Source organism: Pinus tabuliformis, chromosome J, assembly GCF_031772625.1.
Source record: "Pinus tabuliformis cultivar Carrire ecotype Pingquan chromosome J, CPIR1, whole genome shotgun sequence".
NCBI lineage: Eukaryota > Viridiplantae > Streptophyta > Pinopsida > Pinales > Pinaceae > Pinus > Pinus tabuliformis.
Genome location: NC_142295.1, coordinates 1,011,812,779 through 1,011,956,957, shown reverse-complemented (window position 1 = coordinate 1,011,956,957; position 144,179 = coordinate 1,011,812,779).

Here is a 144,179-nt window from a genome sequence, read left to right as displayed (position 1 = left end):
TGAGGAGTGAATTGAAAGGATGCACCTGAGTTAATCGACCATGCCTCATGATCTACATGTGTACTTGAAGAAGCCAAGTACACATCTCCACCTTCATCTGAGGTGGTTTTCGCCTCTGCAGAAGAAGCATCGTCAGATCCCTTTCCTTTCTCAGGAGCTTTAGATTTACAGTCCCTTTTGTAGTGCCCTTCCTTTCCGCATTTCCAGCACACCACCTTTACAGGTTTTCCTGGAGATTTAGATCTCCCTCTAGATTTATATCTCCCACTCGGCTTATTTTTGTTTCTGTTTTGGGACTGTCCTTGTACAGACAAGGCATCACCATTTTGGCTCTCCATATTTTTTCATCTCATCTCCTCCATTATCAACGATGAGACTATTTCATCAAAATACAAGGCAATTTCATTGCTAACTATTGCAATAACCAGACTATCCCACAAATCTGGTAGAAAACACAAAAAAATGATGCACTTATCTTTATCTGAAATTTTAATATCAACAAATAATAACTGACTTACCACTGTATTAAATGCGTTTAGATGCTCTGTCATTGAGTCTCCATCTTTCATCCTCGGGTTATACAGCTTTTTCCGTAGGAACAATTTATTCACCAGAGACTTAGATTGGTACAAAGTCCCTAACTTGTCCCACAACGCCTTTTCCGTAGCTTCCCCTGATACATTCAAAAATACTAAATCTGAGACATACAATCATATTGTGCTCTTAGCCTTCTGATCTAACTTCTTCCATTCTTCATCGGACACTCTCCTTGGTTTAGTACCTGGATCTACAGCGATCCACTGATCTTTATCCACCAACAGATCCTCCATCTTTAGTTTCCACAACTCACAACTCTAACCATTAAATTTCTCGATCTCTATCTTTCCACTGCTCGCCATCTTCTTTCACCACCAGAATTGATTCCGCAGATCTCCCACTGAAAAGGTCTACCACAGGCCCGAGCAAAACCCCTCAACAACAAAGGCGTCCCCTTGAAGCCAAAATAGCTCCGATACCAAATGTAGGTTTTAACCCCATACAAAAATTACCTGCATACGAATTCTAAAACACAGAAAATAAACAATGCAATAGCATAACACATAAAACACATATACACAGAGATTTTCCCCTAGATCCCAATTCTGGGACTACCAGCTTGATTTTTCATTATATTCTTTTCAATGTTACAATACATATTTATACATGCCAAAGCATCCAATACCATGGACCGAAAACCATCGCGTCCAAAACCATGGACCGAAAACCATAGGTAGGTCCACCCAACCTAATATAGGGTCCAATTTTTTTTTCCTAGGCGCTACCCCAAACCTCGTAGAGGGGGGCCACTCGCCCCCCTCAAACCCCCCGGACAGGGGGGCTGCCGCTCCCCTTGTGAGCCCCCCGCTGTACAATCGGCGCAACGAATGGGGGGCTCCACCCCCCCTCTAACCCCTCGGTTCATTATGTAGGTTAGTCGTGGGAAGAATATAAAACAACCCAACAGTTCCTATACAACTTTCATAAATCCCGTGGAAATAACCTAGATTTAAAAATCATCAGAACAATGTTCTTAAGAGGGCTAAGAGATGACTGTATAGAGACATTAAACTTGCTTAGTGGTGGGGACATTTACAAGAAATCCTTTGCTAAAGTCATTGACCTTTGTCGCACCTACTCTAGGAGCCAAGCTAAAGTAGGTAAAAAGCTTCGTGAGCTTAGGGACAATTCTCGAGACTATGTGCAGAAGAAAGCTGTGGCTAATACTGTCACTAGGGTTGAACTGGGAAACCTATTAGAAAATTTCAAAACTGACATCTTAAATACAATCAACAACCAGCTTGACACCATGAAAGTCAACCAAAAGCATGAGGCCGAAAAGGCAGCTATGGCAGTCTTTTGTCCCAAGTGTAGACGGAAACATGCAGAGAGGGAATGTCCTCTGAATTCTATAGAAGTCTGTGGAATCTGCACTCTAGAGCACCAAACTGAGAAGTGCCCATCACTTCCTGGTCTTCAGGCCATTTACAAAGGCAATACCGAAACCCTTGACCAAGCTCAGCCAGCCAAGAGACCCACTTGGAGAGGTCAGAGTCAGAGTGCACTCCCAGACCCAAATTTTCAAGGGTATAGCCAAACCCAGCCTTGGACCTTTCCTGCATCCTACTCCCCTTGGGGTGCTCAAAGTACTGCCTGGAACCAGAATTGGAGAACGAGCCCTTATAGCACTAGCTATCAACCTCAATCCCAATTCTACACGCCTTATCCAAATATGCCAAGTACTTCATACAATCCAACCATGCAAACCTATCAACAGGTGTATAATCCTAATATATACCAACAACCTACGCAATTTCCACCACCTCTACATCAATTGCTACCAACACCTTGTTGGGTGCTAAAAGGTGTCTTTTAAAACTCCTATTTGCCTCACATTAATTATCAACCTGGGTAAGTTTTTTGTTTCAAGAGTGTACACAATATGCTCAAGCTATAAATCTAGAAAGTAATGATTTAAGATAATCTATTAAACTCAATACAAGAGTAAATAGATCAAACCATAAATCTCAAGCTTGTAGCTTTTAAGGGAAATAATACATCTAAGCATCAGGACTTAATCTCAAGAAAAACCATAATCCAATCTTAAGCAAGCAATTCAAATGGGAATAACATCAACCGAGAGCACTGTAGCAGTAACTGAGCTCTTTCAGCTAGATCTACATTAATCACACTCTATTCTACTTTAAGCAATGCGAATGGAAATAACATCAACCGAGAGTTTAGTAGCATTAACCAATCTCTTTCAGCTGATTCTATACTAATCATACTCTTATCGTAATCAATGGGAATCAATGTCTTAACTGATAATTAATTCAATCTGTAGTGAGCATAAATGAAATCAAATGACAAAGTTGCGAAGTACATGAGATCAGAATAAAGGAAAGTAAACTAACTGCAATGTAAACTCACAAGAAATCAGAAGATATCAAACAGAATAAACTCGCAAGAAATGCAAAGATATAAAACAGAATAACCTTACAAGAAATGGAAAAGTATCAAATAGGGAATAGTAGTGAGATCCACCAAAGACCGAGCCCTAGCCACCAGTGAATACTGTCGAGCTACTTTAGAATATCTGAATGACCAACAACGCAAATTATATATTAATCATTAAATTCACTCCTCATTACAATACGATCTATCCTTCAGAATAACATTCTGTATATTGAAATTACAATTGAGGTCCCAAGCGAAAAGCTAAATCTCTCCATTATCCCCTCTCCTCCTATCATATCCTATCCTATCTATCTCTAATTATCCCCCTCTTTGATCTCTGTTTTCATTTAAATACACAGAGAGCAGAGAGAAGTTACAATAGAGATGATTACAAAATGATTCCCATAACAAAATTGGATTGTTCACAACAAATTGATCAACAAGATCATGTCTAAAATATCTTTCCATCAACATTCAATAGGAACAGGTCAAATTTGGTATTGCAACTAAGATAATTTGGAAAATGGTCGCAACAACGAATCTGAGAAAATCGTCTTCAGAGAACCTTCCATTTCTCTTAACACAGACTGAATTTGGGAAAACTACTTTTTATAAAACTAATTCCGTCCATTCTAGAAAAAACCCATGTTTTGGATTTTCCAAATTCTTCTCCATTTGCCCGAAACGTCCAATGCAAAACTGTCACTTCTTATTCCAACGAATTTCTGAGTTGGAATATTTAATGATGAGTTGAAGATCAAATCTGCAATCTGGAAAATATCTTGGAGGCTAATTTGGTGAGTAATGTTACAACAAATTTATTAATAAACCATCATTGGTAAAATCATGCATAATAATCATCAATTTTAGATTTTAGACTTCTGTGGGAGTTTTTTGATTCATGATCCGGATTAACCACAGTTCTTAGTTCATTCTGCCAACGTTTCAAACCCCAAAGGGGGTCCATCATCAGGACAAATTAGAAAGAATAAGAATGAGAGAATTGCAGGTCCGCAGTTCTCCTCTCAATTTTTGTCCTCAGGATTTCGAGAAGACAGATCTCCTTCCATGTTTCCCCTCCGTACAGGGAAGTAATGTTAGATTTTAGACTTCTGTGGGAGTTTTTTGATTCATGATCCAGATTAACCACAGTTCTTAGTTCATTCTGCCAACGTTTCAAACCCCAAAGGGGTCCATCATCAGGACAAATAGAAAGAATAGGAATGAGAGATTATTCCTATTCTTTCTATTTGTCCTGATGATGGACCCCCTTTGGGGTTTGAAACGTTGGCAGAATGAACTAAGAACTGTGGTTAATCCGGATCATGAATCAAAAAATCATCAATTTATTAAAAATAAAGGAGAAGAAATAATATTTATCCATAAGAGCATAAATAATTATAAAATGGAACTATTTGATAAAGTATGATAAATGATGTGATAAAGAATGGTAGAAATGGATGAAATAAGTGTTAAAGAGTGATAATAATAATGACAAACTAGCGGCCCAACATACCCCCAAACTGAATATATTGCATGTCCTCATGCAACCCAAAGCCTCTGTATTAACCAAGAAATAATACAAAAATTGTTCATCCCAACTCATGAAATGGATGGAACAAATGACTTCTTTCTCAAATAATGAATATTCAATTTTAGCAATGTTGATGAAGGCGTAACAATTTTTACATTGACGTTCAACTATATGTATATGAAGTTGCAGCAAAATATGATATAAGTAACAACAAACTTCATTAACCATTTTCTCAAAAGCTACAAATCAAATCGTTTTGATGCACGGATCATAAGATATAAGCAAAACGGTTGTAGGTGACATTGCATGATTTCTAAAATTTTACAAACTAATTTAAGTTGAAATTTTCTGGGTTTGTGTATTTTAATGATACCTCTTTGTTGTCCAAAAATTACAAGAATTCAGTTCATAGTTTTAAAGATTAACGCAAATCAATTTTTGCACTATATAAAAATGAAATTATATGCCTTAAATGAGAAAAAAAGTAGAAAACATTCATCATGTGTAGCAATTCCTCCCCCAAAATGTAGAATTAGCATGCCCTCATGCAATGCTAGAAAGCAAATTGAGGTGGTTGCTACGATCTATTGAAATCTATGCTTGGTGTAAAACAACATGGAATAAAGGAGGTGTTCAGAATGAATAAGAACATCAATGGATGATAAATAACATTAATGGCATGGTCATAACAAATAAATAAATGAAAGGAACACTCCCCCAAATTGAAAGATTTTGTCTTTGAAAAATGGGAAGTGATAAAGATGTGGAATGAATGATGATAAATAATGCTCAATGGATTTTGCATGAAATTCTCCTAAATTCGTAATAAATCAAAAAAGTATGCTATTTTACCTCAAGTTTTACCTCCGAAAAAAAATGTGAAATGACATGTATGGATCGGCATTTGTTGAAGCTGATGTAGGCTGAGTTGATGTTGAAAGTGATGCAAAAGGTGGAATCCAGGCAAGCACATCATGTTTGAACAATTGTTCGCGTTCGCGAGTTTCTCGAGCCTCTTCTATTAGTTGCAATAGTGTGGCCTTGCTGTGAATAGAGTTTCCCCCCATACTTGTTGTTTTCCTGTAAACAAATCACTATTTTTCATGCAAATTTCTTGAATCCACAGTTTTAGTTTTGAACAACAACAGATAAGTCGTATGCAAAAATATCAATCAGAAAAAACCTTTGTATAAATGCAATACTAATATTTTGCCAAATCAACAAGTTATGGCAGAGTGCAATAATTATATCACATTCTATCCCATAATGCATACCTTCCCCCTACAATTGGAAAAGGGCATTCATGACCATAAAGCATAGGAAAAGTGTTGTTCTGATGGCAAGGCAAGGGAATGAACAATATGTCAGTAAATGAAGCAGAGTACGCATATCAATGATAGGACAGCAAGAGGTATGGTTATGATGAGAGCGAAGTGTGTAAAGATAGTTATGAATAAGAGATAAGATGCTTTGGTTGATGATAGGTTATGTGGTAAGCAAAAATGACAATAATATGCAAGAAAAGATACCTTGCTGACAATATTCCATCTGAAAATGATATGATTGATTAAAAACATTAACTCATGCATAAATGTTCAAAGTAGGGAGAAATTAGGGAGATAATCTCTCTGATAAAAAGAAAAGTAAAAAGAGGGTATTATAATAATTATTGATGTTGAAAATATAACTTCAATACCATAAGCAGAGCCTCTGCTGCCAGCAGGCGTCCATAGCATCGACAGGGTTCCTTTTTAACCCATATGAGCCAGGATCTTCAATTTATAAATGGAGAGTTCCAATGTTGTTTTACAGAAGAGATCAATGTGCTGGCGTGGTAACCAGATGACCACACTACCATTCACTGGGATGTAGCAAATGTGATCAAGCCAGCTCGTGATGAGACCTCCCGTTCCAAGGATATTTTGGCTATCCAATGGATCATAACCCTGGTGTGGTGGCCATAATGGGAATGTCACTTTGTTATAGCCTTATGAACATGGTAGGCTAACTCGTAGTGAGACCCCCTATCCTCCATCTAAAATTTTGTTGTTATTACACATTTTTATGATGAATAGAGGGAGGCTTAGTACTCCTTAAGAGTAGGGATGGCAGAAGAGGTTGAACATGTCAATAGAAAATATATATATATAAGTATTGGACATATTTTATATTTCTAAACCTTTATCCTAAGTTCAAAGAAAGAATCAAAAGGTGCAAGCAGACAAAGCTCTTTTGTCACTTATGGTTAAAGTACAACAACATTGAAGGCATCGAGATGTCATCCCGCTCTTGATCAATGGACCTCATCTGTTTTCAGCCCCTCCCCTCTCCATCCTAGCTTTACTGCTGGGGGGGGGGGGTTCCGAAAAGGTGGTATTCCCCACTGGGTCCCATGGCTACGTGTCTTCTCCCCTACATTTCGCACACACCCCCCCCCCCCCCCCAGCTGATACCACTAACCGCCCACTACCCCCTCTGGAAACCACTTCCCCTCATCCGCTTACCATGTCCCCACTTCATCACCTCCACCACTCCTATCCCACCACATATCCTCCGCCCATTACTCCTGTGCCAACATACACTGCCATGTCATCTCGCACATCCACGTCATTCATCTGTCTCATGATCAGTTGAAACTATGGTTTTTCCTATATGCCACACTGACTTCAAACATGGTTTCCAAACCAATGAGGACTAATTTTCAGAAACTGAAAGATGTTTGTTCTAAAAATATCCTCATGTATAAAAAAATCTCTTAGTTTTCTAACATCTATTTTGGTTTGGGATATACAGATGAAGCTTTGGGGACATATTTTCCCAAATTTTCCTGTTTAGTCATACGTTTGCAGAACATATTGTAGCCAATCAGAGATGACTCTTGAGAAAGGGGAGGAGGTTTGTGTTCATAAGATGCCAAAGTACAATAAACTACTTCATATTTTACATAGAGATTACAACATGAGAGATACATGTACATCTTTACATCCTATTTTCTGAATTGTGCAAAATCCTATTTCAGCCACCATTTTACAGAGAATATTGGGAACAACTGGAGTTGAATTTTGGGAATTTGAGAGAGATTTATCTTAATAACATATTTATCTACAACAACCTCTCTCACGTTGTATAAATCTATCTTATACTGAGATATAAAAAGGGATGACTGGACCCTGTTTTGCAGAATTGCGGGAGGAAAATGCTCAAAGACAGTTAGCCACCTCATCAACTAAGAGTTGCAATAAAATTCGAATGTCTCTTATTTGTAAAAATAAATCCATAATGATAGCTCCAACTAGATACATTAGTTTTGAATGTCCTACATTTCATTTCTATTATTGCAAAACAGTTTAGGATATTTGTAAAAAGATCTTGAGATTTTTATCAAGATATTTTAGTTCAAAATTTGTACAAATACTTCATCACTTGAGGTAATAGAGGTTGGGGTTTGTATGAAGAAATATATTGTCCAATGTAAATCTATTCGTTGATCTCAAATGGACTGATCATTAATACAAAGACTTTTCACAGGATTCTTGTGCTACACTTTACTAGCAATATTTTTCTTATTGTAACTGTTGTTTCCACTGTTATTCTATGTATGTTTCTCATCTGAAATCTAATTGTAAAACAAGAGATGTGAAAAATAATATATGTTATTAAACACCTTATTTGCACTGTTTTTACAATCTGTATGTTTTCTTCTGAAGTCTGATTGAAAAATTCTTAAATGCTTTTCAATCACTACTGAAACACACCTTTTCTCTAATTCATAATTCACTTTAAAAAATCCAGTGAATGTAACTACCTTGCCCTGTGATTACTCTTTTTGAAGTCTGATACAGATCCACTTAGTTTTATTGACTCCATTTTCCAATGGATTCCTCTTGTTTTTCCAACCAAACCATTTTCAAAATCAAACTCTGAGCCTAATAACTAGCCTGAAATTCCGAGTAAGCAAAGCTAAATCTCACAGAGAGATCCCTCTCTGAGTTTAGGAGGGCTAGATCCTAAACTCAAAAGTGGTTTTGATGTTTCCTCCATGGCTTTTTCTTTAGCCTTGAAATTACGGAACAATAACACTCTAGAATAATCATGTGCATGATTCTTCTCTTTTGATGCAAGGTGCACATCTTCTTTAGAATACTAAGGAGTTTTCTTCTTCCCAAAATTCTTCTCTCTTTCAACAAACCTCTTCTCAAGGGAGTTGAAGGAAATCTCCTTAAGTTTACCACTTGCTTGCAATGAGTCAAGGTAATGTGAATAAGTTAGATATAGTTCCTTAAGATAAGATCCGAGAGGAACATCCATTTTAACTCCAATAACTTCAATATCATGCATTATGGATCTTATTTTTTATATTAAGGAAATAGGGTCATCACAAGATTAAATAACTTGATCATCAATTGAACAACTTCAAGCTCATATACGAGTCATATAATTCCTTCAACTTATTTAGTGACGCTACAACCAAGGCATTAGCCTTGCTATTTTTGTTTTCCCAAATGGGAAGCTCCTTGTTTGAAGTTGGATGCTTAGGTGCATTGTCTCCTTCTCCTTCACAAACTCCTTTCCACAACTCATTGAAAATCAAGGTGTATTTCATCTTCCTGGATCACTTATGGTAGTTCTGTTTTCCAGTGACAACTACTCTAACCATGGAGATGAGTGAATGCATTATCAAAAAGTTGTCTTCTTTCAATTTCCAAAACAATCACAGGTTTACTTTGTTATATTCTATTTAGATAAAAGATTGATTTAATATGTTAATAACAGGACTTTGACCCCATATCTCAATAATTTTAAAATATTATGTCTCTACAATATATAATACCATTATCCCCAACTATTATGCATTCACCGTGTATAACCTTTAAAACATATTCACCACACCATACATGTCCAATGTCACCACTCCATAAATAATGCCATGTAATATTCAGACGCGGTCTTCAAAAAAGGATAAATGTACATACAAAAATGATATATGATCATAGTTTTAACTTCAATGAAGAATTAAAAGGTATATAATAATTCTGACACACCATTCAACACACCATTCACGATATGGTATTCAAGGAAGGAACACCAACACTGCCACAAAAAAAATGCATATAAACAATGCACCAAACAACTCTTACATTTCATATACCAATTCACTAGGTTTCGACAAACTCAACATACCAGGATACCAAGAGTTTAATGCACAATGATGAAGGAACCAATGCATACCACAACCCTCGAAAATGTAGTAGTCTCCACACCAGTCTTCAATCACACAAATGGACGACCAACGGTCCTATGCACCGGGAGGGGAAGAATATGAAACTTTAATATACAACGTTCATCTCTTATATGCATGATAGAATTCAACGTAGAGATTGAAACTCTTCAACGCAAAAATTTCAATACCTTAACCTAATAGAAATATGACCCCTTAAACAACAGGATTGGATTCATAACCAAGACATTTCAATAGTAAACCAACAATGACGCACACAATATGTTGTTATGCCACACAGTATTCAAATATTTTTCAAGGCAACGTTGATTCCTAAGTGGGTGAATGAGATAATTTGTAGAGACAATTCAATGCAATGTCAAAACACAGAAAAACTTGGGACAAAGAACATTGGTGCACAGTTTAATGGTAGGAAACTAGCAAGAGTTATAATGCAAAAAATTAAATTTGGGACTTGTGCTCTGATACCATGTTAGACTAGGAGAGTAACTCCATGAATGAACTACATTTTCATTAACAGAAAACATGGATATATACAAGGAGAGGGAGACTATTGAGATTCATCTCCCAATGTCTCTTCATCTTCCAAGGTCCTTTATTTTCTATTTACAATATTTACATAATTTTTCGTAATCCCAAAGATTAGGTGTCAACAAGATGGTTAAATGGTGGTATTTAAGGAATACATGGCATTGTTGATTCATATTTAATAAATTTGTTTGGTATTTAAATTTTATTTAATTTTTATATATTGGTATTTTTAGGTATAAATAATATTATCAGTATTTATTTAATTCTTAAAATTATAAAATTGATGAACATGTTATATGTGTGTGTGGAGTGATCTAGTGAGTCTATAATATGTTATAGTTAGAGTGTTATCCAGTAGATTTTTTTTTTCTGAATATAAATATGCAATGTGTACCTTTTGTGTGTTTGACACATTATTTAGATAAAAGAATTTATCCATCTGTAGTATCCATGTTACCGGGTCCTTGCCAATAAACTTCCTCATATCAATATTCATAATGTGGCTAGTATTCAACCCACTATTGGAGTATCTAAAATAAAAATTCGTGTTCCTTTTATCCTCATCATGATTTTCATTGACTATCTTGTCCCTGCTAGGAAGCATTTCTTATAGAAACTTTGTCAAACCTTCAAATCTTCTAGGTCCCTTTTCATTTCTGTTTTTCAACCATCCTCTAAACCTTCCATCTTAACATTTATGACATCCTTCAAATATTCCATGTATGATTTTAAACCATTATTCAATCCATCCATCTTATCTTCCATTTCATTTTCAGTTACTCTTTGCGAGAGAAAAATTTGTTGCAGTTGGTCTCATAATTTTGATATATCATGTTTCATTTCTTCCTCTTCTTCATGCATCATAGAAGAGCATTATGGTTTCCTACTAGGTGTATCTATTTTTATGTTTCGAGGCATTTTGGAATAAAACAATGATATTTATTCTTATATATGCCCTTTGAATCACTTCAAATTGATTTTTGGAACAAATGTTATGTAAAATAAAATAAAAAAAATCAACACCTTTTTCTTGCTTTTTAGTAGATCAATATTGAAACGGTTTTATATCTATAATTTCGAATCTCGAAGGTCTGAAATTGCGTACTTTGGTAGCCCTATGAGTCTTGTTTCCAACCTCGCAATTCATACTCATATTGGACTCTTGAAGAAAGAGTTATGTCCAATCTCCCACGATTACCTGATTAACGATTGGTTCAATAGAGAGAACTTGTAAGTAATTCGAAATGTCCATGTTTCAACCTTTAGCCCTAAAAATGATTCATTTAAAGATATATTCCATACATTTGTATCCAATTTTTATGAAATTCAAATCTGATGCTCAAAGAGAATGTTATGATGTGTTTCCCTAGGTGACATGTTTGCAATTGAATTATGGAGACTGTAAAAACCATAACTTCCTTGGGTCATATATCTGAAAATATAACGAACCAGGATCTAAAATTCATACAAAAAGCTCACTGATATTTCAGATCCATGTGTTGTACTTTCAGCTTCTAAATCCTTGTAGAAAAAAATTATAGCGAAAATTCGAATATGGTTTGTTTGAAGAAGTGAAACCCTGGAATCCAAAGATCTAATACAAAACGTTATGCAACCATCTCATAGAAAATATAGATAAATGACTTAAAAATTATCCTCTTCAATGGGGAAAACTCCTTTAAATTATATAAATTAATAATTATTATATGATACAAATGACTAGACCTCCTTGCTATATATAGAAGTCTAAGGAGTCAAAATATAATTGGAGCCTACATAATAATAATAATGTAAGGACACAACAATAACAACAATGGACTTATATGGGGCATAACAATAACAATATGGGGGCTACATGGCACAAAAATAATAATAAGTGGCTACACTAACAATAAAAATAAAGGGTCTACATTAGTATTAAAGGGATCTAACACCTTCCATTCCAACCACCTATCCCATGTGTCCTCCATGTTTGTCTTGCCTACACCTGGAAATCCATCAGCAAGACATATTCTAGATGATTTGTCATGATCCATGAAAAGACGATGAGGCTAGCCCCACATCCAATTGATGTTAACTGTACTTTCCCACCAAGAGGATCCCCACACATGTTAGGTGATTATTGGTATAAAAGTGTTGCAACAATCTATTTTTGGCACTTTCTCACTATGGTTGCTTGTCCTAGCTCTTGCACGCCATTAAATTCTGAATGACCAAATTTGGTAAATAAGCATGTAAAGCATGTAAATGAAATGGGTGAGTTGTCCCCCTTCATGAATACTTTTTGTGAACATCCATGTTCCATAAGGATCCATAGGAATTCCAGTCATTCAAATCCCATCCTCGTTGTGCAAGATAAGTATATCTCATTTGCAGAAATCCACCCTTATGAAAATGATAGGAGCTAGTGAAATCAATGTCATAAGTGTGTTATTAGGACATGATAATATGTTTGGTTTCTAAATCCCTTCTTTTTAAGCTCAAAAACCCTAAAAAGTATTTTGACTCATGAACACATCATCATTCATAGCCTCAAAATTTGAGGGAGCCTTACTACCAACCTGTCGATTGCACTCCATGACATGTGTCACTTTTCGCTTCCATAACCTTCCTTATTTCTCATCAACATCTCACGTCAATAATTTCCTCATCTTATCATCCTATCTAATTGTTTTTCATCCACTATGATTTATGCAAAAATAAACAGAAAGGTCAAAGAAGTGTACCAAATTGATGAGGAAATCAAGAATAGAGACTTACTTATGGCATATTTTGAGTTCTGAAAATCTATACACCTCTTGAAGAAGTAGGTAGACATCTTAATAGTGGAAAAGCCACATTGTTGGCTCTCAAATCAAAGATGAGATTTTCACATGGCTAATACCAAACTCCTCCGAGATTGGAGCATGTAAGAAGATTGGAGATATATCTAGAACTTTTGAGAGGAGATCAACCTAGAATGTATTCATTTTGGGAATATGGTATGGGGGCATAGATGAGGGTAGTAGAAAAATAATGGAAACAACTGGAGTTTATTGAAGAGACTATTGAGGCCAAAGAGAGGGATAGTAAATAACTAGAAGCTATTGAAGAGACTCTAGGGGAATCTCCTATGAAAGCATAGGTAATCGTGGACTTCCTAAATAAATTACCAAAAGAGGAGAGAGTGAAGGTGAACCTCAACCGATCCGAGTGGGTGACAAGATCCAACAAGTGATATCAAAAATGAACTAGTGATAGTGCCTAAAGAAGAAGTAAAGGCCTCAGTTGACGAGGTAGAAGGATTCAAATGAAAGTGTGAGATATTGTATCAGAAAAGTTTCCCAACATTATTTTATGAGGAGGGGAACCTTTTTCCTAGAAACCCCTTCATGACTATCCTTGCTACAATCAAATGTCACACATTCCTTGGATGGGAGAAGGATTTTCTTATTCTTACTCAATCATGTATAGAAGGAATGAGGAAAAAATCATTATCAGGACATCATTTTAGAAGGAACCATAATTGAAGCTTTGTCTTGTGACATTCCCTGTGGTAGAGAGTGGAGCACCCTAATGGACTTATATGAATGTGCTTCCCAACAATGATTTACCCCAGAATCTCTAATTACCTCAGCATATACTAGCGCAAGTGAAAGGAGTTCCACACACTAGATGAGGTTTCACCAATCATCCCTAGCATCAATGCTTGCCTCCATATTAACATCATCATCGATGACTTCAACAACTCTTGCAGGGGCAATGGAATTTTCAGCACCTTCGTCAGGACCACTAGGAGTGCGCCCACTCTATCGCCCAACATGTTGTACGGCCTGACACATGCCATAGGTATCACACAGAGAGGGGGAAAGAAGGAAGCACTCAACCAAGAGAGGGATAAGAGATACCAAAGCTAAATCTATCGGGGCTCACCCCAAAAACAACAGATACTTCAAGAAGATTCTATAATATGTTATTTAGAATACAATTGATAATTTTGTAACAAATTTTGAGTAGTTTTCCAAATACCACTAGTGGCTTATAGTAGGGTCCAAGTCCTTGAGTGCCTATATATAGCCTTTATTTTGAAATGCAAAAATGGGGGAGAAATATTAGTTGTAGGTGAAACTTTGCCAAAATTTTGGTGAATTGTTGGGAAGTCTTGAAGCAATCTTGGGGAAAAATTCTGAAGTAACTCTTCGGATGTCAGCTTTTGTTATATTTTATGTTTCATACCCACCTATTTTTTGAATTTTACTACTAATTAAATACAATTTTATGCAAATTTCCTGACACCTTGAGTCGTAAACCTGATTTGTTGTGCAAATTGTGTAGAATTGTATCAAGATTATTAGTTGAAATGAATTTTTGCATCAATATGATGCTTTGTTTCAATTTTTCAAGATCTATCATGCTAGTTTGAAGAGTATCTTGAATTTCTTGATATTTCTTAGAAGTGCTTTTCAAGAAAATGGTAAATTTTAGAAGTATGTGTTTTCTATTTGTTGAATTCTTAATTGCTCAACCATCCACTAGGTCTTGGTTGGTTTGAAGGAATTCTTAATTGCTCCTTCAAATTGGGTAAGGCTTGATTTTCCATCTTCCATCCATATTTTAGATTTTAAACTTTTTATGTCAAATAAAATGGTTATGAAAGATCCTACTCAAGATCAGGGGAAATGCAACCCAATAAAAACATTTAATGTATGGTGGTTTTCCTTAACCTTGATACCCAAACAATTTGCTGATTAACAACAATTTGAACATAATTTGAAGTATCTTCACATATGTTTCATATTTTTCTTAAAAAACATCTGAGGATTTTGGATGTGAATGATGAAATAATTTCTTGGAATACTTGCGATTTTAATTCTATTGCATTGACTTATTCAAATTTGACTATTAAGGTAGTTATACTTACACAAAGATTTTAATTCAATGGTTGTGATGAAATTCTTCATGTAATATCCTTTTCTTGTGACACTTAGAGGGGAAAATGAACTGCATGCATCATGAAAATAAAATGAAATTATGTTATATTAACTTGGTTCAAGTTTGAATTACGCGGTCATTTACTCAACATATTTGTCGAAACAATATAAATACATGATTTTATTTGCTTGCATTAGAATCATCCTTCCTTTTGGCCATATCTTAAGAAACATGAATTGGAATATTATAATCAAGAGGCACTCAAATATGATGAAGATGTTCCGAATAATATATGTCCATACCTGTTGAAAATGGAAACAAGAAATGCTAAAAATAGAAGTGCTAAAAATAGCACCGCTATAAATAGCAGTTTGGGTACCAGTGCTGGATTGAGCAACAGGGAATGAAAAATGGAAGTGCTAAAAATAGCATTCTATTTTTAGCAGTTCAGTATGGATTCCTATTTTAGTCAGTCCCTGGACTAAAAATAGGAAGTAAAATTCGAATTTGATATTAACAACAGTGTGAAAATTAATTAATTAATTCATCTTGAGTTAATTAGTTAAGGAAAATCAAACTTGAAGTCTATGTGAGGACATGCAACAATTTATATATTAATTGAGGAATTTATCCATCAGTTAAAGAGATAAGGATGAGTTCTATATTCAGTACTAATTAGTTGGCTCAGTTAACTAAGTCAAGTGCAGTTATAATTGATTTAAACAGTTTGTTTAAATTAATGTGAGTTTAGTTAGTTAATGCTTGCATGCATGTAACTGCTGCACTTCAGATAACTAAATATTCTCTCATAAATAACTCATGCATGTCAGTTCAGAGAAAGACCCAGTTGAGATCACAGGAGGGACAGTGTACTATCAGTTGGATGGATTTTTCCTATAGAGGAAAATCATCCAAGTAGAAGGATCAAGGTTTCTTGAGGATTGTGGAGTTTTACAGGGTGTGAGATCAGTGTCACACTTGGTAATAGGAGGATCACCTAGGAAAAATTACGCAAGGAAATAGGAGGCTTGGAGGGAAGAGGAGAAGGCTTAGGGGAAGTCTTGATTTCTTGTGAGCATCTAGGAGGATTGCACTGAGAGCTGGCTAGCTGTGAGAGCTAAGGCTTTGGGTAGTCCTGATGTATTTCCACCTTCATTTGTGAGTATTGTACTGAGCACTGGCTAGCTGTGTGAGAGCTAAAGCTTTGTATAAATCCTATGTATGATAATACAGAGTTGGGGTTTTAGGCTGAAGCTTTCCTCGGGGTTATTTCTTCTATGTTATGTGTGATTCCTTCTTATCAGTTATATGTGTTCTTATTGATGTTTCTCATGTTCGATTAAGCTTCCGCTAAATTGTTTGTAGAAGTAGATCAAGTGTTTTGCTTTAGTACATTGCATTACCAGGTGATCTACAGTGGGAATTTCAACATGGTATCAAAGTTAGCTGATTTGTCGAAAAATTCTACAATACCCACAGATTGAAATAGAATATCTCAAGAAAATCAACAAATAGAATCATGCTTAGATATTCCTAGGCTCTACACTATAGCACAACATAGTGTGACTCTGAGGAACTAACAAATCTAAGTGTTGCAACATTCAATGTGACTTTGAGGAAATAACAAATCTAAGTGTTGCAACATTCAATAATACCCTGCTACGTGGGACAACAATCATTTAGAATAAAAATATTTATATGATGACAACATCGCTTCTCATGTTGAAATGCTTGGAACAACATCCCTTCTCATGTCAAAATGTTTGGAACAACCTGTTGTAATATTAACTTCTTTAGCTGCAAGTGTTTATTGTGTCTCTCTATTCATGCATCTCAATCAAAAACCTTTAGATATTTTCACCAAAAAAAAAAATGGCCTGTCCTCCAATCATAATTTCCTTCATATTTAACTCCTCGGTGTTTGGATCAATTGGTTTCAATTTTATATAATAAATTCTATTTAATTTTAATTACCTCATGTTCACTCCTATGATTTAAATTTTTTACCCTCATTCACCATCAAATTTGTATATTCCTAAATTTTAATGGTTTAATAATATTTTTTTATAGAGCCATAGTTTATAAAATTGTTTCATTCCATAATCATATTTATTTAATGAATAATTTTTTAGGATAACCTTTAGTGATCACTATGCGAAACAACTTTTGCGAATATTAAAATTCCTCAAATGCATCCCTGGCTTAGTATATTGAAAACCCTCCTTCCACTCATATATTTCTGAAGCTTTAAGGCTTAAAAAATATTTCCCCCAAAACCCTCATCATGCTACTAGCAACTGTCTTGTGTATATGTTTATCAGAAGATGAATGAAAAATAAACGAGAATTTGGTCATCTATGAAAATAGATTGACAAACCGACCCAATCTAAAAAGAAAGAGGCATGGCCAGCTAAAACAGCCCGACCATGACCCTCTAACAAGAAAGAAAAAACGATTTTCATTATTAATGTTTAGATCTACCTGCAAGATCACTCATAAAGGAAATATTTAAAAACCTCTGATAAAGAAACCCCATTTATTCGTCTCTAAAATTCACACATAACATTCTGATGACTTAAACCTTAATCAATAAACCCTTCAAATTATATTTATAAACAAACAAAATCAGACATTTATTGAGAATATGCCCTTGTGATGCGCATTATAAGGCACACAATAAGGGCACAGTTACCTCTAAGCGTCAAATACCCTAAAATGGCCTTTTGAAGGAAAATTAGGGGACCTAACAAGGGCACATACTTGGGAGCATCAGATACAAATAAATCCTAAAACCTTGAAGTTTTGGTCAAGGCCTTGTTGTCCTCTTCCTACTATACATATGTGTGTGTGTGTGAGAGAGAGAAAAAAAGAACCAGTAACATAGATTATCATGGTTTCCTATAACTTTTAGGCACATCATCCTTTAGTGGGATCAAGTTAATTCTAACTTAGCTCTTTACACTTTATTTAGTTGTAGTCTTCCATTACATAGTGTACCCTCAAACCAAGGAAACATTACTCGTCTCCTTTTCTAATACCCAACATTTAAATCAAAATTTTACTTCCTTTATTAATTATAATATTAAATCTTTTCCATCCCATTATCACTAAGTTTCCTCTAATATTTAATTTCAAATTTATTCCATACCAATATTAGATAAATTATTATTTTTTATGTAAAAATAAATTCAAATATTCAAATATCCCTTTTACTTATTGTAAAAGTGTATAATATTAATATTAAATAATTATCAATTCATTAAATCCAAAATAATCCATTTTCCATTTAATAATAAAAATATAGTATCCTCTCTTTTAATTAAATTACTTTAAAAATATCATTTCCTAATATTTTTAACGTAGTACTTTAAAGGTTACCATTTACATTCTTAACATTTTAATAAATGGAACAAATTTGATGTATTTATGTTAAAAGTAAAGGGACGTTTAGTAACCTTTTAACATCATAATAATAAAAACAATACTTTTTTTTTTTCTAATTTTCACTTTAAAAAATATAATAATATATAAATTACATCAGTTTTAAAAAACTAATAATAAAATTAATGACCAAACTAATAACAAAATTGTTTAAAAGAAAATTAAATTTATAAAAAAAATGGTTACAAGTATTATTATAGATTAGAATATAACGGTTAAATTCTTGTATACTTTAAAAGATGTTTATGTTAGGTTAAGAGTGATCCAGGGACCTTTGGATTATAGATGTATGAAAAGAATCACATCTAAAAATTGTAGCTTAACACAGGAATTTAATGTGCACATAAGAAAGAAGAAGAAGAAACACATAAGGCATGAAAAGAAGACAACAAGACTTGATAACGGAGTTTGTCCAGCTTGGATTACGTCTTCTGGCCCTGCTCAATCAATGGGGAGACCTTCATTCATTAAATGGCATGAAAAGAAGAGAATACCATCATTAGTTACATAAAAGGAGTCTTATACCTCCCTTCTGGAAAATGATTAAGAAATGGAGAACGATGGAGAAATGGATAGAACCTCTGCATCCGTGGCATCGAGAGGAGCTGGAAACATATAAAATTTGTCCAATTTATACCAAATGCACTTTCGCCCCTCCTACACTGCTTCTACCTCGAACTACGTGCCAAAAAATCCTCCTCCCCGTACTTTCTTCATTCATCGCGATTTATAATCATTGTTTTGTTACAATGCCACTGAAATCGAAGTCTTTCGGATTATAATAGAATGTTGTTCTAACGGAGGATCAGTTGGGCGTGATGAATCCACCCTTCCTTCATAACAAACCGTGAAATAGCCCTTTTTTTGTTTAAACAAACAATACACACAAAACACTGAAAAATTCAAAAAACCGGACTTCAAAATATATGAAATCGGGTCTATATCCCATCAGGTCTGGCCCCTTTATCGCTGTCGGCATATCTCACTATTCAATGGCCCTTGTTGCGGGGATCTGCCAATCGCCAATCATCAATCGCCGATATGCCGATCTGCCGATCGCCGATATCACTGATCCGTTGATCGTCAATATCGCCGATTAAATCTAGACCGTTGATCTACCTTTCGATCTGATGGTGGAGATCGCATGTTGCTATCAGCATATCACATCGCTACGGCCCAAGGGTTATTCCATCTACCTTGGCATATGCCGACGCCGATTGTCGATGCTGATGTCGATCGCCGATATCACAATCGCTAGTCGGCTCTGCCCAGGTCCTGATATCGCGTGCCTACCTTCCTCCGACCCGATATATTAGAGATTGTTGATCAGGGGTTCTAAAGGCCTTACCTTAAGTCCACCCTTTTGACTCCTATGATTGCGATTTTCCCTCTTAAGGCTTTAAGCCTATTTTTTGAAGAAATGCCTCCTTTTTCAAAGGAACAAAGGCAGACTCTTTTCGCAATAACTTCATCATCCGAACTCGGATTGGAGTGCTATGTGCACCATTGGAATCAGGGCAACAAGCACTTTGATCTGATGTGAAGATACTTGCCTTTCTGCCACTTTAAATTTTGAGCTTTTCCATGCCATTGTGTCTGAAGATCCACCTGGATCAATCCTCCACACTAAAAATATTTTAGACCCAAAAAGAATTTACACTTAGCATGCTATCTCAATCCACACTTTCAATCACCTGCATGTGAAACTGGTACATTCTTGCAATCATGCACATCACACATGACTCAACAACCCCTCCTTGCCAAGATTTCATAGCACACACTCATTGGGGAAGGATTACATAAAAGTAATTGCTACCTCAAATACTAATAAGGAAAGGCCAAAATATCATCGTTGCATCTTTGAAGTGATGAGACACACACCATCTTTTTTACATTTACTTGCAATGTATGATTTACAAAGGTGGCCATAACAAGCTACTACCCATAAAAAACTAGCTTAACAAAGCAAACCACCATTAATGGGGTGGATTAATCTGTTGAACATGTTCACCTTTTGACTCCTCTAGCGACGTTTCGAGAACATGGAGCATCGGGCACGAGGTTTTTTTGTGCCACTCTTGGTTGCAATGGCTATAATGATTCTTTCTCCTCCAGACTTTCGGGGCTGCCTTGGGGCGCTTTCCCCTGGTGTTCCTTCGATAAGTGTTCCTGGAGCCTTCGCTATCACTAGACTGTGAGGAAGGAATTTTGCCATCTATCGTTGGTTGGTCACTGGCTATATTGGAGCTTCCCCCCAGCTCCTTTCTAGTGTATCCGAGTCCTACATGGCGCAGAAATTCCTGGACTTTGATGGGGTTTATGATGCCTTGGCCTTTGATGCCGAGGCCCTTTCCTTGATATCCCATTTCCTTCATTAGTTTGGATCCAATCCTTATAGTATGTTTTTCAAAGGCAGCAAACTCATCATCATGAAAATCATATGAAAGCGGAGCATCGCTTTTTACCTCCAGATGGCTACGTAGCAAATTTTCCAAGGCTGCGTCCTTGGCTTGCAACTGGCGTAATAATCTTTGGTTTTCTTCCCTTACCTCCTGTAGAAGCCTCCTTAGCTCTACATTCTCTGCTTGGGTGTGGTGGTTGATCTCTTTAGGTTCTTGGTGTCCTGCTACGGGGAGTGTTATGTTGGTGGAAATCCTCGATTCATTGTCGGAATCAGACCCCAACTCTATGGGTCCTCCCACCACGATCCCAAAGGATGCAAACTTCGTCTCATCGTCGGAGTCAGACCCCAAGTCAATGGGCCTACCCTGTGCAAATCCTGTAGCTGTGACCTTCTTGTCTTCCTCTGACTCAGAATTTGGGCTTTACTGCACAGTGGCAACGACCTTCTGCTTCCCCTTTCTGTCATTCCTCTCAAGTCTCAGCTCAGGGTGTAGCTTCTGACAATTCTCTTCGTCATGACCCTCTTTCTCACAATGTGTGCATCCCTTTCTCTTGGCTACCACAACACTCTTTGAGTGGTCATCTTGTCCATGCGTTCCCCTATTTTCTAGATGAATGGCCTTTACACTGACCGAGTCAATGGTAGTAGGTTCAAACAATAATAATGAATGCCTGATGTAGCTATGTAGCGATCCAATGTACTTGGTTACTACTTCAGGTGTATCAAGTGCAATACCCAAATTAAGTGCTTGCCTTCTAAATTCCTCTGTAAAGCTCTGAACGTTCTGACCTTTGCCTTGCTTTAAATACTGGCAATTCATTAAAACTTTCTGCTTGTATCCCAAGGGATAAAATTGTTCCTTTAACACAGAAATAAAATCAAGCCATGAGGAAAAGAGCTACCCATATTCTTACTGCTCTGCAATTTTCTCTCCCACCAAACGAGAGCGGTGCTGCTCAGCCGTAGAGAGGCCAGCTGAATCTTTGCCTCATCCTCCATGATCTGTTGAGTCTTGCAGTAGACCTCAATCTGCCTAATCCAATTATTAAGCTTCTTCACGTTACTTTCACCATTAAACATGGGAAGATAAAATTTAACATTTAATTTAAAGAAGGGTTTCTTAGATGCATCCCTGGGATTTCTGTGATTATGGTGGTGAGAGGAAGAACTTTCACTCATGGAAGGAGAAGGAGGTGGGTCTCCTCCATCATCTTTGTGTATTGAACCTTGTCCTTCTGGAGTTATTTTCTCTTCACTTTCAAGTTTTTCAAGTCTTGATAACAGCTTCTCAACACGATCTGCAATTGTATAGAAGGTCCTGCAGAAGTTTACTTCCTCTTCAAGACGAGCCTCATCTTCTGCCATGTCTCTCCTTCGATGTGCATGCCCCGCTTTGGGATCAAAAGGCTCTAATTCCCCTTTGCCTCTTTAGAGATTGTTTCTTGTTGGCATACAAACATGCAATTCACATCTAAAAATACCTGCTCTGATGCCACTTGATTCAGGGACCTTTTCCTTATAGATGTATCAAAAGAATCACATGTGAAAATTGTAGCTTAACATAGGAATTTAATGTGCACACAAGAAAGAAGAATAAGAAACACATAAGGCATGAAAAGAAGACAACAATACTTGATAACGGAGTTCGTCCAAGTTGGACTACGTCTTTGGGCCCTGCTCGATCAATGGGGAGGCCTTCATTCATTAAATGGCATGAAAAGAAGAGAATACCATCATCAGTTACATAAAAGGAGTCTTATACCTCTCTTCTAGAAAATGGATGAGAAATGGAGAACTCAGATGGAGAAATGGATAGCACCTCTGCATCCGTGGTGTCAAGAGGAGCTGAAAACATATAAAATTTGTCCAATTCAGACCAAATGTACTTTCACCCCTCCTGCACTGCTTCTACCTCGAACTGCATGCTAAAAAATCCTCCTCCCCATAATTTCTTCATTCATCAGGCTTTATAATCATTGTTTTGTTACGATTCCGCTGAAATCGGAGTCTATCAGATTACATTAGAATGCTTTTCTAACGGAGGATCAGTTGAGCGCGATGAATCTGCCCTTCCTTCACAACAAACCTCGAAATAGCCTTTTTTTGTTTAAACAAACAATACATGCAAAACACTGAAAAATCTGAAAATCTGGAGTTCAAAATATATGAAATCGGGTCTCTAACCCATCAGTTTTGGCCCCTTTATCACTATTGGCATATTGAACTATTTAATGGCCCTTATCGTGGGGATCCGCCGATTGCCGATCACCGATCTCCGATATGTCGATCCGCCGATATCACCGATCCGCCAATCGCCGATATTGGTGATTAAATCTGGACGGTTGATCTTCCTTCCAATCCGACGGCGAAGATCGCATGTCGTTATCAGCATATCACATCGCTATGGCCTAGGGGTTCTTCCATATACCTTGGCATACGCCGACGCCGATTGCTAATGCCGATGCCGATCGCCGATATTGCAATCGCAAGTTGGCTCTGCCCGAGTCCCAATATCGCGTGCCTGCCTTCCTCCGACCTGATATATCAGAGATCGTTGATCGAGGGTTCTAAAGGCCTTGCCTTAAGTGTACCCTTTTGACTCCTCCGATTGTGATTTTCCCTTTTAAGCCTATTTTTTGAAGAAATGGCTCATTTTTCAAAGGAACAAAGGCAACTCTTTTCGCGATAACTTCATCATCCAGACTCGGATTGGAGTGCCATTCACACCGTTGGAATCAAGGCAACGAGCACTTTGACCTGATGTCAAGATACTTTCTTTTTTGCCATTTTAAATTTTGAGCTTTTCCATGCCATTGTGTCTGAAGATCCACTTGGATCAAAGAGCTTATCTTCCTACGACTTAAGGAAGCAGGCTAATGACCCAAGAACTAAAGGCATCTAGCAGGAGTGAAATATTGCTCCACTTACAGATCACCAGTTGGATATCCTAGGTGGGTTGATTTTCCTTAAATAATGGTGATGAGTCAACCTACATTCATGGATAGTAGCTAGAAATGGTTATCTTTATTGTTGATTTGAAAACTTAGTTATGATAGGTTTCTAACTATATAAAATATTAGGAGATAATTGTTAATGTTTGGGTCACCAAAAAATATAATTATACAATCATGTTAAAAATAGTCATTTCAAAACTATACACACCCTCTCATTTCTATATCAAACACATTATATTTTAGTAGATAGTCACCAATTTAATGTTTCACTTTATTAAACAAAGCATAACATTTCATGGAGCTCGCATTGGATATCATGTTTTCGGAATTGTGAACGACATGGACATAGTAATGTGTTTATTCTCAGGAACAAATAAAATGTTGTCCTTTTTCTCCATATATTAAGACAATTCATCATGTGCTTGATATAATCTACCAACTCCAAGCCCTAAGGAGATTAAATGATATAGAAAACATTAATTAAAATTTGGTGTTCCCGCGAGGATGCTCCTAGGTGGGAAATTCATTAGTATAGGGTGTAATCTACATATGATTAAGCTTAAACAATTTTTCATCTAAAATTTCCTGAAAATTCTTAGATGGGGCCATATTAACGAGAAATAATTTATATTCCTTAGGTTTATGCCCTTATAAATTTTTTCCATCACAAATATTGTGAATTCTTTAAAGTTGATGTTCCATTATTTCTACTTGACTAAAAGTTTGGATATTTATGGGTAAGAAGGGATATGGAGGAGGAATAAAGTTATAGAGTAGTCATTAATGGCATTTGAGTATTTGGACTAGGTAGTTACTATAACTTGTGCATACCAATTGTGACACCTCAAACTAGGTAGTGAGGTATATATCTTTCCTTATATTATTCTCAAGATAATTATTAAAGCAATCCTTTCAAAATGCCTCCTCTAAACGTTATATTCTAATCACCATTCCTTAATATAAGAAATAAGTTCTCATGTTAGTTTCATGCAAGTTATTATGTATCCCCACAAAATTAATATCAAGTTAAAATCAAGAGTGGAGGTCCTTCAAAAATTAGTTTAAGGAAATACACCCATAATATGTATTCTTATGACATTTCCACCATTTTTAGTTTGTCTAGTATAGACATAACACACCCACCTAGAGTTTCAATGGTTAAATATCATTACTTTACAAGGGAAAGTATAATTAATCCAATCAACCATCAAATTGGATTAGATATGTAATAGCTCATTTTCATGCCCCAAAATATGTTAATTATATTATCTATAAATTGTAAATACATGGTTATGATGATGGGAGTCAAACCATTTAACATTAAATGGCTGATGCTCATTGTAAATATTTTAAATATTGTAAATATGTTAGTGTGGATTCCTGTTGTGTAGCTCAAGGTCAAGGCCAAATAAGTGAATGACTAAGAAAGAGGATGGTATAAAATATATTTGTATGAATAGGGTGGTATGGTTTCCATTATGAAATAAAGTTATGAAAATAATAAATTTTATAGTATAGTAAATAATTATGGTCTAGGTTGGCAATGGAAATCATGAGAGGGGTTGTTATTTGTAAGGCGTAATATTGTAGTTTGTTCCAAGAAGCAAAATTTTATGCAAAATATATCATCATATTACAATTATAGTAGAATAGGTCTTTCAACCACATTTAATAGTCAAACCTACCAATTTGTTTTCCCTTATGATGTCGATCCCTAGATGACGTTGCTCTGTGGAAAATCTGAGTCCTATGATTCCATTATCAAACAACCAATTCATATCTGCATATCTAGGTCAACCCCTGTATCTCTTAGACCAAAATACTTTGAGATCAAAATAATCTAGCCCCTATTCCTAAAACTACAATAATAGTTTGCATGTTTCCTAGGTTTTTAGTGGAGTATAGAGCCTCGTGGTTGTCATTCAAATTCGTTCCATCATAACCTCTCTTCACTATAACTTTATTTTCCTTTTGCATCCCCTCCACCAAAAACACCTTATCTTCATCCTATTCACATTTCATATAATGGAGGGGTTTCTTCCTTTCCAATAAATCTCCTCAATTCCTCTCCATAAAATAATCATTTAAAATACATTGGTTGCTTGTCACTTGACATCAAGAATCATGAATTTTACAAAATTTTAGGTGGTTGTCTACCCTTTAGGTCTTAATATATCTATAACCATTAAATTGACCACCATTTGGATTTTAAATATATTCATAAACATTTGAATCGGTCACCCTGTGGGTTTTAATAGATCTATAAATATTAAATCAAATGCACCTTGGGTTTTAAAATATATTCATAACCATTTAAATACATTTCATTGATTACTTGATTCAGTTCTCAAGTCCCTCTCAACTTTGTTTTTTAACTGAAATTAATAGTAGTTTAGTATATTTATTAAATATTATTATTGAATTACATTCATTACCTCTTGATAGTTAGGTATTTATTTTAGTATTTTTAATAATGAATTCATTAATCCTATATTTAGATATTCTTCATAATCAATTAGTATGTATACTAGTGCAATGCACATGATGCATGCATATGTAGCTATCATAAGCATGTCTCGTATGCATGCTAATAATAATGTTTTATCCATAATTTGAGATACGTCATTACATACACCCTTCTTTCTAAAAAATTTGTCTCGAAGTTAGGGTTTATATAGTATATTAGTAATTACTGTAGTTATTAATCTAGTCAAGTATTGTGTTCCTTGATTGAAATATCATTTATAATGTGAGGATACCTAAAATTTGTATTTTGTATATTTATTGGCTACACCTTAGCAGTCACAGCCTACCCCAACAAAGTTCCCAAGCTATTCTAGAATCATCCTATCCATCCTAATCTATTCTACCCCATTTCTATTTGTCCTCTACTCGAATATACTATGGCATCGACTACACTGACCTAACCACCCATAAAACCCCCAAGGGTAGGAGTGTCAACTACATCAACCTAAATTCCCTAATAGGCATATCGTAGTCATCATCACATGTCTAGGGGAGTGTGATTCACACAATCCTCCCATAACTCCATGTTTTGGATGGTAAATGGTGGGAAACACCTCCACCACTCCTAGTAGGACCATGGCCAACACCCTAACATGTAATCTCATTGGGCCTCAATCGTTCTTGGATTTTTGTCATCAAGTGCTTAGTTTGGATAATGATATCATATGAAATTTGAATACTTGTTTATAGATTATAATATATACATCAATATATTCAAAATCAAAACAACAATATCATCTACAATATAAACACTTGTCTACATATTATAACATATGCATCAATATATTAAAATCTCAAATAACAATATCATCTACAAAATAAAAATTTGTCTACACATTATAACATATGCTTCAATATATCCAAAACCAAAATATGTTTAAGTAATGGTTTCCAACATTCATATTTGTTGACATCTATGATATTGATCTTTGAGTTAATATAATATATTTGGCTATGTCTAGCCAATATACCTGTAGTTATATTTCACATTAAGCAGTCATGTGTGGTCACTATAATTATATAAATCTCATCAACAATAAGAAATATATAGCCTTTAACATAATCACACATGGTAATAAATAAAACATAATATCTCGACATCACATTCATAACATAATTCATATTGATATCCATGCACTAGCAACATGTACATATTTAGTTAAGCATACGTGGCAAAACATAATCATTTCAAATAAAATTCTCACATGTAACTCTTCATAGTTATAGATAAGTTCAAAAATTATAGTCTCATGTATCTAGCTAAATAAAGTAAGGATATATAAAATAAATTTTTAAGTGCTTCAAAATTCAAAACAAGTTGGGATAATTCTAGCATATGGTCTCTATTTCTTCCCAGGTAAAAGACCTAGGACTTAATTGTCCCATTAGACCTTAACTTTGTCCACCAGGTGGTTCGTGAGCTATCGAACCCTATGTTGTAATATACATAATGGTTCAACTAAAACAACTCCCTCATCCGATACTTGTAGATAGGTGTTATAGATACTAAGGCGAAGGAGGATGGTATCACTACCTCCTTGTCCTAAATTGAATGGTAATCTATTTTGATATGTAACAATGTTTAACAAATCCTTATTTTACTACATAGGTCTTCATAGTTCATCATATCACTTTGTAACACTTCCTACCATACCACTTGTTTTTTTATGGGTTATGGAAGATATTAATGATATATTGGCAACACCAAGAATCATACCTTAAAGGAATGATGTTTTAAAATTTAATTTTTCATAATGACTACCAATATACTAAGTTGTAAAAGGAATATAAATATCTTAAAATTGTGCAGAAAATAGATATTTGAATACCAATTAGATCCAACTTGATTAGGGTTCTTCCATTGACTCCAATAACTCAAATTTTATTGAGTACTTTATATATATATATATATATATATATATATATATATATATATATATATATATATATATATATATATATATATATATATATATATATATATATATAATGTAATGACCCATATCGAATTATGGATAAAATATGATTATTGGCATGCATATGATAACTACTTATGCATGCATCACATCTATTACACTAATATACCTATTAATTGGGTATGAAGAATGTCTAAATATGGATAAATTAATTAAGACTAAATTAAATACCTGACTATCATAAATGTCATTAATGTATTAAGTCTACAATTCTATGATAAAATTTAATAAGTAAACTAAACTAAGATTATAATTAATAATCTGATTTAATAAAATCATTAACTAATAAACCTCCTTAAATAATGCCATTAATTAAAACCCTTTTTTAAAAGGGACTAATTATTAAACCTATTTCAAATGAAACTTGGGAACTCACTTAACTCAACCCAATATGGTTTCCTTATTGTAAGTACATTTACCAAAGAGTGATCAATTAACTTTGACAAACATATTAAAATTATGAAGTTGTCAATTTAATGGTGGCCAAGATATTAAAATCCAAAGGGTGGATGAATGTATTGGATCCATAAAGACGCATTCATCATTCTCTCAATAGGGACTCACTGAAAAAAAAAATGACTTTTTATTATGAGATAGTGAGGAGATATCTTAGAGAGGAAGAAACCTCTTTGATAAAATGAGGTGAGTGGGTGAAAACTATGGGGTTCTTTTGGTTCATGGATGGGAGGTAGAGGGTAGTTACCAAAGCTTGTGAGGAAAAAAGTATGAGAAACAAGCCTAGGGCTCTAGAGTCAACATAAATATGGAAACTTGAGTATTTTTCTTGGAGTTTTGGGCACCTTGGCTACAAGACTTCGATATGGAAGTTTTCTCTAGTTGAGAACTAGAAATGCTAATCTCATATAGGCACTAAGGAATTGGTCAGTTTTATAAAGTAAGTAGAAGAATCACCATGGAGAAATCTTAGCTATGGATCAACATTAGGCCAGAAAAGAGAGTATGCACATGTATTTAATTTGATAAATATTACCTAGAATTTTTCTTCTCTCATTGAACCATAGAGTTAGGCTCTACTCAATGGTATCAGGGCCACTTTGAAACTCTTGGGACTTGCAATAGCTTCTAGCATTTACATGTTTCGGAAATAAATTGAAGGATTTAGTTCAGCTATCCATAACGACATTCAAGATACCTAACAATCAGATTTATAGGGCTATATTAGCCAAATCCCACTCAAGGTTCTTCTAATTAATAAACTGATTCAATCCTCACAATGAATTTTGTTATTGAGAAGAAATTTGTAACCATTTGAGGTCACTAGGCTATTGGTTTTTTTGGCTTCCATACTTTTTCGCAAGCCATAGCATAACCCATATCAATCTTTCATAGTAATGAAATTAATAGTAAAATTTGGCAAGACTAATTTTCAAGTGAACTCACCTTTATGAAATTTGGTCCCCTATCACAACCTCCAATTGCAATCTAATTCTGAGTTTTAATGCCAAACTAAACATTGAGTTCCACTTTCATCCATACCGAATCACACAACACGAGGCTCAAGTCTGTACTTCGATGATGGATTTTTGACTATGATCTTCACTTTCCCTCATAGTGGTATAATTCCTCCAAATAAATATACTCAACCATCATTATACATAACAACTCCACGGAATAGTTTCGCACAACAATATTAATTCTGCTACACTCACCACACCAACCACTTAGAACACCAACACGCCTCACATGTATCTAGACACAACCAATTTGCAGTGGGAAACTCTCACTCAATTTAGCGATGGATCCATAGTCTCGAATTAAGAGACAAACCCTGCAAATGCTAACTATGAATACCCAAGATAATGGTTAAATCCTTCATGCTTGAGAATATTCTAATATAGCACGTTGTTGAATGCATAATTTTTGTGGTTAAATAAATTTTATTCAATGTTTATTTTTCTCCCACAATGTTCTGCCCTACGTTGCTCACAGGGTTAGACAATGACAGTGGAAGTGGTTTCATTGACTGTAGCATTAACATTGATAAGTTTCCAGAATATTTCATCGAGTATTGATTTGATTTTTGTAATAAGGTTGTTTCCCTATGTTTCCATCAATTGTGCATGAATGTCATCTCTTAAGTTTTAGTATGGAGAGGACATTTCAGCTAAAAACCTAATTCTTATCCATTTCAAAGTCCAAGAAAACAACTATACTCGTTTTATAAGGGACAAAAATTATTTAAATTGCTGCAACCAAATAAAAATAAATTTCCTATTTTGTTTCAATTTTCTTTTTACCATAAACCAATCGTTTAAAATGATCATCCTAAATACAAACTTTTATAGTTAAAATATTTATTAGCTCATTAGAACTCTAACTTTTCGCAATAGTTTTTATTAAATTTGAGAGAAAATTTCAACCGGATACAAACAATGATTCGTTGAGATAAATGAAAAGATACGTAATAGGAAATCCAAATTGTATGTGTAATGGTTGAGTTTTATATATTATAAAAGTGTAGGAATCTGCCGAGTATGTTAAGTGGCTGAGTTTTACTTTGTTTTATGAAAGGTACATAAAATAAAACATGTAGGCACTTGCGTAATATTAATAAACTTGTTACATCACACATATATTATGAATGTGTTGTGTGAGCATAGTCTAGTAGGTGTAGAAGCACATGTAATAATAATACTACTACATGATTGGCTAGGTTATTAGATGTTTTCCGGGATGAAAGATGCACAAAAACCCTCTTTGCCTAAGTTGAATTTAAAATGTTGCTAGTTATTGTTGAGAAATTGTTATTTAAAGATGCATTGAAATACATGTATATGTATTTCCTATAATCTTATCATGGTTTCTTTCTTTTATTATAATGAATATATAATAGTATATATTGCACTTCCATTTGATTAATATATGGTGACATATAGAGGTATCACATATAATTTTATATGGTTGTTAGTTATTCATGGCCTCTTCCTTTTAATTCTGAATAATGTATAGTGTACATATAAACACACTTATTCAACGTGGCCCTATAAGGCATAAGGAAAGGTTAAGATGGTTTCAAAACAAATAAGATTAAATGAATGTATGATATTGTTGAATAACATAATTGCAACCACATGGCGACTACGTATAAAATGGTGATATATACAGTTTATTTATTTTTGGATGAGGTATTTATATCTATATAGATGATCTAAGCCTCATACCCACCTTCTGCTGCTGCTGAGCTGTTGATATTCTTTCTCATGGGCTTTTTGACGGCCTTTGGAACATAATGTATTCATTTGTAAATAATCAAAAATAGTATCCAACCTAATTTTTCTTTATAATATTTTTAATTTTATTTATTTTACAATTCTAATATTTAACTATAGTATGTTTATAATAAACATACTAATCCTGCATGTATCTCATAAAAAAATATTATATTAAATAAACAAACCATTATACATAATAGTTTTGGCATAACTTTAACTTACTCTTAATTAAATAATAGTAAAACCTAATAGCGTTGTATCTTGATAAGCATTATAATTTCAACGTGGTACTTAACACGAATAAACAATTCGTGAGGGCGTGTCATCTTGATTAAATAAATTTTAGGAAACAAATTTTAATATATATATTTTTTGAATTATTTAGTGTAAAATCATATTATCATTTATTAAATTAATATATATTATGATTTATTAAGAAGTTAAATATGGATTTACTTATTTTAGAGGAATTTACATTTGATATTTTTTATAAATCTTATTTTTTAAAGTAAGACTATGTTAAAAAATATATATTCCCTTAAAAGATAAATACTATGTTGATCCAAATCTATAAAGGAATGAAATAAAATACATATATAAATGAAAACATAGAGATATAACGAAAATAGAACTTCAATTCATTAATAACAAAATACTAAAAAAACATTTACATGCTGAATGGAAATAAACTAGTTCAGGTGATGGTAGTTTATCTCTAAGAAGAGATGTGACAACTACATGTCTTCTACACTTTGTTACAATTAGGATCCAAGGCCTATTTATTATTTAGAAACAAATGGAAAACCCTAAACATCCAAATACCTAACCCTCGGAGATGAAACACCAAAAGTTTGTGGGCCCCATTGGGGTAAACTAGTACATTAACTTCCCGGGGTCGTAGCTTTGTCATACAACCTTCGTTTGATACGAACACTATCTCATTATAAATATCTATTTAACGACTATAAATTTCAACTACAAACCCCTACCACAAATGTTGGGTATGCCCATTTTCCAAAAAAAATCGTTTAGGGCCTCAAAACGACTCGAGAAGTTCACGACTTGAAAAACTACTAAAAATAGTAAATTTTGCTACAATTATGGAAATGGAAAGAAAAATGGTGAGATTTCAAGTTGAATAGGTGGGTGGACACCAATATTCACCTGAATCAGTCTCCCCCCCCACCCCTAGGAAGCAGTGGTCCCCATTGCGTTGAATGCCTCCATGAGATGAAGAAACTTTTATTGAACTTGATCTGATTGAGCCACTTGCCTTGGTGCAGGAGATGGCCAATTTTGACCACCTGACATAGTTGGATCATCTACTGGTGAGTGTTTTTAATTTGAATTTCCATGGTCCAATGAGTCATGGTCTATTCCATGTAGTCTTGGTTTAGCGTTTTTGGTGTGAGTTATTCTGTAATGTCTGATGTATCCAATAATAGTGGAAAGTGTGGTCGAAGGTAGTCCACATTGAACACTAGGTGTAGGGAAAATAATGGGGGATGCTGAGCTTAAAATCATTGTCTCCCACAACTTTGGTGATAGTGTAAGACACGTATAAGTGTGCTCTGAGCTTTCAATGGGCTCTAGTAAGGTGTTATTTCTGCAAATGAAACCAAAAAATTTCGCCCACCTGAAACTTTTGTGGCACTTGATGTTAATAAAGTCGCTTCTTTTAGTTGCCATTAGACTTCTCCAAGATGTCATGAACATGCAGGCAAATCTGCTAGATGTGTTCAATAAACCTAGTTGTTTTATCAACCTCATACTATATATGTGTTGGTTATTTTTGTGTAGTTCCATGAGGTATGGAAACACAAATCAGACATAATGGTTGAAATCGCAGACCCACTTGAAAGAGATGTGACCAATCGAGCTATGGAGAGCTCTTTTATAGTTGTGTTGCACCTAGGGAAGGTTTTCATCCTAGGTTTTTGGATGCTTGGAGTTGTACATGTGGAGGATGTTCACTATCATCCTATTGACGACCTTGGTCTGCTAATCAGTCTGGGGATGGAATGTAGTCGACTTGGTGAGTTTGGTCTCTAATAGTGTCCAAATGCCCATCCATAATGTGAGCAGGAACCTACTATTATGAAATGATATAGTGGTCTCCTGGATCCCAAAATGTACCCACACATTCTTAAAGAAGAGTTTGGCAGTGTCCTCTGTTGTCATACTCTTTTTGTAGGCCGCTAATATAGCCATATTAGAAAATTTGTTTGTGACCACAAATACATAGTCATTACCACGCTTGGTAGAAGGTAGGGCAGATAGATATTCTATGGATATGGAAACCTAGGGCTGGTTAGGAGTAGGAAAAAGAGTTTACAGGCATTTCTTCTTGATTGTTGGCTTGGCGATGGCATAGGAAGTGCAGGAATCGATATATTTTCCAATATCTTGTCAAAGTTTTCGCCAACCAAATAACTTTTGTAGTACGACCATAATTTTCTATACACCAAAGTGTCTTGTGACCCGACTGTAGTGTGCCTCCCAAATCACATTGACAAGCTCAGTTGAAGGAACACAAAGGTGACCTAGATAGCATAATAATGTGTCTTGGAGGTGGAAATCAGGATATTGCTTTCCATGGACTAGGATCTAATATGCAGTGGTGAACTTTGGATCATTTTTGTACATTTGCAGCCATCCAAATTTCTCATGGACACAAGAGTTGAGAACAATAGTGAGTCCTTCATGTAGGGGCCAACTGAGGAAATCTGCAGCATGATTGGTACTGTCCTTTTCATATTTAATGTTTAAGTGGAATTGTTACAGATATGTAGACCACTTCTGATGGTGACTATTCTACAACTTCCTTTATGTTTGTATAAACTAAAGAGGTTAGTGATCCGTGTGGATGAAAATCTCCTTCCCCATAATGTAATGGTTCCATTGCTGACAAGCCTGAACAATAGAATGCATCTCTTCATCATAGGCGGGTACTTTAGAATTGTATTGGAAAGTGCCTCACTATGATAAACCATTGTATGCCCATTCTAGGTGAGGAATGCACCAATAATGTAGTGAGAGGCATCTGTCTCAATTTCAAATGGCTTATGTAGGTTTGGAAATGTGAGTATGGGTGTAGATTAGAGGCAATGATTTAGCTCAATGAACATATTTTGTTGGGACTCAAACTAAGAAAAATTTGCTTTCGCTCCTCCCTTGGTAATTTGATTCAAATGCCAAGTGATATGGGAGAATCCCAACATGAAAATCCGATAAAAATTTTCAAGGACAAAAAAGTTGTGAATCTCTGATACGGTGGTAAGGGTTGGAAAATATCAAATGACTTGGATCTTAGCCAGATCCACATGCACACCTTGCTCATAAATGCTGTAATCCAAATATTGGACCCAGCTCATGCTAGAGGTGCATTTCTCAAAGTTTTCACACAGTTTGGGTCATTGAAAGGTTTGAAGGACCTACCGAATGTGTTGCAAGTGCTTTTCACAACTCTTTCTAAAGATAAGGATTTTGTATAGATAAAAAACTACAAACAAGTTAGTAAAGGGCTATAATATGTCATTGATCAACCTCATAAAAGCAACATGGGATGTTTTCAACCCAAACGACATGAAAAACCATTCAAAAAGGCCTTCATTGGATTTGAAGGAGATCTTCCATACATCTATGGGATCTATTGGAACATGGTGATAACCATATCTTAAATCAACCTTGCTGAAATATTTGGCCCCATTCAGTTGGTCCAAAAGTTCATCAATCCATGGGATTGGATACCTATTCCTGATAGTTATTTTTTGTAGTTCCCTGTAATCAATGCAGAGTCTCCAGGTCCTATCCTTCTTCTATACAAGTATAATCAAGTTTCCAGAGGGTGAGGAACTTCGTTGAATGTGCACTTTTTGCAGAAACTCTTGGAACTTTTTCTTAACATTTTCATTTTCCATAATGGAGCATTGGTATATAGTCTCGTTAGGTAGAGGCACTATGGGAGTCAGATCGACTAAATGCTTGACCTGAGAGTGCAAGGGTACCCATGTGGGTGATGATAATATATCCTTATATTATTCCATGACCTTATCCACTTACTTCGTCTGTGTGGAGTAACCATCCTCAGGGGCCTCAGATGTAGCCATGATATTTCCCTTACTTTGAATGTGAATAAGAAAGAAAACAAATTTCATGGTATGGGAGATGATCTTACTACATTGCTTAACAAAGATCAAAGAGATGGCAGTATGTGAGGCTACCTCTGGTATCTTGTATAACTTATTACACAAAATAATAATAATAGTGTGAGGCCTAGACACATATACAACATGATGCTTCCACAAGTATGGTTGGCCTAATAATACATCAAAAAATTCAATATGAGAAACATCACACAATACCTCATGCATGAAGGGCTTGATGCTAGAGGGAAGGTGACATTATTTGTTGATGCGAATATCTCATCCTTGATGAGGCCACCCAATGGTGTACAACTATGGGTGTGGTGTGGTTGGTAGGCCCAAACACTTCACTACCTCTATAGAAATGAGGTTCTTTGGGATCTTGTTCTCGACAATGAACTGTAATGGAGAACCCTTCACCCACATTTGCGAGTGGAAGAAACATTCCCCCTCCTATGGATCATCAGGATCAATCTTCTAGACCTTGGTGGGGGAAGAATGTAACTCGGTTCTGTGTCAATAATATGCATCCCCTTATCATTCCTTTAGTCAAGTTCTAGCTCAGAATGAGAACATGCATCATAGTTTGAAGCTTTCAGCTCAACTACTAGTTACTTCTTAGCATGAAACACATTTTTGTTGTGAGTGGGGTGTTGGGGAAAACTAATGGCTTAATAAAAAAAAACTAATCACCTAGACATTAATTATCAAGCCAAGGAGCATCTTTTTATTTCAAGGCAATCATAAAAATATATGCAAGCAACTACCAACAACTAACACTAGTTCTACATGATTGTGTTCTACACTACCAAACTCATTGAACAAGAAATAAAATGTAAGACTTAAATAACAATACTAATTTAAAAAGAAGAAAGAAAATGAAAAGAAAATAATTATGCTAATCACGCAGTTTGAATCAATACTAAATTAAAGCCCACCTTGCTGAATTGGAAATTTAACCTATTGCACCCAACGTAATTCAAATGCTAATCTAGAGCAGCAAATTAAATGAAATCTAGAAATTGCAAGAAATAACAAATCGGGAAAATGCAACAACCAACAAATTACTTGAATAAAAGGAAATTTCCTTTAAGTAACAACAATATAAATTCAAAGAAGCAAACACACAACTAAACTACTTTAGATGTTCAAGACAACGCCTTGTCCAATGTAGTGGGCCCAACTGCCCAAGAGTTAGTTTTGCCTTGAAAAATAATTCAAATCAGATTACAAGTAAGACATGTAGAACTCAATGGATAACTTCTTTCATTAAAATATCTTAGAGAAATAATTACACCATAATGAAGTTCTTAGCTTTGCCTCCAATTCAACAATTGTTCATCCTCCTCTCTTTGATCTTTGTTTTCCTTTAAATACACAGAGAGAAAAGCGAAATTACAACTAAATTTATTACTAACTTATTTTCATTACAATTTTGGACTGTCCAAAAAAAATTGATCATCAAGATCATATCTGAAATATCTCTCCATCATGATTCAACTGGAACAAGTCGAATCTGGTATTGCAATTGGAAGAATTTGGAAAATGGACACAACAACAAATCTAAGAAAATAAACTTTAGAGAACATTGCATTTGTCTCAATCTAGAACAAATTTTAGAAAACTTATCATCGCAAAACTAATTTGGTTTGTTCTGCACAAAACCCGTGTCTCGGATTTTCAAGAATCATCTTCATTTTCCTGAAACGTCTAACGCAAACATGTCACTTTTTATACCAGAGAATTTCTGAGTTGGAATACTTGATTATGAGTTGGAGATAAAATTTGCAATTTGGAAGAGATCTTGGAGGTTAAAACCGTGAGTGATTTTATAACAAATTAATAAACCATCATTGGAAAAATCATGCATAATAATCATCAATTTGTTAAAAATAAAGGAGAACAAGTATCGCATTGTTGGAATATCGCACTGTTTAATGGCCCTTGTCGTGGGGATCCACCGATTGCCGATCACCGATCTCCGATATGCCGATCCGCCGATCGCCGATATCATCAATCCGCCAATCGCCGATATCGGTGATTAAATCTGGACCGTTTATCTTCCTTCCAATCTGACGGTGGAGATCGCATGTCGTTATCGGCATATCGCATTCTATGGCCTAGGGGTTCTTCCATATACCTTGGCATACGCCGACGGCGATTGCTAATGCCGATGCCGATCGCCGATATTGCAATCGCAAGTCGGCTCTGCCCGAGTCCCAATATCGCGTGCCTGCCTTCCTCCGACCTGATATATCAAAGATCGTTGATCGAGGGTTCTAAAGGACTTGCCTTAAGTGTACCATTTTGACTCCTCCGATTGTGATTTTTCCTTTTAAGGCTTTAAGCCTATTTTTTGAAGAAATGGCTCATTTTTCAAAGGAACAAAGGCAGACTCTTTTCACGATAACTTCATCATCCAGACTCGGATTGGAGTGCCATTCACACCGTTGGAATCAAGGCGACGAGCACTTTGACCTGATGTCAAGATACTTTCTTTTTTGCCATTTTAAATTTTGAGCTTTTCCATGCCAATGTGTCTGAAGATCCACTTGAATCAAAGAGCTTATCTTCCTACGACTTAAGGAAGCAGGCTAATGACCCAAGAACTAAAGGCATCTAGCAAGAGTGAAATATTTCTCCACTTACAGATCACCAGTTGGATATTCTAGGTGGGTTGATTTTCCTTAAATAATGGTGATGAGTCAACCTACATTCATGGATAGTAGCTAGAAATGGTTATCTTTATTGTTGGTTTGAAAACTCAGTTATGATAGGTTTCTAACTATATAAAAGATTAGGAGATAATTGTTAATGTTTAGGTCACCAAAAAATATAATTATACAATCATGTTAAAAATAGTCATTTTCAAAACTATATCACACCCTCTCATTTCTATATCAAACACATTATATTTTAGTAGATAGTCACCAATTTAATGTTTCAATTTCTTAAACGAAGCATAACATTTCATGGAGCTCGCATTGGATATCATGTTTTCGGAATTGTGAACGACATGGACATAGTAATGTGTTTATTCTCAGCAACAAATAAAATGTTGTCCTTTTTCTCCATATATTAAGACAATTCATCATGTGCTTGATATAATCTACCAACTCCAAGCTCTAAGGAGATTAAATGATATAGAAAACATTAATTAAAATTTGGTGTTCCTCGCAAGGATGCTCCCAGGTGGGAAATTCATTAGTATAGGGTGTAATCTGCATAGGATTAAGCTCAAACAAGTTTTCATCTAAAATTTCCTGAAAATTCTTAGATGGGGCCATATTAACGAGAAATAATTTATATTCCTTCGGTTTATGCCCTTATAATTTTTTTCCATCACAAATATTGTGAATTCTTTAAAGTTGATGTTCCATTATTTCCACTTGACTAAAAGTTTGGATATTTATGGGTAAGAAGGGATATGGAGGTGGAATAAAGTTATAGAGTAGTCATTAATGGCATTTGAGTATTTGGACTAGGCAGTTACTATAACTTGTGCATACCAGTTGTGACACCTCAAACTAGGTAGTGAGGTATATATCTTTCCTTATATTATTCTGAAGAGAATTAATAAAGCAATCCTTTAAAAATGCCTCGTCTAAGCATTATATTCTAATCACCATTCCTTAATATAAGAAATAATTTCTCATGTTAGTTTCATGCAAGTTATTATGTATCCCCACAAAATTAATATCAAGTTAAAATCAAGAGCGGAGGTCCTTCAAAAATTAGTTTAAGGAAATACACCCATAATATGTATTCTTATGACATTTCCACCATTTTTAGTTTGTCTGGTATAGATATAACACACCGACCTAGAGTTTCAATTGTTAAATATCATTACTTTACAAGGGAAAGTATCATTAATCCAATCAACCATAAAATTGGATTAGATATGTAATAGCTCATTTTCATGCCCCAAAATATGTTAATTATATTATCTATAAATTGTAAATACATGGTTATGATGATGGGAGTCAAACCATTTAACATTAAATGGTTGACCCTCATTGTAAATATTTTAAATATTGTAAATATGTTAGTGTGGATTCCTATTGTGTAGCTCAAGGTCAAGGCCAAATAAGTGAATGACTAAGAAAGAGGATGGTATAAAATATATTTGTATGAATATGGTGGTATGGTTTCCATTATGAAATAAAGTTATGCAAATAATAAATTTTATAGTATAGTAAATAATTATGGTCTAGGTTGGCAATGGAAATCATGAGAGGGGTTGTTATTTGTAAGGCCTAACATTGTAGTTTGTTCCGAGAAGCAAAATTTTATGCAAAATATATCATCATATTATAATTATAGTAGAATAGGTCTTTCAACCACATTTAATAGTCAAACCTACCAATTTGTTTTCCCTTATGATGTCGATCCCTAGATGACGTTTCTCTGTGGAAAATCTGAGTCCTATGATTCTATTATCAAACCGACCAATTCCTACTTGCATATCTAGGTCAACCCCCGTATCTCTTAGACCCAGAATACTTTGAGATCAAAATAATCTAGCCCCTGTTCCTAAAACTACAATAATAGTTCGCATGTTTCCTAGGTTTTTAGTGGAGTATAGACCCCGTGGTTGTCATTCAAATTCGTTCCATCATAACCTCTCTTCACTATAACTTTATTTTCCTTTTGTATCCCCTCCACCAAAAACACCTTATCTTCATCCTATTCGCATTTCATATAATGGAGGGGTTTCTTCCTTTCCAATAAATCTCCTCAATTCCTCTCCATAAAATAATCATTTAAAATACATTGGTTGCTTGTCACTTGACATCATGAATCATGAATTTTACAAAATTTTAGGTGGTTGTCTACCCTTTAGGTCTTAATATATCTATAACCATTAAATTGACCACCATTTGGATTTTAAATATATTCATAAACATTTGAATCGATCACCCTGTGGGTTTTAATAGATCTATAACTATTAAATCAAATGCACCTTGGGTTTTAAAATATATTCATAACCATTTAAATACATTTCATTGATTACTTGATTTAGTTCTCAAGTCCCTCTCAACTTTTTTTTTAACTGAAATTAATAGTAGTTTAATATATTTATTAAATATTATTATTGAATTTTAAACTTAATACATGCATTACCTCTTGATAGTTAGGTATTTATTTTAGTATTTTTAATAATGAATTCATTAATCCTATATTTAGATATTCTTCATAATCAATTAGTATGTATACTAGTGTAATGCACATGATGCCTGCATAGGTAGCTATCATAGGCATGCCTCGTATGCATGCTAATAATGATGTTTTATCCAAAATTTGAGATACGTCATTACATACACCCTTCTTTCTAAAAAATTTGTCTCGAAGTTAGGGTTTATATAGTATATTAGTAATTACTATAGTGATTAATCTAGTCAAGTAAGTATTGTGTTCCTTCATTGAAATATCATTTATAATGTGAGGAGACCTAAAATTTGTATTTTGTATATTTATTGGCTACACCTTAGCAGTCACAGCCTACCCCAACAAAGTTCCCAAGCTATTCTAGAATCATCCTATCCATCCTAATCTATTCTACCCCATTTCTATTTGTCCTCTACTCGAATATACTATGGCATCGACTATACTGACCTAACCATCCATAAAACCCCCAAGGGTAGGAGTGTCAACTACATCAACCTAAATTCCCTAATAGGCATATCGTAGTCATCATTGTCACACGGAATTTGTCAAGGGTGCGGACACGACTGACCTTCCTAGAAGTCTAAGACGTTCTAATGACAAACAAGACAAAATGGAGTGATCTTTCTCTAAATACACCTTTTACAACATGAAAACTACAAGTGTTTAGGCTTACCTTATTCCAAAACGCTGTTGTTGAAGTCCGTTCTTGACGATCCGGATGAGCTCTTCCTTCAAGTCAATTCCTGCAACCACAAACAATCAAACAATTACCAAGCACTTGCATTTCATATAATAAAACATATATTCAACATGCAGACCAAGGAACACATGAAATAACTCATTAACACAAGCTATTGAGAAAAATAAACCAGTTTGTATTAATAACGAAACAAAGAAACTCTTACAACCTGGCCTTGGTGTTGTGCAAGTTCCTCCCAGGGTCCATCAAGGGTTTTTCCTCTACTTTGACAAAGCTCACCCTCTCCCAAGTAGAATCAAGTGAAGACAATCTCTCCTCACAAAGGCTCTAATGGAAGACCTAAATCCTACAGCATTTACCCAAAGAAAATGTATAGCTCCAACCTCTTCTCCCTCTGGCTCAATGTCTTTATTTATAGTGCTGTAAAGAGGTTATTCAGGTCCACTATCAATGGGATCATCCCCCTCTTTGGGTGGGATAGCTCCCTTATTGATGGGATAATTTCCCCCTTAATAGAGATACATGAACCAACTGGAGGCGCATCCATTTCATCAAACCGACCTCTAGAATGTTCTAGAAGTAACCACAAGTAACTTTTTCAAGATAAAACTCGCGCATTTTGCCTTTTACAGAGGGACGCACCTGTCCCTTAACATACAGAGCGTCTATGGACGCAGATTTTGTGAACATGGTCAGCGTCCCCGCAGGTAAGGCTAGAGAGAACCTGCGACCCCAGAGATAAACATAGTTTTTACAAGACTTTCTCTCTTCTTTGAGTTTGAGATGGATAACAGAGGCATGAGACTTGCCTAAGAGGGTAGCATGACTGTTGATTTGAGCCATACTAACTGTGAGTAGTCAAGGTGACATTTTTTAGTGTAACAATCATCACATGTCTAGGGGAGTGTGACTCACACAATCCTCCCATAACTCCATGTTTTGGACAATAAATGGTGGGAAACCCCTCCACCACTCCTAGTAGGACCATGGCCAACACCTTAACATGTAATCTCATTGGGCCTCAATCTTTCTTGGATTTTTGTCATCAAGTGGTTAGTTTGGATAATGATATCATATGAAATTTGAATACTTGTTTATAGATTATAATATATACATCAATATATTCAAAATCAAAATAACAATATCATCTACAATATAAACACTTGTCTACATATTATAACATATGCATCAATATATTAAAATCTCAAATAACAATATCATCTACAAAATAAAAATTTGTCTACACATTATAACATATGCTTCAATATATCCAAAACCAAAATATGTTTAAGTAATGGTTTCCAACATTCATATTTGTTGACATCTATGATATTGATCTTTGAGTTAATATAATATATTTGGCTATGTCTAGCCAATATACCTGTAGTTATATTTCACATTAAGCAGTCATGTGTGGTCACTATAATTATATAAATCTCATCAACAATAAGAAATATATAGCCTTTAACATAATCACACATGGTAATAAATAAAACATAATATCTGGACATCACATTCATAACATAATTCACATTGATATCCATGCACTAGCAACATGTACATATTTAGTTAAGCATACGCGGAAAAACATAATCATTTCAAATAAAATTCTCACATGTAACTCTTCATAGTTATAGATAAGTTCAAAAATGATAGTCCCATGTATCTAGCTAAATAAAGTAAGGATATACAAAATAAATTTTTAAGTGCTTCAAAATTCAAGACAAGTTGGGATAATTCTAGCATATGGTCTCTATTTCTTCCCAGGTAAAAGACCTAGGACTATAATTGTCCCATTAGACCTTAGCTTTGTCCACCAGGTGGTTCGTGAGCTATCGAACCCTATGTTCTAGTATACATAATGGTTCAACTAAAACAACTCCCTCATCTGATACTTGTAGATAGGTGTTATAGATACTAAGGTGAAGGAGAATGGTATCACTACCTCCTTGTCCTAAATTGAATGGTAATCTATTTTGATATGTAACAATGTTTAACAAATCCTTATTTTACCCCCGGATGCGGGTGCCACCGAGCGAGGACATGGAGAACCACATGCCCAGCATGGGCTGCCACGTGATGATCAGAGGACTTTAATGCCTCTCGCCGCCGAAACATTAAGCCGGGAGACGCATTATGGTAGCCTTAATGAAGGCGCGGGAGGAGATGGCGAGCCTGCAGAGAGCATTCATTGCGGGCAAGTTCCAAGGGAATGTTAATGGGTTTAAGAATGATGGAATGTTGTTGTGCGGGCCTCAGAACGCCGAGAAGGTTACTCAGATCTCTGAGCGAAGAGGCTGTGATATTGTGGCTGAGAGCTCGGACGAGGTTCGCTCCATGCTTGTTTTTCCTGGTCTTTGTCTACGCTCAATTGAGCTCTGCCTCAAGCCAATTTGGGGACGGCAATCAATTGGGAGGGAACGCAGTAACAACAGGCCCTCCTCTGCTCTGGACCAAGATAAAGAAGAGGCGGATACCATGGTGCGTGAAAGGATGCCGTGCAGAAGAGGCTCAGGGCATGGTGAACCTTCACGTCCCCCTGCAGCGGATGTTCACCATCACTGCTGCTGCTGCTATTGTTACAGAAGGGTGGGAGCTACCCCAATACCAGTCAGTCAGTCTCTGGAGGTTGGCAGCTCCAATGATGGAGTGCCCATGCTCCCAGCGTTTGGCTCTGTCATTTTTTCCCTGGGCAGCTCAAGGGACAATGCAGGAATTAATGCTCACATCTCAGTTCTGTTTACCAAAATTCCTGAGGAGAATGAGGAAGCATCGCAACTGGCCCCTACTGAGGAACGACCAGAGGGCAATAGGGGGAAGCGCCCAATGGGGGAGCCATCAACTGAAGAGGGTAATTCAGAGAGAGAGCCTCAGCAAGCCCCCTCCCGAATTCAAGAACAAGCGCCGCCAGCCCCCGTGCAAGATCCCATGGCAATGTGGGATGGCCTCCCAGAGGGACAAGGCTGGTGCAGAATCCTTGAAGAAAAACCAGAGGAGTAACTCCCAGTGGCACTCCCTTGCATTTGCTTCCTACTCTCAGGTCTGGTACGAGGTCTCGGTTGATCTCTGGTTTATGTCTTATGTCTTTGTTTATTTTCTTTCTGTTCTGGGTCATGTTCGCGACTACTATAGTCTTTCTGTTCTGGTCTTGTTAGCGGCTACTATAGACTTTCTGGGTCATGCGTCTTTTGTGGGATGCCCCTGCGTGGGCCGTTTTGGTATTTCATGGAAACATCACAGTGTCATGTGTACTGGTCTAAACTGGAAATATTGCCCTGCGAGGGAGAAATCTGAGTCTGGAAGAGCCACCCAAGGAGCCACAGTTGGCCCTGGGCAGCCAGTCTTTTGTGAATGTAATGTTTACCTGTAAATAATAATATAGATTAGTTAGTGTTGCCGAGAAAAAAAAAACAAATCCTTATTTTACTACATAGGTCTTCATAGTTCATCATATCACTTTGTAACACTTCCTACCATACCACTTGCTTTTTTATGGGTTATGGAAGATATTAATGATATATTGGGAACACCAAGAATCATACCTTAAAGGAATGATGTTTTAAAATTTAATTTTTCATAATGACTACCAATATACTAAGTTGTAAAAGGAATATAAATATCTTAAAATTGTGCACAAAATAGATATTTGAATACCAATTAGATCCAACTTGATTAGGGTTCTTCCATTGACTCCAATAACTCAAATTTTATTGAGTACTTTATATATATATATATATATATATTGTAATGACCCATATCGAATTATGGATAAAATATGATTATTGGCATGCATATGATAACTACTTATGCATGCATCACATCTATTACACTAATATACCTATTAATTGGGTATGAGGAATGTCTAAATATGGATAAATTAATTAAGACTAAATTAAATACCTAACTATCATAAATGTCATTAATGTATTAAGTCTAGAATTCTATGATAAAATTTAATAAGTAAACTAAACTAAAATTATAATTAATAATCTCATTTAATAAAATCATTAACTAATAAACCTCCTTAAATAATCCCATTAATTAAACCCCTTTTAAAAGGGACTAATTATTAAACCTATTTCAAATGAAACTTGGGAACTCACTTAACTCAACCCAATATGGTTTTCTTATTGTAAGTACATTTACCAAAGAGTGATAAATTAATATTGACAAACATATTAAAATTATGAAGCTGTCAATTTAATGGTGGCTAAGATATTAAAATCCAAAGGATGGATGAATGTATGAGATCCATAAAGACGCATTCATCATGCCCTCAATAGGGACTCACTGAAATAAAAAATGATTTTTTACTATGAGATAGTGAGGAGATATCTTAGAGAGGAAGAAACCTCTTTGATAAAATGAGGTGAGTGGGTGAAAACTATGGGGTTCTTTTGGTTCATGGATGGGAGGTAGAGGGTAGTTACCAAAGCTTGTGAGGAAAAAAGTATGAGAAACAAGCCTAGGGCTCTAGAGTCAACATAAATATGGAAACTTGAGTATTGTTCTTGGAGTTTTGGGCACCTTGGCTACAAGACTTCGATATGGAAGTCTTCTCTAGTTGAGAACTAGAAATGTTAATCTCATATAGGCACTAAGGAATTGGTCAGTTTTATAAAGTAAGTAGAAGAATCACCATGGAGAAATCTTAGCTATGGATCAACATTAGGCCACAAAAGAGAGTATGTACATGTATTTAATTTGATAAATATTACCTAGAATTTTTCTTCTCTCATTGAACCATAGAGTTAGGCTCTACTCAATGGTATCAGGGCCACTTTGAAACTCTTGTGACTTGCAATAGCTTCTAGCATTTACATGTTTCGGAAATAAATTGAAGGATTTAGTTCAACTATCCATAACGAAATTCAAGATACCTAACAATTAGATTTATAGGGCTATATTAGCCAAATCCCACTCAAGGATCTTCTAATTAATAAACTGATTCAATCCTCACAATGGATTTTGTTGTCGAGAAGTAATTTGTAACCATTTGAGGTCACTAGGCTATTGGTTTTCTTGGCTTCCATACCTTTTCCCAAGCCATAGCATAACCCATATAAATCTTTCATAGTAATGAAATTAATAGTAAATTTTGGCAAGACTAATCTTCAAGTGAATTCACCTTTATGAAATTTGGTCCCCTATCACAACCTCCAATTGCAATCTAATTCTGAGTTTTAATGCCAAACTAAACATTGAGCTCCACAGTCATCCCTACCCAGGCACACAATAGGAGGCTCAAGTTTGTACTTCGATGATGGATTTTTTACTATGATCTTCACTTTCCCTTATAGTGGTATAATTCCTCCAAATAAATATACTTAACAATCATTATATATAACAACTCCATGGAATAGTTTCACACAACAATATTAATTCTGCTACACTCACCACACCAACCACTTAGAACAACAACACACCTCACATGTATACTACAATCACCACACTAACCACATAGAACAACAACACACCTCACATGTATCTAGACACAACCAATTTGGAGTGGGAAACTCTCGCTCAGTTTAGCAATGGATCCACAGTCTCGAATTAAGAGACAAACCTTGCAAATGCTAACTATGAATACCCAAGATAATGGTTAAATTTTTCATGCTTGAGAATATTCTAATAGAGCACGTTGTTGAATGCATAATTTTTGTAGTTAAATAAATTTTATTCAATGTTTATTTTTCTCCCACAATGTTCTGCCCTACGTTGCTCACAGGGTTAGGTTAGACAATGACAGTGGAAGTGGTTTCATTGACTGTAGCATTAACATTGATAAGTTTCTAGAATATTTCATCGAGTATTCATTTGATTTTTGTAATAAGGCTGTTTCCCTATGTTCCCATCAATTGTGCATGAATGCCATCTCTTAAGTTTTAGTATGGAGAGGACATTTCAGCTAAAAACCTAATTCTTATCCATTTCAAAGTCCAAGAAAACAACTATACTTGCTTTATACTCGCTTTATAAGGGACATAAATTATTTAAATTGCTGCAACCAAATAAAAATAAATTTCCTATTTTGTTTTAATTTTCTTTTTACCATAAACCAATCGTTTAAAATCATCATCGTAAATACAACTTTTACCTGGGGAGAGCAAAATTCTCACACTACCTAGTACCCACCTTCTGATGTCGCTGAGCTGTTGATATTCTTTCTCATGGGCTTTTTGACGGCCTTTGGAACATAATGTATTCATTTGTAAATAATCAAAAATGGTATCCAACTTATTTTTCTTTATAATATTTTTATTATTTATTTTACAATTCTAATATTTAGCTATAGTATGTTTATAATAAACATCCTAATCCTGCATCTATCTCATAAAAAAATATTATATTAAATAAACAAACCATTACTTTATACATAATAGTTTTGGCATAACTTTAACTTACTCTTAATTAAATAATAGTAAAATCTAATAGCGTTGTATCTTTATAAGCATTATAATTTCAACGTGGTACTTAACACGAATAAACAATTCGTGAGGGCGTGTCATCTTGATTAAATAAATTTTAGGAAATAAATTTTAATATATATATATATATTTGAATTATTTAGTGTAAAATCATAGTATCATTTATTAAATTAATATATATTATGATTTATTAAGAAGTTAAATATGGATTTACTTATTTTAGAGGAATTTACATTTGATATTTTTTATAAATCTTATTTTTTAAAGTAAGACTATGTTAAAAAAATATATTCCCTTAAAATATAAATACTATGTTGATCCACATTTATAAAGGAATGAAATAAAATACATATATAAATGAAAACATAGAGATACAATGAAAATAGAACTTCAATTCGTTAATAACAAAATACTATAAAATTGTTTACATGCAGAATGGAAATAAACTAGTTCATGTGATGGTAGTTCATCTGTAAGAAGAGATGTGAGGACTACATGCCTTCTGCACTTCGTTACAATGAGGATCCAAGGCTTATTTATTATTTAGAAACAAATTGAAAACCCTAAACATCCAAAGACCTAACCCTCGAAGATGAAATACCAAAAGTTTGTGGGCCCTGTTGGGGTAAACTGGTACATTAACTTCCCGGGGTCATAACTTTGTCATACAACCTTCTTTTGATGCGAACGATACCTCATTAGAAATATCTATTTAAGGACTATAAATTTCAACTACAAACCCCTACCACAAATGTTGGGTATGCCCATTTTCCAAAAAAAAATCGCTTAGAGCCTCAAAACGACTTGAGAAGTTCATGACTCAAAAAACTACTGAAAATAGTAAATTTTGCTACAATTATGGAAATGGAAAGAAAAATGGTGAGATTTCAAGTTGAATAGGTGGGTGGACACCAATATCCACCTGAATTAGTTCCCCCCCCCCAAGGAAGCAATGGTACCCATTGCGTTGAGTGCCTCCATGAGATGAGGAAACTTTTATTGAACTTGATCCCATTGAGCCACTTGCCTTGGTGTAGGAGATGGTCAATTTTGACAACCTGACATAGTTCGATCATCTACTAGCGCGCGTTATTAATTTGAATTTCCATGGTCCGATCAGTCATGGTCTATTCCATGTAGTCTTGGTTTAGCATTTTTGGTGTGAGTTATTCTGTAATGTCTAATGTATCCAATAATGGTGCAAAGTATGGTCGAAGGTAGTCCACATTGAACACTAGGTGTAGGGAAAATAATTGGGGATGCTGAGCTTAAAATCATTGTCCTCCACAAGTTTGGTGATAGTGTAAGACACGTATAATAGTGCTCTGAGCTTTGGATGGGCTCTAGTAAGGTGTTATTTCTGCAAATGAAACCAAAAAATTTCGCCCACCTGAAACTTTTGTGGCACCTGATGTTAATAAAGTCACTTCTTTTAGTTTCCATTGGACTTATCCAAGATGTCATGAACTTGTAGGCGAATCTGCTAGATGTGTTAAATAAACCTAGTTGTTTGATCAACCTCATACTATATATTTGTTGATTATTTTTGTGTAGTTCCATGAGGTATGGAAACACAAATCAGACATAATGGTTGAAATCGCAGACCTACTTGAAAGAGATGCAACCAATCGAGCTATGGAGAGATCTTTTATAGTTGTGTTGCACCTAGGGAAGGTTTTCATCCTAGGTTTTTGGATGCTTGGAGTTGTACATGTGGAGTATGTTCACTATCATCCTAATTATGACCTTTCTTTGCTAATCAGTCTGGGGATGGAATGTAGTCGACTTGGTGAGTTTGGTCTCTAATAGTGTCCAAATGCTCATTCATAATGTGAGCAAGAATGTACTATTATAATATGATATAGTGGTTTGCTGGATCCCCAAATGTACCCACACTTTCTTAAAGAAGAGTTTGGCAGTGCCCTCTGCTATCATACTCTTTTTGTAGGCTGCCAATATAGTCATATTAGAAAATTTGTCTGTGACCAAAATACGCAGTCATTACCACGTTTGGTAGAAGGGAGGCCAGATAGATAGTCTATGGATATGGAATCCTAGGGCTAGTTGGGAGTAGGAAAAAGAGTGTACAAGCCTTTCTTCTTGATTGTTGGCTTGGCGATAGCATAGGAAGTGCAGGAATCGATATATTTTCCAATATCTTGTTAGAGTTTTTGCCAACAAAATTACTTTTGTAGTACGACCATAATTTTCTATACACTAAAGTGTCCTGTGACCCGACTGTAGTGTGCCTCCCAAATCAGATTGACATGCTCGGTTGAAGGAACACAAAGGTGGCATAGATAGCATAATAATGTGTCTTGGAGGTGGAAATTAGGATATTTCTTTCCATGGACTAGGATCTAATATGCAGTGATGAACTTTGGATCATTTTTGTACATTTGCGGCCATCCAGATTTCTCATGGCCACAAGAGTTGAGAAAAATAGTCAATGCTTCATGTAGGGGCTGACTGAGGAAATCTATAGCATGATTGATACTATCCTTTTCATATTTAACGTTTAAGTGGAATTGTTACAGATATGTAGACCACTTCTGATGGTGATTATTCTACAAATTCCTTTGTGTTTGTATAAACTAAAGAGGTTAGTGATCAATGTGGATGAAAATCTCCTTGCCCATAATGTAATGGTTCCATTGCTGACAAGCCTGAACAATAGAATGCATCTCTTCATCATAGGTGGGGTACTTCATAATTGTATTGGAAAGTGCCTCACTATGATAGGCCATTGTATGCCCATTCTAGGTGAGGAATGCACCAATAATGTAGTCAGAGGTGTATGTCTCAATTTCAAATGGCTTATGTAGGTTTGGAAATGTGAGTACGGGTGTAGATTAGAGGAAATTCTTAAGCTCAATGAACATATTTTGTTGGGACTTGAACTAAGAAAAATTTGCTTTCACTCCTCCCTTGGTAATTTGATTCAAATGCCAAGTGATATGGGAGAATCCCAACATGAAGCTCCGATAAAAATTTGCAAGGCCAAAAAAGTTGTGAATCTCTGTTAGGGTGGTAAGGGTTGGAAAATGTCAAATGACTTGGATCTTAGCCAGATCCACATGAACACCTTGCTCATAAATGATGTAATCCAAATATTGGACCTAGCTCATGCTAGAGGTGCATTTCTCAAAGTTTTCACACATTTTGTGTCATTGAAAGGTTTGAAGGACCTACCGAATGTGTTGCAAGTGCTCTTCCCATCTCTTTCTAAAGATGAGGATTTCGTCCAGATAAAAAACTACAAACAAGTTAATAAAGGGCTATAATATGTCATCCATCAACCTCATAAAAGTAGCATGGGATGTTTGCAACCCAAATGGCATGAAAAACCATTCAAAAAGGCCTTCATTGGATTTGAAGGAATCTTCCATACATCTATGGGATCTATTGGAACTTGGTGATAACCATACTTGAAATCGACCTTGCTGAAATATTTGGCCCCATTGAATTGGTCCAAAAGTTCATTAATCCATGGGATTGGATACCTATTCCCGACAATGATTTTTCATAGTTCCCTGTAATTAATGTAGAGTCTCCAGGTCCTATCCTTCTTCTGTACAAGTATAATCAAGTTTCCAGAGGGTAAGGAACTTCGTTGAATCTACCCTTTTTGTAGAAACTCTTGGAACTGTTGTTTAATCTCTTCATTTTCCATAATGGAGCATTGGTATATAGTCTTGTTAGGTAGAGGCACTATGGGAGTCAGATCGACTGAATTCTTGACCTGAGAGTGCAAGGGTACCCATGTGGGTGAGGAGAATATATCCTTATATTATTCCATGACCTTATCCACTTACTTCTACTGCGTGGAGAAACAATCCTCAGGGGCCACAGATGTAGCCATAATATTTCCCTTACTTTGAAAGTGAATAAGAAAGAAAACAAATTTCCTAGTATGGGAGATGACCTTACTACATTGCTTAACAAAGATAAAAAAGATGGCAGTAGGTGAGGCTACCTCTGGTATCTTGTATAATTTTATTGCACAAAATAATAATAACAGTGTGAGGCCTAGACACATATACAACATGATGCTTCCACAAGTATGGTTGGCCTAATAATACATAAAAAAATTCAATATGAGAAACATCATACAATACCTCATCTATGAAGGGCTTGATGCTATAGGGAAGGCGACATTATTTGTTGATGCGAATATCTCGTCCTTGGTGAGGCCACCCAATGGTGTATGACTATGTGTGTGGTGTGGTTGGTAAGCCCAACCGCATCACTACCTCTATAGAAATGAGGTTCTTTGGGATCCTGTTCTCGACAATGAACTGCAATGGAGAACCCTTCACCCACATTGGTGGGGCAAAGAATGTAACTCAGTTCTGTGTCAATAATATGCATCCCCTTATCATTCCCTTAGTCAGGTTCTAGCTTAGAATTAGAACATGCATCATATTTTGAAGCTTTCAGCTCAACCACTAGTTACTTCTTGGCATGAAACACATTTGTGTTGTGAGTGGGGTGTTCAGGAAAACTAATGGCTTAATAAAAAAAAAAACTAATCACCTAGACATTAATTATCAAGTCGAGGAGCATCTTTTTATTTCAAGGCAATCAGAAAAATATATGCAAGCAACTACCAACAACTAACACTAGTTCTACATGATTTTGTTCTACACTACCAAACTCATTGAACAAGAAATAAAATGTAAGACTTAAATAAAAATACTAATTTAGAAAGAAGAAAGAAAATGAAAAGAAAATAATTATGCTAATCACGCGGTTTGAATCAATACTAAATTAAAGCCCACCTTGCTGAATTGGAAATTTAACCTATTGCACCCAACGTAATTCAAATGCTAATCTAGAGCAGCAAATTAAATGAAATTTAGAAATTGCAAGAAATAAAAAATCGGGAAAATCCAACAACCAACAAATTACTTGAATAAAAGGAAATTTACTTTAAGTAACAACAATATAAATTCAAAGAAACAAACACACAACTAAACTACTTTAGATGTTCACGGCAACGTCTTGTCCAAGGTAGTGGGCCCAACTGCCCAAGAGTTAGTTCTGTCTTGAAAAATAATTCAAATCAGATTACAAGTAAGACATTTAGAACTCAATTGATAACTTCTTTCATTAAAATAACTTAGAGAAATAACACCATAATGATGTTCTTAGCTTTGCCTCCAATTCAACAATTGTCCATCCTCCTCTCTTTAATCTCCATTTTCATTTAAATACATAGAGAGAAAAGGGAAATTACAACTAAATTTATTACAAACTGATTTTCATTACAATTTTGGACTATCCAAAAAAAATTGATCATCAAGATCAGATCTGAAAGATCTCTCCATCATGATTCAACTGGAACAAGTCAAATCTGGTATTGCAATTGGAAGAATTTGGAAAACGAACACAACAACAAATCTAAGAAAATAAAATTTAGAGAACCTTGTGTTTGTCTCAATCTATAACGCATTTTAGAAAACTTATCTTTGCAAAAGTAATTTGGTCTATTATGCACAAAACCTGTGTCTCGGATTTTCAAGATTCATCTTCATTTGCCTGAAACGTCTAATGGCAACATGTCACTTTTTATCCTAGTGAATTTTTGAGTTGGAATATTTGATTATGAGTTGGAGATAAAATTTGCAATCTGGAAGAGATCTTGGAGGCCAAAATCATGAGTGATGTTATAACAAATTGATAAACCATCATTGGAAAAATCATGCATAATATTCATCAATTTATTAAAAATAAAGGAGAAAAAGTATTACTTATCCATAAGAGAATAACTAATTATGAAATGGAATTATATGATAAATAATGTGAAAAAATAACAATAGAATTGGATGAAATGGATGTTAATAAGTGATAATAATAATGACAAATTAGTGACCCTATTGGGTTGTGTTATTTTATTTCCACGACTAGCTACCCTACTTAACCAGGGGGTTAGAGGGGTGGGTAGAGCCCCCCTTCATTGCATCAATTGCGCAATGGGGGGGTCATAAGGTGTTTGAGAGGGGCGGTTAGCCCCCCTCTACAGGGACCAAGGCAATGCCTTGGGGATTTTTTTTTTTTGAACCCTATATTAGATGGGTGGACCTACCTATGATTTTGTGCATGGTTTTTACACATGATTTTGGGCTCGCTGGTTTTCGGTCCATGGTATTGGATGCTTCGACATGTATATATATGTACTGTAACATTGAGAGGAACATAATGAAAAATCAAGCTGGTAGTCATGGTTGATCCAGGGGAAAATCTCTGTGTATATTTGTTTTATGTGTTATGCTCTCGCTTGTTTATTTTCTGTGTTTTAGAATTTGTATGTAGGTAATTTATATATGGGGTTAAAACCTATAGACGCAACATGGGGCTCTTGTGGAACTCACATCTCTTTCCTATGTCCTCTTTCGCCTTCTTTGTGTCATTCTTTTCTTGCAAATTTGATAGGTTGTTCTTGGTTTCTCCTCCTTAGCACTATCACTTGTTTTGTAGTTTGGGGGTGCTCTTTCCCTACTTCTGATTTGCATATCCAAAGTTTCACTTATTTTGTTTAAATTTTTGTTCAATATTGGCACCATATCAGTATGTTTCACCAGGCAAGGAGATGTCTAGGAACTTCATTTCTTCTTGAATGTATATGTGCAGATAGTCATGGTACTTGAGCACTAGATGTCGCTCAGAGTCTTTGATTCCCAACTTTGTGTGTAGAGTATGAAAAACATTTGGGAGCCCATGCACATCTTGGTTCCTTTGTTGTTGTAGTGTGGTCCAATGTATGTACTTGGCCTCATAGCCCCTCACGAGGTAATATTGTTCTTTGGTAGCGTCTTAGAAAGAGTTCTAAGAGGGGGTGGTTGTAAATAGATACGGCTCCTTAGCCCTTTTCTCAAAGTATTTTTCCCACCAAGCCTTGAGATTGGGGGTATCCTTGAGTAATGCAAAATTAATATTCTCCCTATCAAAGAAACTATGTACCGAAAAACAACCTTCGAACAGATTCAACCATTTATAAAAAACATTTGCATCTATTTGACCTTCGAATATAGGGATATCAAAGTTCAATTTTACCTTGAAAGGGGAGGTTTCCGAAGTGATTACTGGATGAATATGTGTCACCGGTGGGTATCCCCTAAAGTATCTTGGAAAATTTGTCCACCATCTTGTTCCTTTTCCTCTCAAGGGCTTCTTGGAGAAATAGTTTGATAGGATCTCCTGCTCCCTCATCCTTCTATTCTTTCCGCATGGAGGTCATTAATGTCGATAGGGGTGGTCTTGTAAAGGCTCAACTAGTTCAAGTCCCAACTCCTTTTACCCTGACCTCGTTGGGAACATGCACAAAAAAACAAAGAAAGCACAGAATACTCGTATACCACTGATCCATATTTATCAAGGAACAAAATGAAATACAAATGTAGAAAGAAACACAGAGCTATATTGTAAATACAACTTCAATTCATTAATAACAAAGTACTGAAAACTATTTATATCCATAATGGAAATAAACTAGCTCACGGGGTGGTATCTTATCTCTGAGAAGAAATGTGGTAGCTACATGACTTCTCAACTATGTTACAATGAGGCTCCAAGGTCTATTTATTTTTCAGAAACAAATGGAAAACCATAAATATCCAAAGACGTAACCCTAAGAGATGATGTGCCAAAAGTCTATGGGGCCCATTGCGATAAATTCGTAAATTAACTTCCGCATGTTTAACTTTGGCATATGATCTCCATTTGACACGTCCTCATTAGAAATATCTATACGAGGACTACAATTTTCGACTACAAACCCATGCCATAGGCTATGTTTTTTCTCGTTTTCCAAAAAATGTCATTTAAGGCCTCCCAATGGCTACAAAAGTTCAAGACCTGAGAAAATCACAAAAATAGTAAATTGTGTTACAATTAAGGAGACTGAAAGAAAAAATTATGGGGGTCTAAGTGGAATAGGTGAGTGGCCACCAATATGTGACTGGATCATATGATATACATTTATTGTTTTATAATTATTTTGAATTTATATATATCTATATATATATATATATATATATATATATATATATATATATATATATATATATATATATATATATATATATATATATATATATATATATATATATATATATATATATATATATATATATATATATATATATATATATATATATATATATATATATATATATATATATATATATATATATATATATATATGATGTTTTTTTTCTTTTCACATGTGGTTCATGGACACCCTTGATCACTGGGTGGCTGCTATGTCCATGGAAATATCTAAGCTTGATCAAGGGTATCAAGCCCCATGGCTAATAGCTAGGCCTAACCCCAAGTGCCTCAGGGAGAATTGACCCTGTGACCTCCCGAACGGCGAGGCACTTGTTTGACCACTTGAGCTTATCCTTCGAGCTGCTTAAATATATTCATGATATATATACATCTAAATAATTAAGATATATATAAGGATGATTTCTAGTATTTATACAATGTATTTTCATTACATTCTTTTCCATATACCTGAACTTGTTTACCTATACATAAATATAAAATTTGTTATATGCATTTATCTATAGATTGATTTGAGATTATATCTTTATTAACATATATATATGTTTATTTGTAAAATTGGTTTACATTTTGTGTGTGTGTGTGTGTGTGTATATATATTCAACATGTTACAACATGTTTATTTGTGCACAAAAACCCTTCTACATGATAAGGCATGAGGCAATTTATTCAATATCTATGTATATTATTGAAAACATTAACCTACATGATAACTAAACATTTTAAGATGGAAGCCATGTAGGAATCATGTTGATAGATTGTAACATGGTAGCATCATTAAAGATAGATCGTATAATGACATTTGTTAAATATTAGAAACATTGAGCTAAAACCATTAATGAATAACCCTTGATGAACTACAAAGACCTACATAATATTATGAGCATTTCTACACATTGTTAAAAATTAGAACATATTAGCCTTCAATTTAGGACAAAGAGGTAACAATACCACCCTCCTTGATGTCATTATTAGTAACACAAGCCTACATGTTATAATATTATAAATGTTATACCCTTATATGAGGTTTAGTTTATGATGTTATATTTTATAAACCAAGTTTCATCTTAGATAATCATAACTGTATTTTATGGCCATAACAAAGATGCGATGGTAGAGACATGTCAACGCATAGGCTAACTGGAAGAAGAATTTGTGCCGCTTCCGCCACTGCTATCGTTGCTACCACCATTTTCACCATAATCGGCACTGTCATCAGTAGAAACCATTCTAGCGCTTGAGCTAGCCATTATAATGTGCTCATTGGTAGCAATATTGGAAACACTAAAATGGTTATTGATAGCTAGTACCAAGGAAGAATGACCTCATTTTGAGGAAGGAAACTCTAAAGGATGTAAACGATCAAATCATAGACAACCTAATGAAGATATTTCCAGGGGGTTAAAAAATATTAAGCTCCCAAAATTTTCAGGAAGGTGAGTCGGAGGGTATGACAAGGTGTTTTGTGCTAAAGGAACGTACCTCCATCTCCAAGAAAATATCACTTTATTCCAACTTAAAGGAATTTATTTAATCTAATGGGGAATTATATAAAAATAACTATATCTCACATTGGAAAAAATCCCTTGGGAGTTGTTCAAGGAAAGATATCACACAATGTACTTGCCACCCTAATTTCAAGAGAATAAAGTTGGAGCCTTGTACACATTAGTCCAAGCTAACAAAAAAATGGAGGAATATGAGATGAGGTTTATGGAACTCTTAAAATATGTTCTCTATATAGATATTGATGCATGCCAAGCTAAGAATTTCTTGTATGGATTAAACCCCCGAATCAGGACCATGGTCAGAATGTGAAGGCAATCATCTCTAGCAGAGGCAGTTAAATGTTATCTTTATGTAGAGGAGTGTTTAGGGATGAAAAATGGAATTATCTCAATGGGATCCCCCTAAAAGTGCCCATGAAATTTTCATGTAATTTCTATGTCATAATACTTAAACCAATCAAAATCCTTTAAATTTAAAAAAAGGTACATGTAAATATTTCGGAGGAAAAGGAAGAAATAAAAAATTGTACTTTTTGGCTTATCTTCTTATACGTTTACTCAAATTTCAAATGTAGACACTCTTTGGATGTAGAATCAAATTCCACATCCAACTAGTATCCATTATGCATAGTTATGAGAAGACCCATATTGATAAAAATTGAAGATACATTTAAAAAGTGTGTTCAACACTCTTTTTTAATGTATCTTCAGTTTTTATCAATGTGGGTTATCTAGGAATTATGCATAATGGGTACTCATTGGATGTGGAATTAAATTCCACATCCAACGAGTTTCTACATTTTAAATTGTGTAAAAATATAATAAGATAAGCCAAAAATACAATTAAAAAAAGTAGTTTTTTCCTTTTCCTTCCAAAATCCAGAACTCCTATTTTATTATTTTAACTATTATTTTACTATTTTTACTTAGAAGGACACTTGTAGGCTAAAATTTACTCAAATATTTAGGGAATACCCCACGCCCCCCAACTTCTTCAGGGGGGTAGTTCGAGGCCCTCTCCTTATGGTGGTAGGTTTACTCCAAGGGGATTTGAAGCAAGGGATCCAATGGAAGCTAATGTTGTATCTATAGTTTCGTCAATGTCTAACATAAGACACTAGAACTCTTGAGGAACCTTGAATAGAGGAAGAAGCACACAGGGAAGGGATTCATTTAAGGAACTCATAGAATGGCACAAGGGGATCACCATAGGTTAATTATTTAGGATGTGGAGGACCTCATTTCCAACATGATTTTTGAGAGGCTTCATCAAGTGTTGTGCAAAGGGAAGGAAAATATCGATCATTAATACCAAAGGAAAACATAGAGTCCATATAGAAATAAAAAATAACTAGGAAGAACATCAACCCACTATAGCAGAGTCATCTAGTACAATAAATAGTATAGAAATAAAAATATTATTTGATTTTAGTGCAACTGATAGTTTCATTTCTTCATATGATTTAAATAAATGTGGGTTGGTAGCATGCAATAAAACTGATTTTAGACAATTAGGAATGACTTTAGCGGAACTACACTCCATAGATTCATGTATTAAGGAATGTGTGGTTGATATAGGGATACGTTCAACTATGTTGAAAGTATATGTGACTTCTGTTATATGGAAAATTCACTTTTGTGGAGAAAAATGAACTCACTAAATCTAGTTGTCTAATTTAGAACATCATAGGAAAAAAATATCTATGTTTTCCTTGGAGAGATTATAATACAGAAAATAGACCTACCTAGAATCTTTTGTAAGTCCTCCTCTTCTCTTTGCTTGTGAGCTCCAACTCTAGCTACATGCGTTATAAACGGAACCCGTAACAATGGCTAAAACAAACTATAAAACGACAATATCCATATAGCATAAACTAATTTCTCTGATCGATGAGTGAGAATGACATTGAAATACATAAGCAACAACATGACACAAGTATAGGAAAACAATGTTTTTTGTATTAATAAATAAAGGAGAGAGTTACAACCATTTTTAGATGACGAATTTGTAAATTCCTCCCCAATTGTTTTTTCCTTCCTTGCCACAAATAAAACCTTCACACTCAACCCAAATTCATAAATTAATGATGATTCCTTAAGCTCGAAGAAACAACATGAGGGAACTAGTAATCTCCAAAGACCAACCCAGAGTCTATAAGGGGGCAAAAAGTTTATAGGGTAAAAGTGGTAGTTTAGGATTTACCAATCTAGGCTTGATATTCACATATGAAGGAGGATAATCCAAAAATATAAGAGAATATACCTCAAGAGAAGGAATTCAAGATCTATATCGTTGGTAAATAGTTAAAACCACCTTAGAAGCTTATAAAGGAGAAGATTCAAAAATGTTTTTTATTTTTCTTGAAATTCTAGAACCATCGCACCTACAAAGTAGAGCAATCCATGATGGTCATTGTAGGTACACAGTTCTAAAACTTATAACCATTGCAGGTACACATGCATGCATAGTGCATTGGGTCTAAAAACATTGTTTTTGAGTTGTTTAACCCAGAAAGGTGGATGTTTTGGAGAGGTGATGCTTAGGAATTTGCAAAGAGATAATGACAATGTGTCCAAGGATGTTGAAAAGGAAAATTTTAGGATTAATATTCGCAGGTGGGCTAATTTTCCATGCCTTTTCCAAAAAAATATTCGTCGATTCCCATTTTTTTCTAAAAATGATTCGCCCAAATTTTATAAGAAAAAAAAAATCACCTTAAAAATCAACAAAAATTTATAAAGACTATATAAAATTATTAGAAGGTTGAATATTTTTACTAAAATATCACCAAGCATTTTATATGCATTAGTAAGATTCGCCAAGGTTTCTAATCTTTAAGATCAGTTTCCATCCTTAAAATTTTTGCTCATGTTGATTGATCTAGTTTCCAAGCCTTTCAAGCGGATGGGATAAAATATCCTGTAATAGATTTCCCCCTAAAGTATAAAGTTAGAAGCAGTGGTTAAGGACTGAAGTGCTTTGCCTTGTGACAAGTCCAAATTAAGAACAAATTGGTTCAGATCATCATCTATTACAATGCACATTATCATCATAGTAGAGGAATTTTCAACTCAAAAATAGCCACCTAAGAAAAAAATAAGAAACTAGTAAAATAATGTCATGTAGACAATTTTTTAATATATCATTCTTAATTATTCTTTTACCAAAATTACCCAAATAAAAGTCACATTTATCAAAATAATTGTATATATATTTTATATTTAAATTAATATATTAGCCCAAGTTTTAATAAAATTTAAATAAAAAAAGCAAATGTTAATTTTAAATTAAAATTAAAAAAAAAAAAACCAAATTCAAAATTTAAAGCAAACTTAAATTTAAATTTAAATTACCCAAATAAACATCACTTTTATTAAAAACAACTCTTTATATATATTTTATATTGAAATTAATTTATTAGCACAAGATTTAATAAAATTTAAATTTGAAAGGAAAATTTTAAATTTAAGTTATTCAAATAAATGCACTTTTATCAAAATAACCATATATTTATATTTTATATTTAAATTAATCTATCAATACAAGATTTAATAAAATTCAAATTAAAAAAGTAAATTTAGAATTTAAATTGAATTTAAGATTTAGGATTTTATATTTAAATTTATTTATTTAACATGTCATGATTTACCCTTCATTAAAAATATTCTCGATATTCAAACTTTTATAGATTAAGATATTAATTTTATTTTTAATAGTTAATATAGTTTTGGGTCACTTGGGCACCATTCACACTTAAAGTAGGTAAGTTATATTATTAAAAAAATTCCCAGTGCCTAGTCACACATGTATCTCTTTTAAATTTTAATGGATTTTGATTGGCTTACAGATTGTGACATGTAAATTCAATGTTAACATTTTCAAATGAAAATTCCTATAATGCGATATCATTTCTGAGGGAGGCATACCCATGCTCTGCATATAAGCCATTATTACATGTACAATGATAAAAAAAAGTCTCATCCACTAATGACAAAGCATGGACCCCTGCTTGGATGACTTTCTGAAATGATCATAACCATCATACAATGTGATCTGATATGAATCCTAAAATTGCAGCCCATATGGATGCAACTAGATCCAGTGTCTTCTACATTGTCACTCGATACTACATGTCTAACCATGCGAATAAATGAGTTGGAGTCAGACATGGTAGACATGATATGATTACTGACCAATGATGTAACTCATTAACATATGTTAGAAAGCCATCAATAATGAAAAATGATCTCAAGGTACTATAGTATAATTTATGTGGTGTAATGAATGAGATGAAGTTGAACACCACACAAGATCTTCTAGTCGAAGGCCAATGATGAAGACCTGTCACTGAGAACGAGGAAACTTTTCGTTGAGGTATGGAAGCTCCAAGGTACAAAAATATGTGTTATCACCAAAAAATTGATCATCTAGCCATAATTTACTAGATGGATCGAAGTACACCATGTAGGGCAAATTTTACCATAGTAAAATTTCTTTCACTATAAGAAATTACTTAATAAACCACATTTGTTAAGTTATCTATGGTTAAACCCATGAAGAATAATTAAATAAATCATTATTTATTTAATTATATTCTAGGAATAATTAATTAAACCATTGTTTGACTAATATTCATTGTCATATTTCACCCAATTATGAAAAATAAATAGACAAATCATTAATTATTTTATTTTTCTCTAGGAATAATTAATTAATCACTAATTAGTTATTATTCCTTGTCAAGTTTGACTAAATCCCCTAGGAATACTTAAATAAATGATTATTTTTTTATTATTCCTTAACCATATATCTTGAGATGATAAATAAATCATTTATTTATTTATTATTTCTATATAAAAGTATTTAACGAATTTAAATACTTTTCCCCTCCATCCAAATATAATAGAATATTCCAAATGGTTAATTCTAGAATTTGGTTAATAATATTTTATTATTTCCCATTATTCAAGAATAACTTAATATTTTGTTATAAATAGAAGGGTTTTTCATTCATTCTTCACTTTTGATTATTTTCATTGTTGCACTCACTGTTATAACTCTGATTATTATCATTGTCACACATCGTTTTTGTTTTCCATTAGAGTTCTCAATGAGCTCAAACATTCTGTTCACTAGGTTTTATGCATTATAGAAGAGAGAGACTCTACAAAATCTAAAGACATTGAAGATAGTCAAGAACCCATTCCATAGAGGGGGAGTGGTGACAGGAACCAACCATGACAGAGACAACAAATTTTTGTGAGACTTGCCACCCAAGAACTGAGTAGAAATCAAACTTTCCTACCACAAACATGCAATCTGAAGGTCCATAATGTACTTTCTGGCCCAAAAAAGTGTGATATCCCCTTAATAGGTCAGTGCTTGCGAGTTTAGCATTTCTGGGATTTTTTCTCATATTTTTCTAGGTTTTGCTGAAAGTAGTCTGCTGGGTTGGTTAACCACTATTCTAACCCACTTAGGCCTTGATCTACTCTGTTTCACTCATCAAAGTAGAATTTAGCCACTCAGGGCTTCTAGTACACTTTCACCTTTATAGGAGGAGTTTAGCTGTGTAAGATGTCTAAGATTTTGTAGCACTTTCAGCAATATTTTCTAGATCTATACCTTCTTTCTTTGGATCTTCAAACATAGGTTGTTTCCATCCAAAGTTCCCTCCTGAACCTTGTTTGGTGATTTTCCTTAGGGTGCCACATTTTTCCCTAGGTTTCACACCCATCACCTTATCTTTTGTAGTGATTTTCCTCACTGGCTTTTGTTGTTGCTACACCACTTTCTAGCAGCATAGTGTCATTTGATCCTAGTCACACTGACGCTTAGATCTCTTGGTTGTTTTTGTGTGTTTTAAGTTGATTTCACCACCAACCAACACATTGTTTGCATACCCAGTTTGGGTGGGGTTTAGATAGTTGATTTGTTGTTTATTTTCTGTTTTTAATTTCAGTTTATTTCAATAATTTTTTTCCTTCTTGAAACACAATCTGGGCTTAATTAATAAACACACTTGCACACACTTGCACACCTTAAGCAAAGGGCACTTGGTTTATACTTCCAAGCGAAGACTTAACTTAATTAATTTATCTTCCCAAACTGAGACAAAGACATTTTGTTTATCTCCCTTCACCATTTCCACGTCACTTGTTTCTTACAACCATTGCATAGCCAAGGCGTTTTTTGCAGAGACTCTTAGGCCTTTATCCCTAGTTTCCACTTGGGCATATTACTCCTCCCTATAGGGTTTGTGTTCATCCTCCCCTGAGTCCCCATACCGAGTCTTCTTCTCGTTCATCTGATTCCTTATCCAATTCCAAACCTCCTTCACGGCATACCATCATCATATCATTACCCACTGGAGGTGTAGGAAACCAACTAGGTGTTGGCTTTGGTTCTACCTTGGTAGTCACATCAAGAAAAATTGTTATAGGAACCATTCTAGTAGCTCCCATGCTACCTTTCATGGCTAGGTTAAGTCTCTTGGATTTTAGCCAATTGATTAATGACCCTATACACCACAATGGTGGTTGGACACCTATGCTGACTAAGCTTCCCTCTGACATTCCAATGTTTGAGGGTAATTTTGGAGACGACCCCACCAATCACTCTTGCTCCTTCTATATGTGGTGTTCATCCAATTCTATCACCGATGATTCCATTCGTCTTCAGTTGTTCCAATGCATGCTCACTGGAGATGCTGCAAAGTGGTATGTTGACCAACCCATCGCTTCTCATTCCACTTTCATGACTCTTGCTAAATAATTCCGTTCATATTTTTAGTTACGTCTTCGGTACGACACCGGTACGAGCTCTTGACTGCATTTTGTCAGTCCTCTACCACTCTTCTTTTAGATTATGTCTAGGAATGATGTAGAAGGAGCATGTGTCGTGCTCCACCAAGGTAATTAACTGAAGGGGAACCAACCTAACACCAACAACCAGTGACAGGGTGACCAACCCAAGCAGAACAAGGTTATTCACATGAATAGGCCTTGTTCATGTTGTGGTGTACATAGCCATTATAATTATGAGTTTCCCCTCTTATGCTCCAAATTTGGGAAGCCCAAGTAGCTTCTAGAGGTCAACCATCCATGCAAATATTGCCTCAGAATCATGCGTGCCCTTAACTGTCCATGCTAACAAATTCTTTCCCTCAACAAGGATTTGTTTCTGCTCAACCTCAGCAAGGTCAAGCAACCCATCCTCCCTAACCTTCTAGTCCTGGTGAATACCAAATCCTCATGATGATATCTCATGAGGTCAATACCTCTAATATCAATTTGCAAACTTGTTCATGTCAATATGACAAGCCATCATCTTCGTCCATAACTGAGACCAAAACCAAAGCATCTAATGAGCCTCTTACAACACCAAATGGTCTATTAGAAAAACCTCAAACTAAAGGAGAGTTAATTCCTACGAACCCCAAGGGACAATTAAGCCATAACATGGCTTCTAACCAAGCTTCCCATACCTACAGTGTAGTAGATGACTTGGTGCAATCCCCTTCTACCATGTCGATGCTGGAGGTCCTCCAGTCATGCCCATCTCAAAAGAAATATCTACTAACTATTTTGGGCACATCAAATCCTTCAGACGATCATTTGATTGTCTTTCCTATTGATGCATCAGAACATCCTCCATTACCTCCATCTGCTACTTTCCAGATACCAATCCAACTCCGTAATACCACCATATCTCAATGAATTATTGACGAAGGTGCATCCACCAATGTGATGTCCATTGTCATTTGGAAGCAAATCAAGTCACCTGAATTATCCCCATCCATCATAACTTTATGTTCTTGGGACACTAACCCCTCCCAGCCTCTCACCATGTACCACAATTGCCGAGTGACTCTTGCAGGCAATCCTCTCCATGTAGACGTTGAGGCTATTGATGCCCCTCTAGATTACAATATTCTATTGGGGCGTAGGTACTCTTACGCCATGTCAACTGTCTCATTGATGTCTGAAAAGTAGTCTTCCATGTCTGTCACTGGTGTCTCAGCTGGAGTCTACAAACATTCCACCTTGTTGGGTTCTTTCCCTCATCCCCCGTCCCATTTTGGAACCTATCTCTTTCAGTGTTTGCATGTTACAAGAGTCACGAGTTGCTTAAAATAAGTCTGTTACCAATGGTCAATAGCTAGCTCCTTAGCATCTTGTTATTACCATCTTAGGTGAGCCATCCATATCCACCCCCATAGGACCTCCTCCATTTATAGGTGCCTCTCCTTTGTTCCCACCAAGAACTATTCATCCATGCCTTGACCATCAAGGAGTTGTTCTGCTGGGACATTACCCTGCAGGACAGATACCTTTTTTGTTTTCTCCTCTTGGAATATTTTCTATCCCTATCATGGCTTCGTTTACTCTCCCTAATATGAATTTGGTGATCCCAGTGTGGTACATTGATCCCTCAGCGAGCACTCCGCCTGGTCATCTAAGGCCATATCATTCTTTGACCATGGTTCAACCAGTCCCTATGACCCTTTATGCAACTCTAGTTCCACCGCAACCTCAACACGAATCCACTCCTCTTGCAAAAGCATCTAGGCAGGGGGGAAATCCAAGAGGAAAGAACCTAAGGACAAGGCTCCTCAAGCTCCCCTAGCCCCCAAAGCTCCAAAGCTGACATCTTCATGCACTTTGTGTGAGGTTTTTGGGCATAGAACCAATAAATTTCCTAAGCTTTCTCGTCTCAAACCTTTGGTTTATGAAACATTTATTGAGTCTAATACCCATGAGGTACAAGTTACCTTGCCGGATTTAGCCAAAAGACTTAAAACGTTGCGCACAAATCACCCTTGTGCCTTGTGTGATCATTTGTTGGAAATAATACTAAGAGGCGGGGGGGTGATTCAGTATTAGCAAATCAATAATCTTTTCATTTCCATTGTCAGATTCATATATATTACTTTAGTTAAGGCAATCCGCATTTATACGTAACTGTGTTTAATGCAACTAGCATATATCCAGTAAACTTATGATTCAGTTAGTTGATCTTTAATGAGTGCATCAGAACATTATTAACCATATAAACAATAAACAGGTGCAGTAAAACAAAACAGATTCATCACACATAAGAAGCACGCATGAACACCATGATATAAGTTGGAAACCCAATGTGGGTGAAAAGCCCCTGCTGCAATCGTCTCTATCTTCCTTTTAATAAGAAACTTCTTTTTATAATTTTGTACTGGCCCAGACTCATACCAGTACACAGGCACCCACCTGTAGAAGGCTACAACATTCTCTCGTTCTCCAGCTACTAGTGGAAGGGAGCTACAACCCCCTAGCTCTTGTACTAGCTAATGTACTAGTACATAGGTGCTGACCTACAGAAGGATGCAACCTTCTCTTTTCTTCCAGGGACCACGTTTCATAAATTTTCAGACTGGATCCATCAATACAAAACAATCACTACTCCAATATAACCATAAACTCTAAATCACCCTACAACTGAATCACTGAAACCTGTCATCAAAACACAGTCACTATAGCACAGAGCAAAGCACAAAAACCTGCAACAACCACTAGAACCAACAACAACCTCAAATATCAAATATCATAAAGTATACACTACTTGACTGTGTCAGACTAGCGTGTATATGCTCTTTCACCAAAGGGAACTTGTGTACAGATCTGAAAATAACTACTTATACCTTCGCTGCAATTTTCAACTTCAAATATACCTAGAACATAAGGTATAAAGGATAAGGCATACGTTAGTATTCAGATCTATTCATGATCATACCATATAATGATAATGCATCTTAGTCTTCATGATCCCGATCCATAAACCTTCATCAATCGCATAGGTGCACCCTTGGTTTAGATCAATCAAAGCATCACAAACCCATAACCAGCATACTAGATCTCCCACTTCATTAGATATTCTTTACTTGAATACTTGCGTCTTCGCCTAATGATATTCTCCTCCTTATATAGGTTTAGGCCTCTCTCAATACCATGGTCCAAAACCATGTAGGACCAATACCTTGGACCAAATACTTGGGGTCAACACCTCAGACCAAATACCATGGACCAAATACCACGGACCAAAACTTAGTTTTCCGACATGTATTCACCTTTCCTTCTGTGAGAGTGCAAGTGTTCGTTATATGCGCCTTTGTATATAGTGATCGTGCGTGTATACACTACTTGGTATATAGTGAACCTGCGTATATACGCGACTTGGTATATATTCAATGTGCGTGTGCACACGGCTTGGTATATATTCAATGTGCGTGTGTACACGACTTGGTATATATTGAACCTGCGTATATACGCGACTTGGTATATAGTGAACCTGCGTATACCTTTCTTTCTTCATTCTGTGAGTCTGAACTATGATCTGTCATCTGAGTGAGTTTCCATCAAGTACAACACTTGAGTCATACATGTATCATAATGCCACCAATCTCCCCCCCTGGACTTGATGGCAACAACCACAACAAGTCACTCTCCCCCTTTGACATTAAGGGCAAAGGGTGGACCGAGATATTTTCTCCCTTGATATACATTCTGTTGTCCATACTCCCCATGAGTACATGATAAAATCTCTGATTGAGCTCCCCCTTTGTATATGCTAAGATGTATCAATCTGTCTATGCTCCCCTTGAGCACATGCTAAATCTAATAAAGACCATGATAGTCATTAGCAACTATCATACACCATATGATCTGCACTATAAGCATCTCTCATCAACATCAGCAACCTATAACCTGCAATATCATTCTCTTGACCAACCAATAGTAAGTAGCAATATGTATCATTTAGCCACATAAGCATTATCACCAAAGTCTTCTAACCATAATGCCAACAATTATTCGAAGCTGTGCCAACCAACACATACCATGACTAAACCATATCATACTTCTTTCCCTGGGTCTGTCCTGTTGACTTTTCTTCAAAGCTCCATATACACAACTCTGCAGCCTCTAGCTCACGTATATATGCGATTTCTCTTTATAATATCTACATATGTAAATTGGAATACTGAAGGTCTACACTTTCAGTTTCCCCTGTGTCTATTATGTCTGCTAAGTGAGTTATGCCACATCTTTCTGATTGTAATTCTGTCTTCTTCAATACCTGGAATTGCGATGATGTATGATCCTTTTGCTTTGGTGTCCGAATTTTGCTCTTGCATTCCTTTACTCTATGTCCAAACTTGTTACATGCATAACATCTTACATGTTTCGTATTCCTTTTATTGCAATCAATAGTTTTGTGACCAAACATATTGCAAGCAAAACAATATCCATTAAAGTACCTGGAACGTGATGATCTTTCTGTGTGATGGTCTTGAACCATTCTTCTTCTGCATCTGGCTGCAATATGTACAAAATTATGACATACATAACATTCAACACTATTCATTTGAGGAAATAACCGACTATCACTTCCATAGTTAGGAGAAAAAGATCTTCTTTGAAGAATTTCTTTCCTTGGTTGTTGTTGGGGTTGACCACTTATCTCTCTTTTGATCATTTCAGATTTCGCATTAGAATTCCTTTCCTCACCCTATGAGCTAGATTCACCTTTGACATTTTCATAAAAGCCAATACCAGTTTTGATAGTAGGGGATCTTTGACTACTAAGAATATCATCCAAAATCTTAGTACTGTCTTCAAATTGTAATAGTTTATCCTTTTCTTCTAATTTACCCTTTAAGATATTTACCTCAACTTGATGTTGTTCTCCCTTTTCCAAATATTGCTTCTTTATGTTTTCTTCAACTTTTCTTCCTTCTTCCACTTGTTGCCTTAATTCGAGCACTTCATGTTCTTGTTCTTCAAGAGCTTCTTTATTCTGCTTCTTTTATTTTTCAAGATCTTCTTTTAGAGAGAGGATCTTAGATTCAAGTCTCTGAATTGTTATGCTCTGGTCCTTTACTACATCCTGCAGCTACTCCCTTACTTTGGTTACTGTCTCCAGCTGATCTTTTAATATGGTAACTTCTTCTGTTTCTACATCCTTACTTTCATATGCCATGAGAAGTCTAATATCTTCATCACTATTGGATAAGTCATTACTTTTATCATGAGTATAATAACTTCTATTACCTTCTTCAGACATCTTTCCTTTGTTATGAGGGCATCTAGCAGCGTAGTGACCAACTCTACCACAAGAAAAACATTTGAAAGGTAGCTTACCTTTGAACCTTCTAGATCCCTTCGAAGATTCTTGACAAAATTTACCTCATATTCTTCTTCTGAAATGTATCCTAATTCACTGAGTTTTTCTTTTCCCTTTGATGATACTTTAAATGCGACTTCTCTCATATCTGATGGTCCTCCTTTTCTCATTTCAAAAGCAGTTAGGATTCCATGAAGTTGCATCATATTGATTTTTTACAAAACCTCCTTTTCTTCTATGGAAAACACTTTAGATTCAAATTTAGTAGACAAGGATCTCAAAACTTTCTCAACTAAGACAACTTCCTTAATTTCTTCACCCAGATTATTCATACAATTGACAATCTCATCTATACGTAGGAAGTAATTAGCTATGCTTTCATTACTATGCATCTTAAGAGTTTCATACCGTATTCTGAGAGTTTGAAGCTTAGCACATTTTACTTGATCATCTCCTTCGTAGCTTAGAATGATTTTTTCCCATATTTCTTTGGCTAATTTGAGCTACATGACCTTGACAAACTCTGATTTTGACAAACTTCCCAATAAGATAGTAACAACTTTGGCATTGAGTTCATATTGCTTTCTATCTGCTATATCTGTAGGAATTGTTGATGGATATGTATATCCTCCTTCCACGATTCCCCAAACATCTGTTCCAAGCGTTTGTAGATATGTTTTGGTTCTTATCTTTCAGTAGACAAAATTGCTCCCATCGAAGATTGGTGGTCTGGTGGATCCCTCTCTTTCTTGATTACTCATCTTGATGGATCTTCCTTCAAGCGATCAAGCTTCTTCTGAAGGACCTGCTCTGACTCCAATTGTTGGAAATCATACTGAGATGGGGGGTGAATCAGTATTAGAAAATCAATAATATTTTCATTTCCATTATCAGATTCATATACGCTACTTCAGTTAAGGCAACCCGCATGTATACACAATTATGTTTAATGCAACTAGCGTATATCCAATAAACTTATGATCCAGTTAGTTGATCTTTAATAAGTGCATCAGAACATTATTAACCATATAAACAGTAAACAGGTGCAGTAAAATAGAATGGATCATCACACATAAGAAGCACACATGAACACCATGATATAAGGTGGAAACCCAATGTGGGTGAAAACCACCTGCTGCAATTGTCTCTGTCTTCCTTTTAATAAGAAACTTCTTTTACAATTTTTTACTGGCGTAGACTCATACCAGTACGTAGGCACCCACCCGCAGAAGGCTACAACCTTCTCTTGTTCTCCAACTACTACTGGAAGGGAGCTACAATCCCATAGCTCTTGTACTAGCTGATATACTAGTACGTAGGTGCTGAGCTATAGAAGGCTACAACCTTCTCTTTTCTTCGAGGGACCACGTTTCATAAATTTTTAGATTGGATCCATCAATACAAAACAATCACTACTGCAATATAACCATCAACTCTGAATCACCCTACAACTAAATCACTGAAACCCTGTCATCAAAACATAGTCACCATAACACAGAGCAAAGCACAGAAACCTGCAACAACCACTAGAACCAACAAAAACCTCAAATATCAAATCTCATAACATATACGCTACTTGATTGTGTTGGACCAGTGTGTATACGCTCTTTCACCAAAGGGAACCCGCATACAGATCTGAAAATAATTACTTATACCTTCACTGCAATTTTCAACTTCAAATATACCCAGAACATAAGATATAAAGGATAAGGCATACATCAGTATTCAGATCTATTCATGATCATACCATATAAAAATAATGCATCTTAGTCTTCATGATCCCAATCCATCAACCTTCATCAACTGCATAGGTGCACCCTTTGTTCAGATCAAGCAAAGCATCACAAACCCATAACCAACATACTAGATCTCCCACTTCATCAGATATTCTTTACTTGAATACTTGCACCTTGGCCTAATGATCTTCTTCTCCTTATATAGGTTTAGGCCTCTCTCAATACCATGGTCCAAAACCACATAGGACCAATACCTTGGACCCAATACCTGGGGTCAATACCTCGGACCAAATACCAAAATCCGATGGACCAAATACCACAGACCAAAACTTAGTTTTTTGACATGTACACGCCTTTGTACATTATACGCACCTTTGTATATAGTGATCCTATGTGTATACACTACTTGGTATATAGTGAACCTACGTATATACCCGACTTGGTATATAGTGAACCTGCATGTGTACATGACTTGGTATATAATTAACCTATGTATATACGCAACTTGGCATATAGTGAACCTGCATATACCTTTCTTTCTTCATTCTGCGAGTCTGAACTGTGATCTGTCATCTACGTGAGTTTCCATCAAGGACAACACTTGAGTCATACCTTGTTAAGTTATGGTATGTTCTATGCTTATAACAGTTTACTTATTTTTCTTACTATATTCCATAGATTAGCAATCACATGTACATAAAGTAAATTGCAGATAGAACATTAAACGATCGACAGAAAACAAGCCAAGACAAGAGACACAATATGTGGCAGCTAGCCAGGGACAAACCCCAAAATGTGTGGGGAAACCCTTTGATCAAATCTTCTTTTATCTTCAATAATTCAGTAGAGAGAAATAGTGAAATAAATCTAATTTATATCAACAGTAGCAAACGCTATATCAGCAACATCAGTATTAGCGACTTCATCATCAAACTAGGGCAGACGATATCTCACAAACCGACCATCGGATCGACTTGATTCCACCAAAAAAAGTTGCGACTTCCAGAGGAGGTTCAGATGAACCTATAGTGTAGTTTAGATGAGGATATCTTCTAGTCCACGTAGGTCAATCTTTACTTCTGCAGTTGCAGCTTCAGCTTCGGCAGCTTCCGGCTTCAAACTAGGGCAGTTGATATCTTGCAAACCGTCCATCGGATTGACTTGATTCCACCACCAAAAGTTCTGGCTTTTAGAGGAGGTTCAAATGAACCTACAGCATAGTTCATATGAGAAGATATTCTAGTGCACACAGGTCAATCTTTACTTCTACAGTTGCAGCTTCAGTTTCGCCAGCTTCTGGCTTCAAACTAGGGCAGTCGATATCTTGTAAACCGTCCATTGGATTGACTTGATTCCACCACAAAAAGTTGTAGCTTTCAGAGGAGATTTAGATGAACCTACAATGTAGTTCAGATGAGGAGATCTTCTAGTCCACACAGGTCAATCTTTACTTTTGCAGTTGCAGCTTCAGTTTCAGTAGCTTCTAGCTTCACATGTGTGAGGGAGAGACCCTTTTCTGCGCAGTAGAGAAGAGACTCTTTTCTACGCAGTAGAGAGAGAGAGAGAGATGTGATGAGATGAGTGAGTCAAAATGAGGAAAATTCCTCCTATATTTATACACAACGTTGGTGTTTGAATAGATGCCACTGTTGGGCTTCTGAGCTTACATGAGTTGTAGGTCGGCTTGATAATAATTCCATAATCCAAATAAATCATATCTCCATGAATACTTATTGGAATCAGATGATCTTATATCAGTCCTACACCTCTTGATGAGAGGAATCTAATAAAAATATTATCAGCCATCAATAAGATGACCCACATGAAGTTTTTCCCTGGTTTCCAATTCTAACACTCCCTCTCAACTAGGGAGAACTTCATCTGCAATCTGTCTATCAGTCGTTACTATTCATCCATCAAATGCACTACCCTGTATAGCCTGGCCCTTGCCCTGCTCTGCTCTATTCTGCCTGTTTTGCTTTCTCTTGTTCTGCCCTGTACTGTTCTGCTCTTTTCTGCTCTGCTCTTGCATTGTTTTGTTCTGCTCTGCTTTTGTCCAAATTATGAAGAAGAAGAAATGATCGAGGATGTATCATACTGACTCAAAGTTAGTCTCAGAGTATGTACCACTGGTCCTAGACTAGTCTAAACCAACCCAAAGTTAGCGTCATAGTGAGTACAACTCCACTGGTCTCAGACTAGTATCTTCCTCCACTAACTCAAGGTTAGTCTCGGAGTGTGTACCACTGGTACCAAACTAGTCTCAACCAACCTGAAGTCAGCTTCATAGTAGGTACCACTCCTACTACTTGTCCCAGACTAGTATCACATTCTTAGAGAGTGTACCACTGGTCCCAGATCAGTATCAACTGACCCGAAGTCAGCGTCATATTATGTATTGCTCTCACTAGTCCCAGACTAGTACTGCACTGACACAAAGTCAGTCTTAGAGTATGTACCACTAGTCCTAGACTAGTCTCAACCGACATGAAGTCAACGTCATAGTATGGTACAACTCGTACCACTGGTCCCAGACCAGTATCATTGATCCCCGATCAATGGAGGTTATCCTAGCGTAGGGAGTATGGTAGATACAACGATGTGTCCATTGGTACTACTATGGTCCCTAACATTATTTCCCTGCTCATTAATCAGATGAGAGGTACTTCCCATGAGTCCCAGACTACATGGGTAGGATGCCTCGACAGGAGAACTAATCAATCTTGTACTCACAGGAGAACACGTCAATCCTGCTACAATTTCCATGGAGAACACATCAATCCATTCCTCACGGGAGAACACATCAATCCAGCTATAATCGCCATGGAGAACACATCAATCCAGGCTTCACAGGAGAACACATCAATCCTACTACAATCGCCATGGAGAACACATCAATCCAGACCTCACAGGAGAACACATCAATCCTGCTACAATCACCATGGAGAACACATCAATCCGGGCCTCACAAGAGAACACATCAATCATGCTACACAGGAGAGAAAATCATCCTGTTCCACAAGAAAGTGAATCATCTTGTTCCACAAGAGAGCGAATCATCTTGTTCCAATGCGCACCACCAGGGGAGGGTGAGTCACCCTGTGGTCGTATGTTGCTCCAGTAAGAACCACAAGCCCTCAGAGCTCCCAGAGCTCAATGTATGCAACATGCAGGGCCCTTGTACAAGGGTTTCTTGACGACTCCAAGTTGTTTGGGAAAATCACAGATTAGATCTTTCTTCGGGGCTTTGACAAGGTGTATCGACCTACACATCATCTTAATGCAATGGAGCCTCCTTGCTCATCAACTTACCATATCCCAAATGATGTTTATCTGCTAGAGCAATCAACGAATACGGGATTCCTCAATAATCGAATCCTACCTCTGGTTGTTACAGAGAATCACAGAGGTATGTGTTCAAACAGCTCACTGAAGAGCTTCCCCAACCAGGCAGCTTCATACGAGATCATACTCATAGATATCCAGTCTCGGTGGTGCTTATGGCAACCGACTTCTGCTTCCTTCTCATCCATTATATCGAAGCAGAATCCAAAGAGAAACGGCACTAAAAGTGCTCCAGTGATCCTCTACACTACCTGCCTAATAAGCATTTGAATAATCATGCAGTTTCATATTTCTGGCAGTGTATCTCAATCCATGAGAGATTGTGTCCTAAAGACATCTCAGAAGATTCTTGGCATCAATCCAGTGAGGCTCAACCAAATATGAGTTCACAATGCTAATTGCAAAACATATGTTCAGACGGAGGTTCACCAAGAACATCAACGTGGATGAGTTTTTGAAACTCAAATGCATTTCCCAAATCTAGTCCGACATCACTACCATATAACTTCTGAAAGTTAAGATCCTCGAGGTAGTCATAGGCTTCCATTCCGTCATACCAAATCTTATCAGAATCTTCAGCACATATTTTCCTTGAGATAGGAAAATTTCCTTTGGCTTTTGCCACACTTGAAGTCCTTGGTTCTTCATTTCAAATTCAGAAGCCAACTCCCTCTTACATTCGTGAATGAGAGCGTATGCACCTATTAGAAAGAGGTCATCTACATACAACACTAGTATGAGAGGCTTGTCATCTTCAACCTTAAGGTAAATGTTAGGAACGGCTTCACTCCTAGTGAATCCCAGCTTCATCAAGTAGCTATCAATCCTCTCATACCATGCTCGAGGTGCTTGCTTCAGCCCATAGAGAGCCTTCTTCAACCTACATACATGAGATTTTTGATCATAAATCTCAAATCCTTCGGGTTGCTCCACTTAGACCTCTTCTTTGATTGAACCATGCAAGAATGTGGTCTTGACATCCATCTGATGTAGGTTCCATCCTTGTGAAGCCGCAAGGATTATGATCGAGCGGATGGTCATATATCTGGCAATAGGTGCAAATATTACATCATAGCCTATACCTTCCTTCTGGGAGAAACCACGAGCAACAAAACAAGCCTTATACTTTTCCGTACTTCCATCTGCTGCATGCTTTATCTTGTAAAGAAATTTTGAAGTAACAACTATCTTGTGCTGGGGTCTGGGAACTACTTCCTAGACATCATTCTTCATAATAGATTCATATTCTTCAGTCATAGCATCCTTCCATAATTGATGCTTGATGGCATCTGAGAATGATGAAGGCTCATTTTGTATGATCGTGCTCATGAAGGTCAGGTATCCCTGATACCTATTAGGTTTCTTACTTTCACGAAAGGTTCCTTGTGGTGCAGCATGTCCTTCAGCATCATCAAGTAGCCCCCTAAGCCATGACGGCCTCTTCCTAGAAGAGGAAGGCTCAGGTGGATAAATAGGATCCATTGGTTCTTCCACTCTAGGCATTGTTACATCATCTACCCATAGAGACAGCTTCCACAATCGTACGATGCCACACCATTCTACTCTGGAGTATGTGGTGTAGTAGTCTCCCTCTTAATGCCAACCTCAGGTATGCATGAGTGAACCAACTGTAATATATCAGAGGTCCTGCTTAGGTTTGAGGGGAATGGTCCCATTTTGAGCTTTCCTTCAGCACATCCTGGACATACACCTTCTTTCTCTACTCAGAATTCGGGCATCCCTGTCACCATTTATCTTACACTAAGTATAACTTTATAATGAAGGGGGGAAACCTCCGATGCCAAAGTTCGGACTGGAGAGATGTGTCATAAGACATGACACCTATCAGACTTCCACTGACCTGATATAAAGTATCAACTTGGAACCCAAGAGTAAAGGAATATTTAACATTATTTTTCCATATACATACCTTGCCATTACTGAAGGTTACCTTGTAGCCTTTGTCTTCCATTGCCGAGATGGACACTAGGTTCTTTTTGAGGTCAGATGCATTTAATACATCCTGGAATTTCTAGCCTTCTTGAATGGTTTTCCTCTTCCTTGATTTCCAACATTCCTCTTACCTTTGCTATTGAATTTTCCATCCCTTTGATTACCATCAGAGGGATTTTGATCATCATCATGATGAGAGTCCTTTCTATTAGGGCATTCCCTCGCATAGTGACTTGCTTTATCATAAATGTAACATCATCCTTTTCTTCCACCCTTAGGTCCAGCCTTCCTTTAGGCAACGACATTTCTTACTCTTCTACCCTTGTTTCTTCTTGAATGCATCTAGCCATTAATTCCTCGAAACCAAGAATTACATGATTGTTCAAAAGAGTAGTCCTGAGCATGTACCATTTGGATGGTAATCTTCCCAGAGTCATGAGTGCCATTTCTTTGTTAGTAATAGTCTCCCCAATAGATAGGAGATCGTTCTTGATCTCGGTTATTCTTAAGAAGTATTCTTACATACTCTCATCTTTACCCTTCTTGATTTCCCTTAGCTTATTTCTAAGAAATAAAACTTGATTTGCATCATTAACTTTAAACAAACTCACCAGTCTATCGTATATTTCCTTGGAGGTGTCCAGTTCAAATATGTAGACCACCAAATGCTTGTCGATGGAGTCCCGGATGATCTTTTTGTTTTGAATTCTCCAGTTTTCCATTTGTTCGAGGCAGCAGCAGATGCATTTGATGGAGGCTCAACAATATTTCCTCTTACATGGTCCAACACTCCTTGATCTTCTAGGGTTATATCGATAGACATCTTCCATCCGTGATAGTCAGCTTTCTTACAAAGCTTGCCTTCAGCAGAGTGTTGAGGACCCCATAGTTTTTTTAGGATAGCCTCACTAATCTTCTCTTCTATGATTGCTCTTGCTCTTGCTTGGGATTTGTCTTCACCTCACCTCTGATACCATGTTAAGTTATGGTATGTTCTATTCTTATAATAGTTTACTTATTTTTCTTACTATATTCCACAGATTAGCAATCACGTACATAAAGTAAAGTGCAGATAGAACATTAAACGATCGACAGAAAACAAGCCAAGACAAGAGACACAAGATGTGGCGGCTAATTAGGGACAAAACCCACAATGTGTGGGGAAACCCTTTGATCGAATATTCTTTTATCTTCAATAATTCAACAGAGAGAAATAGTGCAATAAATATGATTTATATCAACAGTAGCAAACCCTAGATCAGCAACATCAGTATTAGTGGCTTCATCAACAAACTAGGGCAGACGATATCTCACAAACCGACTGTCGGATCGGCTTGATTCCACCACCAAAAGTTGCAGCTTCCAAAGGAGGTTCAGATGAACCTATAGTGTAGTTTAGATGAGGATATCTTCTCTTCCATGGAGGTCAATCTTTACTTCTGCAGTTGTAGCTTCAGTTTCGGCAGCTTCCGACTTCAAACTAGGGCAATCGATATCTTGCAAACCATCCGTCGGATTGACCTGATTCCACCACCAAAAGTTGTGGATTAGAGGAGGTTCAAATGAACCTATAGCATAGTTCATATGAGGAGATATTCTAGTCCACGCAGGTCAATCTTTACTTCTGCAATTGCAGCTTCAGTTTTGGCAGCTTCCGGCTTCAAACTAGGGCAATTGATATCTTGCAAACCGTCCATCAGATTGACTTGATTCCACCACCAAAAGTTGCAACTTTCAAAGGAGATTTAGATGAACCTATAGTGTAGTTCAGATGAGGAGATCTTCTAGTCCATGTAGGTCAATCTTTACTTCTGTAGTTGCAGCTTTAGTTTCAGCAGCTTTCGGCTTCACATGTGTGAGGGAGAGACCCTTTTCTGCACAGTAGAGAAGAGACTCTTTTCTGCACAGTAGAGAGAGAGAGATGTGATGAGATGAGTGAGTCCAAATGAGGAAAAGTCATCATATATTTATATACAACGTTGGTGTTTGAATATATGCAAAGGTTGGGCTTCTGAGCCTACATGAGTTGTAGGTCGGCTTGATAATAATTCCATAATCAAAATAAATTTATATCTCCATGAATACTTATCAGAATCGGATAATCTTTATATCAATCCTACACCTCTTGACGAGAGGAATATAATAAAAATATTATCAGCCATCAATAAGATGACCTACATGAAGTTTTTCCCTGGTTTCCAATTTTAACATACCTGTATCATAATGCCAACAACATTATGGTCATTATTCCCATTGTTTGCCTCATCCCAACGAATTTCAAGATTGACTCCAAGTGCTTTGTGACTTCGAGGCTACTCATAGTGGATCATATACTCCTTTACTTTTGGATTATAGTACCACTAGTACACCAGAACAAGGGGACTCTAGTCACACCATCACAATCCCTCCCCCTGATGTCAAGATGACGAACTCTCCATATCCTTTACCTGTCGTCATCCTTGAGTTCCTTGGAGGAAAACCTTTTTGAGGTTTTTGCGCACACTTATATCGAACCTCCTTCGTTGGGAAGCTAGGTCTCAAAATCGATATATTTTCCATCTACTACCTTGTCGTCTACTATTCCAGGTGATGCATATGTGAACCTTCTCTAACCAAACCGGTTGTACCTGTGATGGTATGAGGAAAAAGGCTGAGTCACAGCTGGTTGAGCATAGGTTGCTTGCTTTTGCGTATGATTCACCTTAGAAGTTGACACCATTTTCACTTCTCCTTTCTGAATGGAACTACAGACTCTCGATCCCAAACTTGAACTGGAAATGAAAGCCTTTACCAACTACTGATTATAGTGCAGGTCCGCTGGTAGCTATGATGCCGATGGGCGTGGTGCTCCTACCTTCGCTTCCATCTCTGTTGCTAGTGGTGGTTCAACCGCTTCAACCGAATCTGCTACTCCTAGCTACTTCATTCCTTACCATTCATTCCTTGCTCACCTTAGATAAGGCTTAGGATGATGCACTAGGTACTACCACCACATCATGTCGTCAATCTTCCTCCTGTCTACCCATATTCCATTCTGATGAGGCATCAAGGAATATATGTCTACCCCTGATTACCATTTGTATTATATGCACCATCATGCATACTTCGTCACATATTTGTGAACCCAAAAGTTTTTAACCCATATTACTTGTGATCATCGACGATATATCTGATACCATTCCCCTCGCTATCTTCTCATCGACGATGACCTTTATCATTGCAGTGATGATTGTATCCTTCACTTTTGTCTCACTCATAATTATGGATAGGACCTTACATCATTCGTAAGGACTTGGGTAAGGGGGCATATCTTCTAGAGGATGTCAAAGACCAACTTCTTCCTAATCCTCGCAATGCACTCTACCTTAAGAAATTTTACTCATTCCATATCCCATTGATTTGTGTGTATTTATTTTTGTCATGCATTTAGGTAGGTTGCATGATCTCATTTGTTGTCTTTAGCACCTTTTAGATGGATCCATCATCCACACTGTATATCGGTTATGCCGATGGTGCGAGTTGCTTCTCCAAGAATCCAGCCTCGACAGCATGGGCCGTTTTCACCCCCATGCATATGTTAATCCATTCTAACGGCGTATGCATTGGGTTTTCCACCAATAACCAGCCGAATATGATGTAGTGATAGGTTTTTTAGTCAATTCCTTTGCTCATCACATCCTTCATCTTCATGTTTGTTTAGATTCCTTGTTGCTTGTCACAAAATTGAATGGTGTATATCATGTGCATAACCAAGTCCTATTTAAAAAATATCTATGAGTTAATATATTGGTACGTGAGTTTGAAACCATTAATTTTAGTCATGTTCCTAGTGTCAAAAATAAATGTGTAGATACCATTGAAAATAACATTCTAGATTGCCATTTATCACATGTATACCACAAACACAACACATGGCGAACCATCATTGTCCTATAAAAGATGCATAATAATATTATGTATCGCATAAATAATAAATGTGTTTGAATTCCACCACTCTAAGCACATCTGGTATGCCCATAGGATACTGGGTGCCACATAGTCCCCATGTTTGACTTAGTGGGTGAGGATGATTCTAGACCTCCTATAGTAAGTTCATTCTCGTTTTCCTCTTCCCTTAATTCTTCACCAGGAACCATTGTTCCATGAAGCATAAGGCTATCTTTAGAAAAGTAAGGCCACTTTCCTGAAAGATACAGACCCTAATTCTAATGGTTGGTTTGTCTTCTATGACCTCCACAAGATTTAGGGCCTTCTCCTCCTCTAAAATTGGAAGGAAAACACCCTTTTATAGGAAAACCCACTGTTTTTCTATCACACATTGCAACCAAACCGTAGCTCAGTTTGAAAAACCATTAGCACCATTGGAAATCTTTGATTGAGTACTATAGTGGGTCTTTCTTAGGTTTTAATGATTTGACACTTCACCTGGAAGCCATTTTTCCAAGAAGGATCACTTCGTTGCCTCTTAAAATCGAATTTCTTCATATGCAAAGATTGTACCTTGGGTACCACCTCCACTTAGTGCTTTTTATCTCACGTGTTGATTTTTGTCATGAGTAACCATCATTTTCTCATGTTTTCATGGTCCCCAGCAAGCCTATTATGTGTGGGAGCATCATCGAGTCACCCTTGCATCCATGGAGTCTGTTTCACATCCCATTATATCATGTCATAGTATTCCATCCATTTTTTCATACCATTGATCCCATGTTGCCTAGTTTGGCCTTCAGTCATACTATCCACCATCCCCTCCGGAGTCGAGTTAGTCACTGCCAAGCCAACCATGCAGTTTATGCTCTAACAAGGGAAGTCATTTGTTTGTCCCTCAACCCCATTTTATCCATTTTCCCTAGTATCAGTCCATCAGTGGAATTACTATTTTCTCTCGTGCCTTATTTGAGGATCCTCATTGCCTCACCTATGGTGGGCCCTATTTTTTGTGACATCAGCACGTCTATTCCAGAAGAATGGCCTAGAGGGAGATGTATCTTGGTTCTAGATTCCACTCTTCTTTGGTACCTCAAATTAAGCAAAGCGAATCATCATTTCCCTTTGACTTGGTTGTTTCATGCTCCTAATTCATACACATGATGGTCTAGTGATGCAAAAGATTGTACCAGTGATTCTCGGGTGTGTGAGATGTTTCAGACCTCATGAGGGGGTGGCCCTTTAGGTAGCCCCCCACATGCCCAGATGCCTTCATATTATGCTACAACCTCAGATGCAGTTCCACAAATTTGATGGGTTTAAGTCTTGCCACTTACAACACTCATGACATGCATGTCCCTTTTAGATGATCCATTCAGTTTTGCAGAGCTTCTTTCTTGTTCAACAGGGCCTCTTTGGTTGTTATACCCTCCCTCCCACCCATTTTTTGAGGGAAGGGCCATTATATCTCATGTAATCAAACGTTATTGTATTCAGTCCTAGCTCATGTTCTTCCAGATGCATTATGTATATGGGACACGTTGTATTATTTCCTGGCTCATTCATGCCAGCATGTCATGTACCATTCAACATGTAATTTATTGCTCAATTTCATTTTTCTGGGGGCATTATTATTTCTGTACTGAGTTATCTCAGTGGATATAGGTATTCCTCCCTGGGCTCACTGAGATTAGGTACCATCACATAAATGTATGCTTACATCAGTTAGTTGGTCTCACCCCCTCAGTCACTATCCTCATTCGATTCAGCTCATGTGGTCTCTCTCTCTCTCTTTGACTCCCCTTTGGTGTCTAGTGATTGTGTCCTTACAACGTACTTCAGTCATATGTTTTTCTCCTAACAATCATATGTTGGGGGACAATCTATTATCACAAAGAAATTGATCATATAGCCATAATTTACTAGATGGATCAAAGTACACCATGTAGGGCCAATTTTATCATAGTAAAATTGCTTTCACTATAAGAAATTACTTAATAAACCACATTCGTTAAGTTATTTATGGTTAAATCCATGAAGAATAATTAAATAAGTCACTATTTATTTAATTATCTTCTAGGAATGATTAATTAAACCATTATTTAACCAATATTCCTTATCATATTTCACCCAGTTATGAGAAATAGATAGATAAATAATTAATTATCTTATCTTTCTTTAGGAATAATTAATTAATCACTAATTAGTTATTATTCCTTGTCAAGTTTCACTAAATCCCCTAGAATTACTTAAATCAACCATTGTTTATTATTCCTTAACAATATTCCTTGAGATGATAAATATATCATTTATTTATTTATTATTTCTAAATAAAAGTATTTAACCAATTTAAATGCTTTTTCCCTCCAAACAAATATAATAAAATATTCCAAATGGTTAATTCTAGAATTTGGCTAATAATATTTTATTATTTCCCATTATTTGAGAATAACTTAATATTTTGTTATAAATAGAAGGGTTTTACATTAATTCTTCACTTTTGATTATTTTCATTGTTTCACTCAATGTTGTAACTCTAATTATTACACTGTTACACATCATTTTCCTTTTCCATTTGAGTTCTCATTGAGCCCAAACACTCTATTTGTTGGGTTTTACACATGATAGAGGAGAGAGACTCTACAAAAGCTAAAGACATTGATGATAGCTAAGAAACAATCCCATAGAGGGGGACTGGTAACACTATTTGTTCCCTTCACATGTGTTGTTTAACAAAATATATTCTTTAATATTGGTTTCCATTGGATTATTGAAGTTACTTGTGCTTATTTCATTATGTTATTTAACTATTTCTGTTGCATAGATCAGGGCTTTGGCAGGTTTTGTTTCTATCATTTGCTACAAATCCACACTGTTTATCAGCCATTTTTTATTGTTAGGGATGTCTGTCATCCACATCCTAAAGTAGTTTTTTTCGTACACTTTCAAGAATAATTCTACAGAACAATATGTTTTTAGGTAAACTTCATGGATAATGAGTTGATGTCGACAAGAAGTGACCCATCACAGGAGGGCCTTGATGTATCCATCATCAACGATGTGAAATAGGTACCAATATTTGAGACAAAATGATGTTGACACAAAGCTGGTTTAGGAGCAAGAGGTACTATTGCAGGTGTAAATTGAATAAATTATCTTCAACATATTGGTGACAGTTTATGGAGTTGGAAGCATTGACTCAAAACTGATTATGAAGGATTTTGATATGGTGTGATTAACCAAAGAGGCAATAATATTTCCCAATCTAACATTCACAGAGATGAAGTGAAAGAGTGTCATATTTAAGCATGACTCACTACCATTAATAGGTTAAGTACCCTGTTTTCCCAATTTCCCCAACCATTTCTAGTCAATACCTCTTTATTTTTTACAAGATTAAGGAGGATAACATATGCCTGATATATAAGTTCATTCTTCAGATGAATCCTTTTGAGTATTTTTAATGATCCCTGAGAAGGAGTGATTCGGACTCATCATGTTCGACTAGTCCAAAGTTGTTTGATGATTTTACGATTCGATCGGAAGTGTAACTCGACTTCACTTTCATGTTTACATAGTTTGAAGAAGATGTGAAAATTAAAACTCCAAAGGTTCCTTTTCATAAATTTAGTCCCTTGAATCGAAAAATGCATAAAACAATACTCAGGAGAATCTTTTAGTCATGTTTGACTAAAGTATTTATTTTTCGTAAATAGTCTATCCCAGCCTAAAAAAGGGTTAAAATTATACTCAGAAACCGCCTTTTCATTTACTTTAACAAGCTGGAAAATACAAGTGCTTGAAAATATTTTCATGTTTTAGGAGTCTGAAAAGAGTTGAAAGAGGACTCTAGGGGGTCCCTTTTGTCATAAGTTTATAGAGCCTGAAAAAGTAATAAAAGTGTTCTCTTTCATCAAAATGACATGCATTGAATTTCAATTTATATCAGATACTTCAATTAGCGTTTAACTTGTTCAAAACACCACAAAACAATAAAAAATATATGCTACATGGTAAAATTAGGTCAAAATATAATATATCTATATATATATATATATATATATATATATATATATATATATATATATATATATATATATATATATATATATATATATATATATATATATTAACCATAAATAGGAAGAAGTAAAAACATTTTTTACCATTTTTCATTTTACCTCTTATGAGTGAGCTCTGAGTGCATTTACCCTCAAACTTCAATAGGTGATTACAACCAATCTAGTGGACCATTTCGAGCATCGTTAGTTCTGAGTATGCGATCTACACTTCATCTCTACTTTTAAGGTTTCCATGTTTTCATTTTGTGCAATTTTTTAAGATCTTTCCTCATTTTAGGGTCTAAATTTTGACCCTAGGCCCATTGCACCCTCTATGTCTTGAAAGGTGCATTGGGTCTACCTTATCCATATTGGCAAGAGTGGACCAACATACCTGCTAAGAAGGCAGAGTGGATTGGGTCACTTTGTCCCTTAAAAGGTATGTGTGATGAGCACACTTGGAGAAAAAAATTAATGTTTTTAAGTTAGATTTCTCCTAAAGTTTCACACAAGGTCAATTCTAATATTTTTTTCTTATGATTTTGCAGCTATTCACTGGAGAAAAAATGGTTCTAGGCTAGAGGGAAAGCGAACATGAATCTCAAGATTTGGATGTTTCCAATGATCCAACAACAATATGAGCCTTAAGGAACTATGTTCTTCTTATGCAATTAGAGGAAATTTCATTTTAAAATGTTAACATTGAATTTCCATGTCATAATATGTAAGCCAATTAAAATCCTTTAAAATTCAAGAGAGATACATGTGTGACTAGGCACCGATAAATTTTTTAATAATATAATTTTGCCTACCTTAAGCATGAATGGTGCCTAAGTGACCCAAAACTACATTAAATATTACAAATAAAATTAATATCTTATTCTTTAAAAGTTATAATATCGAGAATATTTTTAATAAATAGTAAAATCTAGGTTGAGTATGCTTTTAATGACATCTAATTAATTTAAATTTTAAATTTTAAATTTACATTTTAAATTTAAATTTTATTAAATCTTGTGCTAATAAATTAATTTAAATATAAAATATATGCATACAGTTATTTTGAAAAAATGCATTTTTTTGGGTAATTTAAATTTAAATTTTAAATTTAAATGTTATTAAATCTTGTGTTAATAAATTAATTTAACTTAAAATATATATATACAATTATTTTGATAAAAGTGACGTTTACTTGGGTAATTTAAATTTCCAATTTATCTTTTTTATTTAAATTTTATTAAATCTTGTGCTAATAAATTAATTTAAATATAAAATGTATACAATAAATTTTTTTATAAGCATGACATTTATTTGGGTAATTTTGATAAATGTAAAATAATAAAATGATATGTTAAAAATTTATCTACATGGAATTATTTTATCAATTTCTTAATTTTTCTTAGGTGTCTATTTTTGAGTTGAAATTTTCTCTAATAAGTTTTATCTAGATTTCAGACATGAGAGCTTAGCTTAATTACTGGAATACTTGTTCTGAGCAAGGGATATTCAGGGACACTGCTTTAGGATCAGAGCACATATTTTTATGACAAAGATGGAAGATATCTATTTTTTGAATGGGTTGTCTCAGAGAGGAGCTCCTATCTCATTATTTGGCATGAGAAGGGGCGATGAAACTGTCAAGGACTACATAGTTGTGCGCTTTAGGCCCCATTCTCAATAAATAATGTTCAGAAAGATAGAGATTAAGGATGTGGTTCAAATTCCTCTTAGGATGATCATTTTCACCATTACTCGATTGGCTGGCAGTGCTGCTTTGTATTTGCCTACCAAGTCCCAAATGCAATTCACATTGGAATGCATAGAAGCTACTATTTTCAACTCGCGTGAATGGGTATTGGAAAATTTGAAGAAATTTGAATATGGTTCTATTCTGATATCATTTCCTCTAGAGAGGTTACCATTGCTTCATCCTCAATGGATTTTACTCAAGCTTCTAGGTCCTAGGGTTCCACAGATGAGGCAATCATTAGATCTCATGTCTCCTCATGGGGGTGCACCTATGGAGATTTTTACCCTTGCTTTCTTTTGGTGGGTGCAGGTACACAATATCATGATCGAGGACTATCTATATGTCAGAGTTGATTTCTGAGGAGAAGAAAATCTCGTTTTACCTGAAGGAAAGAAATGAGGTGATATAGGTAAAAAAATGACATTTGGAATGACTTTTTATTTTTGGATTTTAAAGATTTTATTTCTTTAATGTATCGGAGATGGATTATTGGTTTCACATGTAGATAGAGGACCAATATAACCAGTAGGCTCATCGTACCTTCAGCAACATGGAGAGCTACAACTTGCAGTGATTGGAGTTGTTGCAGGGGCAGAGGTGGAGATGTAGGATCTCAATATAGCTTAGAATATTTCTAAGCTTGAGGAGCATGTTGATGGATTTACACATAGTGTTCCAGATACCAAAGCTAATGAGATCCTTATGTGATTGCAACGACACACTATTGGAGTTCCAAATCACATCAGTCGGTTGCTATGAAAAGTTGTTGGTGCGATTATTTGTTATTGCGATCATCACCAGGATTAGTCAACTAAGAGGCCTTAGAGCCATATTTTTCCTACATAGATTTTGATATTATATGCCATATGTCTATATGTGTCTTGGACATAGTTTTTGTAAAATCAAAATCTATATACATCTATTTATCGATGTTTCCTATTTTCTTTATTTTCTTCTTCAATGTGTGATGTTTGATTGAAATATTTACATGTGTTGCAAATGTATGTTTAAAACATAATTGGATAATGATTTAGTTAATTTATTTAGAGTCCTAGGGATATGTTATTATGGAATGTAATCAAAATATCGTTCTAGAAGTCAAACCCTTAAAAAAATGGGTAGCATAGTTGGACTTCGTACTAAATAGACTTTATTCAAATGTAGTACTACAAGTTGTGAATTAATTATGAGCATAAAATGGTGAATTCCACCTGATATAGTGTTAGAAAATAGTTCTATCATTCGGTTATACTCAACGATATTATTAGTTGAGCAACCAATACAAATTCCTTGTAGACTCACTAACTCACCATTTGGAGCATAGATATCCCACGCTATAGAGGAAAGGTCACGAGTAGTATGACTACTGCCATTTTTATAACCACCATATGGCTCAGAGAAAATCAACACCTGCAAATCAAATGTAATTCAAAATTATTAGAGACAGTAGGAAACTCTGAAGGAAGCACACTAAAAACACACTAACATAACTATATAGTATGTACATAGTGACTATGCAAAGGTAATCTAGGAATAGTAGTTTTGGAGGTACAACCCATTTTTGGTTTGTGCCAAAGGGATTCCATCAAAATCAATGAGCTCATAAGCCCCTTTCGCAACTACAAATTTGACTATATACGGGTCTAGCCACATCAGTTCAAGTATTCCATCCCTTAATTTATCGACCTCCTAATCATATAAAGTATTAAATTACCATTCCAGAGGGAACAAGGTTTAACATTTTTTTCATACTGTCCTTTTATGTGTTTCTATTGGGACTCATTGGTAATTGTTGCATCAATTTGGGTCTCATATAAATGTGCTAGATGCAAAAAACATAGTTCTTGTGCTGAGGTTGTGGGGAGAAGCTCGACGACAAGATTTAAATATGGAATCTCACATTCAATGGAAATGAGTACTTATAGACTATACACCAATTAAAAGGTTGTAAATCTAGTTGTAGCTCAGATAAATGTTCTTTATTACCACAAAGGAAATAAAAGAATGAAGTGGCAATTCATCTTATGAATCCATATCATATGTTGCAACATTTTTTCCAAAACCTTATTAGTGGCTTCTACTTTCCCATTGGATTGTTGGTAATACAGAGTCGAGCTATCATGATAAAGGCCCAACTTGGCAGTTAGTTTAGACATCATGTAATTTTGGAAATGTTTACCATGGTTTGTAAAAATAGTTTGTGCCACACTAAATCTAGCAATGACATGATTGAAAAGAAATATTGAAGATGTTTTTCCATTGTTGTTTTATGTAGAAATCACTTCAGCCCATTTGGTAAAATAATTTACAACCACAATAATGTAGTCATGCCCCATAGATGAATGAGGATTATAGGCCATGAAGTTAATGCTCCATTTCATAAAGGGACCAAAAACGATAACAAGATGCATAGGATCAAGTGGAGAATGAGATTTACAATTATAAATCTAGCAAGTGTGACACTTTTGGGCTGCAAGGATGAAATCTCAAAACATGGTAGGAAAAAGTAACTAGCTTGTAAATTATTTTGGGCGGTGGCATAGCTATACATATTTCCTCCACATGCTTGAACATGACATTTGTTCAAATATTTCTCTTCCTCCTCATGGGTGAGAAATCATCTAAATATCGTATCAACACTAAAGAGATAGAGAGTGTCACCAAGTATAATGTAATTTTGAGCCTGGTATTGAATACATTGTTGATTAGAGTGTGTTAGTCTAGAAATTTTGGGTCTGTAGATAGACAATGATATCTCCATACAAAGGATTGGATGAATCAATTAGAAACAATAACTCATCAAGAATACAATGATGATATATAGACTCAATCTCATATGAGGGAAGGTTGCATATCAGTTTAACGAAGACTAGGGACCTCTTAGACTTGGATTTGATGAATTACAAATCAAAATAATAGATAATAACAATCCATTTAGAGTATTTTCCACCCAACAATTATCGTGAAAAAATGTATGTCATCGGGTAGCAATAAAAATCTACTATAGTCTTCTAAAGCCGAATGTAGTGGAAAAATCTATGGAAAACTTGTACAACTATGAAAGTTAAATTTTAGACGTGAGTGTATTTTATTTTAACTCAAACAATAGATTAGTTGTTTGTCCCCTAGGTCATCTTCTTCAACCAATAGTATGGAAATGGTGATAATAACTGCAGCGAGGTATAGGAGATAGTCGTGTTGGTATTCAGGGGGATACAATAATGATGATCAAATTGGACATATTTCAAGGCAATAAAATCCTTTTGGGTTGTATCATCCCAATGGCAGGGAACCCCTTTTTTTAATGTGCAAGTAAATCCTTTCATAAGTTCTCTATAATTTGGGACAAATCTCTATAGAACGCTAGCCTTCCCTTGGAGGTGTTGTAGCTAAATAAGTGAGGAAGGTGCAAGGAAATCAAGAATCTCTTGTACCTTGAGTGGATCAATGTAGATTCCTTTCTTCAACATAATGACACCAAGAAGTCTATTGGACTAGACACAAAACACACATTTGTGCAAATTTAATCTGATATTGTAATGTTGAAAACATAGAAAAATCACCTTGAGATGCATTAGATGATCCTCGCGATGCTTAGAGTGGGCAGGTAAATCATCTAAATAACATTGTACAATGTGATTGATATCATGGAAGGAAGAATTCATGGCCCTCTGGAAAATTTAACCACTGTTCTTCAAACCTAATAGGAGTTTTCAATAAGAAAACATGCCCCATGGATAGATAAATGAAATATTATTTTGGTCCTATGGGAGTATGTTGATTTGATTGTAACTTGAAAAACCATCCATAAATGAAAAAATTTCACTTCCAACAAACTCATGAATAATTTGGTCGATAAAAAAGGTTGGGTAGTTGTCTTTGGGACAGGCATGTTTAATATCATAATAGTTGATGCACATTAAAATTGTTCCTTGTTTCTTCATCATCAAGGCTATGTTTGAGACCTAATCAATGAGAGGAATTGGGTAAATAAAGCTAGCACAATTTTTTTTCAACCTCTCCTTTGATTGTAGCAGCTTTCTTAGGGTGGATCAGACGTACGCATTTCCAAACTAGTTTAGCATCTGGATAAGTTTGATTTCATGTACCACAATATTCGGATCAACACCTGACATATCTTTGTATTTCCAAGACAAAATGTCTCAAAATTATGGAAATATAGAAAAGGTGAACCAAGTAATAGAATATATGTTGAGGACGTGTGTTATGGACTAATAAACACATTGGGAAAATAAATTTCCATTGGTTGAATTTGCATACAAAAATAATTACCACAAATCAATTGGAATGCCTCCATTTGAAGTGTTATATGGAATACCTTGTAAAACTTTGATATGTTGGGACAGGTCGGAGGATTGGGTGATTGTGCGACCAAAATTAATACAATATATGTAAGAAAAGGTATAACAAAGTAGGCATCAATTAAAGGAAACTGAATATAGTGTGGATGTGCATAGGACAGATAGGAATTATGAAATAAGAGACAATTTTTTTTTATCTATATCAAACAAAAGAACCATCTGGTTTGGAAAGGGAATAAAGTTGTCGCCCTAGTTTATTGGGCCATTTAAAATTCTAGAAAGAGTCAGACTTGTCACCTACCATCTTGTACTGCCACCCCATTTGCATAAAATTTGTAATGTTTTTCATTTACTTTTACTAAGAAACTACATAGATGATGAATCTCATAACCTTCAATGGAAGGAATTGTAGGTATTGGAAGATGGAATCATTTTTTCCGAACCATTACATATACTGAACGTAGGGTTTGAAATCTCATGAACCTCTTGGTGGACCAAGTTAAGGTCTAATGGGAGAAGTATAATCCTAGGTCCGCTATCTAGGAACACATATAGACCTTATGTCAGAATTATCCCAACCTGTCTTGATTTTTGGCACACTTAAAAACTTTATTTTCTATGTCCTTACTTTATTTCGCCAAATATATGAGACTATAATTTTGACCTTATCTATAACCATGAAGAGTTACATTTGAGAATTTCATTTCAAATTATTATGTTCTTTCATGTATGCTTAATTAAATATGTACACCTTTCTAGCACATGGATACCAATGTGAATTGTGTCATGAATGAAATACCTACATATTATGTTTTACTTATGAACATTTGATTACGTTAAAGACCACATATTGCTTATTATTGATGTGATGGATATAACTATAGTGATCACAATTGACTACACAATGTGAAAGCTAACTATAGGAATATTGGTTATACATAGTCAGATATGCTATATGAACTCAAAGATCAATACCATAGATGTCAACAAATAATAATGCTAGAAATTGATTATTTGAACTTATTTTGGTTTTGAATATATTGAAGCATATGTTATAATGTGTGGACAAGTGTTGATATTGCAGATGATATCATTATTAAACAAAACATGTGATGAGAAAACTCTAAGAACAAATGAGGCTTAATGAGATTCCATGATAAGGTGTTGATCCTAGTCCTACATTGAGGGGGAGAGGGGAGGTGTTCCCAACCATTCATCCTCCAAAACCTGGAGTCATGGGGGAATTGTGCGAGTTGTGTTCCCCTAGACATGTGATGTTGATTGGAAAATTCGTATTGGGGAAGTTAGGTCGATGTAGTCGATGCTCCCACACATGTGTTTTATGGATGGTTAGGGAAGTATACATGGCATCATGACATATTCCTTTAGAAGATAGATAGGATGGGGGAAAAAGAGATTAGGAAGCATAATATGATTTTAGAATAGCTTGGTAACTCTGTTGGGGTAAGGTATGACTAGTAAGCTGTAACCAGGGAATGTTCAAAATACAAATTTTGATATTCCGCACATTATAATTCAAAATTCAACCACAAAACACAATCCTTGCATGACTGTATTAATCAATAAAGTAACTGCTGCTATACTATATAAAACCTAACTTCGGTACAAGGTTTTCTTAATGAGGGTTGCATTTAATGACCCATATTGGACTACAAACATAATATTATTATTATCATTCATACAAGTAATGACCCATCTTGGACTACAAACATAATATGATTATTATCATTCATAAAAGTAATCCATATGATAGATACATATGCATGCGTCACATGCAAAGTGATAGTATACCTACTAATTGGCTATGGAGAATGTCTAAATATGGATAAATGAATTAGTGCTAAATTAAATACCTAACAATAATTAATGTCATGAATGTATTAAGTTTTAATTCTATGATAGAATTAATTGAGTATACTAAACTAAAATTATAATTAATAAACCCATTTCAAATGAAACTTGGTAACTAACTTAGATTAACCAAATCTGATAAATTTTTTTAATTGTAAATACATTTACCAAGGAGTGGTCAGGTAATGGTGAAAAACATACTAAACGCATGAAGCAGTCATTTTAATGGTGGTTGGGATATTAAAATCTAAAAGGAGAATGATTTTATGAGACTCGTAGACCTATTAATTATGATGTCAGGAGGGACCAACTAAAATAAAAGTAATTTATTTTATTATGAAGAGGTGTGGAGATGTCTTAGAGAGGAAGAAACATCTTCGATAAAAGGAGGTGAGAGGCCAAAGGTGGGGGGATTCATTTGGTTCTTGGATAGGAGGCAGAAGAAGAGGTGAGTTATGAGAGATTTTGAGGGAACTGGACTCAATGGAAACTTGGAAACGTGAGAACTATTCTTGGAGTTTTTGGCATGGGGTTGGAAAAATTCAATATAAAAGTATTATAAGTCTAGTAACTAGAGAGGTTGATCACAGATGGGTAGGGAGGAATTGGTCAGTTTGATAACATAACTAGAGGACTCAAATTTTCCATAGAGAAAAGTCTGGTAGGGATCGGCATTAGATAAGAAAACTAGGTATGTATATATATTTAATTTGATAAATTTTACATAGAATTTTGCTTCTCTGACGGAAACATAGAATTAGGCTCTACACTTAAACTATTTCTATATATATAACAATAAATAATTATATATTTGTACAAATATATATCAATGATTACAGGGTTATAATCATTATTCACATCTGCAATAAAAAGTTCATACCAAATCAATATATGACTTATAATTTCAATCCATGCAATATTTTTTAACATATATATTTATTTTAATTCTTATATTATGCATTATAATTAATTAAACATGCTTCAAGTAATAATTAAAAAAAAATGTATTAAGTAGCATTATAATAAATTAAATGCATCAATATAAGGTATTAAATTTATAAAGTCTCCCCCTCTAGTCCTCGCAAGTCCCAATGACAAACATGCATAACATATGCAATAATAATATTGTCTTAAAAGAGGGTGGGTTCCAAATTTCAATTAAAGGGGAAAATATAGGGGCAGTGGTTTATAAATTAGAAAATAAAACATGATAACAATTTCCTCTATGGAATTTTATTTTATTTTATTAAATGATAATTAAAATATGTTAATTAAAAATACTACCAAAAAATATAATATATTGGGTAAAATATAAATTAAATTGCTATTATATTAAAAATTTGTAACACCACTTACCATTATCATTACCTTGCATTTAAGTCAACACTCGATTTACAATTACCCTTAAAAAAGAAAAAAATATTATGTGGCATAGGTGAGAGGAGCCTCACCACTCAATTGACTATATATATATATAGAGTGAGAGAGAGAGAGAGAGATAATTTCACTCGTGTACTAGTACAAAGAAAATGGATTCAATGATAAAACCCAAGAGGACAAATTTGATTGAATGATCACAACTTCTATGGTTGAAAAAGGTGTGTGCACACATGAATACTAAATTCCATGTGACACATTATAAGGCATCACAAATATATTTCATACATTCTAAAGTTCATACCATTCATTATATATTAATATAAACACATCAAACATATTAAGGTTCACGTCACACATTAAATATATTTCATAAGTATCACATCACAGATTGTGTGTGTGTGAGAGAGAGAGAGAGAGAGAAAGAGAACATAATGTATGTGCAATGTTAATTTGTTTATAGTTTACATATATATTAACCAACAATTGTGTTATCTGAATTGATCTAATGTAACCATTTTCATCACAAGTCTTAACATGGTGCGTACAATGCACTCAATCCATAAAGTAATCAACACCTCTAACTAGTGATTTTTCTATGCTTATTATACTCCAGCCATGACATATGTGAGAGAGTAATCCAAGATATAAAATCATATCAAATGATATCTCAAACCTACACACAAGCTATTGTGTTTCCAAGAAGGTCAATTAGAACACAATATTCAATGTTGTGCACACCCATTGCATATATATATGTGTATGTACACTATCTATGTCACTCTCAACATGCACTACATTGATAATATATTAGGTGTTAAGCCCACCACATTCATATTGCTTCCCTCGATACCAAAATTACTATGTTGTAGCAAAAAAATTCATGAAAACCATGGTTGATAATGAATGAAAAAGAAGCATTTTCTAGTCCAATTATTTACTATATCATTCTTAGTCTAGGATTCCTGAATATTCATAATTTGTCCACCTAATGGATAAGTATGTATATGCATCGGAATTGATATCTATCTCAAGGGCTCCCAATACAACTCATGTTTTGAAAACTAGCATGCATAGAACTTATACGAGTGATAATAACCTCTCAATACTGCACACTTCACCATATACTATTTATATATATGACGTGCACAATATGGGAGTCTCCCAATATTATGCGAAATTCCCTTCACGTAAAGTCGACATATAAATATCATGCCCTAAGATAGTCTAGTTTACAATTAATGCAAGTTGGCTCATATGTTACATAATTTGAAAGAGGTATTCAACATGATTTGGTATTTATACGCGCAAGGCTTGCATATGTATAACACAGATAAATTAAATAGATCTACATTGAATTTTCCCACTATGAAGGAAAATAAATCATGCACCAAATTTACAGTAGCTAATAATCCATTCGTTAACTTCACAAATTATAGGTATAATGAAGTGGGGGAAAGTAGTCATAAGATATCTCCTATTTATGTTATTCACAAATACACCTATATACAAAAGTGATCCAAATAAATGACCTCCATTAAATTTAGGGGTTGACGTCATTATATAAAATTATAGTATTTTCAAATTGTTATCATTTATTCATTTCACTTTAGGGACTTCAATAAACAAAATAAACTTAGTTATACCAGTTACTTTAGAAATATACTCTCAAATCCAAGCAATAATAATAGAACTAGAGCGATGACCCAAATATACTCATTTTTTGTGTTGATTTTGGAAATATGTCAAGGAGAATTCTTCCGATTGTGGTAACATTAAATATCCCATAAAAACAAAAATGTGAAACAAAATATCATAGACAACAAAATCCAAAGAAGGTATGCATAAAATGTTTAACATGTAGAAAATATGGTCTTTGTGTACATCAATATACAGTCATAAATGGTAATTTTTTCGCTTTAACTCCCGAGAATCATATTACACTGTAGAAAACTTTGCAAGGACTGAGATGTCCTAAATCCTCATGATCACACTACTTATTAAATGTGTTAGGCACATTGGCATAAAAAATAATTCAAGGTTTTACTCAATATGTGAGGTAAGCGATAAATTCTAAATTGCTCAGCAAAATCAGACATTCAAATTCACACCAAACATCTCATACACATTATTCCTCATGAATATGCAGAAACTTATGTGTTCACACATCATTCATGCAAAGAGATATTTACGAGGCACTAGGTAGGTGGTATAACTATTAAATTTATTATAATTTCATGGTTTGTTCGTTCTTAATTCCAGGTACATGGTGGCCTATAAGGTACAAAAGTGTTTGAATCCATGCTCTGATACCATGCGTAAATCCAAACATTGTATTTTTTTTAGAAACAAATTTTATGTGAAATATATCATCATGTTACAGTTATAAAATAATAATTCTTTCAACCACATTTAATATTCAAACCTACTAGTTTTAATATATGTACATACTTGGTTTTTTCGTATGATGTCGATCCATGGAAGACGTGCATTGTGGAAAATTTGAGTCTTATTATTTCATTATCAAACCATCAATTACTCCCTACCTATCTCCCTACCTATCTAGGATCATCCTCTCTTGCTCTTGTACCTTGAATACTTGGAGATTGAATTCTTCTAGCCCTAATGCCCAAAAATTCAATAACAATGCTCAAGTTTCAGTGGATTATAGAGCCTCTGGCTCATCCCTTAGGTCCATTTCATCATAATTTATCTTTACTATAACTATGTTTTTCTTCCACTTCCGCAACACCAAAAATACCATATCCTCACCCTATTTGTATTTTGTATATCGAAGCAGCTACTTACTTTCCAAAAAATATTCTCGCCACCTCTCAATAAAATAATCGTTTAAACTCTCTCACGTCTTGAAGAATGAATTTTATGGGTTTTTAGGTGATCGTCCCCCTTTAGGGTTTTAAAATATCTATAACCATTCAATTGAATGCCCTTTAGGTTTTAAAATATATTCATAACAATTCAAATTCATTGACCTTTGGGTTTTAATATATCTATAACCATTAAACCAATCACCCTTTGGGTTTTAAAATAAATTCATAACCATTTAAACCAATTTGGTTGATTATTTGAGTTAGTTCTCAAGTTCCACTAAAATTTGTTTTTCCCAGACTAAAATTAAAGGGGTTTATGAATTAATGAGCATTTATCCTAGTTAATTAGTAATCGTAGTTTACTATATTTATTGAATATTATTATTGAATTTAAGCATAATACATTCATTACCTTCATGATAATTAGGTATTTATTTTAGTACTTTTAATAATTAGTTAATTTATCCTATATTTAGACATTTTTCATAATCAATTAGTATGTATACTAGTGCAATGCATGTGACATATGCATCTCTAGATATCACATGCATGAATGGTATGCATGCTAATAATCACATTATGCCCTTAATTCGGGATGGGTCATTACATGATTACATTAGAGGGAAATAATAAAGGTAGAGGATATGGGTATGAAAGTCCTCTATTTCCAAGTGTTAGTCATATATCCCATATCTTTTTCACCATATTACTTAAATGAAGCCACCTACCTCCATTAACTTATAAATGTAATTATTGAATGCATGAAAGATTTTGGTGGGTAGGTATTTTCAAATAGTTATGGAATTGTGGGCTAAGGCCAATTATCAATGAGAGGTGTAATAATACCACATCCCTCATATTATAATTAATATTAACCATCCTTGTTCTCAATTGTATCATTGTAATTCACTAATCTCATTCTACCATTCTTGTGTTCATTATCTTTATTGGTTCATGTTATGTTATTCATTACTAACAATTCACCAATCTATAAACTGACCAAAATCAATAATGTGTAGAGAATATAACATATGGTGGATGGAAGATACATGATTTTATGTGAGCATATATGATAGGAATGTTTGATATCCCCCATTTATTTTGTTTTCTCTAGGTGCATGAGACTCGAGTAGTATTAGTGGAAGAGAGTTACATGGATGTTCAATGTATAAATAATTTCCTTGAGTTCTTTCGAAAACAAAACTAACTAATCATAAAATAGATGGGTTGGGTGGAGAGACGTTGAAGTTTTAGGCTTAGTTCCATCACCTTTATGGTATCATAACTTGGATTGGGGATGATATGCATATTAGATACCCACATTGGAGATAGATACATAAACATATGTTCATTGAAATATGTAATACCTTAGGGATAGAAAATTTTGGATGTGTATCAGACTGGGCTATCGTCATGAAATGGTCTCTAGATTAAAGAAGTGACACTTGTTAAATATTCACCACAATCCATTTTACCTAGCCTACCATTCCAAACATCTAATTAATAGTTTATGTTTTTTTGTATTATGGAGATGTTGTTTTGAATTTGAGCATTTGAGCCAAGGATAGGTCATACCATTGATCATACTATAGAGATCTTGACTTCTAGTTGGTAAATTGACATGACCTTGTTTATGGTGGTAGTCATGGGACCATGTAGGTCCACTATAAAGGTTATCAGTGAGCAAAACACAATTTATATTACCATTTTTTGTGACATCACAAATTTTATTAGTAAAATTACATTTCAAAATTTACTATTAAGTTTAGTACCCTAAAAAACCTTAAGATGTTAATATTACACAAAGTAAAAAATTTAAATTTATAATTTCAACGATTTTTATGCGAGTGGTGTAGCTAATAGATGAAATGATTCCTTTCCAAGAAATTCTTGTGGTCAATTTTGCACAAAATATGGTAGATATTTTGAAGAATCATAAGTTTAGGTTGTTTAATTTGCAAAGTTCAAGAGTCTCATGGTTTTGTTATAGTGCCAAATCCATTTCTGCATTTATAAGTGCATTTTAAACAACAATGAATGATTGTCTAGCTTGAATTTTATTTCTATATTTCAACCAAAAACTTTATTTCATCTATTAGTTAAACTACACCATTTTTATCCAAATTTCAATCAAATTTGATTAAAATATATACCAAAAAAAATAAAAAATTTTAAACTACACACTATATCTGAATCTCATATGTGTACATACTCTACCTTGATTTACACTCTAGAGAAGTGTGCATACTCAACCACCGTCTAAAGTCTAGAGAGATTTAACTATACATTCAATCATTAAATTTGGGGCTAAATCTCCAATAAATAAAAATTAATAATGATGTTAAATATATTCATTTCGAATGGTGGGCTGAAAATGACATCAACACTATAAGTTTACCTTCAAGAAAAATAATTTCAAGGTAATACAATACAAAGTAATTTTAAGATAATACATATATTAAATATATAGTAGTATGATTTTATTCTCAAATAAAAGTTGGTCTTTTAACGAAAAATAGTTGAAGGAAATGTTTATGGTTGTACTATTTGAAGGAGGAGATTAAGAATTCTACCTTTTGGTATTTTTTACCATAATTCAATGATACAAATCATGACAAGATCACAATTTTCGATTACTAAAAATTTATTTAAATACATAAATATATTTTGCACCATATAAAGCATCCAAGACACTAAGACTATAATCCAAACATTTCAAATCAACAATTCCTTTTAAACTAGATTTCAATTAAAAATGACTAAAAAATATACCGAAAAAAATAAAACATTTAAACTACATGCTATGTATGAATCTCAAAGGTGTACATACTCTCTCTCTCTCTCTCTCTCTCTCTCTCTCTCTCTCTCTCTCTCTCTCTATATATATATATATATATATATATATATATATATATATATATATATATATATATATATATATATATATATATATATATATATATATATATATATATATATATATATATATATATATATATATATATATATATATATATATATATATATATATATCTGTGTGTGTGTGTGTGTGTGCACATACTACATCTCACTCTAAATTATATAGATGTGTAACTATATAATCAATCATTGATCTAGTGGGTCAATCCAAGATCAACTTAAATGTCATAACCTTCAATCCTTTTTACCATAATTTCTCCGAGGTGTACATACTCTTCCAACTCTAAATTTTGCATAGTTGTACTTGCTCTATCCCCCTATAAAGCCTATAGTGGTGTACATATTGTTAGTGCATCTAAATTTGAACCTATGACCTATTATGTGGCAGAAAATTTTCTTAACCATTAAACATATTAAACTATAAATAAAATAGGGAGCTAGTTTTGTATGGTTGCTTATGATATTGATTTTTGGATGATATATATGTCCATTTGAATGTTATCACTATATAAAATAGACAAAACATGTAAGAGCATATTAATGTATCTCCCCTTTTACTATACATGAAAAACCTCCTAAAACATTCAAGACTAATAAAAACTAATAAAAGCAATTGTAAGTTGAGTTTTATTAAATTATAAATCTTTTATTTTCATTTAAATCAAGTAAAGTATTTTCACTCTCATATGAAAGCCTATAATTTTACTTGTCATGGGAATCTATCACATAATATTTCTTTTTAAGCAAAGGGTAGGAAAAAATGGCCACAAAAGGAATTAGTACCACTCCCACGAAGAATTGGAAATATATAAAAACCAAATGATATCCTTAAATCAATTAACTCAACCACATATATGGAATTTATATTATGGGGCCATGTTTACTAAGTTTCTTATCCACAAAAATACTTCTCATTATTGATGGCCTAGTAAATAAATCCTTCCTATGTTTAAGTAGTGACTTATACAAGCTACAAAACTTAAGAGGGCAAAGTTTTATTTTTTATTTAATCCTCAAAATATTATTTAGAAAATTTTTAAAAATAACCTTTGGGCATATTCAATTATAACCATTAACTACATTATTTTTGTTCATGGACTTAGCTATGTCCCACTTCCAATATCCGCATTAGGGTGAAGGTCATTATATGCACAATTCAAGAAATATATTGTTTGAAATTAAGCCTTTGACACTATCTAATATTATCATGGACATTTCACAATGTAATTTATTTCATAGACACAACACCTAACCTCTTACATTGGTATCAACCAATTTTCTTAAAATATCTAAAGGCTAAGAATTGTGGGTTATAGGTTACCACTTCCCTTCTTGGGTAATGATTCTTGATCCCCATAGAGGTTATTGAATGATATTGTTCATCTTTTGGAATACATTTTCAATATTAAAAATGGTTTGAAATATTTTAAGGCCATTTAGTCCATATACATTCAATAAGAACTACTATGAAGTTGGTGTGTTGATAATTAAACTAGTAAGCTTATTCATGAATAAGGTTGGCCAAGTCCTCAATAATCAATTTGGCCTAGTCGTTAACATATGAGCCATTAATGGTTAGGGAATAGGGTAGATTCAAAATATTTATATAGGTATATATATGCATGAAATATTTTTTCAAGTGATATTATTTTATTGGATCACTACTAATTTCGAGGGTGCCCTCTATAATATTTCTTAACTTTTGAACAATTCATAAAGGGTTACTTATTTTACATCTTTAATGTTATTGTTATGTTTAGTTTTATTTTTATACTTTTAACTTATTTAAATGTTTGTATTAATTCTATATTTATACTGCATTCATACTTTAAAAAAAGTATTAGGGCATTTTTCCATTATGACATACACTCAAATTTTATAGAATTACTATTGGCTAGAGACATGTTATAATGTTTATAAACATATTGATTTATCTTTCAATAGGTAGAAACTATGGATGGTATTATCACCTAGTTGAACCTCAACCTGAAGAAAGGCAATGCTAGGGTAACCACAAATCACGCTTAGCCAAGTAGCTAGCCCTAATAGGCCAGGAGAGGGCTCTCTCCGTAAGGATCTCAGCCAAGATGACTGGATCAGGTAAAGGACATTAGGCTAGGCATAGTAGCATGAAGTTTTGATTGGATTTTGAAGGGTTTTTGCTCGATCAGGAGGAGCTAGACAATTTAGGTCTAGGGAAGTAGGTCAGAATTGCAGGGTGTTCAATGGGGCAAGGTAGGCATAAGGTTTAGCACTCAAGGGGCTTGATGGGTTGAGATGTTTTAGACTGGTGAGAAGCTAAGAAGAGCATGTGAAAACTATGGATCCTTCCTAGACTGCAAAAAACATGAAATGGTGAATGGTTTCCCAAGGTAGAGCACTGATGTAATGAATTTTGCCTATCAACTTGAAAACATTCAACTAGAAGCAATGAAATGATTAAAAAAATACATAAAACACATTAAAATATGATCACAAAAGAAGAAAATATACTAAAACTCCATACCACATGGATCCCCTAAAAATAGCTGCAATTCTTATTAATCTCCTGCTAAGTTGCTTAAAAAAGGTGTACAATCAAGGTATAAGCATCCAACTGAGTACAACCATTTACAATGAGAAAGAAGAAGAAGATAGAGACATGGATTCAACCTCCTCCCATCCTCAGGGGTCAAATCCCTAAGATGAGGAGCTAATCTAACTAATATTGAACAAGAAACAAGAATATAGGCATCATCAACAACTTGCCTCTAAAACTGAAAAACTGATTCACTTGAGCTCAAACTAACTTCTAAGGCAATGAATCTACCCTCTATTTATATTTATCTATCATAATTACATGCAAAGTCATCATTTACAATGGTGAATCATCATCCATGAGAGAGAATCCAAGATCATAGTAAAAAACTAGAAAACTAGCCATCCTGAGCAAAAACTCCCTACGTGCAGTGCCACTGGGCCAACGCTCAGTGCCAATTCCAGGTCTCATTTGGAGGCCTTCCTAGCATCCAAATTGATCTCATGATAGATCATTATAAAGGTCTTCAAGTCTACTTTCCAAAACACCTAGAATTTCGTCATTTAAAACTCATTTGAACCCCCAAAAACTGATTCTGCCAAGACTACCTCTGTGTGTCCAAAAAGTGGCAGAAAGGTCTTTTTACAGTGTTTTTTTGACCCTTTGGTGGACTAGTTCTACCCCAAAAACTTTGAAAATCTCTAGGGTGCATGTCCTCATCTCTCGGAATCCAAAAATGTAAACCATTTCTTCATTGAGTGCCCCTAGGAAAAGGTCATTTTCCTGTGTGTAGAATTTCAAAAATTTGCAAACGACAAAAATTTCTCCAAAGTTGCCAAAAATTATTGAAAAGCACCATCATCAAGTGCCCTGATGAGCCAAGGAAGCTTTAGCAAGCATCCTAAGCCTATTCTCCTCCTTCTTTCCTTTCAAGGCCCGCCTAAGCCTAGCTTTCGTTTTCTTGACCCTCATATTGCAAATCTTGTTCCGGGTCTTGTAATTATAGGCCATGTGTCTAATCATCTGATTGTCTCTGTTGGCCTTCTGTAGCAGCTTCTCAAGGTGTAATTTGACTCTCTCAAGACAAGTTTCCCTATCATCTTCAATCTCTTTCTCAATAGGAGTCAAAGTTACTTGTGCCTCTTTGCGACTTTGTCGTTTCATCTTGAGATTTCCAGCTCCATGAGGACTTGTTTATCACTCAATTGCTTGTTTTCTTGTTCCAAATATGTGATGACATATTTGGCCCTCTCCAAATTGTCTGGCAAAGCTTGTACTTGAGCTTCCCTTTCTTGTATGACTCTGCCTTGGCATCTTTTCCTTCTCTTTGTGTAGTTGTTGCACCTGTACCTGCTATGTCGATGAAGAAGGAAAAGCCCCTTCCACATCATGTGGAGCTAGCATTTTCCTATGGGCTGATGAAGAAGCCAAGTTCCCTTCCACATCCATGGAGAAAACACTTGCCTATTGGCTGCAAATGATCTCCCAGTGCCCCTCTGATATGTCATGTAAATGGGCACCTTAGTAGCTCTAGTATCATTGGCCTCCTCATCTTTTTTTTCGCCTGAATACTGCTATAAGGTCCCCCTGCTTCTTGAGACACTGCTAGAGGAATTTTTGGACCCCTGAAGATGTCATGAGAAATAAAGGTCTCCCAAGAGATGTTGATGAGACTGAGATGATGAAGCACAATGATCTTGATCAGGGAGTGATGATAGAGACTACTCATCTGTTGAGGGTATGGCCTCTTCTGGACAAAATGAGCCATCTTCTCAATATTCTTGAACAAGAAGTAAGGAAGGTTCAACATCCTCACCCTAGTAAAATACGTGAGGAGCCTAATGTGATAAGTGTACAACCTAGGGAATCTTCCCTCACAAGTGAAATACTTCGTGATGATTTTCATCATGGGGATGTACTTGTCTTCAAGAAATCTGAAAGGAAAAAGTCTCTTCACCTCATTTATGTAACAGGGTTTGATATAAGGCACATAGTAGTGTTCATCAAGGTCGTGAGCCTTGTACCACTTCTCCCCTGTATTCAGAATCCTGGTGGCATATGAAATGATGTATGGTGAAACTGTGAAAGTTACCCCAGCAAGAGTTACCTTGTTGTCCTAAAGATGGGCTATAAAAAGTTTAGTGAGCTCCGAGTGGTATTGAACTCTCTCCACCTACTCACAAAACTCATAGTAGCAAAGATATCTGAAACATGTAAAGCGAACTGAGAGGCCTGCAATTCCCTAGGGTTTTATGGCTCTTCTCTGATAATCCTACCTCCCTTGTGTGGTTTTCTCTATTGCCTAGCTTTGTTTGCTGAAGTGTCACTACCGGTGTTTGCCTCCTCCTCATAGTCTCGGTCCTCTTGGACCATGTTTGTAAGGTTGATGTTGTATGGAGGGAATGAGTGAAAGTGTTTTTAAGAATGAGGGGATGGGAGATGAACTTGTGGCTAGGAAATGAATGAAGGAGTAGGGAATGAGAGGGAGGGTTTGTTTTGAGAAATTCCCTTGGGGAAGAGGGATAAAAGGGATGGGGAAATATGGAATAGGGATAAAGGGACAAAGGGATAAGGGATAGAGAAATAGGGATAGGGTTTAGAGCTGTAGTGAGTGATAGGAGGAACAATGATAGTTTAGGGTTTTATGCATCACTAGGGAGATTTTTAGGTTTCATGTTTATCATAGAAAATGATGCTTATAAGTTTGATTTGCAAACCAAAACTGAAGTGAGGGATGTCAACTTACTTGCAATGATGGAAAGAGGGAACAATTTGAGGTTTGTTGGAAGTTTTGAGGTTTTTCTAGCCTTCCTGCTCAATGTGAAGCGCGGGTGCCTAGATGCGCAGAGCCACCCTGGAAGCGTAGCACCAATGTAAAATTACAATGCGAAATTCCCCAGACGCGTAGCGTTGGTCTCAATGCACAGCGCCAACCTGTCTGCCTTAGAAGCACAATGCCTCTCTTCCAATGCACAACACCACTCAACCACTTCTCTAGAAGTGTAATGCCACCCTCTAGAAGCACATCGCCAACCTTCTTTCACCCAAAACTCACTCAAGCTTGCCTCTTCTTCTAACTTTTTTGACTCCTTGCTTGCCAATGAGAATAATGAACTTGGAAGTGAAATGTGGGAGCTTAAATAGGAGTATATTTTGATTTTTCATTTGGAAAACCCGCTTTCTAATGTTTCTTGTCCTTCTTCAAAACTCTGTTTTAATGCCTTTTTCTTCTTTGTGTCTTTATAGGTGGATAAATGCTCAACTTGAACTGATTTTTGTAGTGTTTCTTTGTCTTGCAGCAAGGAGAGATGCTTCGGTGTAGCTGGGATCTGTTATTACATATAGTGACTTAAAATTACATATGAAATACAAATAAACTCAAAATACTCTGTTTTCACCTCAAAAGCATGTTCATGAGGTGAAAATTACATTAGGTTAAAAGATAATTTTTCATTGGCTATGACCTACAAGCCATCATGTTTGACTTATTCATCATCCTTATATCCTTGCTGACCTTTATTTACAATTTAAAATCAGACATCTTAACCTTGGTGATGAAAGCCTAAGACCTAATGAAAACATGCCCTATGACCTAATGAAAACCCTAATGGAAAAATGCCAAATGACCTAATGAAGGCATGATTGCAAATTGACCATGAAACCATGAATGAAGACAACCTAAAGAAGGGTCAGTAAGTACACTCTATGAGGGAGAAATTGGACTTCCAGAAGAGAAGACGACCATCAGTGGATCAATTTGACATGACCTAATGGAATGATGTGAAAATTTTCAGTATGGGACTCCTAAAATGACATGAAAAGGTGGATTTTTGATCACTGATGGTAGGATGCAAATACTGACACTAACATCGCCTCCATTAGGGATGGTAACTCCTTAGAGGTGCCAAGAACACCGTAGAGCAAGTAGCCTTATCCATTGGTCATGGAGTAAAAAAAAAAAAACTCAACCTGAATACTGCTGACTCAAATACATAAACTAACTTTTACTCAACTAAAAACTGACTCAATACAAAAACACAACTGACAAACTAGAAAAGATGCTCAAAATGGAGCGTATTCAATAAAACCTACTCTAACTGTTCCATTCATCACCTGATCAAGTGAAATGAAACAACAAATGAAGCCAAGTAAGCATTATGGTTGTTGTTTGAATTCTCCGCAAGTTCTTTTTTATGAGCAAGAAGAGAGAACTACTGAAATTCAACTCCCATAAAAACTTGTAAGCAGATCCAAATTTTCCCATATTTAATAATATGGATTCTCTATCTGAATCCAAAAATACTACATGAGGATCTTGAATTTCATGTGCACTAGGACTTAGCTCATCCAATGGATTACTTTGCTTCTCCTCATACGATGAATGCAAACTTTCATCTGAGATTTGTGATGAGACTTCTACTGAAAATGACAAAGAATTTGGCTACCAGATCAAGTTTGTATCAATAATATTTTCAAGATCATAGTTAGCTAATGGAGAAGGACTTTGACTGTAGATATCATCCAACACATTAGCTATTGGATCGTGAAAAACTTGAAAATACTGTTGCAACCCATTTTCTATTGGTTCCAATGAGATTGCATGATTTTCTACAGGCTTCTCATCCTTTATTGAAGATATACTATGCAAATTTCCCTTCAAAAACTGAAATGATTCAAAACATAATGGTATAGAATCATCTTGCATCATTTGATCATATGTTCCAGCTTGCAAGTCTTCATCTGCAACCTGACATTCAATGGCATTTGAGGTCTGCAAATCTACATATGATAAGTCTTGAACAAGGATTTCATTCCCCTCTAGATGGTCCAGATCAAAACTTATCAAGGATTGATTTTTGATTGCATGAAAGTTGTCTTTGATGAACTGAAACGAAGTAAAACAAAGAGGCAAAGATACTTCACTTACTTCAAAATTTTCTGCAGTTTCCTCCTCACTTCCGTAGCTAATATGCATCGGCTGATCACCGAGCTATTGAAAGTGAACTTCCTCCTTCCACAAACTAGATGTTGATTTGTCTGCAAAACTAGCTTATGTTTGGAGAACATAATCATCATCATACTGATCAGACTTAGGTAAATCATCAGCATAAAACACATCATCAAGCATACATATCAAATAGATCTCTCTTCTGTATGCTGATCTATAAAACAACCATTATCATATCTATGACAACTGGGATAAGAAAGGAAATGTTTTGGATCAGCCACTTTCTTTTCTTCAATCAATGAGCCATGGTCTTGAACATCATACTCATTACTTGTGGTGATATTTTGCATCATCTCTTCCACTGCACTTACCAAAATGTTTAGCTTTACCTCTAAAGATGACGATTCCTCTGCATCTATGTTCTTCATCTCTTCTTCCTTCAACTGTGCCCTTTTGATTAGTAGATTAGCCTATACATCTACTGCACTATTTTGCATCTCTTCAAGTGTTGTGAGGTTCATTTCTCTCAGTTTAGACTCCATTTCGGGATGTAAGGATTTCAGGTAGTGCAAGAGAGTGGATCCAAGAGGAGTCCTTATATTAGCAGGCATTGAAAAATAGACTTGGTTAAACCTGGTAGAAAATTGTTGTATTGTCTCCCCTGGCAGTCTTTTCAGTTGGTTATACTCTTCTAGAATTAAGAAAGGGTTTTGTCTCACCACCCACTTGTCGAGGAAAACTTTGACGAACTGCTGGAAATCTGAGATGCTCGCATCAAGCAGGGTTTTAAACCAACTCTTGACTTTGCCTTGCAAAGAAAGAGCAAAAAGCCTAATACTGACATCCTCTTCATCAACTTCAAAAAGGTCAATAAAAGACTCATAATTCAGTACATGTCTCTCAACAATGATGTTTTCACATTCACCATCACATCTTGGTAGATATAGGTAATGATTTTTAGGGAAAGCATGGAATATAGGAGGTAAAATCAGAGGCTTGTATCTATCTAAAATTTTACAAGGTATAGGAATATATACAAAAGCTGTAGAATTAGTCTTGGTCTCCTTAGGGTCATTAGTTTGAAGATGGTCATCATAAGATTTGGAAGAAGGGCCTTGATCAAGATCAAAGGTATGTGAATATTTTGTATTCACAATCTTCAAAGGGAAAGAATCAAATGCAGGTCTAGGATATTTTCTCAAATACAATATACTTTGTAAATCCTTCTTGACATTATCGAGAAAACAGAAGAAATAATTTATAACAAAGAACTTAATGTCTTGGATGAAATTCCAACTTGAATACTTGATCTTTCCATATTTTCCTTTCATGTTTTTGTTGGTCGGGTTCATCCTCTAGTGGAACCCTTGGTGTAGTGCTCACTCTAGTTGACTGACAGTGATATGACACTAACATTTATTTAGCCCTAAGGCCCACACATTATTCTTTGAGGACCTTACTTTGAGGATCCAAGCACATGATGCTATTATTAGTGATTGAGATATTCATGGTTGTGATGTTTATGTATGCTTTCCATTGATATTATGAGAACATGAATGGTTATGTATCCTATCTATCAGTATTATGATGATTGTAACATTAAATGGTTAAGTTTGGTCTCTATTGAATTTATGATGATGATAGCAGTAAAGGATATGTATGCTCTCTATTAAACGCATGATGATGATAAATTTGACGGATAGGTATATTCTATTGATGTTACGATGTTGATAGCTTAATGGATATGTATGTTTCCATTGATGTTTTGATTATGATAGCCATGATGGATGTGTCCCATATATCACCTAATTTCATTAGTTTGAGCTTACAATGAACAATGATGTGAATGACTAGGTGTTGTTAATGATGTTATTATGACAATGACTAACACTGAGAAACCTTGTTACTGATGATTATTGAGTATGGTAGGAAACTATCAAAGGCACTCGCATATGTGGAGTTGATGACACCTAGCACAATTTAGTTGCTTGATCAAATGACTCACATATGAGTGATGGGGTTGTACAAGTGGATGGAACTACATGGTAGGGGTGGGACAGTGTCCCTGATCTCACCCACTAGCACTCCTGCCGTGACTTAGGCTAGAAAGGTTGAAACACCTTCACCTTGAAGATCACGATGCCATGAGGGCAGGTCCCAAATTTGGGTCGCTCATGAGGATTTTACCGGGGGATGCAAATCACGGCGGATTCCTTGATCCCCGATGCCATTAGTCCCACTATAGCAGGAAACATAAGAGATGATAGTGGTGTATGACGTTGCACCTATAATTTCCCCTCATAGTCATTGAATGCTTGAAGGGCAAGTGGTGTGGTACCCTTGGAACTTCAAGGGAATTTCTTGAAGGGCATGACCAACTTGGCACCCTTGGCATCACAAATAAACTATTAGGCATGGCACCCTTGGAACTACAAGGGAAGTTCTTGAAGGGCATGACCAAACTTGGCACCCTTGGAATCATTAAAAATAAATAAATTAATAAATATAATCAAGAAATGAAAACTAGTTAAATTTACATCAAGGGAAAATGATGTTAGAATCCGAGGTAATTATATCAAAAATAAAACTTGGGTAAGAGGATCATAGGAAGAAATAAAATAGATTACCTTAAAAACTATACCCTTCCCATCTTGGAAAATATTAGGTAGATTATGTAGGTTAATTAGGTAAAAGGGGAAAGAGGGACATAATTGTAAGGATAAAGATCAATCCTAGACTAATTAAACCTAATTAAGAGAAGAGGAAGGTGAATTAAAATAAGAATAATAAATTAAATTTAGAGAAATGTAGAGAACCTCCATGTCGAAACAACCAACATAAGAATATCCATCTAAGAGATAACTTGAGTTAAATTAGGGAGTAGATAGGGGATCAAATCTTGACTCATTAATTGAATTTAGTAATGAACACAAATTAAGGAATAAAAAGGGCGATAAAGAGGCAACTAGGAGAAGAAATAGGAATCTTGTTGGGGTGAAGAAAATATTAGTTTTAAATTAAAATTTAAGTAAATAATTTTGGGAGACCCTTGATGAGAGAGTGACACATGGGTGGGTGAATAATCAACCTATCAAATTATAAAAATAATTAATTATGCATGACATTCCAGGTGTCACCTATGAGGACTCCTATAAAAGAAGAGGCAAGCCATGGGAGAAGGGGATTTTGGGAACCCTATTATTGGATGGATGAGACGATGTCAAAGCAGTGATTACAAAACTATGGTGAGTTTGGTGAGGTAGAGGATTTTAGAGAGGGGACTCTTGAGCCAAGGAGTGCTCTCCTCTACCAGCTAGTGCATTCCTCTATTGTACAACCCCATTACAGCTCGAGGCTCCGCGGGGAAGAAGAGTACCCAAGGAGTAGGCTGGGAGGTTAACAGGTGGGTCATCGCATTTGGATCAAGTACGTCGTCATTCACTCTAGGAGGTGACCAACAACAAGGGAATACATGTAACAACAAAGCAAGGGGAGTCTCATCTTCTAGTGAATAGTACATATGTTTTGCAATATTATTTTGTATGATTGCTTTATGGTCTTAGTTAAATGTATGTAAATTTTATGATATGTTTCCTAAAATGAATTTCAAGAATGTGGTAGACAATGCTAAATAAATTTGAATTCCCAATGTGTTTCTCTTCTGGTTGTATTTATTTTTATCTGAATATATATATATATATATATATATATATATATATATATATATATATATATATATATATAGATATATATATAGATATATATATATATATATATATATATATATATATATATATATATATATATATATATATATATATATATATATATAGGGTATGGATGTAAAAAATAAGTAAAAAAATATAGTATGGATGTGGTCCTTACACTTGGATTTGATCTCAAAACTGATTTGGAGTCGCCAGGTGAATGATTTCAGCCTTCCAATGTCTGATCATTGTCCAACATCAACAATCAGATCTAAACTTGATACATTTTGTTGAGGAGCATAAAACTATGTTCCCCAGTATGGTCGCCACTATGCAAATCACCTGGATTGAACCTCAAGCTGAAGGAATTCAATGCCAGGGTAACCACAAACCATGCTTAGCCAAGTAGCTAACCCTAATAGGCTGAGAGAGGGCTCTCTCCATAAGGATCTGAACCAAGATTACTGGATCAGGTAAAGGACATTATGCTAGGTATAGTAGCACAAAGTTTTGATTGGATTTTGAAGGGGTTTTGCTAGATCAGGAGGAGCTAGACAGTTTAGGTCTAGGGAATTAGGTTAGAATTGCAGGCTGTTCAATGGGGCAAGGTAGGCATAAGTTTTAGCACTCAAGGGGCTTGATGGGGTGAGATGTCGTAGACTGATGAGAAGCTAAGAAAATAATGTGAAAACCATGGATCCTTCCTAGACTATAGAAAACATGAAATGGTGAATGGTTTCCCAAGGCAGAGCACTGATGTAATGAATTTTTCCTATCAACTTGAAAACATTCAACTAGAAGCAATGAAACGATTAACGGAGTACGTAAAACACATTAACATATGATCATAGAAGAAGAAATAGTACTAAAACTCCATACCACATGGATCCCATAAAAATAGTTGCAATGCTTATTAATCTCCTGGTAAGTTGCTTACAAAAGGTGTACAATCAAGGTGAGCATCCAGCTGAGTCCAACCCTTTACAATTGGAAATAATAAGAATATATAGACGCGGATTTAATCTCCTCCCATCCTCACGAGTCAAATCCCTAATATGAGGAGCTAATCTAACTAATACTGAACAAGAAAAAGGAATATAGGCATCATCAACAACTTGCCTCTAAAAGTGAAAAACTAATTCACTTGAGCTCAAACTAACTTCTAAGGCAATGAATCTACCCTCTATTACTAGTTATCTATCATAACTACATGCCAAGTCATCATTTACAATGGTGAATCATCATCCATGAGAGATAATCCAAGATCATATTCAAAAACTAGAAAACTAGCCATCCTAAGCAAAAACTGCCCTATGCGTAGCTCTATTGGCCCAATGCACAACACCACTTCTAGGTATCTTTTGGAGGCCTTCCTGGCATCCAAATTGAGTTCATGATAGCTAATTGGAAAGTTATTCAAGTCTACTTTCCAAAACACTTATAATTTCTTCATTTGAAGCTCATTTGACCCCTCAAAACTTGATTCTCCCAAGACTTATTATGTGTGTACAAAAGGTTGCAGAAATGTCATTTTTAGGGTGTTTTTTGACCTTTTGGTGGACCATTTCTGCCCCAAAACTTTGAAAATCTCTAGGGTGCATGTCCTCATTGCTCGGAATCCAAAAATGTAAATCATTTCTTCATTGAGTGCCCCTAGGAAAAGCATAGCACCAGGTCGTTTTCCTTTGTGTAGAATTTCAAAAATTTGCAAATGAGAAAACTTTCTCCAAACTTGCCCAAAATTGGTGAGAAGCACCATCATCAACTGTCTTGATGAGCTAAGGAAGCTTCAGCAAGCATCCTAAGCCTATCCTCCTCCTTTTTGCCTTTCGAGGCCCACCTAAGCCTAGCTTTCTTTTTCTTAACCCTCATATTGCAAATCTTGTTTCGGGTCTTGTAATGATAGGCCATGTCTTTGATCATCTGATTGTCTCTATTGGCCTTTTGTAGCAGCTTCTCAAGGTACAAGTTGACTCTCTCAAGCCAATTTTCCCTATCATCTTCAATGTCTTTCTCAATAGGAGGCAAAGTGACTTGTGCCTCTTTTCCACTTTTTCATTTCATTTTGAGCATTTCCAGTGCCATGAGGACTTTTTTGTCACTCAATTGCTTGTTTTCTTGCTCCAAATATGTGATGACATATTTGGCCCTCTCCCAATTGTCCGCCAAAGCTTGTATTTGAGCTTCCCTTTCTTGTATGATGATGTCTTTGATGGTTTATTCATCCTAAGCCTCTAAGTCAAAGATTTCAGCTCCATGATGGGTATACCGCTACTCCGGCTCATCATGCTCAATCAAGTCAAATTCCCTTTCCTCCTCATCATCAAGACTCTTTTATGGCATCTTTTCCTTCCCTTTGTGTAGCTGTTGCACCTGTACATGTTGTGTCGATGAAGAAGGCAAAGCCCCTTCCACATCCCGTGGAGCTAGCATTTTCCTATGGGCTGATGAAGAAGGCAAGGTCCCTTCCACATGCCATGGAGAAAAAGCTTACCTATTGGCTGCAAATAATCTCCTAGTGCCCCTATGATATGTCATGTAAACAGGCACCTCAATAGCTCTATTATCCTTGGTCTCCTCATCTATTTTCACCTAAATACTACTAGAAGGTCCCCCTACTTCTTGAGACACTGGTGTAGGAATTTGTGGACCCCTAAAGATGTCATGAGAAATAAAGGTCTCCCAAGAGATGTTGAGAAGATTGAGATGATGAAGCAAAATGATCTTGATCAGGGAGTAATGATAGAGACTGCTCATTTATTGAGGGTATAGCTTCTTTTAGACAAAATAAGCTATCTTCTCAATATACCTAAACAAGAAGTAAGGAAGGTTCAACATCCTCACCCTGGTAAAATGCATGAGGTGCCTGATGTGATAATTATACAACCTGGAGAATCTGCCCTCACAAGTGAAATACTTCATGATGATTTTTATCATGGGGACATACTTGTCTTCAAGAAATCTGAAAGGAAAAAGTCTCTTCACCTCTTTTTTGTACAAGAGTTTGATATAAGGCTCATAGTAGTTTTCATCCAGGTCCTGGGCCTTGTATCACTTCTCCCCTACATTTGGAATCCTGGTGGCATCTGAAATGATGGATGGTGAAACTGTGAAAGTTACCCCGGCAAGAGTTACCCTGTTGTCCTGAAGATGGGCTACAAAAAGTCTAGTGAGCTCCGGGAGGTACTGAACTCTCTCCACCTACTCACAAAACTCATAGCAGCCGAGATATCTTAAACATGTAACAACGAACTGAGAGGCCTGCAATTCCCTAAGGTTTGATGGCTCTTCTGTAATAATCCCGCCTCCCTTGTGTGGTTTTCTCTATTGCCTAGCTCTGTCTACTGAAGTGTCACTGTCGGTGTTTGCCTCCTCCTCATAGCCTCGGTCCTCTTGGTCCATGTTTGCAAGGTTGAGGTTGTATGAAGGGAATGAGTGAAAGTGTTTCTAGGAATGAGGGGATGGGAGATGAAGTTGTGGCTAGGAAATGAATGAAGGAGTAAGGAATGAGAGGGAGGGCTTGTTTTGAGAAATTTCCCTTGGGGAAGACAGATAAAAGGGATGGGGAAATATGGAATAGGGATAAAGGGACAAAGGTATAAGGGATAGGGAAATAGGGATGGGTTTAGAGCTGTATTGAGTGATTGGAGGAACAATGATAGTTTAGGGTTTTAGGCATCACTATGGAGATTTTTAGGGTTTCATGTTTATCATAGAAAATGATGCTTATAAGAACAATGTAAACTTTGAAATGGGAACTATAAACTCAAAATGGGAAATCTAGCCCAAAAACCTTGAAAAAACATGAAAAACAGTGCTAAAAACGAAAAGTGTGTATACTAGAACGGTGGTTTTTTCTTTTAGGGTCAATTTTGAACATCTTTTGAAAATGGCAGTGAAAACGATTTTTTTGTGGAAAAATTGTGCAAAAAACACCCTGAAAATGAAAAGTGTTGATACTGGAATGATGACTTTTTTTAGGGTCAATTTTCAACATTTTTAAAAAATGTCAGTAAAACCAAATTTAAAATTTAAAACTTTGATTTTTATTTTTTTTAAATTGTTAAAAAATGATTTTTATTTAAAAAAAAAATAAAAAAAGAACTCACACTACCCTATAAAAATATAAATATAATTTTGATTCAAATTAAAAAATAAAATTATTATTATTATTATTATTTTATTATATAACGTTCATAGCATATTTCATTAAAAATACTTAAAAATATTAACATTATGTGTATGCTTTTTTAAATTGAATGTTTTAGTTCACATGAATACATCATACCTCTATATATATATATATATATATATATATATATATTCACTCTTTAACTAGTTTAACATATTTTAATAAATTTAACTATAAAAATTATATACATATTAATAAAATATAAAACACCTAAATATATATATTAAAGTGTAGATATCTTAATATAAACACAGTATTAATTAGTCATATTTCTTAATTTTTAGTGATGGCATTTAACAATAAAGTGTTTTATTAGTTGTTTCATTTTTGTGATAAAAATTGTCTTTATTATTTTTTTAATTTAATTAAAATATATTTAAATTAAATAACATCTACTAACTACTATATAAACTTTATTATAAATATATCTTAATTTATATATTTAAATTCAAATTATTATATATTTATTTTTATTTGAATATGTTATACTTTAAAATTATATAAAATACTTACATTCAAATCTTTCATTCCATTTTTTTTAATTTCATGCATGTGTAATCGAGATATTTCTATGCGTAGAATAATAAACTTTCATGGAAATTGACATTTAATCATTGTACTAGAATCTCTATATTTAATTATTCATCGAGATTGTTGTTTAATCATTGTACTAGGATCTCTATATTTAGAGTTTTATCGATAATATTTTAATTAGAATAACAAAACTTCATCAAAACAATTGTTTAATCATTGTACTAGGATCTTAATCAAAACAACCATTTAATCGTTGTACTAGGATCTCAGTATCTAAAACCGTGTAATCAATGTACTACCATCTCAGTGTCTAAAGGTTTTCCATTGTCAAAGCATTTAATAAACATCTTTTGAAATAAACAAAATATGCCTAGATACGACAAAGGAAGAGGAAGGCAGGTTTAACTTTGTTATGTTTATCATATTTACAGCGAAGTCATTTAAGATATAAATGACTTTTCGTCTATTCATTCACTATTAGAGTAATCACCAAAGTTATCTAGATTGTTTTCATCGGAATCATCCAAGTTGTTCTTCACTAATCGAGTAATCACCAGAGTCACCCAGATTGTTTTCATTAGAATCATCCAAATTGTTCTTGGATGATTTCTCAAAATAATGATCATAATAGATTCCAATATATTTGATAGATATCATAAACAATAATTTGAGTTCTGATAGATATAACTTACAATCATTTTAGTTTTGACCACAACATCAATATGCTTTTGTTATCGTGCTATCTATGCCTTCATAATAAATTTGAAATGTTTTTATGGAGGAAATAAATTCAAGTAACAAATAGTTTGACCGAGTAATCTCTTACCAATTACATGATATAGAAATCCTAACTGTCTAAAAGCTGCTTCGAATCTTAGTCATTTTTCTTTGTTATTCTAAGAGGCTTGGAGTCTTCTTTGATTTGGATTAAAAAATGATAATACTAAGTTTGTGTTTTCATATTATGACAAATCTGAATGCACCTATTCCTAGCTACCCTATCCCACCCAAGTATTTACACTGATATTTATTCATAATCCTCTAAATAGAATTTTAATTTGAATCTAATCTCTCTAAATTCCTAAATTTAAAATCAACCTAAACCTGCTCGCTTTTGGACAGAAAAGATTTGACTTTGTTATGTTCCAAATATTTTTATTTTAAAATAAAACTGATATTTATTGTTAATATTTTAAATTTAGGAAGTTTAATTTGAATCTAATCCCTTTAAATTCCTAAATTTAGAATATATTGGCATTGGGCGATTCCGAGAATCGCCCAACGTAAACCTGCTGGCTTTTGAGGAAAAAAGATTTGACTTTGTTATGTTGCAATTATTTTTATTTTAAAATAAAACTGGTATTTATTCATAATATTTTAAATTTAGGAATTTTAATTTGAATCTAATCCCTCTAAATTCCTAAATTTAAAATATATTGGCCTTGGGCGATTCCGAGAATCGCCCAATGTAAACCTGCTGGCTTTTGGGGAGAAAATATTTGACTTTGTTATGTTGCAATTATTTTTATTTTAAAATAAAACTAGTATTTATTCATAATATTTTAAATTTAGGAATTTTAATTTGAATATAATCCCTCTAAATTCCTAAATTTAAAATATATTGGCCTTGGGCGATTCCGAGAATCGCCCAAACCACCCAATGTAAACCTGCTGGCTTTTGAGGAGAAAAGATTTGACTTTGCTATGTTGCAATTATTTTTATTTTGAAATCAAACTAGCATTTATTCACAATATTTTAAATTTAGAAATTTTAATTTGAATCTAATCCTTCTAGATTCCTAAATTTAAAATATATTGGCCTTGGGCGATTCTAAAAATCGCCCAAGATAAACTTGCTGGCTTTTGGGGAGAAAATATTTGACTTTGTTATGTTGCAATTATTTTTATTTTAAAATAAATCAGGTATTTCTTCATAAGCCCAAGATAAACTTGTTGGCTTTTAGGGAGAAAATATTTGACTTTGTTATGTTGCAATTAGTTTTATTTTAAAATAAATCAGGTATTTCTTCATAATATTTTAAATTTATGAACTTTAATTTGAATCTAATCCCTCTAAATTCCTAAATATCACCCAATGTAAACCTGCTAGCTTTTGGGGAGAAAAGATTTGACTTTGTTATGTTGCAATTATTTTTATTTTAAAATAAAACTCGTATTTATTCATAATATTTTAAATTTAGGAATTTTAATTTGAATCTAATCCCTCTAAATTCTTAAATTTAAAATATATTGGCCTGAGGCGATTCCCAGAATCGTCCAACATAAACCTGTTGGCTTTTGGGGAGAAAAGATTTGACTTTGCTATGTTGCAATTATTTTTATTTTAAAATAAACTGGTCTTTATTCATAATATTTTAAATTTAAGAATTTTAATTTGAATCTAATCTTTCTAAATTCTTAAATTTAAAATATATTGGCCTTGGGCAATTCTTGGAATCGCCCAACGTAAATCTGCTGGCTTTTGGGGAGAAAATATTTGACTTTGTTATGCTGCAATTATTTTTATTTTAAAATAAAACCGGTATTTATTCATAGTATTTTCAATTTAAGAATTTTAATTTGAATCTAATCCCTCTAAATTCCTAAATTTAAAATATATTGGCTTTGGGTGATTCCGAGAATCACCCAATGTAACCCAGCTGGCTTTTGGGGAGAAAAGATTTGACTTCGTTATGTTGCAATTATTTTTATTTTAAAATAAAATTTGATATTAAAAAAAATGAATATTTTATTTAAAAAAAACATTTAATTTTTTAAGGCAAATAATATTTATTTTTAAAATAAATTTAAATGTTTTTCACAAAAAAGATATTGTGTCATAAAAGACAGAGGTGTGTTGGGATTTATTTTCCTTCTTGGTACAACAATCTAAAAGAACTTTGTCCTTCCATATAATTGAATACTTTGTTCATTGAATTATTTATTTCAAAGTAAATGTGACACGAAGATATTGGGTCATTTAGAAAGGAGAACATGGATTCTGCATTTGAAAATCGGTGGAAAACGGACTTGTTAGGAACCCACACAAATAAAAAAAAGGAAGGTGTGCGCATGGAGTTCAAATGTGTTACCACTAAAACAATCTCAACGATATCTTATGCTCGGTCATTTATATAATCTCTATTAATAGAAACCTCTAAAACAGTTTTCTCTGGTTATATGCACGTAGCTTGTGCCCTGTTGTTCTACGTGATGGCATAATTCATAACTTTGAAATTCATAAAATATTAAACTAAGAAGGTGGATGTGATTTATATCTTAAAATGTGTGCAAAAATTTCCCACGTATGCCCACGTAGGCTTGGAATTTCTCTCTCTACTTGTCAAATTTTAATGAAAATTTGATGACTTTTTATGCATTTTTTTATGCATGTCATTTTACGTTTTAATCCAATCAAATTTGTGAGTGTCTGCCTACTTTTATTTGAATTTTTTTTTCAAAAACTCCTACAAATTTGTTTTATAATACAAAATAATTAAATTCTAGGCTAATAATAACTATTATTTATAAGCATTCATTTTAAATTTCCATCATTTACAAATATTTAATAATATTTTTTTAAAATGAATTTTTTTTTTTCAAAAAATCAATTTGTTTTTCTAAAAAATTAATTCTTGGATTTATTCTATGGCAGGAAAATTATGCAACGTGAGTGATATTGTAACACCGGTGTTGTAATTAAAACTGTAGGTTTTTGTGTCTCATTTATTATTACTAGTGGTTTACTTAGGGATTGAGACTAGTTGATTCTAATTGGAAAATAATATTTTTTTAAATTAATATATAAGTATTAATAAATAAAGTTTGTTGTCTTGTTGTTGAAAATCATAATGGATGACACTAGAATAAATGATACTTTGTCGGAATTTAGAGGAACTAGATTCAAATTAAAATTCCTAAATTTAAAATATATTGGGAGCCAAGCAATTCTGATAATCACCCAACAGAAACTAGAAAAGCTTTGACCTTGTTATGTTGCAATTATTATAACTATAACCACTCCAAAATGATGCATGTAGATTTATTTGATTCCCTATTATTTGATTCCCTGTTAATGTTACTAAAGTTACTATTTTATCATTTTAACTCTTGGATTTTTAAACGAGGAACTAATAAAGTGGATTAACAACTTTGGTATCACTTAAAATATAATGATAACTATTTTTTTTTAAATATTTTTTTTATAATAATGTTAAAAAGATTTAAATCGAAATTTTAAATTTTAAAATTTTAATATAAAATTTCAAATATTTTTCTTTTAAATGAAAAACATGTTTTTTTTTTATTGTTTATTTATTTATTTATTTTTAATTTGAAAATGCGTATATTTTTTAAATTTTAAATGTTTAATTTTTTTTTTTAATTTGAATTTTTTATTTTGTTTTAAATGTTTTTAATTTTAATTTTAGTAGTTGTTATTTTTTTTTTGGGTTAATTTTCTAATTTTTTTTATTAAATCTAGTTTGTTTTTAATTTGTTTTTTTATTTTTTATATTTTGTTAATATTTTTTTAATTTTTCTATTTTTACTTACTTAATTTTACAGTTTTTTTAACATATATTTTTATATTTTTTTTTTATTTCAAAAAAATTAGCATAAAAAATTTAACGTGTCAAAAATCGTTAAATTTAAAAAATAATTATTTATATTTCATACATTAGAAAATTTAAAGTCAAAAAATAGGTCTTTAAAAAAACGACATGATGAAGAATCATCACTTTTTAAAATCAGCGTGTAAATCACTAACATTCTAAAACATAATGTACATAAGAAAATTAAAGTGCCAAAAACTATGCTTTAAAAAAAATATGTGTGTTCTGGATCACCCCTTTTCAAAATCAGGTCACTTTTTCGCTATCTCTAGAAAACGAGTAATAGTATCAGTTCCCGTTTCAACGTTAACAATTTGAGGTTTTTTAGAAATTTTGAGGCTTTTCTAGCCTTCCTGCTCAACACGCAGCACCGGTGCCCACACGCGTAGCTCCACCCTGGAAGCGCAGTGCCAATGTAAAATAAATCCCAGATGCACAGCGCCGGTCTCAACACGCAATGCCAATTCTTCAACGCGCAGAGCCAACCTGTCTAGCACCGCTCTGCCAATGCACATCGCCACTCAACCACTTCTCCAGAAGTGCAACGCCACCCTCCAGAAGCGTAGCGCCAACCTTCTTTCACCCAAAACTCGCTCAAGCTTGCCTCTTCTTCTAAATTTTTTTTACTCCTTACTTGCCAATGAGAATTATGAACTTGGAAATGAAATGTGGGAGCTTAAAAAGGAATAGATTTTGATTTTTCATTTGAAAAACCCACTTTCTAATGTTTCGTGTCCTTCTTCAAAACTTTGTTTTAATGCCTTTTTCTTCTTTGTGTCTTTGCAGGTGGATAAATGCTCAACTTGAACTGATTTTTGCAATGTTTCTTTGTCTTGCAGCAAGGAGAGATGCTTTGGTGCAGCTAGGATCAATTATTACATATAGTGACTTAAAATTACATATGAAATACAAATAAACTCAAAATACTATGTTTTCACCTCAACAACATGTTTTTGAGGTGAAAATTATATTAGGTTAAAAGATAAATTTTTAGTGGCTATGACCTAAAAGCCATCATGTTTGACTTATTCATCATCCTCATATCCTTGTTGACCTTTATTTACACTTTAAAATAAGACATCTTAACCTTGGTGGTGAAATCCTAAGACCTAATGAAAACATGCCCTATGATCTAATGAAAACCCTAATGAAAACATGCCAAATGACCTAATAAAGGCATGATCGCAAATTGACCATGAAACCATGACTGAAGACAACTTGAAGAAGGGTCAGCAAGTACACTCTATGAGGGAGAAATTGAACTTCCATAAGAGAAGACAACCATCAGTGGATCAGTTTGACATGACCTAATGGAATGGTGTGAAAATTTTTAGTATGGGACCCCTAAAATGACATGAAAAGAGGAGCTTTGAACACTGATGGTAGAATGCAAATACTGACACTAACATATGGGAGCATATATGTAGAGCATACAGGTGGTGTCACCTTGTTGTAGACCATTGTAAACTTTCTGGGTACCCAACAAGTAGTACCACATTAGTAGAATATGTTCACATATTGAATCTTCCATGAACTCTCGGTTATGTTAGGCATATCAAATACCATCCCTAAAAAAAAGCGAAATAATTTCGAGTGTTTTCAATGTAGTACATTAATGACAAAACTTGGCGAGATAACTCTCATTCACCTAGAAATCAAGTCATATGGTCAAGGGTATGTTTGCTCCTCCCTATTTCATGATGTGAAACACCAACCAAGTGTAATTATTGGAAAAAATCAAGGTACAGTAGAAAGCTATAACACCCATGAATCCCACCCTCTTATGATCCTACCAAACCACTACAACATGAGTAGTTAAATCCTATAGATCTTGGAACATTTATAATTTTATAATTTAAGTGATAAAACCAATCTTTAAATTTTTTCTTAATAAGTATAGGAGTGGTCCCAAGCCTATCCAAACCATTTTTTGTGACTCTCAAAATAATCCTTGTGTGAAGTTGATCATATTGATATAGGTCATTAATAACCTTTATAATGGACCCACATGGTCCCATGACTACCACAATAAACAAGACCATTTATAGAATGATCGCCCAACTAGTAGCCAAGATCTCTATAGCATCGACAAATGTACAATCCATCCTTGACTCAAATTCTCAAATTCCAAAAGCCATGTCCATAATCCAGACCAAGATAAACTATGAATTTTATGTTTGGAATCGTAGGCTAGGGAAAATAGATTGTGGTGAATCTTTAACAAGTGGAAAATCTTCAACCTAGACACCCTTCATGACAGTAACTTAATATAATGCACATATCCCAATGTATATGTGCCTCAAATATTACATATCCCAATGTAAATATTTCAATGTATCTATCCCCAATGTAGGAACCTTATGTACATATCATCCTAAAGCCAAGATATGAGACCACCTGGGTGAAGGAAACACGATACAAGCTTCAATATCTCTCAACCCAACCCATATATTTTCATGGTTAGCTAGTTTTCTCATCGAAAGAACTCTACAAAATTTTTTAGACATTGAGCATCCATGTAACTCTATTCCAATACCGCATCAAAAAATGGATATCATCATTTTATTTTCTTAATAGTCCCTTCTACCATATATTATTGTTATAGTGCTCCAACTTGGATGTGTGGAAAAGAGTCAAGTACATTGTATACTTTGTGGGAGTTTCCTCCAAGAATACTACTTGACTCTGAATAACCTTGAGAAGATAAAATACATGGGGGATTTTGAACATTCCTCTCGACTACGCTCACCTAGAACCATTGATTTTCCATTCATAATATGTTATATTCTATTCACATTATTAATTTTGGTCAATTTTTTGATTGGTTGATTATTAGTAATGGATAGCATGACATGTGAAAATATATAGAATGAACATGAGAATGGTAGAATGGATGGAGAGAAATACAATGATATAATTGAGGGGAAGGATGGCAAACATTAATTATAATAGGAGTAATTTGGTATTCTTAAACCTCTATTTCACCATTGTACTGAGCCCACAATTCCATAACTATTTGAAAATATTTACGCACCAAACTATTTCACGCATTCAATAATTTTTTTATATGTTAAAGGAGGTGGGTGGCTTAATTTGAGGAACATAGTGAGAAATATATGGGATCTACAAATAACACTTGACACTTGGAAGAAATGGACTCTTTTTCCATAGCCCCCACCCTTATTATTCTTCTCTAATAGATTCATAGCCCATCTTGTGCTTTTCATGTCCAACCTAGCCCAGAATTATGTACTATAATGTAGAATTTAGTTTTTAGATAACTTTATTTAATCATTGAATCCTACCACACTATTCATATAAGTATATTTTACATCATCCACTTTCCTAGTCATTCACTTATTGGGCGTTGACCTTGAGCTGCACACTAGGAATCCAAACTAGTATATTTACAATATTTAAAATATTTATAATGTGGTCACTCATTTAATGTTAAATGGTTTGACTTCCATCATTATAACCATGGATTTACAATTTATAGATAATTTAATTAACATATTTTATGGCATAAAACTAAGACATTACATATATAATCCAATTAGATGGTCAGTTATATGAAATAATACTTTCCCTTTTTAGTTAATGAAGATTAACAATTCAAACTCCAAGTTGGTATGTTATATCTATATAGGGAACATTAACAATAGTGGAAATGTGACATTAATTTTGTTGGGATAGATAATAACTTGTGTGAAACTAACACAAGAAAATATTTATTATTTTGAGAAATGGTGATTAGAAAATAATGTTTAGAGGAGACATTTTTCAAGGATTTCTCTATTAATGGTTTGAGGAGAATATAAAGATAGATATAAGAGATTACTACCTAGTTGGAGGTGTCATTGTTGGCATGCACAAGTTATGGTAAATACCTATTCCAGACACCTCGATTTGTTTAACGACTACTCCATAACTTTATTACACCTCCATATCCCTCCTTACACATTAAGTACAAAATTTGACTCATATGGAAATAATGGAATATTAGCTTAAAATAATTCATGATAATTGTGATTATAAATATTTTTTTAAGGGATAAACATAGGGAATATAAATTATTTCTCATTAATATGGCCCATGTTGAAATTATGAGGAAATTGTATATGATGACTTGGATGAGCTTGATCCTATGAAGATCACACCTTGTACAAATGAATTTCCCACCAAGAAGCATCCCTGCGGGAAACCCAAAAATGTATTAATGTTTTGTATATTATTTCACCTCCTTAGACCTTCAATTTTGAAGGTTATATAAATGTCAGGATGAAGTTTAAAATTATTCATTATTATGGCCATGTGATTCTCAATTTTAAAAGTGGTAGGCTAGGGAAAATGGATTTTCTTTTAAATTTACAAAAACTTTATTTTTAATTAAAGAATAAATATTATCATTAATATTAGTATTGTTAATATTAATATTGAATAAATTTGAAAATTAATTAGTAGAACATGGTTAATGATAAATGGAGGGAAAATATTCAATATTATAATTAATAAAGTCAATTTTTATTTGAAAAATTAGGTATCAAAAAAGGAGACTAGAAAAATGGCACTATAGGGTTTCCTTGTTTTAGGATACAATAACTAATGGAAGCCCAAAGCTAAAGGAAATGCCAAGAGCCTAGTTAAATTTGAGCCTAGTGAGGGATGATATGCCTGAAAGATGTAAGAAGAAGGCAAATCCAGTGATAATCTTCTTTAGTGGCTCTTTCTTGCTCACATATACATGTGTAGAAAGAAGAGGAGGGTAGGGAATTGACCAAAACTTTTAGGCTTTAGTATTATCTCTATCTGGTGCTCCTAGGTATGTTCCCTTGTCATCTACCCTTATCATGTTCCCTAGAACACCCTTCAGAAAAGCATGTTTTAATAAATTTATAATTTTTTTGTCCTTAAATAAAATTTGGAGGGTATAATAATGAGGGTTTAAGTTGTTGGAAACATTAGGTGTGTTTTTTTAACCTTGAATAAATGGGTTTTGTTTTTCATAGGTTTCTATGACCTTACCTTTATGAGTGTGCTTGCAAGCATATCTAAACATTAATAATGAAAATAATTTATTTATTTTTGTGGGACGGTTGCAACTGTGCTATTTTGGCCAACCATGCCTTTTTCATTGTAGATTGTATGGGTTTGTGGGTCTGATTCAATAGATGATCCACTTCTCTGTTTTTTTTCATTCATATTCTGCAGATAATAAACATATACACAAGACAACTACTAGCAGCATGAAGAGAGCTTTTTGGAAACAAATTTTGTGAGCCTTAAAACTTCAACAATTGATGAGTGGAAGGAGGGTTTTTGATCTTATAAAAAATAATATGTTTTAGGAATTTTAATCTTTGCAAAACTCACTTTGCATAGTGATTACACTAAAGGTTATTTTGAAAAATTATTCATGAAATTAAATATGAGTATGGAATGAAATATTTTTATGAATTATAGCCCTCTAAGAAAATATTAACAAACCATGAAAATTTAGGAATACAAAAATTTGAAGGTTAGAGAGGGTAAACAATTGAATGATAGGAGTGAAAGTGAGTTAATTAAAAATCAAATGGAATTGGATATATAAAAATTAAGCCACATGATCCAAACACTTATTAAAATATAAGGAAATTATGATGGGAGGATAAGCTGCAATATTTTAGGGGAGAAATTTTTCGAAGCTTTCTGATTTAGATGTAAGAACATACAAACACAATAAATAGTTACAAGAAAACAAGTTAATATTATAACATTCAAGGAATTTCAACATGAGAAGGGATGTTGTCATCATACAAGGATTTTTATTCTAAATGATAGGCATCCCAAGCAACATGGTATTATTAAAAGTTGCAACATTCATATTTACGATTATATATATATGAATGGTTAATTGAAACTATTTTGGGTCTCTAGAAGGAATTATCTTATTTATCTGGATTTAATTTTCTAATTTATTTCAATTTATGTTGAGTATAATCACAATAATAAGTTTAGGAATTAAATTGGTGTTTAATATATTTTTTCATTTAAAGAATAATGGAATGGTCTATATATCTATTTTAGTTTTAAAGTTTTCACATTAAAATTACTTTTATATGTGAAGTCTATTCGAGTATTACATCAAAGGTAGTTGTTGTCTTCATATCAACATATATTTATATCCAACGCACACTCTCACATTTGTTACCACTACTCAGATCAATGCCTTATTGCCTATTTATAGGTGAATGAGGGTGTTACTCAAGACTGTTGAGACTGATAATCATCAACTATAGAAGTAAAACTATTTTGGAACCTTCAGGAATAATAATATCTTTGTGATAATTGTCTTTTTGTGAGAGTACTCATGTTGGGATGCTTGGAATTATCTTTAAAACCTTAAATAATAACTCCAAATAATAGGTATATACAAATATTTCATGAGATTATATCACTATTTGAAGCATGACGTGGCCATAAAGGTTCTTCATACTGCATTATTGCTAATAGATTGTTTCACATTAAACATGTTGGATTGTTGCCCATTCAAATTTCTAATGTTGTGCTAAGCTTGCATACCTTGTTTCCTCAAGTGCGTTTATATATATATATATATATAAAATACTTATTTAATTTTATAATTTCAATTTAAATTATGTTCATCTTCTGTGTTTCATATAATTTCAGTCTATGTTTTATTTATAGTCAATTTAATTTAGGTTCATATTCATGGTAATAATTTAATTTTGTAATTGTTTCATAAATTTTTAATCTTCTTTTTCCAATTTAATTTTACAGTCCAATTTAAATTTTTAATAAACATTCTTCTCCTTCTTGTTCAATCTAGTTTCTATTTATGTTTTTCTTATAGTCATTTTTGTTTACATTCATTATCATTGCAATAGTTAAATTTTGCATTTGTTTTAAAAATATTTTAAAAAATAATGTTTACTTTTTATATAATAAATAATAGTAATTTATTTTTAATGTTAAAGTAAATTATGGTATTAAAGTGGTGCATAAAATTGTCTATTTGCAAGATAAGAGATATCAAAATGGTAAATATGACTTCTTGTTTGTAGAATAAGGTATCCATCTTTACCTAATTATTTGATTATTAAAATTTACTTGCATACTTTACATTGTACCATATATACTATTTTTGATAAAAACTAAGCTAAATCCATTTTTTGGGTGATCTACCAAGTTAGGCTTCTAATATTCTCAATTTAAGAATATATGTATATACTTTTTCCTTGATTAATTATCTATGTTATTATCTTTCAACATAATATTTATGTATCTTAGTAATTTATAATTATTCAACATTCAACTAACTAATACCCTAGCTATAATTATCTAATTTTTAATATTTATTTGTACAATTACTTTAATATTTAATAATAAACAGGCTTTACTTTACTATAGGTTTAATTATTTATTTACCATTATTATTATTATTATTATGTTTGTATTAATTAATTATTTTCAATTTTTAATTATTTAAATTTTAATGAGTACATTTATCATAGATTTTTATTAACAAAGATTATTATGATTCTAATTCATAATTTGCTAATGAGTACAATTTCTCCAAATATTCAATAATAATAAGCCTCTAGGGTTTCTTTTCTTTTAATTATTTCCTCGTTTTCTAATTTGGTTACAATGAACGGTTTTTGGTATGTTATTATTCATTAGTTGGTCATGGCTATGATGATCCGAAATTATAATAGTTATGCCTCTTATTAATTATTAATTTAGTAATAATTAATTAATAATTTATTTTTTAGTTTTAATTATTTAATTTTAATAGTATTTTTAGTAGTGTTATTTTATTATTTAATAATAATAAGCTTCTTGGGTTTTTTTACCTTTAATCACTTTTTTTAGTTTATTTTTTTTAATTACTCTAAAAATTATTTAATTTTAATAGTATTTTTAGTAATGTTATTTTATTATTTAATAATAATAAGACCCTTGGGTTTCCTTTACCTTTAATCACTTTTTTAGTTTATTTTTTAATTATTATTTATATAGCAATTTGATCCTTCTAACATCCTCTTCCAACAACTACATAGTTTCGTTACCTATTTATTCTTTTGGCTTGATTAGATTTTATTCAACAATTTGTCCTTAGAATGCACTTGACAGTTTGAAACTTCAATAGGAAATATCTCAATGTCATGGATATGAGAAATGTATTGCAAAATAAAGACTAATGAATAAACCTATTACGAAAATGTATTCTTTTGTTCAACCTTCATTCAAGAAATTACAATAGCATCATCACTTTCATCCCAATTAAAAGGTCAATATAAAATGATTTATACTCATGAGAATGTGGTCAATATAATGAATGAATGTAATGACGGAGTGAAAGGTATGATTCCGAAAATCAAGGAACAAGTGAAATATATCAAACAATTATCAACACTCTAAAACAACATTAATCAAACGAATTTGTAATAGGAATGTTTTTAGGTGAAACAGAAAAGATATTGTTGTATAAAGCTAAAACATATGTGGACTTAGAAAGGATGACTAAAGAAAGTGTATAATAGTTTGGGCTGTTCAGCAATTTATTATCATTGTAATTATCCATTTTAGAAATGTTATTGCATGAATATGATCGTTGTATTGGGATGTATTATATACTCAACCATTGAATCAAGATAGCAGCAGTGTAGTGACTAAAGACTATAACAACACAATAATGAGTATTGCACTTAAAAAAGAACATTGGGGTTAGTGTCGAAAAGTGTAATTAGATTCGGTCTTCAATATTATTATTGTATTTGTATCATTATGTAAAAAGAAAAAATAAAAGAAAGATGAAAAAAAAATTTTATAGTGTTTCATTAGTTAATCATGTTCTTCATGCTTTTAGGATTTATTGATTCATAGTCCTATTCAAACATTTCATAAAGAAAATAGAAAAGAATTTCTCAAAATGTATTTTGATCAATTCACCTCAAGAAGCTAAGATGGCTCTTCTTGTTGGAAATAATATTGAGAGGGGGGGAGGGGGTGAATCAGTATTAGCAAGTCAATAATATTTCATTTCCATATTCTAATTCATATATGCTACTTCAGTTAAAGAAACTTGCTTGTATACGCCATTGTATATAAGGAAACTAGCGTATACCCTGTAAACTTATAATTTAGTTAATTATTCATATGTTGATATTTAATCTCTGCATCAGAACCAACAGTAACCAGGAGCAGTAAAAACAAAACAGACAATCACACACATGAACACAAGATATTAGGTGGAAACCCAATGTGGGTGAAAACCACCTACTGCAATCGTCTCTATCTTTCTTTTAATAAGAAACTTATTTTTACAATATTTTGTACTGGTGCAGTCTTATACCAGTGTGCAGACTTCTACTTGCAGAAGGCTACAACTTTCTCTCATTCTCTAGCTTCTCCTGGAAGGGAGCTACAACCCCTTAGCTCTTGTACTAGCTAATGTACTAGTACGTAGGTGTTGACCTACAGAAGGCTACAACCTTCTCTTTTCTTTTAGGGATCATGTTTCATAAATTTTCAAATTGGATCCAACAATAACATCAATTAAACGTCAAATATATCTGCATCAACCAATCTCCTTTGCATCAACCAAAACTAAATCAAGAAATCGCTTCTCTAAATGTTGTAACCAGAACCCAGAACACTGTAACAGTAATCAGAAGTAGCTAAAGCATATTTTTATGAGGTGTACGCTACTTCAATGTGACGAACTTGCATGCATACGCACTTGTATCAAGGCAAACCTGCGTATACGCACTTTTGAAATGCCGAACGAGCGTGTATATGTGCCTTTGCTATAATGAACCTGTGTACAGATCTGTAAATGATGATTTTAACCTTTACAATTATTCAGACATCAAGTATACCCAGATCGTCATATTTACAGATTACGACATGCACCAATTATTTAGATAAAAGATCAAAACCACACAAAGATACTTCTCTTCAAGCCTTAAGATCTTGAACCATCAATAGAACTTATCCTTCATCATGCGCTCAAGTTCATCCTTGATTTAGATCCAGCTATGCACCATAACCCAATCACCCGTATTCTAGATCTTGCTCTTCATTAGATATTCAATTCATGAGCGGACTTGCCTAATGATCTTCTCCTCCTTTTATAGACTGAGGCATTACTCAATACCATGGTCCAAAACCACTTAGAATCAATACCTTGGACCAAATACCTGGGGTCAACACGTCAAACAAGATACCCTGGACCAATACCATGGATCACAATACCATGGACTAAATACCACGGACCAAAACCAAGTTTTCCAACATGTACGCACATTTCCTTACGTGAAAGTGCGTGTGTATGCCATACATGCATTTTGGTTTGCGAACCCGCATGTACATGCAGCTTGGTCAATGGGAAGCTGCGTATACCTCTCTTTCTTCATTCTGTGAGCTTGAACTGAGATCTGTCATCTGAGTGAGTTGTGATCAAGGACAACACCTGTGTCATAGCACCAAACCTAAGTCATAATGCCAACAATATCCCCCTTTGGACTTGATGGCAACCCCAAGTCACTCTCCCCCTTTGTCATCAAGGGCAAAGGTTTATGCTCCCCCTGGGTACACGCTGAATTCTCTGATATGTTGAAGAGTGTTGTCCATGCTCCCCCTGAATGTAAGAAAGGTCTGCAAAAGGATGTTCTATAAGAAGAACATGACTCGATACATCATAAATGACTTTCCTATCACCAAAGACTCATACATACATCCATCTCCCAACCAAGTGGGGATATACCAAGATTTACTCATCGACCCAACCAAGTGGTGATATACCAAATGTTTATACATGACAAAACAAGAACATTACATCATCCATCCCATGCATAGTGGGGAAAAAAATAGGTCATTTCATGACCTTGATAATATACATGACATAGAGACAAAATATCTAAAACAAGACTATGATAGTTATCAGCAACTATCATTAGCAACATCTATCAATCATCATCCAAACCAGCAACCATGGTCTGCCTCTGCACCTATTCCACCTGAATAAAAAAACAACTATGAATTTGTACCAAGATCTTCTAAGATAATGTCAACAATGCATTATTAGAAGTATGTGCTCCCCCTAAACCCGTGCCAGATGATCACTGTCAGACACATATCAGAATCTTTTCATCTTGAGTCTATCCCACTATTTTTCTTCAAACCAACATATACGTGACTGTATCCACAGCAACCGGCATATGTACGTGGATACGCTTCATGAGACTCACGTACAACCACTTTTCTCTAAAACAGATAAGTCTCAATAGCGATATGATGCATCAACTACTCCTAGCTTCTGTCTGAGATATTCAAATGTTTCTCTGGGCAATGGTTTGGTGAATATATCAGCAACCTGTTCTTTGGAGCGAACATACTCCAATTTGACCTTTTGTTCAAGCACTTGTTCACGGAGAAAATGATATTTTATAGGTATGTGCTTGGTCTTGTAATGCATGACTGGGTTCTTTGAAATGTTGATTGCACTTGTATTATCACATAGAATGGAGATGGGTGGAGTACATGTGATCTAAATGTCTTGCAATATTTGCATCATCCAAAGGAGTTATGTGCAGCAAGATGCAGTAGCTACATATTCTTCTTTAGCTCTAAATAATGCAATTGAACTTTGTTTCTTGCGGAACCAAGGCACTAATCTGGAACCCATATAGAATGCACCACCATAGTGATTTTTCTATCATCCATGCTTCCTGCCAAATCTGCATCTATGTATGCATGAAGTGTAAGATCTGTGTCCCTGGGATACCATAAACCAAAATTCTGAGTTCCTTGAAGATATTTGAAGATCCTTTTGACTGCCTGAAGGTGTGATTTCTTTGGATTTTCTTGGAATCTTCCAACTATTCCCACTGCATGCATGATGTCTGGTCGGGTATCTGTTAGATAAAGCAAACTGCTAATCATGGATCTGTAGGTTGGTTGATGTACTGTTGTTGATTCATCATTTGAGTTGAGACTGCATCTTGTTACCATAGGGGTACATACTGGTTTAGATTCTTCCATGCCATATCATTTCAAGATTTGCCTGAAGTACTTGGTTTTTGATAGAAAGATGCCATCTTTATTTTTTTGAACTTGTAAACCAAGAAAATATGTGAGCTCTCCAAGCAGGGACATTTCAAATTCCTTCTGCATTACCAAAGCAAAGTTTTGACTCATGGCTTCTTCATTGCTACCAAAAACGATATCATCAACATACACAACAAGTATTAGTAATTTATCATTGTCAATCTTTCTATATAGATTGTTGTTAGTTGATCCTTTTGAAAAACCTTGTTGATGGAGGTATTTGTCAAGACGGTAATACTAGGCCCTTGGAGCTTGTTTTAGACCATAGAGAGCTTTTCTAAGTCTGCATACAAGTTTTGGATCATTTCCAAGGATGGATCCATTTGTTTGCTCAGTATATACTTCTTCTTCTAAGTATCCATTAAGAAAGGTAGATTTTACATCCATTTGGTATACTTTGAAGTTTTGAAAGCTAGAAAGAGCAAGGAACATTCTTATGGCTTCAAGTCTAGCAACAGGTGCAAAAGTTTCTTCAAAATTTATACCTTCTTAGTCAACATATCCTTTACAAACAAGTCTAGCCTTGTTTCTAATAACTTCTCCATTTTCATTCAGTTTGTTTTTGAATATCCATTTGGTTCCAATGATATTCTTATCATGAGGTCTAGGAACTAATTCCCAAGTATTATTCTTTTCAATTTGCTCAAGCTCTTCATTCATGGCCTTGATCCAACATTCATCTTTGCATGCTTCATGTACATTTTGAGGTTCGATGGTGGAAAGTAATGCTAGATAGCTTGAAGCTTCTGTAATAGTTCTTCTTGTCTGCACCCCTGCCTCCTTTTGTCCCAAAATTTGAGTCTCTGGATGATTTTTCTGAACATACCTAGATGGAGTCTTTTCTTCTACCATTTTTTTTTTCTAAATATGTCTAAAATCTATTACTGTAACAAAATGATACATGGACTGGCCTCTATAGTTCTTAGCCAAAGTTCATGGCATATTGCAACCAAAACAAAATGAAGGCTTCCTAGAAGAGGGAAACCAGTCCAGTCCAAAATAGATTTGTTGCCTTTGTAGAGGAAACCAACATGTGAACATAGTGTGATATTCTTTTGAAAACAGCTTCAAAACTAACTATTTTGCTCAAAACTACATAAATAAACCTATAGGACTGGGTGCCAGGTGTTAGTTTCAGTCTTTACATCCTTCCTCCAGTGATCAAACATGCTCTTGCAAAGTAATTTTAAGGTGTCAAGGTCAAATTTTGTCATTTCAGTGAATCTTCAAGCAAAATTTAGTCATTAGGTATTAGGCCTAGGGTTTGCTTTTACTCCTTCAAAGTTGTCCAAATTTCAGTCCATGTCACTATTCAGCTGAGTGTACCATCATTTAGAGGGTTGTAATCATCATGTTAGGTTCCAATTGGTTATTTTACACCTTGTTCATGCTTCAGTTGTGCCTAGGCAAGGTTCATTTCCCTCTCCTAGGGTTTTGAAGGTAATTTCTCTTGGATGGTCAAATCATCAGCAAAACTTGTATCCTGATGTTCATAAACTTTCCCCTATCCTTAATTTACCTTATTAAACACTTCCCATCACTGAGATCCCCTAAATTCCTCATTTTTCCACAAACCCTAGTTTCTTGCTACAACTTGACAATTTTCTAGGTTGGGCCTGTATTCAGCCCTTTTTAACCCATTCCCCTCACTCAATATTTGAAATTCAACTTTCCCCTACCTTCTAACATCCCTCCCTACTTCCCAAAATTTTCCCAAGAATTTAGAAGCTCCTTATCCCCTTCCTTTCACTTCATTTCGACAAATCCCTTGTTCCACACATCGGGATAGGCTTTACTCCAATGATGTTTCTGAGCAATAAAAGATGAATTTTGGAAAAGTGAGAGATTTTTTGTCCAAAATAGGCCAATCAAGAAAAACCTCTTTTGATTTTTACACAAGTGTCATGGTTTTAGAGAAATGTCAAAAATACAGTTGCCTCGGGAGAATTGATGCACCTCTGAAGTGACCTTGGAAAAATCAAGTTTTCTCCTAGCTTGGTTGACCAAATGACTTGCTTGATGAGTCAAATGATACCTAGACACAAATATCTTTCCACTGAGCTATCATGAGCTCAATTTGGAGTTGAGGAAGACCTTCAAAAGTTGACTGCAACAGCACTCTGCCTTTAGGCAACCTCATTTTGCACATTTTGACCAGTCTTGGGAGATTTGATTTTTGACCATACAAATGAACTTTAAATTGAAATATTATAATTGTGTTGGAAAGTATACTCAATAATATTTCCAATGAGCTATCTCACTCCCAATTTAGACACCAGGAAGGCCTCCAAACGTCTCCTGCAAAAAGCGCTACGCATAGGGCTTGGAGGCGCGGCACATTGGGTTTGGGGCACAACGCAATGGGTTTGTGGCACGATGCATAGAGATAAAGCCCAATTTCACCCATAAACTCTCTCAAATTTCCAAATTTTCTCAATCCTATGGTGTGAAAGTAATTTAAGCTTTCTTCCCTTGCTAGTGAATGAGTTTTTCTTAAAATTTATGGTGGTTTAGTGAGACAAAACTCAAACCCTACCTCCTTGCAATTTTTTCTCACAAACAAGTGCTTAGGGTTTGTAGTTTGTGCTTTTTCTGCCAAATTCTATTCCCTCACTCCCACACTCTTTGTTTCCCACATTCATTTTCTAGTTTCATTCCCATATCCCTAAATTTTCTAACCCCACATTCATTTTCTAGTTTCATTCCATCTCACTCAAATTTAAGTGCCAAAAACAATTGCCTACCTTGCCCCATTGAGGTCTCTGCAAGACTGAGCCTTGATCCCTGCACCCAAAATCTACCTTTCCATTTGAGCCAATAAAATCATCATTTTATTCAATCAAACTTTTTCACACATACCTAGCCTAAGATTAGTATTTCTATCAATCATCTCAAGCCCTCATCAATTATAATTTGCTGAGATTGACCCAGAGAGAGCCCTCTCCCGACCTGGTAGGGCTAGCTGCCAGGTTAAGTGTGGTTTGATGTTGGCCCTGGATCCTACCTTCCTTAGCCTGAGGTAAATCTAGGCCCTAACATAGTGGCAACCATAATGGGGAACGGAGTTTATTATCATTGTTCTTGTTTTATAAACTACAAATGGAGCCTGAAGTTAGCTAGGTAGACTTCGAAACGCTCTTGCTTTGCATTAGCGAAAGTAGATAGAAGCTACTTCAGTCAATCTACGGTCTAGTCTTATAAACAGAATATATAACTTGCAAATTTCCCCAGTAACATGTATCAAGTTAGATCTGATTGTTGATGGTGAACAATGATCAGACATAGCAAGGCTGAAATCATTCACCTGGCGATTCCAAATCATTTTCGAGATTAGATCCAAAGACTCCACTGGAGGATGCACCCAGCCAGTAGAAACATGAAAGGACAATATGGACAGATCAGGTATTCAAGTTGGAATTTCATCCAAGACATTTTTTTCTTTGTTGTAAATTATTTCTTCTTTTTTCTAGAGAATGTCAAAAGGGCTTGGCAACTTATATTGTATTTGAGAAGAGATCCTCAACCTGCATTTTATTCCTTCCCTTTGAAGATTGTGAATACTAAAGATTTGCATGCCTTTGAGCTTGATCAAGACCCTTTTTCTCAATCTTGTGATGACTGTCTTCAAAATGATGAGCCTCAAGAGACCAGGACTGATTCTACACCTTTTGTACATACTCCTACACCTTGTAAAATTTCAGATCGATACAAGCCTCTTATTTTACCTCCTATATTCCATGCTTTCCCTAAAAATCATGACCTATATCTACCAAGATTTGATGGAGAATGTGACAACATCACTGCTGAGAGACATGTATTGAATTTTGAGTCATTTCTTGACCTTTTTTAAGTTGATGAAGAGGATGTCAGAATTAGGCTTTTTGCTCTATCTTTGCAAGGCAAAGTCAAGAGTTGGTTCAAAACCCTGCTTGATGCGAGCATCTTAGATTTCCAGCAGTTCGTCAAAGTTTTCCTCGATAAGTGGGTGGTAAGACAAAACTTTTTCTTGATTATAGAAGAGTGTAACCAGCTGAAAAGACTGCCAGGGGAGACAATAACACAATTTTCTGCTAGATTTAACCAAGTTTATTATTTGATGCTTGTTAATATAATACCTCCTCATAGATCCACTCTCTTGCACTACCCAAGTGCCTTTGATCCAGAAATGGAGTTTCAGCTGAGAGAAAGGAATCTTGCAACACTTGAATAGATGCAAAACAGTGCAGTAGATGTAGAGGCTCATTTTCTGGTCCGAAGGGAAAATGTTGAAGGAAGAAGAGATGAAAAATGTAGATCAGAGGAATCGACATCTCTAGAGGTAAAGCTTGACATTTTGGCAAGTGCAGTGGAAGAGATGATGCAAAGGATCATCACAAGGAATGAGTATAATGTTCAATCCCATGGCTCGCTGATTGAAGAGGAACAAGTTGTTGATCCAAAACATCTTCTTTCTTATCCTAGTTGTCATAGATCTGATAATGATTTCTTTGTAGATCATCTTGGAGGAGAGAGATCTATTGATATGACATGTATGATTGATGATGTCTTTTATACTGATGATTTCCCTCAGTTTTATCAGTATGACGATGATTATGTTTTCCAAATAGAAGCTAATCTTGCAGACAAATCAACAACTAGTTTGTTGGAGGAAGAAGTTCACTTTTAGCAACTCGAATACACTGTTCAGCTGATGCATATCAGCTATGACAGTGATGAGGAAAGTGTAGAAAATTTTGAATTAAGTGAAGGATCTTTGCCTTTTTGTTTTTCTTCATTCCAGTTCATCAAAGACAACATTCATGCAATCAGAAATCAACTGTCGACAAGTCTTGATTTGGACTATCTTGAGGACAATGAAAACCTTGTTCAAGACTTTTCATATCCAGCGTTGCAGCCCCCAATCCCATTGATTGTCAAGTTGCAGATGAAGACTTGGAAGCTGGAACATATGATGAAATGATGCAATATGGTTCCATACCATTTTGTTTCGAATCATTTTAGTTTTTGAAGGGTAAATTGCATAGTATCTCTTCAAATGAGCAACATGTAGGAAATCATGCAATCTCATCAGAGCCAATAGAAAATTGGTTACAGCGGTCTTTTCATGTTTTTCACGATCCAATAGCTAATGTGTTGGATGATGTCTACATTCAAAGTCCTTCTCAATTGACTATATGTGATCTTGAAATGTGTACTGATACAAACTTGATCTGGAAACTGGTCTCTTTGTCATTTTCAGCAGGAGTCTCGTCACAAAGCTCAGATTAAAGTTCGCATTCATGGTATGAGAAGAAGAGAAGTAATCCATTGGATGAGCTAAGTCCTAGTGTGCATGAACTTCAAGATCTTTATGCAGTGTTTTTGGGGGTGGATAGAGAATCCATATCATTCAATGGATCTATTTCCAAGCTTTCAGGGGAGTTGCCTTTCAGTAGTTCTCTCTTGTTGTTCATAAACAAGCACTTGTGGAGAATTCAAACAGCAGTCAGAATGCTTACTTGGTTGCATTGGTTGTTTCATTTCACTTGATCAGGTGATGAATGAAACTGTTAGAGTAGGTTTTGAGGAATAAGCTCTACTTTGAGCACTATTTTCTAGATTGTCAGTTGTGTTTAAGTGTCGAGTCAGTTTTTAGTTGAGTGAGAGTCAGTTTGTGTCGTCAAGTTGTCAGTTTTCATTCATGCATTTCAGCTTGATTTTTTGGCTCCATTTCCCAATGGATGAAGGCACTTGTCTACTCTCCCAAAGATCTATCGTGCTTGGCACCTCCAAGGAGCTACCATCCCCATTGGAGCCAATGTTAGTGTCAGTCTTTGCAGCTTTCCTCCAGTGATCAAACATGCTCTTGCAAAGTAATTTTATGGTGTCAAGGTCAAATTTTGTAATTTCAGTGAATATTCAAGCAAAATTTAGTCACTAGGTATTAGGCCTAGGGTTTGCTTTTACTCCTTTCAAAGTTGTCCAAATGTCAGTCCATGTCACTATTCAGCTGAGTGTACCATCATTCAGAGGGTTGTCATCATCATGTTAGGTTCCAATGGGTCATTTTACACCTTTTTCATGCTTCAGTGGTTCGTACATCAGAACAAGATCCTCAAAAGGTTGAAAACTTGGTACATAAAAAGGTCAGAATATCAAAGCATTGGAGGTTTATTTAAAAGAAACCCGAGATAGCATGGAAATAGGGGAAGGTAGAAATCAAAAGGTCAGAATATTGAAACCATGAATTTCAGAACCTCAAAACCTCATAAATTATTATTAATTAATTCTTTTAAAATCACCAAGTGTTGTAGGGATTAGGGATTTACAAATGAAGTTTTTTACAAAAACAAGGATCGAGTGACCTTTTCTCTCTCCTTGGATAGGACACATGGCAATAGTTGATTGGCCCTTAGGAGCTAATGGTGTAATATGACATCATCATGACATGATTGTATGGAGGACATCTGGTAGTCAAATTCAACATTATTGAGTGGCCTAATGGGGAAATCCTTGTGACACATGTCGCCACTAAGGAGACATCACGTGGGGTCGATGACAAGAGCATGATGTCACCATGGAAATATATTTGATAGGTCAATGATTTCATAACTCCTCTATAATTTCACTTTGAGAAATTTTTGATAGAAGGGAACTTTCGATGTTGTTGGCACTTGGTTGTGGAGCCTAGAGAACCAAGGGCGTAGATCAAGAACATAAGGAGATAGGCCCCCATAAGGATCCTAAAGGATTTAGCAACTAAGTGCTATGGAGATGCCACATGGGGTTGATGACAAGTCCATGATGCCATCATGGAAGTTTATCTCGGAGGTCAAAGATTTTGTAACTCCTCTATAATTCCACTTGGAGAAAGTTCTAATTCCAGGGATATTCTGATGTTGTTAGCATTTGGTCATGGAGCCCAAAGAACGAAGGGCATAGAGCAATAACATAGGGAGATAGGCCCCTGGTCCTGAAGGGCTTAACACCTAAGTTCTATGCCGCTAATCACAACACTCGATCATATGGTGAAAAGATAATAAGAGGTGATGTAAAAGGGGTTAGGGTCAGGCTCAGAATCTCACAATCTTGTAATATCTTGGAACATAGTCACCTTAATAAAGATATGAGATATGGGGCTCTGAGATTGCATCACATAGGTGTATGAAGGATGAATGAGTTGGAATCTAAGGGTAAATGCACCTAGAAGAGTTGGTCACTGGAATAAATATCGACTATCAAGATAATTGAGTGAAGGCTAACGACGACCGTGATTTTGAAAGATGACTGTTGGAATTTTCTTAAGTTGAAATAAGAGTCCACTTATCTCCCATGCATTGTTCATTGAATTAAATGAAGAACAAAGCCTCAGGTACTGTAGGTCTGACCACAATTCATAGAAGTCATGTTGAACTACATTTCAAGATCTATGAGCAATTAATAATCATGGAAGATCCCCCTCCAAGTACAAACTAACTGAGATTTAATTCTTAGCATGGATAATCACATAGTGACCTATTCTCCAAAGTAATTATGCTGCAATTGTAGTTGTTGATTAGTTGTGTACGAGAAAATACTCAGAAGCTCATGCTCCACATATAATATGATCATAGTGGCAAGAAGCCAAACATTATAGCAGTATGGAGAGCCATTCATAGAGTACACACTCAGTATGCATGTATAGCATGTTGATGGTTTTCAGGGACTGCATCATTCACTATATGATAGGGGAAAAGAATATGTGATTGAAAAAGAGAAAATCGGGGGAATATAATATCAGTCTGTGAGTTGTAGAGTGTGGAGTAGAGTATGTGAAAGTTTTCTAAATGGCCCAAGTGTTAATCTGAGACATAATATTGCATAGGGATTTTATTAGAGTTTTAAGGGAAGCAAGGAGCACGGTTTCAGAGGAGATCTGCAATGTTAAAGGGTAGAGGGTGGTACTGTAGTGAATCAGATTTGTATTTCTCTATATATGCATTTTCCCCTATTTTCAGTTTGGAAATTGTATGAAAGGTAGAATAGTGGCTAGAGTAGGTGGTTGCTTGCATCCATAAGAGGTTGGTTCCTCTTAGAAAGTAGGGGCTTTCTATCCTAACAGGGTCGATGCCTCCTGTGAGTAAGTTCTCACAAACAAATTGATGCAATTAAGTAGGTGCTTAATTCACATTATAACAACAAATAGATAGATGGCTTTTTACCTTTGGGTTTCCATGGAAAAAATACTTGTTCTATATTTGTATGATGTTCTTGTGATGGATTGTATGTACATGAAAATTCCTTGTCTTTCTATTCACTTGAATTTTATCTAAATTCTCTCACAAGTAACTGATAATAGAGGAAAGAATTAAAGACTTATTCTTCAAAATTTTAAGAACCTCACTATTACTGATTCACTCCCCCTCTTAGTAATTACTCATTTCAACAACAGTGGCTCATTCTTGCTACTATGGCTCGTATAGTCTGAATAGTGGATCCTATCAATGGCTCATAATATTTTCTTTATGGCTAAAACTACTATAGATCACACTTTATCACTATGATCAACATTAGCATAGTTTTGAAGCGCGTACTCTATTATAGTGAGTTGCATTGCATCATCTGGGGCTTGAAATTATCACAATGGTTTCACAGTACTCTAAGCATAATCATAATATAGTGGTATAATTACTATAAAGTTAGTGTGGAATCACATCATCTAAGGTTCATATAATATTGGAATCATTTTTTATACTATGTGGTATCTGAGTGGCATCACATATAAGGATCGACATTATAAAATTGATATTAGGCTTGCATTATTTGTTTCTCTCACTCACATTCTTTCCCAAAGGCTCGTATCCCCTAATGCTCACAACAGTGACTCGTATTCTATACATAATAACTAACATTTTTAAATCTTGCATTTTTCTTTGTAGAAAACATTTGAAGTATGGGTTGTAACCCTCCAGTTATATAGTGATCATTATGAAAATGATAACATGATAGGATACATGACAAATATACATGAAAATTATCCCCATCATATAAGGTAGTTGGTTGACAACCCATGTATAACAGAGACTCTTATGATAAAAAAGGTGTATGTCTATGACATACAGTTTATGATGGCAATGATCCACAGGATTTCAATAATAACCCTAATGTATGACAAAATATCCTCATACTTATCTTATACAACTATAGTGTATGACAATGACATATTATGAAGCGTGACAAGAAACCATGAGACCTCTTATCTATACATATAAGAGGGTTGTATTTCACCATGAAGCCGATTTTTTTGGAGGGAACCAAAACTCTAAATTAGAAATAGTTGCAAAACATCTCTAAGGCTTAAATGGGCCGAGAATAATTATATCTGATGATTGATGAAGCTCATCTTTGCATTACAAATATGACAATAAGTCTTGAATGAATTCAATATATGTCAACTAATGGAACCAATATGAATCTAGTAGCTCAACATAGGGGAAGTCAATGAACATTTTGAAGAAAGATTGATACTTGAGAACCAAAGATAAGACAAAGGATCAGATATTTTGAAAAGAAGAGATAAGGTAAGGTTATAATGGTATGTACTATTTTGTGTACATTTCATTTATTGATGATGATTAAAGTAGTTTGCATAAATATACACAGTGACATGTAAGAGATTGATGTTATCTTGGTACATCAAGTATTTAATTTCATATGAATACTAGTTTTTGTAATAAAATGAAATAGATAAAGACATGTCAAAATAATTAGGGTTTTGTAGTTAGTAGCATGCTTGTGATGTTTTTCAATTCATGTATGGTAGATCTTGGTGACTATGAAGAATCTAGGTTTTGAAGAACTTACATTTTGTGATCTATTCAAGATTTTGTACATTTAGGGTTTATGAACCCTACCACGATTTTGCTAAAGAATAACCTTAGAGGCAAGACCATATACGATCATGCACATTTTTATAGATCTAACCCTTAATGTTTAATGTGAGAACAACTTTGGTGAATATGTCCAAGATTAAGAGGGATATAATCCTTCTCAAAAAGACAGGTAATTTGTATGTCCTCAAGTTTATTATCATTGTGCTTAGTTCATCTTTGTTCTTCTAATAATGGTTGCAGGTTAAGAAAATATTTATCTAAAACTTGACTAGCAGAAGAAAGAAGTAGAATAATGTGGAAAAGCATGGCGATGAAGTATAAATGATTAGGTTGAATCTTATGTCAAAGAATTCGATTAAAAGGAAAAAAGTTCACATACTTGATATGGAAAGAGGGAGATATAAAGACCTTGATGGATACAATATTGAAGCTTGTTGATTGGTTCATTCACATTGATTGATGACTGGAAGTTGAAAAGCTTCAAGCAGAACTCTGTTGCAATATGAAGATAGACCATGCAAAGGAATATTGATATGAAAGGGAGAAACTGACATGTTTTCACATGAATAATACCACACCTTGAATAGAGGCCATTGTGATTTGGTAACTTAGATATTTATGATTTTTTTGAGATATCATTTAAATCCCTGGAAGGATATATTGTAGAAGTATGTGAGGCTGGAAAGATAAAATTTGAGATAATATGATGTACCTATATCTGTTTGATTTAGTTTGATTTTAGAATGCATGAATTGAGTGAATAACACTGACGATGGCTTGGAATAGCATCTCTATTATGTAACAAATAAGGCATGTGCTAGCAGCTGTCACGAAGCATGGCTCCTTGAGGATGGTAGATGAACCATTGGATGAAAGTTGAATGAAGATTTTTAAGGTCCATAAAGGTCAAAGTTTGATATGATGTGATATTGTTAGGATTTGATAAACATTGCCATGAAGACAAAATACAAAATAATTTGGCTACGTGAAATGTTTGACATCTAAGAAGTTCAAAGATCAAGTATGATGTAATAAAAGAAAGGAGGCATGTGTCTACAAATATATCTCCACAAAATAACAAGTAGTTGATGGATTGATGAAGTAGGTAACAAGCTAATAATTGTGGTTATGTGTGCTTGGTTGAGAGGGAGTAAATATCTCCTCCTTAGTTGGGAGAGAGTGATGGTGGATGCCATATTCTCCATCTGTCATGCACTAGGCTAGGAGTAATAGTTCTAAGTCTAGTGAAGGCCTTAGTAGGGAGAATGGAAGAATAGATAATCCTATGGGACCAATACTCGAGTATTTGGAATCCAAGTAAAGTAGTAGTCTTTTGGACCAATACTCTTTGAGGATAAGACATGGTATCCAAGGTAAGAGTAGTCTTTGAGGATAAGACATGGAATCCAGGGTAAGAGTAGTCAAAGAGGACCAATCTTCTTTTAGGATTGACAATCCAACATAAGATTAGTCTTATGAGGAAATATCTAGTGAATATTCGAATGTGGTATGTGCCTTGATAGTTTACGGTGATGGTGTCCAATTGTATGCCTCCTAGATTTGTGCTCTAATATAGTGGAGAGTTATATCTAGTTAGTCAAGGCCTTGGTATATTTTTATTTGACATTGTTTATCATAATGCTAATGCTTGATGATGGCTTATCAATTCTAATTATTCTTTTG